The sequence below is a fragment of the Lycium ferocissimum genome, chromosome 10 (assembly GCF_029784015.1).
Source record: "Lycium ferocissimum isolate CSIRO_LF1 chromosome 10, AGI_CSIRO_Lferr_CH_V1, whole genome shotgun sequence".
Lineage (NCBI taxonomy): Eukaryota > Viridiplantae > Streptophyta > Magnoliopsida > Solanales > Solanaceae > Lycium > Lycium ferocissimum.
The window spans coordinates 27,777,257-27,919,233 of NC_081351.1; the positions used below are offsets into that span (position 1 = coordinate 27,777,257).

A 141,977-nucleotide genomic window follows, 5' to 3' on the forward strand; every position below is an offset into this window, starting at 1 on the left:
GTTATGAAACAAATGACGGATCATAAATTCATAATTATATCCTTCCCTCCATTTAAAAAAAAGAAAGAGAAGAGAGATTAGTATGTAGACATTATTTATGATATTATATTATACTATTGCTACTAGTACAAGTATTTTCTTTTCTTTGTTAATTTTTTTTTTTAATTTTTCTTTGTTAATTAATTCGTCGTTTGATTACTATGGGGTTCACTGTTCAGTTATTTATGTCTTGTAACACTGTAGTAGTACTATTATGTGAAAGCTAGCAAGCAATGTACGTTTTCTCATTTCTTTATCTATATTTAGTACCATTTCGTGCTAGCTTAGCTTTCCTTTTGTTTTGTTTTTAATTTCTTTAACTACAAAACTTGTCTCAGAAAGCTGCTACGGAATCAACCAAAATACATACATAGAGAAAGTGTGTGCACAGGATATAAGAGCATGCAACACTCTTTCCACTTTCAAGAAACAGTAATATTTGCAGACTATTTTTAAATTTTTTTAAAAGAAAGAGAGAAAAAGGGTTTTTTTTTCTATGATGACCACTTTCATTGAAAGGTCGGTTTCTTTTGATGCAAAAAAAGGAAAAATTATAGCTAAGACCCCTCATGCTTTGATACGCGTGCTTTGATGGGGTTCTTTCTTTTTTACTTATAATTTGCAAATTTGTTTTCTTTTTTTGAAAATATATTTGGTTTGATGGGGTTGTTATAGTAAGGCCCACCTTAGATTTTTCAGACCCTTTTTGCAGGGTGGTGTTTGTTCTTTGGTTTTGGATTATTTGGGCATGTTCTCTGTCCAATTAGATTGTTTTCTTGTATATTAACTTAGATTCTCTTCTCTTAGCTTTGTTTCTTTAGTTTTATGGTGTCCTTTAGTATGTTTTCATTCCTCTGAAGAATCATAATGAGGAATGTGATTTCCTTAGGTGGGGTTGGTAGTTATGTTAGTTTTTAGTTGTGTGAACTAATAAAGATGTCATCTTGTTGACTACTGATTGGTTGGTAGTGGGATTTTTTTTTTTTTATAAAGATGGGTTCTTTGGTTTTGTATTTGGGGTTTATGTAAAGGAAATTTTAGAGGTTTTTTTATGGGTTCTGTTGAAGAAAAGATCAAGCCTGGAAGTTTGATTAGTGGAGCACATACTCTACTTGAAGAAATGAAATTATTGAAAGAAATGCAGGATCATACTGGTCAGTTTTTCCTTGTCAATTCTTGATTTTTTTTCTTGTTCATTGCATAAATATGAAGGCTTTGGAGCAGTATATGGGCTAGGCTCAGACTAGGCAAAAGCTAAAAATTGAATCTTGAAATAAAAATTGTATATTTTTTTTTTGTTCTCTTGTAAAAAGTAAAAACTGAATCTTTGAAATAAAGGATGGATTTTTTTGTTCTCTTGTAATAAAAACTGAATCTTGATGCAATATAGGAGCAAGGAAGCTAATAAATTCAGAGTTATGGCATGCTTGTGCTGGACCACTTGTAACATTGCCTCAAGTTGGAAGCCTTGTGTATTACTTCCCACAGGGGCACAGCGAACAGGTTTAATATTTTTCTTGTAATTGTTGTTTGGTACCACATTTTACATTTTATTGGCATTTCTTTCGAAATTGTGCATTATCCGCTTACACACTATTAGGCAAGAGTATTCTCCTTAATTCAAGAACTCAAAATTGTCAGTATTTGAAACTTTTTGGGATGTAAGAAGAAATCATTCTATTGTAGTTCTTCAAACAGCTTAACTGGTGTTTTCCGGGTGAAACAGAGAAAATAATGTCCTTGATATGCAAGTCTTTTGAAAGTTTCCCACAGATATATGAGTTTGTTTATTATGTCCAAGAATAATCCTGCTGGTTCAAGCAAATGTTCTCAGGAGAACTGTTTTGTTCTGAGTTGCTTTTCTTTTGTAAATCTGTAGTAGTTGAATTTAAAGTTGAATAAGCTGTAGTTATGGCTGAGAGTATTTTATGCTGATTTTTTAGTGAAGAATTTTCCTTTCTTTGTTTCAACATCTAAGACTTTTTTCTAAATTAGCAACTATGGATACCCTGAAAAAGGTTTTCCGAGTAGTTCTGTTCGTGTAATTAGGAAAACCAAGAAAGATCAAGGCCTCCGTCTATTACAGAGTTCAAACCTGTTAGGAACGTGCTTAAATATTTGTTATGAAAATTAGTTGTCCAATAATCATTTGTTCTGTTCTTTCGCGGCTTGTGCTTCGATCAGTTAACATAATTAACACTATCTCTGAGAGCAGCTAATAAAAATCTAACTTGTTGAAACAGGTGGCAGTTTCCACAAATCGAACAGCAACTTCACAGATTCCTAATTATCCAAATCTTGCTTCTCAGTTGTTGTGCCAAGTTCACAATGTCACCCTACATGTATGTGCTTTTAAGATATATGCTCTTAATATAAGAGTACTATCTGCAGTTGGTCTCATATCATACCGTTGTTTGCTTGTCCTGTCATTTATAGGCAGATAAAGAGACAGATGAAATCTATGCCCAAATGAGCCTCCAACCTGTGAATTCTGTAAGTTTACTAATCTAAAATTTAGTACAGATGCAAATTTTTACTATTGAAAACATATTGAAATTCTTTGCTCATACCGGTTCTTGATCAGGAGAAAGATGTCTTCCCCATTCCAGATTTTGGACTGAGGCCTAGTAAGCATCCAACTGAGTTCTTTTGCAAAACTTTGACTGCCAGTGATACAAGCACACATGGTGGATTCTCAGTTCCTAGGAGAGCAGCAGAAAAGCTGTTCCCACCCTTGGTGAGACTCATTTTTTGTTGAATGAGTTAAAAAAGAAGAAGAAAAAAAGACTCAAAAGTTGCCCTGGCTTTCTGTGTTGTATTTACTTGCTCTTTTAGGATTACTCAATGCAACCTCCAACTCAAGAGCTTGTTGTACGAGACTTGCACGATAATACTTGGACGTTCCGTCACATATACCGCGGTGAGCATGCTGACATTGGATTTTACCAAATTCTATTCTGTAGTTGTTTGTGTTCATGATTCATTTGTCAGTCAGTTTAATGTTTTTTCCAACTGTTTGTCTTGTTGTGTAGGGCAGCCAAAGCGACATCTTCTCACAACCGGATGGAGCATGTTTGTTGGAGCAAAACGCCTTAGAGCTGGTGATTCTGTTCTATTTATCAGGTATTGCAAAAAAAGTAATGAAAGTGCAGCTGCATGAATTATTCAATCTTGAGAAATATGTGCCCATGCTAATTATTCAAGCAAGAAAGTATCCGCTAGGTCGCTTACAGCTGATCGATATTTTGAATTTTACTTTTTTAGGGATGAGAAGTCGCAGTTATTATTGGGAGTGAGGCGTGCTAACCGTCAGCAAACTTCATTGCCGTCTTCAGTTCTGTCTGCTGATAGTATGCATATTGGAGTACTTGCTACTGCTGCCCATGCTGCTGCTAATAGAAGCACATTTACAATATTCTATAATCCCAGGTATGTCTAAAAAGCCAGCTTCCGTTTGACTATTAGCTGAGCCACTTGCTTATATATTTGCTTATAACTAGGAACTTACTTTTCTACAGGGCATGTCCTTCAGAATTTGTCATTCCTTTGGCCAAATATAGAAAATCTGTTTATAACACACAACTATCAGTTGGTATGAGGTTTGGAATGATGTTTGAAACTGAGGAATCGGGTAAACGCAGGTAAGTTTGCTTCTGGATTCATGGGATCACATGCGAAAAATTAGATTCTTATAATCAATCTTCTTCTTCCATTCATTTGACTTTGAAGTCCTATTGTCCCCTTTTTCAGATATATGGGCACTATTGGTGGCATTAGTGACTTGGATCCACTGAGATGGCCTGGTTCCAAGTGGCGGTGTCTTCAGGTAATTAAATTTTTACACTAATTGCAGTGAGAAAATGAAAAAAATGGTCCCTTATGTTTGAGAGTAGGTTCAAAATAGTTCCTTAAGTATGCATTGAATAGTTTTGGTCCTTTAAGTTCACCAAAAGTTAACACTTATAGTCTTCATCAAATATATAACAATTTATGTTCATTAGACTCGACAGAAACAGTGGAAAATGGATTAACCATAGACATCAAGAAAGTCCCGTCAAATCCTAAAAATGCAACACAAAAAATTGCAGTAGACACTAAAAAGATATAAAAATAGCAGAAAATTGCACCTCAAAAAGGTACCAGACTCTAGAAATGAATAAAAAATAGCAGAAATACAAAAACTGTACCTCTAAATGTGAATTCCCACTAATTTCCTTTTTTTTTTTTTTTTTTTTTCCGGCATAGTTTGGTCAATGTGACAGACAGTTTGGTCAATGTGAGCTAATTGGCCCTTCATGGTCTTGTATTAACAGGTAGAGTGGGATGAACCTGGATGTGGAGACAAGCAGAATAGAGTTAGTCCATGGGAAGTTGAGACACCAGAAAGTCTCTTCATATTTCCTTCCCTAACCGCAGGCCTCAAACGACCTTACCAGTCTACCTTCTTAGGTAAGTTGGTCCTTACTGCTTTCAGTCATTTGACTTATTCAGATTTCCTGACATTTTAACTTTCGGTTAAAACAGGAGCACAAACTGAGTGGGACAGTTTGATGCACCGCCCCTTCATGCGTGTTCCTGAAAATGTATATGGCGATCTTCAAAGTTCCTCGATCTCAAACTTATGGTCAGAACAGCTAATGAAGATGCTTATAAGACCTCCTGGCGTTTCCGGTCTTCAATCTGTGGTCCCCACAATACAAGACGTTAAGGTTGCGCTCCCTCAAGATGCTCGGAATGTAATACAGGCAGCAGGTTTCCCGAAGCCCGAGCTAAGTACTGTAGAAGATACATCTGCACAGAGTGAAACAAATTCTCAAGTCATCCTCAATCAACCTACTGTCGTGAACTCGATATCTTCACTACAAGCAACTATGCAGGAAAAGTCTGGACTACCAGAAAAAGTAGGAACTGACACTGTAGGAATAAGTTCTGAGCCAAAAAAAGAAACTAGTGCTTCATCAGATAAGTTAGATCAGTTTCAGTCCCTAGACAAAGTGCCTATAAAGCCCGCAAGTCCACATAATCCTCCAACTGATGCAACAGCTTCCCACCAGAACAGCTCATCTCAATTGCAAGCTAGTCCGTGGCTCGTCCAGGCACAGTTGGAGTCACAAATTCCATATAACTCTCAAATTGTGTCTGCTGGTTCCAATAATATCCTTCAATGCTCCAATAATAATGATTGGAATCTGCCCACTTTGACGAAGCATGACCGTTCTTTTATGTTGCCTGATACTGTGGGTCCCGGACTAGCTCCAGTAGGCCAGGATTTATGGGATCATCAGTTGAATGACGTGAAGTGCTTTTCCCAGACAAACCTTCAGGGTCCGCTAGACATAACTAACATGCAGTTCCTACCTGATTCATATGGTTTTAAAGACTTATCAGAGGAGAGCCATAACCAAAGTGATATATATAGTTGTCTTAATTTTGATAGTAACAGTGGGAGCACAGTGATTGATAATTCTGTTTCGAGCACAGTGTTAGACGAGTTCTGCACTTTGAAACATACTGATTTCCAGAATCCTTCAGATTTTCTATTAGGCAACATCAGTTCTAGTCAAGATGTTCAATCTCAGATTACATCAGCTAGCCTTGCAGATTCTCAGAATTTCTCTGTAGTACAAGATTTTGCTGACAACTCGGGTGGCGCATCATCAAGCAATGTAAATTTCGATGAATGCAATCTTTTGCAGAATAGCTCATGGCAGCAAGTCGCTCCACGTGTACGGACATACACAAAGGTAAGCACTTTATATGTTAGGTTATGTGGTTGCTAACTGCTCTAAATTGTTCTTACTAAATTTACTGTGTATACAGATACAAAAGGCTGGATCTGTAGGCAGATCAATTGATGTCTCCGGTTTTAAAAATTACGATGAACTGCGGTCTGAAATTGAAAGAATGTTTGGACTTGAGGGGTTGCTGAATGACTCAAGAGGCTCAGGCTGGAAGCTGGTGTATGTGGATTTTGAGAATGATGTACTTCTTGTTGGTGATGATCCTTGGGAGTAAGTTCTCGCTTTCACAAAATCTCTCTCATATTCGCTTGGAGGGGATATGAAGCTCATACCATGTCCTCATTAGTCGATAGATATCCCTTTATTTCTCTGCCTCTTTAACATGTATTTTTCCACTGCACTTTCACTTGACATATTAACTACTTAGATTAATAATTTTACGATGCATAATCCAGAGACAAACTTTCTTGATGTTCAACTAAACTCTTTGGAATGGTCTTGCAGCGAATTTGTTGGATGTGTTCGATGCATTAGAATTTTATCGCCTACAGAAGTCCAGCAGATGGGAGAGGAAGGGATGCAGCTATTGAACTCTGCCGGACTGCAGGGCATAAATGGCACATCAGAATTTCCAAACTGAGCTCAAAACAAGTGATCTATGAGTTCACAGTGATTGATCACTAACATGCAAAGTAATGTTGTTGAGCAACTTAAGAAGACGATGATTTACTAGGTTTCTGTTATTAGCTTCTGCTTTTGCAGAGTTGGAGTTGTAATTTGTGAGTGTTGACTCTGTAAGAAACAACTTTAGCATATTGAACTTTGCCTTCCACATGTTGGAATTGTTTTTAGCTTTATCTTGTTTGTCCTAAAATGCTGTTTCTTAATGGAGAAAGTTGCTATGACTTGGAAATGAAGAGCAAAACTAAAAGAGCTTACTTATATACTAGGAATTGCCCAGAAAAGGTCTGTTTTATATATTTCCTGTGATCGCCAAAACCAAAAAATTCAAGGCCAAAGCTACAGCTTTTCCACAGTTCAAAATATTTTAGTTGGTCTTATCAATCTATGCAGATTAAATGACAAAAACACTCATTTTCAAATAGCCGCGCCCCTCCACTAAAACGGGCTAGAATGCCTGATCTATGCAGGTGGTGCTCTATTCAAAGCATTGATCTTTACAAACCTTCATGTAGCATGCACCATGTGACAATTCTTGTGTATCCTATTGGCCAAAGTCATAGATGGACCCTGAACTTGTCCTGATTTTTCATTTAGACCCCCAACTGAGGGTCGTACCATATGAACCCTTCAAGACAACTGTTAATGTGCCATTTAAACACAAAATAAATATGCAGGAACACACAAATGGTGCGTGTAATTCACACGCAAAAATAACAAATAAGATAGAGCCACGTGGATTTTAGCTTTAAAAAATAAAAATAAAAGGATTTTACAAAAAAAAAAAAAAGTAAAAAAAAAAAATAAACATCAATAGCAGCAGCAGGAAGAAAGAGGAAAAGCAAGAAAAGTAAAGGGGTGTGTTTGGATGAAGGGTTTTTTTGGTGTGTTTATTTCAAAGGACTATTGATTTTTTTGGTCCATTAATGGAAAAATCATGGACTATTGATTTTTTTGGTCCATTAAGGGCTCGAATTTGCTGTATTTGAACAAAGCAAAAGAGAAGAGCGACGCCGGCGGCGGCGGTGGAATCCGGCTTCACCGGAAAAATTTGAGAGAGAAAACAGAGCATGTTCCAAGGCTGGAAAGAGAGAGACGGGGAAAATTCAAATCTTCCAAGGCTGGAAAGAGAGAGACGGGGAAAATTCAAATCTGAATTCTTAAAATTTTCCGGCCATCTCCATTTTTTCCGGCGGTATATTTATTTGAGCACTAACTCTTTTCATATTACTTTATATTGAAAGCTAGTACATTGGAAAAGAAGATAAAACAAAGCTTGTTGACACTTTACATTCAATGCTTATGCTCTCACTTGAGGTGAAGGAGAAATGGTGAGAGGTGGAGGAGAAATGTTGTTGTTGGTGCAGTAATGGTGTTGGAGAAGATGAAGGGGAGAGAGAGAAAAAGTTACTTTTTTTTTTTTTTTGCCTTTTTCTGTTGACACTTGTCAACTGGAATTCACATCAATAGCATTTGAAATGCTTCTCATGCTCCTTAAAAGTGGGCAACACGCACAAATTGACATGTCTATATGGCATAAGTAAACGTCTTGAAGAGTTGGATAGTCGCTCAGTGGGTTGAGGATTCAAGTGAAAAATATGGACAAATTTGAGGGTCTATCTATGACTTTAGCCTATCCTATTCGTGTAAAGATTCAAGAACTGGGATCTGAAATGGTGTGCTTCTGCTGGACATTCATGTGAGAAATTTCTGGATTTGCTGTCTCAGTTCATGAATAGCAAGATCAGTGGATCCTGTCCAGATGAAAAAATGAAAAAAGCAAGAACACACCCAAATGATAAAATCCCAAAACTCAGCTCAAATTTAATCTTTAAATCCAACTTCAAATCTTGGTGCAGCCAGTACTTGGAGTCAGAGTAATTAACAAATGTACTCGGAGTCTATCAAGGTTTTCATTGTAGCAGTGCCGGCCGGAAGTTGTAAGGCCAATAATGCTCTTCATCTTCAAACGGCTCGTAAGTATTCAAACAGGTTTCTTCTGACGTGTTTAGAGTCACAGTCAACTACTTTGGTAGTGGAAATTTGATTTCCCAAATCACCAAAGCCTGTGCGGTGAAAACAGAGGAGTAAAAGAAAATGAAGGGAGAAAAGGAAAAATGCAGGGAAAAAAAGGCAACAATTTCTTGGCAGTGGTGACTAAAACAATGCACTGGCATTGTTTGAAGGCAACGCATGAGTTAAACAAAAAATTAAGGAGGAATCCAATTATCAAGGTTCATGTGAGGAAGCGGTACTATAGAAAAGGGATCTACCTCTTCATAAAATCATACCGTTTTCTTCCGAGAATCGACATTGATTTTGATATTGCAAAAGGTGATCACATCAAAGCAATGGATTAAGAACATTTGGATTGAACTGTTTCCATTTTTACACGATTCAGTTTCAACTTGTCCTCGATAAACTCCAAGTACATTTGTTAATTACTCCGACTTGACTGCATCAAGATTTGGAGTTGAATTTAAAGATTAAATTTGAGCTGAGTTTAAAGATTTTATTATTTGGGTGTGTTCTTGGTTTTTTTATTTTTTCTCCGCGAAGGTTATTTAAGTCAAAATTAAAGATGATGATAGGCGGGTGGCATTGATGGTCAACAAAAAAAGTGAGTAATTTTTTGAAATTAGGTAATTTGAGAGGATTTGGGATTTCCTCCAAATATGAAGTAAGTGCCACAAGTTTGAAAATGACGCTATGATTTTTATTAACTTTTACTAATGGAGGATATATTTAACTAATAAAATAAAATAGAGGGGTATATTTGACCCTTCTACCTAAAATATGTAACTAATCTATCTCGAATTAAGTTGATTTGCTGTATTAAAAATTCAAAGCCCCTCTAAATTTCGAATTCTCGTCGACAACACGTGGCATAAACTCAATTAGTACTAATATCTACTCTAAACTGAAAATGAGGTCGACCACAGTTGATATTTTTCTTCAAAAAATAAGTTGACATGGGACCTAGTAGTAGTACTAGTTATCAATCTTTCAATGATAATACATGCACAAATATTATATTGGCTTTTGGGTGACTTAAAGAGCCACATAATCGAAATGTATATAAATCTCAACATACGTGTCTTGTCTCTACACTTGCTTGATATTCTTAACTTCCAACCTTCCCCCAACCTCAATCGGCAAAACAAAATATGCAACATTAAACATTCAGTCAATCAAAAAAATAAACAAAAAACAGAGACAAAATGGGACAATCTTCATCGACCGAACAAATGTCACCGGAACAACGAGAAGCAGAATCAATAGCAGCATCAACTGGTGCTCTAACTAATCTTCAAAAAGCTTTTTCTCTTCTTTCTGATTCTCAAACTAACTCCATTCCCATACATTCACTTCAGGTAATTCTTGTTTTTTTATTCTTCTGTGAACAAAGATTTAATCTTTTTGCTTATTTGTGCTCAATTTACATTTTGGTGGCTTTTTTGGGGACACCCATTAGTGGGGTTCTAGCAAAAGTTGGAATGTCTGGATTTTGAACTTTACCCTTTTGGTTATGTGTGCTCAATTCACATTTTGGTGACTTTTTTTTTGGATCACCCACAAGAGGGTTTCTAGAAAAAATTGGAATTTCCGGGAGAAAATGATGAAAATGGTCCCTTATTAGTTATCTCTGATAGTAGGTTCAAGATAGTACCTTAAGTATCACTTGAGCAGTTTTGGTACTTTTAAGTTTGCTAAAAGTGAGCACTTTTGGTCTCCGCAAGATATCTACCAAACTCTAATTGTTAAATTTGATCGGAAATGTGAAAATAGAAAATATTTAACGGGGATTCACATTTGGAAGTAGAGATTTTGTAGTTTTTGTTATTTTTGGTCTGTTTCAAGAGTTTTATGCAACTTTTTGAGATGCAATTTCTATTACTTTTGATCTATTTTTTGTGTATGCTGTAGCTTTATGTTGTGGTTTTTGGAATTTTGAGGGAAATATGTTTCTGGCTTTTGCCCCCACGATTTAGGTTAAACTTAACAATTAAAGTTTGGTAAATATTTGAGGAAGACCAAAACTGCTCAATTGATACTTAAGGGACTATTTTGAACCTACTACCAAAGATAAGGCACCCTTTTTTTTGTCATTATTTTGCATCACCCCACAAGTGCTATTGTAGCAAAAGTTCGATCGTTCTTGAATTTTCTGTCTTCGGTTATTGTTTTGAGCTGTAGTGTGATTAATTTGTGTTGTTGGTTACAGAAATGTTTTAGGTTCTCTATTGAGGGATCAACAAATGAAGAGTTAACAGTGCCAAAGGAATTTCCAGTTTTGCTGAGTCATTTGAGTTCTTCAATAGTTGACTTGTTTTTCTTGTCTGAAAAGGGAGGTGTCAGTTGGATTGAGTTCCTAAAAGGCTATATAAAGTGTTCTGGAAGGACAGTTAGTTCAGCTTCACTCAATAGTTTGTTAAGGTTATTTGGGACAATATCTGTCAAGGCAGGTCTTCCAGAAAAAATGCAGGTCGTTTCCGATGAGGAAGATAGCAAGATCAGTGGATTTTTATCGCCTGTTGATTTGCAGATGCTTCTTTCTATGTGTTGGATCATGTGGTGGGATTCAAAGAAGTTGAGGGCTTCGTCTAGTTTAGGTGATTCTGGTCTTCCAGATGTTACACATTTGGTTTTGTCAGCTGTAGACTCTTGTGCTGAAGCTGATAAAAAATTGGATTTATGGGAGAACAGCAGCATTTTAGACTTGGATATACAACTTCCTGTTGCAAAGATTATAATATGGGCTTTGAAAACAGTGCCAAGCCTCGCGGATTGCTTCGGACAATTCGTCCATGCGAGACTTTGTTACCTAGCTCCTCACAAGGTGCGCTCTTTTTAATTTAAAAATTCATGGATGTGTGTTTTGTGTTGATTGATTTTTTTGATATCATAAAGATACATTGCTAATTGTGCATTAAGAAACAGGGTAAAGTAGGTGTTTCAATATGTCCAAAGGATTTTGCAAGACTAAATTCTTGTGGGATAAGAGAAAATGCCACTCTCCCTCCGTTTCAATTTGTTTGTCTTACTTTCCTTTTTAGTCTTTTTAAAAAAGAATGTCACTTTTTATATTTAGCAACTCTTAACACCCAACATCTTACATGGCATATTAAATACCACAAGATTAAAAAGGCAGCCCGGTGCACTAAGCTCCCGCTATGCGCGGGTACGGGGACATTTTGATACCACAAGATTTTAAGGATATTTTGGTACATTACACACATCTTTAGTTTAAGACCACAAGATTCAAGAGTCGTCTTTATTTTTTTAAACTGAAACCAAGACAAACAATTAAGTGTTTTTACTGTGGAGTTTCTGCTCGTTACACGTGTTTGATAAGCTAATCTCTTTCTTAGAAGTCAGTTTCTGAATATTTACAATGGGCTATGTTTCCCCAATGGCTACACTAGTCAATATGAGTCTTCTGATATACAAGAGTAATTAATTCCGTCAGCAAAGGGTGGCGTTCACTTGATGCTTCCCTTTGTTAAAGTAATGGTTATATTTCTAAGTTCAGTCACTTCAATGTTTCTGCTGAGAGATGCTTACAGTTTTCATATTTATTTGGGGAAGTGATAAGGTGTAGGCTGGTTGCACTGATTTAACTGGAGAAGTCTTCCATCTAGGTTTCCTAGTTTAAGCTATTTTTTAACTGTTATTGTGAAACCTTACAAGTGGAGTCCCTCTTCATATAAGAGTAATATACTTAGTCTTCAGTAGTTTGGACGGCACATTTGTTGTATAGGAGGAGGACTTGCCTCTTGTAAGGGACACTTGGGTGTATTCACAACTTGCCTGTTCTTGTGAAGAACTAATGAGGGAAACAATGTTTCCAATGAAGTACAATACAAATGACAGTATAGGAAGTATTCTTTATCAGAAGCATATATATATCACTGTTCTTTTTCAGGAAAAAAAAAATCTTCTTCATAAATATTTTGGAGTTTACTTTCATTGTTGGATATAGCATGTTTTCATAGTCCTAATCTAAAACTAGTGTCCGGAGTTTACTTTCATTGTTGGATATAGCATGTTTTCATAGTCCTAATCTAAAACTAGTGTCCTCAGTTCAATTTCAGTTGCTTGTCTTCCTTTTAAAAAACAGTCACATCTCTTGGTGGTCTCACTGCTAGATTCAGGACTTAGTGCTATTGGGGCCGGGGGGGGGGGGGGGGGGGGTGTTGTGTGGGCAAGAACAAAAGAAATGAAATGAAGCATAGTCTGAGGTATAGATTTGCTTTTATGTATATTTTACTAGGAAAAAACATACTTCTAGTGCAAGTTGTTTTCCATTTCAATTTTATACATGCATGTTACGCCTCATACTTTTCTCACATGCTAAGAGAACCCCTATAATGTGGTATTGGCATGGGTTCCATTGACTCCCTTTTCTGTATATCGTGGCACTTTATTTGTTCTGTTTATTTTTTCTTGCTAATTTGCTATCAATCGGCAGTCTCTTTATATGATATATATTTTTGTCTTGCATAACCATCTTAAGGTTGCCTTTACGTCTGTATTTTCCGTCTTTTGAATATGGTGTCTTGTAACATCTATTTCCCACCTTTTTTTTTATCTCTCAAGACTAACATGTCTTCCGCTTTATGACCATGTCTTTGACATAAAAAGACGGTGGCAGAAGAATGGATGAGATGAGGGAAGAAAAACAAGTGAGCTATGAACCAGCAGAGAACACCTTCTCGTCGCTCAAGATTATTTTAAAGCTTGTTGTCCAAGTAGAATCTAGTTTGATTTTGACATCTTACAAAGACCTATAACCGAATTGTTACTGGAGTTCAACTTCCTTTTCATGAGAATCTATTACAAATAAACTGGAAATTTCATATTCTGGCAGATTGTTTCATTATCTTCTTGATAGAAGATGAAAATAGGCGGTTATACAAGTTTCACAATTGTTTATTTTTTGTCGCCCTTGAGGCCATATTACATATGAACACTTACGATGCTGTGATCAATAAATTGGAATTCTGCCATTACTAATTTTGAATATGAACTAATAACAGGAAAAACTTGAGCAAGCGGACCTTTTCTCGCATGATATTTCTGCCAAGGAAATGACCGCTGGCCATCTCCTTAATTCTGGAAGGGCTTGGGCTCTCTCACTTACATTGAGGGGCACTTTAAGTGAAGAGATGTCAAAGGCATGCTTTCCAAGTGCTGCAGAGGAAGTAGATGATTACCTACTTTATCGGTTTGTACTTTATCTGGCCTTCTATTTCTGGAACTTGTATTACTTTCTATACTTTCTGAATTGATGGTCATTTTCTCCCAACCTTATAGGTCTTCCCTTCATGGAAAAGGTCTGAATAGATTTTGGTCAAATGTTGAAGGATATAATGGTCCATTGCTAATTCTTATCTCTGCTCATGAGGTCAATAACGATGCAAAGAGATGGATAATTGGTGTTCTCATTGAGCAGGGTTTAGAAAATCATGACAAATTCTATGGGACGTCTGGTAGTTTATACTCCATTAGTCCGGTTTTTAATGTGTTCACACCTTCAGGTACCGTATCTGGTTTCACCAGCTCATAGAGTTCCTTAAAGAAAAGAAACATGAATGATGTAAAATAAGGGTAATAAGCTGTTCATTTGGCAGGAAAGGAGAAAAACTTTGTTTACAGCCACTTGCATGCGACAGTTAAATATGATGCTCATCCGAAGCCTGTCGGACTTGCTTTTGGAGGATCCTCTGGCAATGAAAGAATATTTGTGGATGAAGATTTTGCTAAAGTTACAGTTCGTCATCATGCTTGTGACAAAACTTACCATCATGGTCCTCTTTACCCTGATCAGGTTAGCTAATTAGTCATTTTGATGCATATATGTGACAGAGGTGTGAAAATACTTCGATTTTCTATAAAATAGCATAGTGTATTATAGGCTTTCTGCATATTGTTTGTTTCCTTTCCTGCCACTGTTAGTCAAACAAAGCCCCATGCTTTAATTTTAGAGGATTGATATATAGAAGTGTGATAAATTTGCAAAACCTTGGAGTCCGCAACACATGGATGTGGGGTAAAAATACAAATCTTCATATGAACTCTCCATCTTGCATACATTTGTTTAATGTACTCGTGACATGAATAGCGGTATCTTTTATTTCTTTTTGTACAAGTCCCAAGGAGGAGAATTCCTTTTGTAGTAAATGGTAATACTGGTAATACTTCAAATGCTGACCATTGCTCTTTAGAAATTCTTATTGTTTCTCTTCTGATGTTCCCGATCATCTCAATGCCATATTCAGGGGTACTTGCCAGTTGAAGCTTTGATTATGGATGTGGAGGTTTTGGGATTAGGAGGAAAAAGAGCTAGAGATATTCAATCATCGTATAAGAAAAGGGAGGAACTCTTTACTGAGCAAAGACGAAAGGTAAATGACTTCAGTGAACATTGTTCACTGTTTCATCAAGTTATGAGCATGATATAAAGTTGGTTCCTCGTTTTTCATTATCTATCTTATCTGCAGGTTGACTTGAATTCATTTGGAAATTGGGAAGATTCCCCTGAGAAAATGATGATGGATATGATTTCTAACCCCAACAGAGTTCGTCGGGAAGAACGATGAAATAAGTCTTCACTAGAAGATATTTTCACATGATCCAGAACTTTTATCATATATGTATATAAGGAAATGTTTCAAACTTTATTTGCTACTTCACTCTGGAATAAGATTTGTATGTTTGGCTTCATATGTCTCTATTTCACACACTCTCTGCAGACACTAGTGTCAAAGGGGGAAGTTTATGTAGTACAGAAACATAATGCATTTTCATGAAGGATGTAGATGTATACAAGATTTGAGATACTCTCTTTGGTCGATATTATCCGTTTTCTAAGATTTTTGCACAATCCTAGCTTTAGTTATGAGAGTATTTATCTAAATTACCATTTATCTCCTCCTCACTTGATTGATGCTCCCCTAATTGGAACCGTTTGCATAAAGTAATAAATGACCTTGTTTATCTAAAACGGATTAAAAAAGTGTCCACTTAGCTTTTTTTTCTTGGATAAAAAAGAGTGTTCACTTATCAATCAAGAAAGAATTAACATTATTTTTTCAAATTTGCCTCTATTAAGTGTGATCAAATTTTAATACCTATTTAATTAGGGATAGTTTAATTAAATTACCCATTTTTATTTAGGAGTTAATATTTTTTTAAAGTGTGTGCAAATGACTAAGCGGACTTTCAAAACAAATCTAGTTTGCCAAACGACTAATATTTGGGCATTTGAAGAGGAGAGGCACATAGGCTCCAGTGCGGAGGCGTGAAAGGTTGGCTATGGACGGTTCCAGGAGAGGTAAAGGGAGGCCAAAGAAGTATTGGGGAGAAGTGATTAGATAGGATATGGCCAGATTAGATTTCTTATCGAGGACATAGTAGTTGTAATTTTGTCGACTGCTTATTGCCATTTGATTTCTTTATATTTGGAGGACTTAGGGATTAGGATAATGCCAGCAGAGTGCTTATCCTTTCACCATAGTAGTTGTAGTTTTGCTCATTTGTTTATTGCCATTTGATTTCGCTTATATTTGATATTTCAGATTTCGATTATCTTATTTATCTATGGTAGTTAATGCTCCTTTTACCATGACTTTCTCGCTTTTTGTTATTTCATTTTTTCATATTATTTTTAAATTATGTCCTATTCGATCTTTAATTTTTGCCCTTTTTGCAACTTTGAGCTTTCGCCTTGAAATCATGAGGTTCGAGTTCGAACCCTCGCTGCATAAAATTAAAAAAAAAAAATCGCAAGGGGTTTGGATCGCGTGTACACGCTACCCTCCCCGCAAATTTTATCTGGACCACATGGTGGGATTCTACTGGGCTTGTTGTTGTTTGTTGTACAGTGAACATCTAAAAGAAAATGTGCACTTAATACGCTATAGAACAGAGACCGTCACTTTCCAACAGAGCTACTAAACGTTTACTGTGGTAAAAACTTAAAGAAGGCCCTTGAATCCCCATACCATGTTTACTTCAAGGACAAAATATTAGGAAGGAAATATGAAATCAAATCTTTAGGAAGGAAGTATTGTTCTTTTGCAGGGATAAAGGGTAAACGAAATGGGGATTGGGAAGGCATTTCAAAGTCTCACAACACAATGGACGACAAATTTATGATCTAGAACAAATCTAATATTCTTGTTGACATACATCCAACAAGAAAAGCTAGCTTTCCCCCTATTTAAAGATCCAGTTCTGTGGTTTAGAACTCTGTAATGTCATGTAGTTGATCTAAAGCTGAAAAAATGCCCCAATAACAAGCTTGGTGTGAATGGCTGTAATTACTGCTTCTTCTCTTCTGCTTTCTTTGGCTGAAAATTAGTAGATGAATACAGTTAAAACAAGAATAACAAAATACTCTCAGTCACACACTCATTGTCGGAGCAAGTAGCTAGTAAACAGATTTAACAAATTTTCTTGATTTTCAGAACCTTCTCTCTCTCTCTCTCAAAGGCAACAGTTTCAACAAGTTCTTAAACCTAGCAGCACCAACGAAAGTAATTTCAAAACTTTTGGGCAGCAGAACATTATATGTAAAAGCTAAAATTTATTCTGAAAAGAAAAAGGATAGAGCGATATTTATGATTCATATCTCTGGAACAAAAATGCATATGATTCTAAATGTCCAAATTTCTTTCATACTCAAGTCCAAGAAGCACAGTTTCAGGATAAGCAGACAGAAGGAAAATGAAGAGAAGAAGAGGAGGGAACAAGAGGAAAAAGATGATGAAACCCCATAGCGATAGCTCAACTCGGTATGCAAATGGTACAAATGGAGGACAAGAAGACCAAAAGTACAGAAACATAGGAAAATAAACACACATCAGGCTAGTGTTTTTAAGGCACGTTCAAGACCAAAAAGCAATTGATAGGCTGTCCAAGTTTAATTTGGTGTCCATGTTTCATAGGTTTCAACATCTAAAAGCTCAGATCTCTCTTCCTAACTAACCCTTCCTATTGCCTTTTCCTTCAGGACTCTTGTCTTCTACTTGGTAACTTGCCATTTTTTTTTCCCTGAGAAAGACTTCAAGCAACTTAGCCTAGTCAACCACTTTATGGACATATAGAGAAGTTCATTTTATTACGAAGAAGGAAGTGCTCCCAGACTACATTTCCTTCCTAGACTAATAACTAGCAAATTGATCTTGAAGCATGCCAACAAGAGTGACTCTTCAATGTCAACTAAATCAGTATCAACTACCAAGAAATATATTCTTGTTCTTATCAATGATCCTCTTGAAACAAAAGCTCCTCAAAGTCTCTTATACTATTACTCTTTAACATAATTTTTCCAAAAGTCTGACCAATCCATAAAGCTCCTCAAAACCACTCCATTTTCTGTTGAAAGTGATAAGTGAGACATTGAACCCCTTTATCACAACTTTGGCCATCGTCTAGATTCCACTGATCTAGTTGGGATAACCGGTTAATGCAATTTTAGATCCATATTGGCGCCTAGAAAGGCTAATACCTTTATTGCATGTCCTATCATGATATAAAGATCCCTTCTTTATGATCGTGGGCTACTCCCACATGATAAACATGCTTTCAGCTATCTAGGAAGTGTTGTCTCGCGAATCATTTTTTATAAACACACACACAAGGCCATACACATAGGCATATAGTAGAGCTGGTAAATGTAACATTTAGCTTTTAATATCAAGGATATCTGCAAGTGTTCTTAAGAATATCGACCTGTTATTCTTTGTCTACGAATCATTATGCAACGGACCTTAAAACTTAAGTCATATGAAAATAGTTAGGTAAACTGATAGCCACTAACTGTTACAAGAGGGCATCTTACTATTCTGCTCAAGTTTATGCAAATTGGAATGTTTTAGTTGATATTGATAGGCAGTACCAGATGCTAACAAACCAGGAAATCCACACGAATTCGTTTAAGATTAGAAAACAAAAGTTCCAAGACGTTGAAAATATAGACATCAGCTAAGAACAACAAATGGACAAATAACAACTCAATCAGGACGGAACATACAAAATAGCAAATATTCACTAGGGTTCTCCAGATTCCAATGTACAGGACGAGCAACAACATAACAACAATAATAATGAATGCCACACCTCTAGCACAACAAAAGAGTTCTCATTTCATCATCCAATTTAAACAGGCCAGTTATGAATGCAACACTTCTATCATCCTTCGAGAAGCGTCTCTATACAGAAAGCACCAACAACATACCCAGTGAAATCCGACAAAGTGGGGTCTGGTATACAAAAAGCACCAAATTTCAAGAAAATTATAGAAAGAGATCATAATCTCCCCAGTTCAACCCCCCCTCCCCTCCACGAGCGGAGCTATGGGGCGCAAAGGGATCATTCTAAACCCGTTCGCTTGCAAAATTACAACTGTATAAACAGGATCAAAATCATTTTATTTATTCCTCTTTGCTTCTTCATGTTTGTTTATATTTTGAATCACCTTAGTGAAAATCCTGAATTGGCGACTGCGCCCCAACCACCCCAAACAAACGAAAAGAGAAACATAAGCAGGTCTAAAAGCTATACACTCAATATGTTCGACGAAATGACTCAAACAAATTGTAGTAAAATCACTCAACATGTTCGACGAAATGCCTCAACGAAATCATAACCAAAACCAGTAAAAACACACTCACCTTTATTCCAAGAAATGGTTGTTTGAGCTCATGATCAGGAATAATAACAGGCCATTTCTCACCAGCTTCACGAAACATCTGTTCAGTCTCAAGATACTGTCCCTTTTCAAGAATCATAGTCCTTATATTCTGTGCCGGTGTCGACGTGGCATCATATGATTGCTCGACTCCATTAACGAATGTGACAGTAATTTGAGGTGGGTGGTCATCTGTGCGGCGCTTGACCTGTACTTGACAACTTGGGTTTGATTCTTTAGCTTTAGGAGCATTACATTGAGCTAAAAACTCCATACATGAAGCTATACGTGGGTCTAACGCATTGAATTCGATTTTCACCTTTGACAAGAATTTCAACATTTTCTCCTTCTCTTTTGCGCAGCTGATTTCTGATTGCCACTCTTTCGAGTTTCCACTATATATTTTGGTTTTTATTTAAATTATTGGAGTTCTTTGTCAAAATTTTCTCCCAATAGGTTTATTTTGGTACTTCAAATATAATTTTGAGCCTTTAGTTCCTTAAATTTGATGAAGTTGAGCACCTTTAGTCCAACTAATAAAATGGCCTTAAATAATGGTGACTAGAAAAAAATACGGCAAAAAGAGATTGAAAAAAAAATTCGAACGACTGACTCAATCGATTTGATCCCAACTTTCTTTAAATAAAATTGATTGAGCTCGGTCTCTTTTTGCGCTAAAAAGGAGAAAAATAAAAAATCGACTAACTCTGTCGATTTATTTACATAGTTTAAATGGAGTTTTGACCAAAATGGGACTGAGCTGGTCAGTTTCTCAAAAATAATTTATTTTTATTTTTAAATAAAACCGACAGCCCGATCGATTATTCTAAAAATATTTTTGTATAACTAAACCCTATCAAGACTTGCATAATTTTAACCAACAACCAAACATTACTTCGAACACTCTTATAGGATGTGTACAAAGCTTATATCTCCTCTATAAAATAGCATGATACTCAAGCTAGCGTTTTTTTGGCGAAGTTCCAACAATGGCGGAGTCAGCATCTCCACCTTCATCGTCGTCAATCCTTATTGATCTGACTCGAGACGAGAAGGAGATATTCGATCTTCTTCTCAAAGTTGTCAAGCATTTTAATCTCGATACGCATCTTCGTGTTGCTGGTGGCTGGGTTCGCGATAAGCTTCTAGGCTTACAGTCCAACGATATCGATATTGCTATAGACAATATGACAGGACAACAATTCTGCGAGAAAGTGGAACAGTATAAAAAAAAAAACGAAGAACTTTGTTATGATCCTAACAAAGTTACTGTCATAAAGTCCAAACCTGATCAGTCAAAACACTTGGAAACAACAAAGATGCGCATGCACCTTAAATCTGGACGTTACGTATTGATTGATTTTGTCAACTTAAGATCAGAAGATTATAGTAACAACAATAGTCGTATTCCTACAAGGCTACAACAACTTGGCACTGCATTAGAGGATGCATATCGTAGGGACTTGACAATTAATAGCTTGTTTTACAACATTCAAACAAATTCAATCGAAGATTTTACAAAAAGGGGTTTGGAAGATTTGAAGTCTAAAAGAATTGTCACTCCTTTAAATCCAAAGCAAACTTTTATGGATGATCCTTTAAGAGTCCTTCGAGCTATTCATTTTGGTGCAAGGTTTGGGTTTATGTTAGATGAAGAATTAAAGAAGGCAGCTAAAGATAAGGATGTGAGAACTGCTCTTGTTGATAAAATTAGCAGAGAACGCGTTGGACATGAAATTGATCTTATGATATCTGGAAAACAAGCGAAAAATCCAATACAAGCAATGACTTCTATTGCTGACTTGAAATTATTTTGGAATGTATTTAGTGTTCCATGTGATGCAAAACCATCAAATTCTGAGGGATTTGTAAGGCAGTGTGTTGCTTACTTGCATTCAGCTTTGAGGCTTTTGGATTTAATTGGATCTTCTTCATTTTCTAATGATCAAAAGATACTTTGCCTGTATGCTGCTTTATTTCTGCCATTGAGAGTGAGAATTTACATTTACAAAGAGAAGAATAACAAAGCCAAAGAGAGAGAGATTCCAGTTGTCAATCATATTGTTCGCGATTCTCTCAAGTTGAAGGCCAGTGATGCACAAACAATCATAAGCTTGCATAATGCAGCTAACAGGTTTGTCACCTTCATTCCGTCACTTGAAGTTGTAGAAGTTGGGCTGCTACTTCGAGAAATTAAAGAATTTTGGCGTGTCGCTCTTCTTCTATCTATGCTTTTGATGCATTCTGTTGAAAACATCGACAAGAGAAGCGGATTATTTAAGACAGTAGAGGATGCAATTATAACTACTCTAGGTTTGGAGAAGGTTTGGGAAGTGAAACCACTGGTTGATGGAAAGGAAATTATGGAAGTTTTGAAGATTAAAAGTGGAGGATCAGTTGTTAAAGAATGGCAACAATGCTTGCTAGTGTGGCAGCTTGAACATCACCCTTCTGGTACTGCTAAAGAATGCCTTAAATGGATGAAGCAAAAACTCGGTGAAAACGAAGAACAGCCGAGTAGTTTTTCACTTGCTCGTGAGGGACAAGTGTAGTATTCTCTATACAGCGATAATATTAGTTTTAAGAAGAGAGGCAAGGCAATTTACTTTCAAGTCATTCTTTTATTCTCAAAAGAAGATTATATCTTTAATCTAACAGTTTATACCCTTTAACCCATTTTTAAAATATTCTGTGGTTACATTTCTTGTTCAAGATCCTTGCTAAAGGGGACTTACTCTGATTCAATATTATTGAAGGACAATTTCACATAATATCAAAAGAATCAAATAAACTTAGGTACCTACAGCTTCAGCTGAAAGCAACTCTCCCAAACTTCTCATTAGCAGTCAGAAATACATCAGCCAGAAAAGCACACAATATAAAGATACACACAAATGTGATGTAAAGGAAGAAAAGAAGAAACAAGCATCTCAAACAAAATCCTTGAAAAAGAAAAGGGGGGTTTGAGTAGGCATGAGCATATAGTAAATTTACAAGAAAAATAGCTCTTTCTACATTTCTCTTCACAAATAAATAATAGTCCAGGGCATGGCTTTGCTGTGGAGTTCCTAAGAGCAGATGATCATCATCCAAAGGAAGTGCCGATAAGCCACACCCGTCATACGCCATCCGTTAGTAGTGTCACAGAGGAACTCTACTCATCTCTGCCATTTCCTCTCTGAAAAAACACATTAGAGATCGACAAAACATTACACACATGAGAATTACATAAAGCTCAGATTTGGAAGAAAGGAAAAAAACCAGCTCAAGTGTCAGATTTTTGGTGAGCCAAAATTGTCATCATATAAAATGCCAGTAAATTTTCATGAAATTTTGCCCGAAAAAGCTCACGGATAAGAGGACCTCTAGCGGACACACGAGCATGGTTCACAATTAACAATTTTGGCGTCGATGAAAGTAGTCTAATTTTGGTATCATATAACAGTGGAGTAGTTGCCCAAAACCAGAAATGCCAGAGTTGAAGGGGAAGAATAAATGCCAGGTGATTGATGTGTGATATGAAAGATTTGGTTTGCACAAACAGTGCTGCAATTGACGAACATGCCGGGTTCAAAAAGGTAGTTCATACCATTTGTTAGTGGTCAAAACACTTACGAGTCTTTTGGTTGCTGGTTAGGAATAATTATTCATGTAGTAAAACCAGCAAAACTAATACCATGCTTGGTAGCATTTTAGTTGCTATGTATAAAATTCAACACACCAAGTACAGTGTTTGGTTACCAGTTTACAATCCCCCATAACTAATACATGTATAAATTATGAGGAAATTTATGCATTATTTTATGCAGGGTAGAAGATGGAATAAGTAACCCTGCATTACTAATACTTGAAAAACTCTAACCAGCAACCAAACGACCCCTGAGGTCGTTTACTCATCTATATCATTGTGATGCCATATCAGCACAGTGTTAATAGTTTTCAGGTGACTATGGATATCATACTTGATTCTATCCTGGGGGAAGGAGGTACTAGGTAGGACATGAGTTGGGAATGTGGGGTCATAACTCCAGTCAGAAGCTCATGTTAGTTCTCATTGCATTAACCAATAGCAATAGAATGATTGAAAGGCGTATGAAGGTTTAGGAAATACCCTGTGGAGATTGAGTTCCATTTCCCTTTGGACCCTGCTGTGCATTTGAGAGAGACCGCTGGATACGAGGTGAACCCTGCCTACCATTTGAACCAGGGAGAGAGTGTCTCTTTTTGATGTATTCATCTTTATTGTGGACATCTGGACTAGATCTTGGAGAGCTATTTGGGATAGCTGCTTTGGCTCTTGCAGACTCTGTTGCTTGCATGTAACTTGGGAGAGTACTGCTACTACTGCTATCTCTAGCCTCCTGATCAACTTGTCCAGCTTTTGTTGAACCGAACGAGTTCCGTCGTTTCCCATTTTTATGATCCTTAGGTAATTGTTCCGAACTACTTGTACCTGGAGCATGGTTTGATTTTGAAGGAGACTTTTTGCCAGCAGGGGCAGTAGAACGGCGCTTGGGAATTGATCCACTTTTTTCACTACTTTTTGTCTTCTTAGGATTCACTGACACTTGACTAGAAGGTGTCCCTTCAGATTCAGGGACAGTTATATGGCTCCTTGGAGATGCGTTTGGTGATGCGTTGTATAGCCGATCCGTCTTAGCTTCTTGCTCTATTTGAACGTTAACCGAATTGTTCTCATGCTTCTGCTCTTCGGGTGATAGATCTGAACTGACCATAACATCTCCATGCTTAACATCATCAGTAGGATCCTCTCTCCCTGCCTGAACATAGTCGGACTGTGATAAGTCATTTGTGCTATCATCTTCAATGTGAGGATATCCATTGTTCTTATGATGTTCAGTTTCAAATACATGAGCTCCGACTTCAGACCTATCTGGTGAATCAAGGGTAGAAGAAATTGAAAGCTCCGTGCCACATTCCGAAGAACCACCAACTTGAGCTCTTGTGCTATGAGGAACGGACTTTTCTGACAGAGCAGTTTCCCTTGCCCCAAATGAATGATCAGTGATAGAAGAAAACGTAGCTTCGTTAGATTCATCTTCAGCTTTATGATTGGACAAACCAGACACTTTGGTTGGTTTAGCTACCGAAGTGAGTTCCTCAAACTTTGTCTGAGCAGCAATAAATGCAGGATTACTTGCCTTTCTTGATCCATGTAAAACCTTTTTGCTCTCTGTGTCTAGAGGTTCAAGAGAATGTGTATCCTCTCTCTCAACTTCAGTCTTTGCAGAAAAAGAATCGGGCTCCATCTCAGGGACCTCAAAATTGGTAGGAAGAGAATAGAAAATGTCATCTCTTGAAATTTTATCATCAACATTCTGAGTCCGAGGAGATAGTGATGGATTGTCAGTTTGCAACTCTAAGCTGTCTGCATCATAAGTGATCAAATTTTCATCACTTTCAGATGGCACTGCAGATAACGATTCCATTGGCTCAGAATCAAGCTGAACTTTACTTTCCACAAGGTTACTGGGGTGTTCACTAGTTTCCTTTTCCTGCTGCTCCACAGATAATTCTGACTGTGGTGACGGTTGATTTCCTGGTGATGAAACAGACATCCACCTCTCTAACCATTTCCAGGCGGAATCGGATTTGGAAGGGTCACACTTAATATTAATACTTTTGGTCTTTGGAGTTGATTCAAGGAGCTTGCACCAAAGGAGAAATAACAAATCAGTTTGGATGGGAAGTGATACACTTTCAAAAAGATTGTCGCATATTTCATTTCATATTAGCGGAAAATAACGGATATATACCTGTCGAGCAAAGCTATTGCTCAGTAGCTTTGAAATAGAAGTATATGTGAACTCTGATTTCGTCCCTGAGTTCTCCTTTCCCTGAAAGAAAAAAACCTTCAGATTTAAGCTTGAGCAAGAAATATTACCAATATAGTTTCATGCTTTTCATCTTTCCAATACTTACATTTAGCTTCTCCTTGATATTAGATCCTTCTGCAGTGCGATTAGCGTGACGTTCTCGAACAAGAGCTTGCATTTTGACAATAGCTTGGACACATCGCAGAGTTCCTACTGCATGCCTGCGAACTAAATGTCCACGTACAGCAGCTTGCAATTTAGTTATATGTTTTTGCTTCAGTTGAGCTCTTCGTGCCTAGGAGAAGAAACCATTAAATACAAAATTAACTATATAATTCCCAAAAAGTCAAGTCAATTGAAAGAAGAGAACACAAAATTGAGGTACCAGAAATGCTCTGACTGCAGTCTGGATAACAACAACATGTTCATCCGGAATGACGTCTCTTTTACCATCATCGACTCTATTTGTTACTGGCTCTGATAGCTTTGTTTCCACCAAGGCTGAGACCATGGGTTTCTCGTCTGATGAGATGTGGGCCTGCTCATCTGAAGAGATGCTGGGCTTCTCGTCTTCGGAGACCAAGGCCTTCTCATCCACTGAGACCTCCACTGATAGCTGTGGCTTCTCGTCCGCGGAGACCTGAGGCTTTGCATCTTCCAGGTCCTGGGGCTTCTCATCTTCCGGGCCCTGGGGCTTCTCATCTTCCGGGCCCTGGGGCTTCTCCTCTTCCGGGCCCTGGGGCTTCTCCTCTTCCGAGCCCTGGGGCTTCTCGTCTTCCGGGACCTGAGACTTCTCGTCTGCCTGGCCCTGGGGTTTCTCGTCTACTGAGACTTGGGACTTCTCGATAGTTGAAAACTGGGGTTTCTCATCTGCCCATTGGATGACAGATGCCTTCTCTGGGATGGTAGAGTTAGATTGCGTTTGCGAGTTGGCATTAGCAGATTCTGGCCAGTCCTTGTTCCCAGATGGTGTTTCTGAAACTACTGTATTGCTTAACACACGATGCCTGGCAGATTTCTTGCGGAAACTCCATCCACGTTTGTCGCTTGAGCTCTTACTCTGGGAAAATGCATCAAATAATTCATCCAACAAAGAATAAAGACGATGGTAAAAGCAGAAGTAAAATTCTGAAAAAAAAAAACTTTTATTAGAATTGTGTAAGATATTTAACTGGATATCTAATACGATATAAAGTTTTATTGCAAGTAGCGGAGTTTAGCAACCCCTACATTTCTGTCAATTTCTCTCTTTACCCATAAAGTATACATAGAAAGAGACGGCCACGTGCAGATTGAGCATTTATAGAATCAAGTTACACACATACGTAGATGAGTCAAGATGCATATAGTAGGAAGATCTGAAAATGAAGCTTCTAATAGTAAGAAAAATTAATATGCCCTGAGGCCTCATATCTACTCACTTTTGGAAGAAATGATGTTTTTTTTCTTTTTTCTGCCTTTCTCTTAACCCCCACCCCCTCCCCCCCACAAAAAAAAAAAAAACCGCCCACCCCGGAAAACCTCCCATGCAGAAGCCATAGATAAGAAATGAAATCATAAACAAGCTTCTCCTCATAATCATGTTTTGTCACAGGTATGTTGGTGGATTAGCACTTGATTTGTTTTTTTCATACTTAAGCGCTCCACCAATGGGGGAGTAGGTAATGTGAAGTCTAATAGCTGGAATTATCAGCTAAACCTATATTACTGAAAAAAACAGCAGCAAGGCCATAATGATGTAAGAAGGGAGACATCATATATTTGGCATAAAGCATTTGGAAACAAGTAGCATTTGCATTGGGGTTTCATGTTGCGTCCTCAAAAAGATTAAGTTTACGTACTCAACTTGACATTATAATCTAGATGTTTGAAAAGACAATACTAAGAGCAAGTATAACAACTCAATAGCGAAACTAAATTTTGACAAACAATGCAACACAAATCTGACAGCCTCTCTATCCCAAAAAAAGTAGAGGTAAGGTCTGCGTACATCCTACCCTCCCCAGACCCCACTTGTGGGATCACAATGGGTTTTGTTGTTGTTGTTGTAGGCAAAGTTGATTGATTGACAGCTCCAGTGAACTCGTATGTAAAATTTACGGTCAGCATCAGTTATATATCAGGTCGTCACAAGAGGCAAGGACACCAGAATTGAGAACTTAAGCTAGCATTTACCTGAGTTGAAAAACACAGCCCTTATCGGCGGTCACAAATCGAATCAATTTTCTTTTCCTTTTGATTGTAAATTGCATCAGTATTTTTCTCATTCCCCTCTAAACGAAAGAAAGACACTTAGAATAGAGATTCAATTCATTTCCATTTTCGAGACGCATTGAATCCATACAGTATACAGCTAACAGCTTCATGGAGTAAATGGTTTATATGAACTAACCAACATCAACCCTTTCCTTGGTGTTGAATGAAAAAACAACATCCAAAATGAAAGTACATAATTCACACAATTACATTTAACCTTGATGTGAACAAATCTAACAAGTTTTCAAGCAAACTACAAATCAAATCCAAACCTAATCACTCTACATTTAACAATATTGCAACCCTAATAAAGATCCAGTGATAAAGTTTAAAACTTTCCTACATACCTTCCACAAAGAAAGCTCCTTTATTCAAGAACCAAATTATCCCAACTCACACAAAACTCCATAACCACAAAAACTTAACAAATTTGTAAAAAAAAAAAAAAAGAAGGGGTTTTTCCAAGATTCATTTGAAACCATTATGATTTAATTTTTAAGATACAATATCAATTTTGCAATGGAAAAAACAGCTGAAAGTTTGATCTAACAAGAAGGGGTTGTAGATTTTTCATTTTTACCTCAGAAGGAACTTCAAGTTCATCATGATCAACAGAATCACTACCACAAGTAATGATCTTGAAACAAGAAGAAGCTGTTGATTTTCCCATTCTTTTTTCTTCTTTCACTCAGCTGATTGACCAGTCTTGTATAGCCTTTCTTGTTCCAGTGTTGTTGGTAGTAGTAGTAGATATTCTATATTTGTTGGAAATTGTACCTGAGATGAGCTGATAATAATAAAAATTAAAAGTTAAAAAAAATGAAAGATAATTTTTTTTTTTTTTTAATGAACGCGGACCTCAACACTCTCCTAAAATCTAGCTTACTTTTGCAGTTTGAGGTCCGTGGCTTCTGCTTTTCCTTTTTTTACAGGTCCCATTAGTAGTCTCTTTATAAACGAAAATTAAAGGGAAAAAGATATTGAATACATATATATTTCCGTTGAGACTTGAAGACAAAAATTATCCCATTTAAAAATCCAACTTTAGACCTATATTTTTCTTTTTAATTCGGTTTTCGATATTTTGTGTTAGGGTTTAATTAAATTTGTATTCGCGCCAAAAGTTCACATTGAAGAGTAAATTTTGATTCGCGTCAAAACTCGAGAAGAAGTATTTGTTACTTCACCAAGACCGTTATTGGTAAATGTAGAGCTATAGCTGTTTTGTCATCCCTTTTTTTATTACATTCACATCTATATTTAACCAAAAAAAAAAAAATCACATCTAAAACCTCTATTGAGTTGAAGATGATTTTTCTATTTATTGTATTCCTCCCTCCGTTTATTTTTTTGTATTATATTAAAAATAAATTTTCACTTTTACTTATTACTTTTAAGCATATCAAGAGAAGATAATTTTTTTTTCTGCTTTACCCATAATATTGATTACTCATTTTAAATCATTGTTCAAGTTCATTAAAACTATACACCAATTAATATAGATATTATGGTAAATTATACACTTCATTTATTATTTCTTAAGGGGTGTGTAAAGTTCATAGTTGACAAATAAAAGTGGACGGAGGGAGTAAATGTTTAGATTTGAAAGAAATAGTGCAGAATACAGTTGAATAAATGAAAAGGAACAATAAAGAAATTAATAAATGAAAACAGGGACAAAAAAGAAATTAATAAATGAAAACAATCAATATTTAATGACGCAAAACGTATATAAAAATCAAAAGTAGTTCACCAATATCTCATACGACAAATGAATCGCGAGAAATAACATTAACTCATCTATCTGTTTATTCTTTTTTTTCTCCAATTAAGTCTTTATTCTTATCTTTATTTCTTTTAGCATATTCCTTCCTCTTTTGAATATTTAAGTCAGTTTATTTTTTTCTTCTTTTTTAGGTGGATAAGCACTTTGAAGATCCTATACCACAAAAAAATGAGTAAAAATTTACCCGACTTCACATGTAAACACATCATAAGCATTTACGATTTGATATACAAATAAAGTACGGATAAAATTTACTGCACAAATTAGGAGTGTTAAATGTCAGGGTTGAGTTGCATTTAAAGGGGTAAAAATGTTGAATTAATAAATGGATGTGTTATTAACTACCCTAAAAATTAGGTGGACTAAAATTAATTGGGTCAAAATTGGTTAGACAATCTATCATAATTTAACCTCTAGATCTGGCCATTTAAGGTGGGTGTTGATTTAATCGTGGGGGCGTAAATTTATATGTAAAAATTTATTAAAATGGGGTTGATAAATTGAGCCCATAACTTATAAAAAATCAACTGTTAAAGTAAAGTTTAAATCACAGATCCGTTTGTTGTCAATTCTTACCAAGTTATTTTATTATTTATTTTCTTATAATTTATTTAATTACTTAGTAAAACTTTTATGTTACTATTAGTATAAATAACATAACAAGCAAATAAAAGAAAATATATTTTAACAAGGTTTCTAAGGGCTCAATTTGAACTAAATATCAATTCAAACGGACTGGACATATAATGTTTTCATGTGCTAATTTTAACATCTCTAACACAACCTATATATATGTGAACGATTTCAATTTTAAATCAATGCATACATAAATATATGGCGGATTATAAAAATAGTTTACTTTTATCAATTATCAGCTACGTATATTGTTCTTTGCGTAACATGACTCTTTGAATTATTTTTAGTTGAGTTAAATACACCCTAAAATTGTTCAGTGGGTCGAACAGAAATGTAAACTAAATTGAAGGGTAAAGTTAATTTGGGAAAGAAAAAGATCACAAGAAACATGATAATAGTAATGATTATAGTTGGTGTTCTTTGTATCATCATTATATATATTCTTTAATGTGACATTGACCAATCATGGAATCAGTTAAACCAAAATCTTATAGATTAGTGATAGTTAATCCATTAAGACCAGTTAGAGGATGGCTTTCTAACACTGAAATCTAAACCTAAACAATCGTAACATTTAAGGAAGGTATCTAATTATAGTTTAAGAAATTGATGACATTTGTGACTTTGTGAGATGCGAGACATAAAAATTCCAAAAATAAATAGAAAAGGATAGAAATGGTTGTAGGCCCCATCTAGTGGTCCATGGGCTTCTTGTTGCTGCAAAAACAGCTAAAGATAACTCCGAAGATTACAACGTTATTTTATAGGTAAAATGACAAAACGACCCCTTAGATTTGGGGTGAGTTTAAAATGATAGACCCTTTAAACATTTTTTTGAACAGTTTAAATCTTTTAAGTTTGTTAAGAATGAGCTTTTATTGATTCCATGAAACATTCAACATCGCCAATTGTGACCCCAACTTGTTTGTAGTTATTATTTTGATTGTTAGATTCAATGAGAATAACCGGGGTGGGGGACGGGGGAGGGGGTGGGGAATTCAACGAAACTCAGATTTGTTAGTGTAGTTTTTCCATTTCTACAATTCCTAATCTATTTCGTGCAGTTAGTGCTACTTTTTGTCTAAGTCTAGTGCTCAGGGACGAATCTAGGTTACAGGGTGCATATTTTCATGATTGCAATAGCTTTTTCGCAGACGACGTATTTATATTGAGAAATCTATTAAATATATCTGTTGGAAACCCAGTAATAAAGCAGTCAGTTGGTCTAGCAATAGTACTGAAACCTGCTTAAGCTTCGCTAGCCTTCTGCAGTTTTTGCAAATGCAGTTCCAACAATTTCACGGGACTCTTTCTATAATTTTCGGCTAAAATTTCTTTTTTTGACTGTCCAAATAACTAATAGTAGTAAAGATTATTAAAGTTTCAGCGAAGACAAAATGTTCATTCTCGATAAATTTAAAGAATCAGAATTGCTCAAAATATATTTAAAATTTTATTATAAACACACACCAAACTAAACACACTATTTATGTCCGGATCTCTTATTCAATAGCATGATATAACTGGAGAATCATACAGATTTAATAGTAGCGGTGGCCAGCGGCAACACCGTTAGATTAAAATCTCCGCTCTGTATGTCTGTAACAACAATTACTATTAGAGGTATACAATAATTTTGGAAGGTAATCCTATGACTAAAAGGCTCGAATGTACGTTCACTACAACAGCTGATACGAGAACACTTTACTGCTTTCGACAACTATTACAAATACCAAAAAAAATTGATGGTTTTCAAATAAGAAGCATTCATGACCTCTTAAACAATATCTACTACAAGACGTTTAAGGAATTGATGAAGGTACTTTAAACAAATGAGTTATGTATTGAATCTTGTATATGGTGTGATATGTTGTCCGGTTTGAGTCAAATTCACACAATTTTCTTCAAAAGATCTCATTCCATTATCCGTATTTCTATATTTTATATGTAGATTTTTTTTTCTTTTCAGCTATCAATATAAATTATTCACATGTCCAACAACTATGATTAAAGTTATTGAATTTCTTTATTTAGGAGTATGCAAAAATCTTAAAGGACATAATATGAATCAGTATTAGAATCATATTAATTTGAGATTGAAATATTGTTTCATGATATGAGCTTAGGTAATATTCACCTTATGAACTAACTTTTGTAGTTGAGATAGACCCATTTACTTCACATGGCATCAGACTTTGACTTCTGTTTATTCTTGATTTATCCAATATTAACCTTCAAATTATGTTGTATGCGCTTCAAATTTATTTGGGGGGCATAAGAAGGTGTTAGAATGTATCATGTTAGTTGAAAGAACATGTTATCTCCTTATACGAGCAATTTTTTTCGTGAATGAAAACTATTTTTTTAAATTTCTTAAGCCAAGGGTTTATCGAAAATCACCTCTCTATCTCCCGAGGTAGGAATAAGGTCTGCATACACACTGCTTTCTCAGAACTCACTTATGAGATTAGACTAGATATGTTATTATTGTTTTATTGTTGTAATTTTTTAGATTGAATTAGACTCGACGTCTATTTTTTTCTAATAGTTGACAAGTTTTTTGTCCACATTGGCTAAGTGTTGGACAGCGTACCCGACACATGCGGAGCACATGAGAAGAACCCCCAACCCGTTTTCTTACAACTGACAGCGCATGCGAATCGGTGAGTTTCTTTAAATTTTTTAAATTTATTATATTTTGCATGTGAGGTTCAAATAATGTGCATGGACTACACATGTTCACCAGATTTATTTAACCAAAATGATTAACGGATAATTCACATAAAAAAATTGGTGTTGATCTTATCGATACGCTCAATAAACACAAGCTTCATGAGTTGTAATTTATTGATTACTAAGTTGTAAGTAGTATCAATGAATTTATTGATTAACATTATCAAACTTTAATTACTAGCAAATGAGTTTTCATTTATTAAAAAAAAAAAAAAAACATATGCACAAAGTAGTAAATGTAAATGGTGAGTCAAAACAACCTAGTAAGATCATCTTGGCCATGTTGAATCCCTGGAACAAGCTTTGTAAATAATAACGAAACAATATTCAAGCTTGGCCAAGTATTTTATACAAGCAAGCATTGAATCACAGTATCAAAGCAAAATATACAGATAAGCTTATATCGATGAATAAACTGCTAAAATAATAATAATAATAATAATAATAATAATAATAATAATAATAATAATAATAATAATAATAATAATAATAATAAGTGGATCCATGTTCAGTTGCACATTGAACACGTAATACGTTTGACTTTTTGTCTGGACATGTAAATAAATTAGAGGGAAAAAGGGAAAGAAAAGAAAAAAATGCAAATATATCCCAAAATATGATTGACAATATAATTATTTGATTACTTGCAAATGACCGTTGAGTCCCATTTTGTGCATACTGGTCCATGCTCTCAATTATTTAAGGACGTAACGTTCTAATCTTAGAAAATAATAAAACATTATTAAGCTCAGACAGAGACTTCTAGGTTAAAGATGCAATTAGAATAATCCAAGAAAATATAGCAAAAAATCCACCTACTAGATTTTGCTGCCTCTCTTCCCTACACCTACGTTTGTCTAAAACAGGGTCTTTTTCAGAAGTTATCTTTTTTAGGTAAGGCAGGAAAGGAACTTATCCTTTGTCACCATTGGATTAGGCTAATTGATGGCAACAATTAGTGAACGATTAAAGTGGTTAAGAAAATGGCTCTTGAACCAAATTAACTAAAAAGATTGATTTACGAGGTGAGAATTACAAAAACATATAATGAAACAGCATCTTATTTCATCAACCGATGTGGGCTATGTAATACCCAATTAAAGGTGGATTCAAAATTTAAATTTTATAGGTTCAACTTTCAAACTTTTTAAATATTGAATCAATTATATCTTGAAAGTTATGAGTTCATGTCCGCTATTTGTCGTAATTTTAGTGAATTTTTACACATAATGTGTTTTGTGTGAAAAATATTGAGTCCAGATGAATTCGGCAACATGGCATGGCTAATTGGAGAAGAAATTGCACGGTTTGTCCTTCTAATGGACTGGTCTTTAATTGTTGCCCTTCAAAACTGAACTTATGCTAAGGGGGCGCATAAATTTTTTAAGGGGCCGAGACATAATTTGTCAAATATTATGATGCGAAAATATAAACTTATGTCCCATGAAAAAATTATTTGCGTTGAGGGACAAAAATTAAAGACCAACACAAAATACCTAGAAAAATGCAAATGACCCTTAATTGAAGGGTGGATAACCATAACGGGTGGAGGAGGGGAGGGGTGTCCAACATTAAGCCAAGATTATTGACGAGTCTGGTTGTTTTTCCATGTTAAGAAAACAATCTTGGATTTAAACTAAGCCTAAAAGCTAATTCATGAAATGAAAATTGTCCAAGACTATAGAAAAGAACAGTTCAGTCCCTCAAATAATGGAAAACTAACACATTCAGGGGTCGTTTGGTTCAAAAACAAATTACGGTGGGATAAGTTATGCTGAGATTAATTATGTTGGGATAAGTTATCTTTGGGATTAGTTATTCTGGAGTTATTTTTTTGACTGTTTGGTATTTTGGACTAAAAGTATTATACATTGGATAATTTCTAAAAAGAAAAGGTTTCTTCCTTATCCCAGGATAACTTATTCCACCCTATGACGGGTATAAGTTATCCAAGACTATTTTTACTCCTGGGATAACTTATCCATGATTCTAACCAAACAAGGGATAAGGAATTGCTAAATTCTTATCCCAGGGCTATTTATGTTTATCCTTCGTACCAAACGACCCCTCAGTCATATAGGTATTTAGGATAGTTAGACTTCTCTATTAACAATCATCCTCCGTAATAACATTTTACTAAAACGAGCAAGTTTCTTTTGAAACCAAGTCTTCATGTTATGTTATATTGCACATTCTCTATAACAGCATTTCGTTATAGTAATTATCCGGACAAACGGCATTGTTATAGAAAAATATGACCCAAGCAAGGACGAAGTTAAAAAATAATGGATGTGTGGGGTTCTAAACTTCTAATCCTACCAAAGATTCTTCCTTTATTCTACCTTTTCCTCCTCCCATCCATCACAAAAAACAAAAAAGTAAAAAAAAGTAAATGATAATGAAAATCTCCAAGATTTGATTTCATCTTGATTGTTCCCTCAAGGTCTAATGGTATTTTCAGGTCCCATTTACCTTGACTAGTAAACTACTATGGAATTGACTAAAGATTCTCAAGGAATAGAAGCTTACTTTGAAAGCATAAGTTCATTATCACAATTTCACAACTTACTTGTAGGCTGAGAAACAGGAGGGGAGGTGACATTTAGGTACAACAATAGAAGACAAAGTTTCCTCACATAAAAATGCAACTTTTTACTTGTATAAAAATGGGTGGTGGGCCTTAGGCACATGGAGAAAAGTCCCAATCATTAGAATTACACAAAAGTAAGTGAACTCTTCTCATTCTTCTTCAGTCCTCTTCACTAGTGCTATGTAAAACATCATCACCGGAAAAACATTATGTTCCCAAGGGCAGGAAGGCCCCACATTGTTTTTCCATAATTTTTTTGTTTACCTGCAAGTTGATTTCATCAAATCCAAGTTAGAAAAATTCATCATCAAGTAGGTTTAGACAGTAACAAACAAAAGGCTATAATGCATCATAGCCTAGCCTTTTTTATTAAAGGGGAGAGGGCCTCTTACGAACTAAAAGGCCTCTCTTCAACTCCATCCGGGGTTTGAACTGTTATTCAACTCTTTCGACTACAAGTCATCAAAAGAATGAATTATCATTTATCACTAGAGGGAGAAAACAATAGAAATTGGTTCATTATTCTCCTGTTGTTAACTCTTGTAGAAAGTAATGCACGGCTTTCTGACAATAACTATCATGAAACTCTGTAGTCGTTCTAATTGGTCAGTTAATTATCACGATCAAGGCATTATTCAACTTTAAGAAGACTTACTCCTTTTTTGAGAAATGAAACTCGAGCTTTAAGCAGGTTATCCTTGAACAAATGTCATGCTAATTTTCTCCGTATCATTAAAATTTTGTCAAATGTCCGAAGGAACCACCCTGGCTTTTCCTCGATCCTATGTGTTCCCTCTCTCCTTTTCTCTTTTTTTTTTTTTTTTTTTTTTTTTTTCGGGTGGTTATATGGTAAACGCCTTACCTTCAACCCCCCACGTCTTTGTGGGTCAGGTTACCAAAGGAGCAAAAAGATAACCTGGGGTGGGGGCGGGGGGGCGGAGTGTTGAAAAAAAAAAAAAAGAATGAAAGATTACTGGTAGAACTATTGACTTAGATCTAAGATTGAGACATTAACTTAAATCCCCTTCATTTTCTTTTCTATATATATTTGGACCCCACCTTTGCTCCCTACAAAGAGAAAAGTCACTAGCTTTCCATAAATGAAAGCAACGAGACGTTTGGCTTGTAGCTTGCTATTTATTCCATGCTTGACTTTACAAGCAACCACAATTAAAACTGTAGGGAACAAAACTAAGACATCTACATAATTTATACTCTTACTGTGGTCATTGGAATCACTACAACGTGCATTACAAGAATGCCTCAAAACAATAATGAAAAAGAACATTTTCTCTATCCTGAGCTAAAAACCAGAATATAGAAAATGCCGTTGTTGCTGTTGTTATTGGTTTTTATACAACCTTCTATTGTTTCTCCAAGTAGACTCCAACATCCTCATGCTATTGATCTAGAAAGACTCCAAACATGCTCATGATATCACTCTCAAGATGATTCTCGGCAGGTTGGTCAAATTTGAGCAGGTCAAAATGGGTCATGATCCAATCCGCCAAAAAGTTTGCCTGGGTCAGATGAGTTGGGACAAGTTTGGACTGATCCCGGAGGCCTATTTCCTCTAAAGCTCTATTATTCCCAACTTGTTTGGGACAAATGCATAGCTGTATAAATCAGCATCATTGATCATACTAGAATGAAACATTAAAGTTATCATCCACAACAAAACATCTTGATTAATACTTCATTTACACTAATAATACTAATAATCATAGATTTTCAAAAGAGTTCTTTCAGTTCCAACACAAATTTGCTCGACCTGTACGAACCGTTTAGACTTCCTCCAAGTAAATTAGCAACAAAAATAACCATCAGAGAGGAAATATGCAGTAACTCCTAAGGTAAGTGAAGATAATCCAGTACACCACTGCAAGAATAGGTCTTTTTTTCACTTTCCTTTTTTTCCTCCCCAAAAACGAGCTTGACCAGGTACAAACTCAGACACAAATGCCTTCGTCTTGGAGGTCAATGCTCTAAGTTTAATGCAAATGCTTTACACTTGCTAAATTTCAGAATCTTGAATGGAGTTAATGACGAAAATGATTTACTTGTTGAAATTCAACTAATTAGCCAATGGAGAATAAGTTACATTTCATCATATCAATAAGCCTTAAATTTGGCCTGGAAAGTGTACTCCTACAATTTCCTCGGCCTTCCTCTTTTACCCGTCGATACTTTCGCTTCAGGTTTGGCGCTTTTATTTGCTGATGGAGGCCGACCCCTCCCACGGCCAGTGCCCTTTTTAGCTGCTGTAGCTTTGCCAGCAGCCTTTCCTCGACCACTGCCCGAAGACTTAGCTCGCCCATTAGATTTTTCCTCATAGTCATCACTCTCATCATCATCATCACTATTTTCATCCTCATCTTCAGATTCCGATGCATCTTTTGACTTTTTCCTTTTATTCGACTTTGCAGGCGCCTTAGCGGGCCCCTTTTTGGTAGCCTTTTGAGAAACTGGAGATTCACTGACAGGTTCTGCCCCCACTGCAGCAAAGCCAATTTGCAACTAAAGTAAAAAACTGATTGTAAAAGTAAAATGCGGCTTCATGCCAACTATCTCAAAGTTCAACAAGAGAAATCTAGCCATTCCCTTGGCATGTCTGTCTACTTAACAAATCAGCAAAACAATATCCTAAACCTGCTGAAAATTGAGCACAAGTAGGAATTCCAGTCTAGAATTAAGGAGCTAGTCGCAAGGATTTCTTCACAAAACAAATTGGGTAAATTTGACACAATTTGTACTCTTCAATTTTGTTTGAACTGTAGCTTTCTTGACATGAATTTATCAGATCAATATTAATTATTCTTCAACCATATATTAGTTGAGCTGGTAATATGAATTGTCTGTGTCTAGTCTGCCATATTCATGTCACAATTATAATTCTAATATGTGAGATTTGTCTTTTAGGAGTAATTAAGGATGTTCAACACTAGAGAATTTGCAAATCTCACACTTACCCTACATAGAAATACAAGTCTCTGACCAGAATAGAAAAGAAAAATCCTACTAAACAACAACTAAGTGGTTAATCTAAACTAGTTGGTATCCATCTATATGATTCCTTTTCTTTCATGTAAATTGTTATTAGCTAAGTAAACATTGATTTTGATAAATTATATATCTTTTTAAGAAAACCAAACACATGATTTCAGGTATAGCACATTACTTTCAATCATCATTTTAAATAAAATTCAAGCATATTGTTCCACCTTCGAACTATCATATTTGTTGCACCTACGAGCGATACATCTCAAGATCTATGTAAGGCACGACAAAAGCATCTCAAGTGATATTCTCTATGTTTATCCTCCTCAATATGTGCTTACTTGCCCCCTCTATCCAATGTAATCAATTTCAACGGCATTCATCTCGTGGACATGTTGGGCCTTACAGACTTATATTCGCTCCAATATAACATAAAATAGTCTCACAACCGTACTACACAGTGATTTTAGCTTGTTATATGTCATCCTATCACATAGCACTCCCATCACACTCCTTTATTTTAGTTATCCTACTTTTTATTCTATTTGTTATATTGCATCCATCATTATATATTCCTAGAAAACTGAATGTACATATTTGATGTCTGTACTAGGCACCATAAAATCCCATCTAATTTCACTTCACTTTCACCTAATCATGATATTCTCCTGTGTTTTAGTCATCAATTTTTGTTCTACGCGTTAAATCTCCATATATCAAGCTATTCTCCTTGAAAATTGAACAGATATATTGCCTGGATGTATATATGACAGCCCCATCAAATATCACTTCACCTCCCTTCTTTTTAGGGGCGTTAGGGTTAAACTTGTATATATATATTTCATCTTCAGCTTTTCTTAAAAGCCTAATTATGTAGAGTTCTTGGTTAACTCCTTGGAAGCTAGTCAGTTAAAACAATATCATTTGCAAATAGCAAAGGAGATGATGAATTGACCATCATTAACAGACTCCTCGTTCTTTCATCCCCCAAGGAATAAGCAATTCCATGGTTACTTGAGTCAATTGCCCTTTAATCAAATTCAGAGGAAAACTAAAATATATTTTCCCAAAGAAATCCTACAATTAGCTAAAACTTATGGAGATACATGAAGCTTCGAGCTATACCTTCCTCAGAAGCCTTGCCATCATATACATCAAGCTGTCAGATAAAATGGGAGAAATTAGATAACTCACATGAGCAAATATATATAAATAACGGAAAATCAAATCAGATGTCCGTATCAGCCCCCCCTCAACAACAAAAAAAGATGAAAAATGAACACTCTTCAGTCCTGTCATAGGAAGGAGGTCCAAATTATCAAAATAAATATTGCACTCAAAACCAACAACTTATACATATGAACTGCAAAAATCGTATTCTAATTCTCATAAAGATGAATTGTTACTGGGCTGGCATAACGCCTAGAGGGCAAACACAAATTATAACTGTAACATTACCTGCTCAAGTCGATCCTCAACATTTGTCCTATCGATCACAACCATGGAGTGGGCAAATCCACAAGCAACACTATACAAAAAAGAAGAGGCTAGGACTCAGCCTCTGATTTAAACTTCCATCTTCCAAAATTTATTTTTTAAACAGAAATACACTAACCTGATAACATGCATGCCATCTAAAATGTCTACCTTCTTAGGAACTGCGGAAGATCTATAGAGAAATAGACAAAATAAATGAGTAAACCGCACGTAGCTATCCAAGAAAAAAGATAAAAGATATGAATCAAACCTACTTTTGTCCATTTGGTCCATAACCCAGCTCCCCACACTGTGCAAGGCCCCAACTTATGCAAGAGGAATCAGCACCAACAAAGTGGTGCATACTGCCAGAATCCATACATCGCAGGTTCCATCCACTAGAAATACAGAGTATCATACAAATATCAGTCCAGTAGAAATACAGAATATCATACAAATTTCAATCCAGTAGACTTCCTGACAAAAGAAAAATATCCTTTTTAAAATAATCCAAGCCAATGATCGTGTAGGCAGAAACAACAATACACCATTTACGTGTGGTTGCCTTTAAAGATCACTCCTACATGAACAGTGAATGTTATAACTTGAACACAAGACTACAAGACTCTCTGCTAGGACTTCCCAGTGGAATCACCCATTACCCCAACCACGAGACAAAAAAGAAAAGCAAAATTCAGGCTCCATCTTCATTGATGTATTGCAGATCGCTGTAACCAGAAAACTTGGATAAATAATAATTCACCCAAATATACAGAATTTATCACACATGCAACTCATGCTGTTGTCTATACTGATACTATATGAACGAAATAAAATGGGTGAAACGCAAATGCTGTAAAGAACAGAACCTCAAATCCAGAAGAGGTTTAGGATACATCGAATCATCTCCGGTGCTCTTTATTTTGCCCCACATGTAAACCTGTCCTCCTCCTGCACAAGAAAACATCATTAGGATTGTTAACTCATAGATGTTTATTTTATCAGGCAAGTCACAGATGTTTATCGTTAATCATGAGCCCACCACATTGCAATTACTAGAAAGTGGCCTGATCATATCTTGTGTAGAATGATATTACTTGCAGAGCAAAATCTCAGACATACTTTATTGCTGCAACAAGAATTGTGCCTCAATCCCAAACAAGTTAAGGGCCTTGGGGCCGGCTATATGAATTATTTTACCCGTTTGAGCTCAACTCATGTCATCTATCATACCAAATAAAAATTAAGTGAAAAATAAGCAATAGAATCAAAACCAAAGTACTAACAAGACAAATCCACTCGCAACTAGTTAGATGTCACCCATATGGATCTTTTCTTCCATTGTGCCCTATCTTTAAGATAAGTATGTATAGATTCCAAGAAATTGTAGGTTTTTTGTGACAACTTCCTTGGACCAGCCGACCTCAACTTGCTTGGGATTGAGTAGTTGCAATTGTTGTTCCACCCAATCAGAGTGGGTCAGGTATTTTGGGATCATGGTTCCTTCTATTTCTCTTTTCTTTTTCTTTTAAGACCTTTCACCAATGATTACTCAAACTTTAGAACCACTAACTCCACATATATAAGCTTCGCAAAATATATCCAACATCAAATTTGGATTAAGGAGGATTGCAATGAATTACTAACGTGAAAATACTCAAACTAGGATAAATCTTTTGAATGTAAGGATGGATACAGAGGATGCATACCATAACTAATTTGGGATTAAGGCATAATTGATTGGTTGAGTACTCAGAATTTAGACATTGATTGAACTTATTAAGCATTAACATGGATTTGATTAGCCTATGATACAATTTTTACTTATTTTCCCAGGTAATCCATACTTTTACATATTTTTACATGTAAGTTGACAGCTAGCTAGATATTCATACTTCTCTCAAAGCAATAACTAAACGAGGAAGCACTATATATAATCACAGTCGGCTTCAGAATATAAATTTAATGAAGGCAATTCACTCAAGTTACACATCTACAACTTATGTGAGCCATTTGGACAGCTTGTGGAAATATTTTTTCAGTAAATAAAAAAAAATTAAAAAAAAAATGTGTACAAAGAGTGTAGCTATTAGAGATATCAAATATGATGTCATCTAATGTGAGTATACAGTCAGTAACTTATAAGTGCACCGGATAAGATTTAAAAAATGATGTCAAAACAAAATGGAGACATAGTAAAGAGAACAAGATAAATCATACCGGCAGTACATGCTGAGTTCACAGAACCTGCTGAAATTACTGCATCTGGAGGCAAGACATTCTGTCGCGTAAAAACATCAACTCGTCGAGGAGCAAACTCGTCCTTCTGTTCTCTATGACCTAGCCTGCAATCGGCAAAAATTAAACCACATGTTTATGTTTATACTTATAAGACACAAAAAGAGGAGGGAGAAGACACGGTGTCAAATGGACGTCCAATTACATAGACCTTAATGTGCAACTATGAAAGAGAATGTACAAACCTCCCATATCCGCCAAATCCCCACCTAATGTTTGTTTGTCAAAACAGAGAAAAGAACAAATCAGCTTCTGTACATATGCGCAAGTAAAAGCAAAAAAAAAAAAAAGCTAAGGTGGAACCTTACGTGTAAACATATCCGTTCTTATCCACTGCAACTGAAATCCAGCCAAAAAAAAAAATGAAGAAGGTAAAGGCAGTTAACAAATCTGGAAGAAGACAATACACAAATTTGTTAAATTTAAGTTGAGATGAACCTGTGTGATTTGTTCCACAAGCTACTTTGACTATAGTTTCTCCAGCAAAAGCAGCTATAGGTTTAGGTCGGGGTTGAGCTTCATAAGCTAGCCTTACAGAGCTATCTTTGGTATTATACTGCATGTTACAGGGCATCCTTAAATCAATTAAATAAAGCAACAACTCCCAATTCAAACAGAGAGATGGTGAATGCCTTTATTACAATAACTTCCAAATTTAAACATCAAGGGTCTTGTCATGAAAGGGGAAAATATTGGCTATGGTCTTCCCGATTACAGATTTGGTGCATTTACATTTAGGATTCCACACTTAACTTTGGAGAAATATTATATCCGAGATCATCAGAGAAAACAAAATCCCAATATGAAGTATAAAAGCCCTCCACTACGAAGGAGAACAATACTGATTTTTTTAGAAATAAGAAAAGTGCTGATTATTTTGTGGAAAATGTGATATTCACATCACTTACCACCTACATGTTACAGATCGGTGAGAAACATGTCAGTAAAAAATTAAAATAGAGATTGACAGATAAGGAAACAAGAAAAGGAAAAGGCGGAGACATGACTGTTTTTTAAGTGGTTTGATACGGCAATAAGCACTTGACATCAGCATAACTGCTTATCATAGTCATGTACTACAGGTACACAAAAAGATAAATAAATAAACACAAAATAATTAAAGTAGTTGAAGTAACTATCCTCCTACAATGCTGCACAGATCACAAGATAGTATAATAATCTCCTTAACTTCATGTGCATAAAGCAGGAAGAGCAAGGCTAACGGGAAATATAAAAGTCAGCATTTACAAAGTAGACCTCATTTGGTAAAAAAATCCACTTCCTCTGTTAACATAAAGAACTAGCTCATTAAGTTGCAATCGACAAAAATTGAACAGAATACAAGATAGATTGGAGAAAATAACAGCTATGATCGTCCTATTGCCTGTTAATTGTGATTTCAATTTATGTAAAGGTATCACCAAAGCTGCATCATTATCAATTAAATTGAACAGATGATCTTAACAACAACAACAAAAACAAAAAGAACATGTGGTACCTGAACTTCGAATATATAAAAAAACATGTGGTAGTCTTTGTCCATATGACAGAAGATAAAGTAAAAATAACTGAGAGAATTTCATTAAGTGTACCTCATTGTCAGTACCATGACCAAGCTGACCATACTGAGGCAGACCAGCAGTTCTAGAAGCCATCAAATAACATGAAAATCAGAGTGCGAGAAAAGTAGGAGTTGAAAACCACAACCAAAATCTTTTATTTGTACTCAGCATTCTCAGGTGTAGTATAAAGTAAAAATTTCACAAACCATACAATATAGAAGCTCCTTCAACTGAGGTTAGCCACACAGTAAAGTCAGCCCCACAAGCAGTAGTTTTGACTTCAGTGACGGCACATCGGACTGGAGATGGTTCAATTTCTGCAACAAAACAAAAAAAGAGATGATCTTAATTTATTTATAAAGGAAAGAAAAAACCGACCCAAGACAGAAGAAATCAGTGGACTCATATTGCTAGGAAATAACGACAATAGGTTGCTTAAGGCAAATTCTTGGTTCTTTCCTACACTAGCTTAAACAATCATTAATTTCTTGTTAACATATACTTTGTTACACGGATTCATTAACAAGTATGTACGGCTATACGGGTGGGTGTAAGAAGGGTTTTGCTAACTTCCAATGTATTTGACGAATCAGCATGAAGTAGCCATAACCTTGTTACTCTAATTACGACGTGAGTTATAAAAACGAATGAAGGATCCATGTGACCTAGGTCATATCTGAAGAGAAATGCATGATCAAAGATAGAGATGAAATAATGTTCATGCAGCTGAGGCAGCATTTCCCAGAGACTTCTAAATTCTAAATATCCATCTTCACAACATATCGAACACTAACAAAAGGCCCTTTCCTTTGGTGCAAGTGAGACAGAACAGAGAAGGTCCAAAAGGAGGGTGACAAAGAGGCTCACCATTCTTTGCAGAACCTGTACCAAGCTGCCCATGTTTATTCCAACCAAAAGCAAAGGACTGTCCGTCATCCGTAACTACCACTGTGTGGCTCCTTCCAGCTGCAGCTCTAATAATTTTATGCCTGGAATAAAAAAGTTTTAAGTGATGGCAGAAATAAATACTTGATACACATAACGGTTTCAGGAGACATGGACTAACCATACAGGGAAATATAAGAAGGATATTGGAAGCATTCTTATTTGTAGACGCATATAAATACTCAGTTTTGAGTTACAAAACCAAACATTACTGTCCATCGGAATATTCACCATTAGAACATTCTTTTCTTTCAATCCACTTTTCATATACACTTGAAACATGCATTGCCCCAAGGCTTTGGTCAAGTGAGAAGAGCACAACGTGTAATTTATGGGTTGGGCGTACATCACTAGTTCGAACCATGTTGCAGACAAAAGCCCAGTTTTAAGTGGAGAACGCTGTGGTGGGGTTTTTTTGTTGGTGTTTTGGGTTTTTTTTGGGGGGGGGGGGGGGGGGGGGGATTGCCCACAAAGTTCCATACCATGCACCAGTGGCCCCAGAAGTTCTTGGTTATCAAAAAAAAAATCTCACGATGTGTACCTAAATACATCAAATTAGACATGAAGGGTCCCTTTGGACGAAGTAATTTGGAAGAGAGCATTTCAAACTCATAAATTTCTAATTTGTTGCAATATTTCAAAATGACATCTTTTGAAAGTGCAGGGGATCTAATCCTATGAACTTGAACCACGCTCTATTCAAACAACCAGTTTTCTGTTACCATATCAAATTTAAGAGATGTAAGGAAAAGGAATCTGGGGTTTTAGCCCTTATATATCCTTAAAATCATTACCTTATAAAAGAAAAGGAAGCAAAACAATAGGTTCAATAATATCTTTCTCTGGTTCTCCCTCATTAGAACTTCAAAATTGAAATCTTCTCTGTATTTGCTTAAATTATTATATCTACCTATATCTTGTAAGACCCAACTCATCTTGTTTCTAAGTTTCCAATTCGCAGTCAAGAGGCATAACCATTCATTTAATTACGCATAAGAAAGTTATAGCTTGATGGCATCTTATAATATCAAATTTGATTTCCTCATGGCTAGAGGCAGATTTTTTTTATTAAGGGCTACAGAGGCAGCTAATCTTTTGCAAAAGTTCATAATAGACCCCAATCAATGACAAAAGAAAATAAAACCGTAGGTTCTTTTCTTTAAGTAAATAAAATAGAAACGTAGGATCCTGTCTCAATGTTTTCGAGAAAAAGAGAGAATCAAAGAACTGGGAGCAGGGAATAAAAGGGTGAATTTAGGATTTTAAGTTGTGGGTTCCGTATAGATATGCACCCTATTACTCCTTTGTAGTATGGGTTTGACCTTAATACATATTTTAAAACTTTTTCTACTATATCTGCCAGTGACAGAAGATACAAACCAAGAACAACTTACTTGGAGAGTTCTGAAACAACAGTTGGTCTATCACGTGTAATTTTATCTCCATGACCAAGCTGCCCTTTCTGCAAAGCCACAACCACTTCACATTCAAGTAGCATAAAAGGACGCCAAAAAAAAAAAAAAAAAACACACACACACACATACACTTGCCTCATTCCTTCCCCATGTATAGCAACGGCCTTCAGTATCTAATGCTACACAATGACAAGAAGCTGCATTTCCACCAAGAGTGAAAGAAACAATCAACAAGGGACTTCACAGAACACACTTCAATCACAAAATAGCACAACAACAAAAACAATACTATCTTTGTATTAATACAAACTAACTGGGGTTGACTATATGAATCCTCAACATACATTCCACCATATCTTAACCTTGTTTCATCTCTAAACAAACTAAATTCATCTCTAAACAAACTAATCACACTCAAAAATACAAACACAATGTAAGTGTACCTACAGTCCTAACCCAAAAAAAAAAAAAAAATTACTCCCTCCGTCTCAATTTAAGCGTCTAACTTTACTTTGTGGTATTTGTGCTACTATCTGTTATTTCTTGTACTTCAATTATCTTATTTATATGTGTTACTATTGCTCCTTTTTTCAGACTGCTTTTTCGCTTTCGATATTTTCATTTTCATACTGTTTTGAATTGCTTGTCCTTATCTAAGCTTTTTTGCCATGTTTTCTCTTGAGCCAAGGGTCGGGAATAGCCTCCCCACGTTCCAAGACAGGGGTAAGGTTTAATTCCTGTGCTGGAACCACGGACCACATTGTGGGTATGTTGTTTGGACTTACTCTTTTAGTATGTCCAAAAAGAGTGTCTCTTTTTGAAAGGACATTTAGTACATTATACACGTATTTAATATAGGACGACAAAATTCAAAAGTCTCATTTTATTCTTTAAACTGTGTGGTCAACCAAAGTAAGACACTTAAATTAGGACTAGGACGGAGGCAGTAACAAAATAAGAGCAAGAAAAGAGTGAGTATATATATATATACCGCAACCAGCAGCAACAAAACAAATGTCAACACCAAGAAGAGGACGAAGTCTGGTAGGAGAAACCAAATTTTCAAGAGCATGTTTGCGCCGACCAACTGCATCCCAACTTGTACATCCACAAAACAACAACTCTCCTCCCTTCACCGTCTCTTCCTTCTTCTCCTCCATCTCAACGGTCCAAAATTTCAAAAACTGAAAAAGGTTAAATAAAACAGATCGAACCTAAATACAACAAAACAGGTAAAGATCTGTTGATGAAACAATGGATAAATGGAGATTTGAAAGGAATCGGCGCTAAAGGGTTTAGGCCAAAAAAACAAGTAATAGTGTTTTAAAAGGACAACATCTGAAACCCTACTAAGTTTGTTTTGTGTATTCCGAGAATGTGAGGGTAATAAAAATTGTGGGTCGAAAGTAGATATACGGATTGGTGGTGGAATGGATAATTATAACCTGCTTTTTCTTTTTTATTATCTTTAACTTTCTTTCTCTGTTTGCTTTTTCTTTAACTCAATTCAATTCAATTGTTTTAGGAATATTAGATGAAACTATATTGTAATTTTTCTTCTTGACTTAGTGGTCGCTGTCGGGTAGATATTTATAGTACTTGTGATATACTAGTATTTGATTGTAGGGTTTAAAGGTTCCCGCGGATTTTTGGACCCCTAAAGAATATTGAGGTACTTCTTTTCATTTGAAATAAGGGGGAGTTTCCCAATAAGTGGAGAGCATATGCCCTAATTTTGTACTCTTTGGTCTTTATCCACTTTCTCTTTTTGGAACTTTCTCTTTTTATGCTCTTTCAGTTCCAAAATAGTTGTCAATGTTTCGTTTTCCTAGTTAATTTGATTAATCTTCTCAGTTAAATTAAAATATAGTAATTTAAAATTAAATATATAAAATGTACTATAAATTATAATTCTTTTATGAGAACATATATCTTCAGATGTTATTCATGTAATTTGACTCTCGAAAAAATAAAAAAATAATAAGTCTCAAGCAAAATGTGACAAATATTTTGAGACGGGATTTATCAAGCACAATGGCCACCATAGGAGACTTTTTTTCACGTGATTAACAGCAAAATTGGGATGCTCAGTTAAGCAACAGATGACTTTGGATTTAATTCAATTTTAAAAGCTAACTTATGTGAAAATTACCCAAAATCATATACGGAGAAAAATATTTCATCAACCGAACCGATGTGTGAGACACTTGACATTAGTTATCGTTTAGATTCTAATGTAGTTGAGCAACAACAAGAATGTCATTGTCTAGACAATGTTACTTTTGGTGCATTTCCTTGTCTCTCCACCTTTTACCATTCCTCTCACTTCTCGTTTTCCTTGTTTCATCTAACTTTCCTTTGTCCAATTTCACTAACTTTAAACTAGAATAAATTTTTAAAAAAAATCATAATACACACATACATGCATCAATTTTTTATTTTTTATTTTTGTAAAGGTTGCAACTTTAACAGGAAAAGGAGCCTTGGAGCAATGATAAAGTTATCTCCATGTAACTTACATATCACGGATTCAAGTTATGGAATATCCCCTGATACTTGCGTCAAGATAGGTTGCATACATCACACCCCCTTAGGGTATGGTCCTTCTCCGAGCGTTAACACGGAATGCTTTGTACACCGAGCTGGCCTTTTTGCAACTTTAACTACTTTAGTTTTTGGCATTCTTCATTGAAGACGAAAGGACGAAAAAGAAGAATAGACAGGGGAAAGCAAAACAGAGGCACTAGCGGTGACATTGTTTGATTACTATGATCTTTTTGTCTGGTGGTTCTAGTCCCATGGAACCAATGGTATGGAGAATTGGCCCTACATCATAAAATTACTTTCTTTAAGGAGATATGGTCTTATCCTTTGCAAGTGCAAATTAACAAGGAATACCACCAGGTGAAAAGGCTTAAAGTTTCCTTAGAACTAGAGAACAGCATAGGAGAAAACATTGGCTCAAAGTTTGACTCCAATTTATTGTTACAGTTATTTCCGATGAACAAAACAATGATTCACAACATATAGTATAAATCATAACCAGACACACATAAGAAACCTATATAAATACTAATATCTGAAACCTTAGTTTCTCAGCACTGTTCAGCATGTGAGACCAATAACAGGTAGCAAACTTTTTGGCTTCATGTAGAGATTATCTTCACCTCCTCAAGGCTCTGTGTTCGTCCACTAGGCGGATGCAGGTGTTGCTGAAGAGGCAGATGCTTTGCCAACAGATAATTGTTGCATTTGACTAGGCTGCTGGCGCTGCATCTGGAACATATTATGCTTCACTGACATCTGTTGTGTCATGCTATTAGGCAACCGTCCTTCCTCCCTTAGTTCCCCAGCAGCAAGCTTTAACCGCTGGACTTCTGCAGTTAATGCCTCATGCAAGGCTGCAGTTCAAAGCTAAAGTTATAAATGTCCATCTTTGTGGTAGGTGCATCAGAAAGACATTCATAGAGTTTCAGCATAGAATATCAAGAAGCCATGACTAGAACAGTATAACTTGTCCTAAAGTAATCACACACACACAAGCAAACATGATCTTGATAATGTTTTTCAAATACCTCAGACTTCAAAAAAGAAAATATTTAGCACAAAAATTGCTTCCAAGAGAAACTTCCATCCTAATAAACTAGTAAACCAAATATGGAGAAAACAATGTATGCAGTACAACCTACTTATAGTGACATGTCCATGAGGACAGAGAAGATATGAGCAGAACAAGAAACACAATAAAACGGGCAGAGTGTTAGAGAAGACTGAAATACCAAAGACGGAAGACAAACAGGTCCTGCTGGAACATCTTACTTTACTGTCTGTCCGTAAGACAGCATTTGGTAACATTGAAGTTGGGGTATTTATCAATATAAGATACCGATGTTACGGTACATTGTTAAAGAAAATCATGCTTCTCTGAGTAGGCCCTGCTCGTTACTGGTTAGAATCAAATAATCCTACTGAAACGGCTACATCAAGTATTTTGGTTTTTCGGTGCTCAGTGAGGGAAATTTAAATTTTCACATCGCTTACATTTTGATAATTCCAACCAAACAAACAAAAGTAACCGAATAAGGATTGATTGTGCATCAATCACATCAAGTTGAGTTGGTATCGTGGTTAGTACTACTTGCTTGTGGACAAGCTCCATTCTTCCAATCATATTGGCTCCACCTGCCATTTGTAATTTACATAATTGAACTTGGGTCCCTAATTACTTTTCCATTATCCCAGAGGCTTTCCTCACACAAATATTATGTTTCCTCTTGTACGTCCTGCATCATATTCTTCGCCTATCTTCATAAATCTACAATGGCTTTCTACCATCCCTCTGTCTGTCTGTCTGCCTTCAGGCAGGCCATGGACCCTATTTTCCCCTTTCAAAGGCTCTATATGCATTGTAAACTAATTATTTCTTCTTTCTTTTGCATCCAACATAGAAGTACTTCAGAAAACCCATCAACTCCATTATGAATTCACGACCACCATTAAAATCTCCTTAGCAACATAATCAATATGTAGAAGGCTATAGTCATGAAGCTCAAATCAGGTCAAGTTGCAAGCTTCTCTTTTTATAAGACTCAAATTGCAACTTTCTCTTTCTATAAAACTTATTATCCAGCTGTATTCAGTAAACACCTAAAAATTTCTAAACTTCTCCAAGTTTTATGAATTTAAATTTTAGAGGTAATTGTCACACTGAACGTAATACCAAAATAAATGTGTTTTTTTGACGAAGTAAGGATGCTAATCAGCATTAGGTGGATGCAAACAAAATACAAAGGAGCTGTTCCCCCTCTTCTGAGAAGAAGTTCTATATAAAAGGAAATAAGGAAACCATTTAAAATTGGAAAACCTTCCACAAATTTTGCGAAAACCCCAAATAATTGATGTCTTTGATGACGACAACAACAACAACCACCCAGTGAAATCCCACAACGTGGGGTCTGGGGAGGGTAGAGTGTACGCAGACCTTACTCCTACCAAGGTAGGACGGCTGTTTCCGAAAGACCCTCGGCTTAATAGAAAGCATAAAAGAGGTCAGATAAAGCCAAGAAATTCAAAGCGATATGGCAATGAAAATAACGAAAGCGACCAAGCCATGATGAAGCAGTTTGCAAAGGGACAATAGCTACCACAGATAAAATAAGATGATGACTTTGATGACAGTGTTTTTCAAAAAAATAAAAATAACACACACATTAGAGTATATTCTAATTTATAAAAGATTATACTATGGAACATTTTATTTCAGTAACTACCCATTTGCAGCAACTAGATACCTTTTTGCAACACACTAGGGACTTAGAAACCAAAAGAAAAAGAAAGTGGAACGGTAATACCATCTCTAAGTTGGGCCTGTTGTTCCATGGCTTGAATGCGGAATTTCAGCTCACTGTTCAGGCTTGAAATCTCAGTAAAATCTTTCTGTAACAAGCATGAAAATCCAGTAAACAAACTTAAATTCATAAAAAAAGCATTGAAGGGTACCACAAAATATTTTCTACAGGCACCTGCAGGATGGTAACTTGTGTGGATAAGGTAGTTGCTTCTGTCTGTAGCTTTTGAACCTTATGTTCCAATTCTGAGATGTAACGCAATTTACGCTCCTTGGATCGAGCAGCAGACAAACGATTAGCTAGTATCCTGAGGAAAGAAACTATCAGGTATGATTTGCATCCATGATGCCCTCTTTGTTTTTCAATTTTTATGGATAGCTCAACCTTGTGCTTCTTACAGGGATACAAATATAAACTAGAATCCTTTAGCAGCTATTCCCTCCGTCCCAAATTATTTGTCGTGTTTCTCTTTTACACACCCCTTAGATGACATTAATTAGGAGGGTTTTTTTTTTTTTTTACTATTTTACCCTTATTTATGTCTTAAGATATAATCTCTCTTCATTGAATATTTACTATATTTATGTGTCCTCTTCCCAAAAATTGAGGTGTTTGTAGTCTTCAAGAACAATTACTACTAAGGGTAAAATGAGAAAAAAATAATTAATTTTGTCTTGAACTTCTAAAATGACAAATAATCTGAGACGTCTATATTTAGAAATCAGGACAGACAATTTGAGACGGAGGGAGTAGTAGTCCATACCTTTTGGCACGCTTAGGATCTGAAACTGCTATCTCAGCAAGTCTTTCATCTGCCATAATCTTCTTCATCTCAGCTTCACTAAATTCAGCATTTCCAAAGTCAGAATTGTTCTTGCTCGAACTCTCATTTCCTGAATTACTTGGTGAAAGCTTTGATAAGCTTGGTGAATCGTCGCCATAGTGAAAACTTCCAATAGCACTATCCATGGAAAGACTCCTAAAGTGACGTGCGGCTGGAGCAATATTCGCATCGGCACTCCTCTTCGTTCCTTCCCTTAAACTTGTTGGTTGGATACTAACAGTGTTCCCTTTCAAAACACTTTCCGCTTCATTATTGCCGCTGTCACAACCGCTTACCTTTGTCCCACTAACCATACTGTCCTTATCTCTATCCTCAGTACCAGAAGAGTTTAATGCCTCTATGTTTTCCAAATTCATATAGGAAAACAATAACTCATCCGTAACCTCTCCCCTTGGTTTCCTCTCACCAACTTTCTGGCCACTTATGGGCATCAACTGAGGTGAAGACTGAATCATAGCCGAGAAACCTAACGGAACATCACTGTTAGATCGACGATGCCCTTTTCTAGGAGGAAGACCATCACTTCCCCGAAACGTGTTTTCCCTTGTAGTAAAGGAAGACACAACTGTTGGACCTTGAGAATTCACATCTACTTCCTTCATGGATATGTCCTTCACCGTAGAGGGCTCGATAGGAGGAATAGGGCTCAGTGGGGGCAAACAACTATTCGAGAAAATGCTCGGTTGAGATAAAGACCTCACATGAGAAGCTCCCATACCAAAATTGTGACTCATAGGTGGCTTAGAATTAGACTGAGCCATCAGAATCAATCAACTAACACCAGACCCGTAAAACCGCAAAAGATTCAATTTTTCTCACACCCCAAGCAAATTGGAACTACCTAAACACAATTATCTTAAGAATGATCAAACAACAACACCAAGCCCGTAAAACCCCAAAAGATTGAATTTTTCTCACACCCCAAAAAACTGGAACTACCTAACACAATTTATCTTCAAAATGATCAAACAACTTCAGCTATTCCAATCAATAGATAAGAACATCAAACCTGTAAAACCACAAAATATTCAATTTTTCCACAACCCAAATGCTATTATCTTGAAATGATCAAAGAACTTCAGCTATTCCAATCAATAAATAACAACACCAAACCTGTAAAACCACAAAAGATTCAATTTTTACACAACCCCAAATTCTATTATCTTGAAATGATCAAAGAAGTTCAGTAACTCTCATCAGATTACTCAAATTTTCAGCTCCAAGAAAAACCCTAGACAGACAAACTGATTAAACCCCAAAACCCTGATTAAACCCAATTCAACTAATTAGTTTCAGTACAGGCAAAAACCCTAACAAAAGATAAAACGAAAAAACAAGAGTAAGAAGAACAAGAAAGAAAAATGAAGTACCTGCATTTTAGTCAAATTTTTAAAGAGCCACAGTCCAATGTGATGAGATAAACGTGCAAACGTTAATGAAAGTAAAGTTGTGGGGTTATAAGGGGAAAAAAAAGGTGAATTTCCCGCTGAAAATGGCGGTGATTACGGTTTAATTTGTAAAGAGAAAAAAAATAATAAGTATTATGAAAAAGAATAGTAGATGAGAAGTGAAGGGGACAAAAACTTTGGAGTATACATAAAAAATGACGGGTTATTTTATAGGCGATATATGTTTCTTGTCCCACTCACTGTCTAAGTGCAACAATGCTACGCGCTACGACAAATACAGGATTTTCTCCGATGCTCTCTTTAGATTTCACCAATTTTCTTACAACTAACTATTCCATATTTCAAATTATGATGATCTACTACTAATTAATTTGAACTCGTGACTTGTAACATTTGTTTGAAAAAAGAATTTCCTATCATTTTCTTCTTTTACAATTGTGGAGTTTGAAAAAGTTTAAGCGTACTTTGATTAATTGAACAAAGTATCTATCACCTCTTATCAATATAAATATCGGATCTCTGCGCACCTAGATTTCGATAGATGAAAAAATAACCTGATTTTTTTTGTTTTGCCTTCATTAGTATTTAAACTTAAAACTTGATGATTCTCGACCAACTATATTGATTACTAGGTCACATGCTTGGATGCAAAAAATTCTTTCTTTTTCTACGGTTCATATGATGGGCTTAATTTGAATGTCGTCGTGTTTGTGACGCTCATGATGATGGCGGGTTGAAAAGAAGGACCGACAGACTTTTAGATTGACAAACTTTATAAGAAGGGGGTACATGTTACATTTTTGTAATAGTACTATAAGGAAATGATTTTGGGCGTAATTTCAAAACCATGTTTGAAGCATATAATTTGAATATCTTAAGTTGTATTTTCTCTTATAGTACATAAAAATTCACAATTGTGAAAAACTATCAAAACATTCTCAATTCTTATACAATCTTAGCAAATGAGCAAGTCATGATTCATAACAAAATTAATATCTTTGAAGGGGCTTTCTAAAAAATACAACATCAACTGATCAAACTTTAGTTCAATAAAATGAAAATTTAACGTGAATAGAATGTAGAATTACTCTTTAATATAATCCTCCCATATGATGACATAAATAAAAGTTGGTGGAAGTTAATTTAGGTATGGTAAATGGGCGGTGGGAGTAATTGTTAAAAGTATTTACCAACTTATGTTTTTTTAATAAAATATAAATTTATGGATCAAGTTTTATATTTAAAATTTTAAAAATCATGATTTAAAATCATGAGATGAAATATATATCCAAATGCTGATTTTATTTCATAGTTTGAAACTATGATTTCAAGCGGCATGTCCACCCGGCTACTAAAACTTGTAAAAAGAAAATGCTTTCTACCCAGAATTTATGCAAAATTTGACGGTCATTTCATTGGCAATTAACGAACGGATTCCAGTCCGCCCAATGGTGTGTGAAATTAATGCATTGAAGGCCGGCCCAAGTCAAAATTAGCTATGTGGGTCCAATTTTGTGGAACTTCACTTGTGGCCACTTGGGCAATTGTAAAGTCCATCATCATTGAAATTATCATCATCATTTGTTAGAAAAATAGAGATGGGATTTTCCATCGGACATGTGTAAGAAATAGGGAAATCACTACATGGCTAAATTATCTTTGCTAATTTAGAGATTTAATATCTATAAAAAAAAATTGATGAACTGTGATAATATTTTAGTGTTTTTCCCTCGTCTTTTAAGTGAGAATTGCACCCCTATCGACTACTCACTTGTTTAAAAAAGAATGAAGAGATTCGCGCTACAAACGCCAAATCTCCTAATTTTTTTATCTCAATTTAGGCTATTTTAAAAAAAAAATTACATAATTGAAAAAAACATTTAAAAAGTATTTTAAGCTGTAACTTTTTATAATTATAAAATTTGAGAAAATATATGAATTTGTTTGCTTAATGTGAAGCGGAATGGAAGAAAAGTATGGTTATCTAATGAGTTACATAACCTTTAGTTTTAATTTATTCCTTTTTAGGAGTAAAGAATATTTTATTTTGTTAAACTTCAAACAATAGAAAGAGACAGTGAAGTTATACTCTCTTTAGAACTCTTTTCATCTTTTTCTTACACCTTTTTTCTCTAACTCCAAACATGAGAAAGCAAAAGATATTTTTCAACTTTCTCTTATTTGGACCACTAAATCAAGAGAGTAACACGTGCTTCACCTAACAAAAACTTAATATCATAAAAGACAAAAAAGACAATTTAAACTTCAACATTTTTCCACGCAATTTGAACTGTGGCAGTTCAAAACTCCATGAAATTTTCTCATAGTTTGATATATGCAATTCAAACTCTAATAAAATTTCTTAAATTTTCGTGTTTTAACTAGGGGTATATTTCAAACGACAACTAACTTTAAATACCGGTCCAAAAACATTTACGCGAAGCATCCGAAGCAATTAGATTAGAAATTCTTAGGTTTTTACCTCCCAATTTTCACTCTTTCCATGAGGCAAGACCTCACCTCACTAAACTACACGTCGACACAAGAGCACTATGAATCTCCGGGATACGAGTTGGTGCTCTTCTTGAAGAGAACTTCAATCTAATACTCCATGTTTCCACTTTATTTTCGTTACGAAGATGTATCACCTCAGGATCCGTTGCTAGCACTGCAGTATATCGACAATGGAGGTTATGACATTTCAAAAAGATTTCTCTTGGTCATGAATTTCATCCTTTGATAATCTTGAAACTAATAAAAGAAGCTAATTACTATAAACAGAGCCAAGCATCTTATATAGCCATCATACTAAATATTCAATAAATTAACAATCAACGTTGCTGCAACAGAAAGTGCCCTGAATACAGTGCTTTGTCTTTACAGTTATCTCCCGTTGATCCAACTCCGAATCCAGGTGATGATTTAAACAACTGACACTTTAGGATGACGACAAACTTACATAGGGGCTAAAGAAATGTGATGAACTAACGGGGACATAATATGTAAATGACGCAAGTACCGTCCTAGATTGAAGACTTCGAAGCAATTATTTGATGGTGATGTAGCGGTTTGTCCCATGTTTTGCCCAGTGGTTCTTAAGATCAACTGGATTTGATAAATCATGGCCTTCTCCTGCAAGGCGACTAAGCAGCTTGGTGAATGCACCTCCGCTCATTTTTCGACCACCAATTCGGGCATGTCGCTTGTTTGGGACAGCTGGTAGTGGATACATCGACAAATTGGTCGTGCAACAGGAGGATTGCCAGCCTCCATTTCCCCATTTATAGCAAGGTCTTAAAACTCCGGTGCAGGAACAAACTGGAACTGGCATGGTTGTTTCATCGAAAGAAACTTGGTTGAGCCCGAGGTCCTGATCCTTCCAATCCGGTTTTGACACATCATCGCTTGCACTGCCCATTTCTTGTGCACCCTTCCACTCCTGAGATTTGCCGAATGATGTTTGGTTAAGATCTTCGGTTTCCCTTTTCACTTTCTTGGATGCTTTTGGAATCTTCTTGGGACCTGTCGCTGCCTTTGGCTCCTTAGCTCTTTTGTTCCGACGGGGCTTTGTGGGCTCCGGAGCAGGTGGCGAAACTGGTATGGCTTCATTCATATAGGTTGGTTCTCCCATATGTGGCTGATGATGTACATGTTGTTGAGGATGGTGCATGTGTTTCACTCCACGGGCATTAATCTGACTGCCATTCATCGAGTTTTCTCGATACTGAAGAGTAGCAATGGCGTTATCCCGCTCCATGATGGCATTATTTCGTTCTGCTAGTGCGGAATCTCGCTGCAGGATAGCCATGTCACGCTCCGCCAAGGCAGCCTTTTTTTCCGAAAGGGCCAGATTTCTTTCTTGTATGGCAGCATCTCTTTCTGCCATGATGGCCATTATCTGCTTCATTGATGGCTGATGCTGCATCAACCACTGAAATATGGAAAACTTAGCATCAGTACTAGCTATTTAATTAAAGCCCCACATACGCCATCTCATAATTCTGTTAAAAGGAGGGATATTTTTAAACATAAAGGGCAAATGTGGTCCAATAGGTGGAAGGAGGGGCATTTTTACCTGAAAATTAACGTTATGGGCAATTGGGGTCCAATAGGTGGAAGGACAGCAAATTTAAACCATTTCCAATACGTTAGGGGCATTTTTGACCCTTTTCCGTAGATTCAATGAAGCATTCTTTTAGTTAGGAAGTGTGCGGATGTAGATCAGAAGGTATGGGTTCAACTGAACCCATTTCTATGTGAAAAATCACTAAAATTGCAACAAAAGAATACATTTTGAACCCATTATTTTAGAAGTTCAATGGATTCAGTAGTAATAACATAAAGTCGACGATGTATCCACCTCGGGTTACAACACCTGGGAGTCGTACCTAAGATCCAAACTGAGAAACTAGACTTAGGCAATCAACTTTTAACTGCTGCTACATACCTGACCCTGAGGCGGTTTATGCCTACCATTATCGCGATGTCCACTGTCATCCATATGATATATCCAGGTAGTCGATGTCAAATCAGTGTCAGCCTTCAATCCAACAAAACTGACATGTACTCATCAAGGAAAAACCAACCCCTGTAGCCAAAATTAAGAAAATCAGTGTCCCTCAATACCTACGACAGAAATTGAAGTGCATAAAAGTAAATGACACAAGTATTTTATATTGGTTGCGAACCGATGTGGTGCCTACATCCAGTTTCTCTTGGGTTACAAGGGTTCCATAGGATCTTTCATTGTCAAAGTTGATTACAGTGACAATGGTTTTTCTCGCGCTCACCGCAAATGTTTACAGCTTTGGTTTTCTCTCGCTCAGTGGCGGATCCACCGTTATGGTACCGGGTTCATCTAAACCCCCAGTACTTTCGACGTGGAGCAAAAATTTATTTATTAAAATTCAGTAAAATTGCAATAAATAGGAGATATGAACCATAACTTTAAAAAAATAGGGTTCAATATGAGAAACCTTAACAGTTGAACCCACATAATTTAAATCTTGGATCCACCTCTGCTCTCACTAACCAACAAAGATGATCTACACAACCTCTCACTTTCTCCTTTTCTCTCTATCTTTATCTCTCAAATAATTAAAGAACACATGAGCAGCAAGAATCATCAGTCAAAAAGCCTTCACCTTCAAATGCTCTTATAACAAAAGAAAATAAAGGAAAATAGAAGAGTCGCAAAAAAGGGAAAATATCCAACAAAATTAATCCATTCCATTTCAGGAAGCATACACATACATTCAGAGCTTTGAGCTAATAAACGAATCCAGCAATAGAAATCTTACCGACTACCAATCGATTCAGATCTGCATTCTCTTAGTCAAAGCTGTATCATAAAGAACCTGAAAGAAAAAAACATATCATTAGCACCACCGGCCTTAATAGAACATAAGGAAGCAGAGATGAGAAACGAACACAAGATTTGTAACGTTTTGGTGATGGTAGAGACCCACATATGTGTGCCGTTTTATAGGTAGATGTCCGAGATTGCAACAATCCGGACTTCACATAAAATTTAATAAGTGTCTATCCCAAAAGGGGAAAATAAAAGCGCAGATTAGTTATGACTTATGACAAGCTACAGAAATCTGGAAGCAGATTTCAATCGCTACATGACATAAAACATGTGAAGTTTAATTCATGGGAGTTGTTGAAGTCAGATCAAATATGAATAAGCTAATCCGGGATGAGAGTACTTTAGGCCTAAGTATTTTCAGAAGTATTCCAGCAGAAGGTCCGCGGATTTTACAAATTCCGTAGTGATATGTTGGCACGTTAAACGGCATGATTAACTCGTTCTATGATGCCAAGAAGATATCATCCCCAATTATGAACAAGTTCAAAATAATTGTTGGTGCTAAGTTATCTAAGTTCCTATGGGAAAAGAAATAAGAAAACAAACAAACAAATAAGCATAGAAAGAATATCTATTTCAAGAAAAAGGGAAGAAGCTTAGCACCGTTTCATCTTATCAGTTTCATCGATAACTGATCTCAAGATGAAATTCAAGCTAAAATACAGATTGAAAAGAGATTTTTGCAATATTCACTTCTGAAACAACATTGCACCATAGCTCATAATTCTTGATTCATTGAGACAAAACGATTTCATCAATACAGCTTAACTCCATATCAAACTATCAATTGCCAGTACGAAAAATGGAACCTTCATGTTGCCCATTTTCTCAAAAGAATTCTGACAATCTTGGAAAGGACACATTTTTAATGACCGTTGTCTCTTCATTAACACATGAATGATCAATTCGAACATATTTCAGTTTCTTAAACAGGTCAGTTTATGATAGTAATTATTTTACTCGTGCTAAAAACTTGCAATAAGATGGACAAACACAGTAGTCATTAGCTATCTTCCACGACTACAGCTTACTATGGACTTACATTTCATCCAGCAACAAAAAAACTGTTGTGATTTCAACCAAGTAAACAGAGCCCAAAAAAATACTTACACCAATTCCAATAATCAATCGCCTTAAGAATTTCAGTACAAGCAATTTAACCTAAAGAGTAGCTCATAATTAAACAATCCCCACCCCCGGCACCCCCAACAGAAGGAAAAAAAACATAGCTTACTATTAGCTCTTTTTTCCAGCTAAATAGTGTTCACTGTATTGGGTCAACAACATACACTCTGCAGTTAAAAATGGAAAGGTTTTCTTCATCCAAAAAAAAAATGTGGAAAGGTTTTAAGGCTTATGAGTGTTTCATTAGACAATGCCTTGACTTAATCTAAACTAAACCATAAAATTAAGAGTTCTAACAAACAAACAAAAAACAAGTCTTTCAGCATAGAAAGAACCAATCTTTATAACCAAAAAACAGCAAAGCCAGAAATGGGCACTTTAAAAATGATTTCTTGCAGATCAATCATACAAACAGGAAATGAAAATGAACTTCAACATCAATTAAACAATCAGTTAATCAAGATTCTTAGAAAACAAATTACACCCAAGTTCAGATAAGTGAAACCCCATAAACCAAAGCTAGTCAAAAACATTTAACAACTCAAATTCAAGCTCAAACCAACTCATAAAACAAGCTGAAACTCTCATCAAAACCAACTGAATTAGGTATGAACAAATATCAACTGCCCAACAAAATACATGAAAAAAAAAAAAACTGAAAAAAGAAGAAACACCCATTAAAGAAGCTTACATAGTAGAGCTGGTACATAATTGAAAAAGAAAAATTAAAGAGAGAAAAGAGTCAAAACTCAAAAACCCTAACTTGAAGGAGATAAAAATATCAGTGTAGGAAAGAACAGTAGTTGAAAGAAAAGAGCAAAGAGGAAGAGTACACACGCACATTGACATCACCCATCAACTCTTTTTCTTTTCTTTTCTTTTTTTTTTTTTTTTTTTTTTTGGAATTTTTCATTAATATTGTTTTACCTGTCAACACCAAACACCACCCCCATACCAGCATCTTTTTGTTTTCTTCTTCTTGAGTTTCTTTATTACCCTTTGAAAAAAAAAAGTTTTACAGTAGTACTTACTCAACTACTTTCTTTATATAAAACAATATATAATATAGTGTTTTCTGAAAATTGACTGCAAAAGCCATGACTGTGAGTGGAAGCTTATATATTGAGATTTGTGCTGACAAGTGAAAAAAAGACAACTTTTTTATGTGTCTTTTTAGCCATGTTGCTAGTGGTGGGAGCACATTTTATTGCTAAATGAGTATTTTTCAAAGTTCATACTATTTCTCTAGTATCACCCGAATATGACAGATCCTTTTCTGTATAAAAAGTGAATTTGAATATAAAAACTAAAATGCCATGCAAACATTTGGAAAATTCTGCTTCTTTTCTTTTTTTGGCTGGATAGTAAAAGATCTTTAATTTTGCGAAATGTTTCATTGCCGTGGCCCGTGAGATCCGAGTGTTTTAAAAATCGTCTCTTAAATATAATTTTAGTTATTTCAATTTGTTAAAAGTAAGCGTTTTGTACTAACAAACTTTTGTTGCTAGATTTATCGGGAAGATGAGAAAACGGATTTAACTTAACTCATATTTGAAAGTGTAATTTTAGTAGTTTCTATTATTTTTTGTTATATTTAAAGTATGGTGTAGTTTTTCTAAATGCACTTTTTGCTAATTTTTATGTATTTTTGGTGTCTGATGCTGGTTTTTTGAGATTTTTTTTTTTTGAGATTTAAATGTTCCTAGTTACATCTTTTCTTTTCTTTCACATTCTCATAAACTCTAATAGCAAAAGGGTGTTAAATATTTGACGGAAACTAGAAATATTAATTTTTGATAAAATTAGAGGATCAAAAATGGAAAAAAAAAAAAAGGTATTAAAAGGGACAACAAAACAAGTAACGCTGTTGTCTGCTTTAGAAAAATGGATAATGTGCATTCTGATAATTTTCTAAGACGGTACTACGAACTTTGATATTATAACACAATGAAATAAGACGACTTTCATAAGCATTTTACAGTAATACGTCATATATCTTGCTAAAGGATAGAATCTCATTGCATTCCTAGAAATGGGAACTCACCAGAAGTAGAATCTTCGATTTATTTTTGGGTGGGATTGCCCATCAAAGGCACTGGTCTTTAATTTACAGTTTTGAGTTCGAAATTCTGTTCAGTCAAAAATTAAAAAAAATTTGCAATGCAGAATTTTGAATTTTGCAAGTCAAAGTTTCGTAGCAAAGTAGACAGAGGTTTGCCTTAATGCAGAATTTGCCTTAAGGCAATTTTTTTTTTTTTTTTTTTAACTTTGTGAAGTAAGCTTAACTTTTGCCCGAATAGGCCTACTTTGCTACGAAACTTTGCCTTGCGAATTTTTTTTTTCCTGAGCCGCGTTTGAACCCAGTAGCTCGGAGTATTTCAGGCGAAGGACAAAAATTAAAGACCAGCAATTTGAGGGGCAAAATTTAAAGACCACCCCCGAATAAGGGCATCGTGCAAATTGCATGTTTTCACCCGGTGTCGGATATTCATATTGGGCCCCAGACTAATCCGAATTTGTCTTTGGTAAGACTCATTAAACGGGAAGTGCTCTCTATCATAATTTTTCCATCGAACCCGAGACAATGGTTAAGAAGTAGAAAATTCTTATCCCTCTTAACTAAAGGAGAAACATTGAGCATTACAGGAGCAGCAAAACTTCAATATTAGCATAGCCACACTAACGCAATATATGGCCAATAAAATCTACATCTGAAATTTGGCTCATAACTTCAAAGCTAAACAGTCAGGAAATTGATTGCAGAAACGGAAGTTAAATCCAGAAAGCCTGCTATCTAATCTAACTTGTATGAGTTTTCTTCTCTATGCTCGACTTGCTCAAAACAATAACTCCAAGCACAATAAGTGAAGCGCCTGCAAACCACTGCAAAAGCAATACCGATTAATAGACCAAATGGCATAATTCTCATCATCTATGTGGTCAATCTAGCATCAACAGTGACGGGGATGTATCCAAGTTTTAGTCGATGTAAAAGCGTTAGATGCTGGACATTATTCTTATCATGTCGGGTAACTAATACTCATAGCAACCGTAAAGACAAATTCTTTCTGACTATTAGTACTTCAGGCTAATTTTAGAAATTTTTTGTTCACTGATTAATCTTTATGGTGAAGTCGTGATGCAGTTGGGCAGAGAAGACTGAACAAGAAACGGGATCAAAAGGCTCGTACTATGACTACAGAAATCATAGAAAGGTTAATCCAGCTACGTCGGGAAAAAATCCAGCTATGGTAATGGTTGAAAGATGTACAGCGCAACAACACAAGGACTTCGATAAAATAAGAAGAGGGAACTGAACAAGTAAAAAGATCAGAGGATCATGCTGTAGTCCATAAACACAGAGAAGCACAAATTTCAGAAATTACCTGGACTGGTAGTGGCTCCCTGAAAAGCAAAAATCCAGCCAATCCAGATGATAAAAAGTTGGTTGCAAAGTTTGTCACAGTAGCTTGTAGAGATGATAGAGCTTTAAGGCTATTCACATAGCATCCCCACATTGTGACATTGAATAATATGACACAACCATACTTGATAAGCTGTAAATTTAAGAAGACATCGATTAGCCAACAGTTCAAGATTGCTTGCCACAGCAGAATGAAACAGAAGCAAAGAATGAGTACAAATAACATGATTGTGCAAATTTACATAGATAATCTACGTTAGACATTCAATATGGAAAAGATTTAAGCCCAAAATTTACCAAGAAAAAAAATAATCTAGGACCTTACTTGACAGGGATTCCTTACCTACACAGGTAGATTACTAGGAATTAATTCAATTATGACATAATCAATCCAGAGACATGACTCTAAGAGAAGCAATGAAGCATCAATCTGGTTTGCAGTTGACAAAATGCACATCACATGTAAATAGACTGAAACAGATAACACAGTCCCTCTCTTCCATTTCAATAACCTAACTCACTCCTCCGTCAACTAGAATGTAAAATATGAAAAAAGCAAAAGGCGTCCCACTAATGACTGATAACCCTTCAAGTGCTCAGTTCAACATGAACACCACAAATTTTACAAGATTTATTGGCGGAAGACTTATATTTCCAGCTATCTATATTGTGGAACACGGGAAATGTTACAGGAATCAAAGAGAGACTTCAGAAGACACCACTAACACATAAGTTAAAAAAATTAATATGGCATCATTTGGGTACAAAACAAAATACAGACAAAAATTAGCAGGTTAAATAGCAAAGGGTGATTAATCATGTCCACATCAAAGAATCTTTCACAAAATAATCCTTCTTTTCCACTCATCGCATTTCATCAAATCCGGATCTACGTGGAAAAAGAATCTAATACTGTTCATTTCAGAATCACTTAGGGGTCATTTCGTTGCTGGTTGGGAAGAGAATTATTCATGTACTAAAACTAGCCAGAGTTAATAACTTAATAGTACTATCTTTGGTAGCTTTTCGATTACTTTGTATAAGATCCAACACTTTTTTTTTTTAAACTGGTACTATTATTGTATAACATACAACACATACGGTGTTTGTGTGTCATTTACAATCCCATATAATTAAGAAAAAAGAAAATGTACAAGTTATGAGTCAATTTATGTATTATTTTATACATGTAGAAGATGGAATAACTAATATGTATATGAATAACGAAATTTGCATAACTATACCCTGCATAACTAATCTCCACATTACTAATATCTAAACAACTCTAACCAGCAACCAAACAACCCCTTGGGGCATTTCCTAGAGCTAAAACATACGCGTCAATCCCAAACCCACATGAATTCTCTATGTCAATTCGGCAACAGCCTCTCTACCCCATAAAGGTAGAGGTAAGGTCTGCCTACATCTTACCCTTCCCAGACCCCACAAGTGGGATTACAGAGTGTGTTGTTGTTGTAATTCAGCTCTATTTAGACCAATTTCATTCCGATACTAAAAAAAATTAGTCCTTTTGAAGATAAATTAGGTGAGTACTGGAAGCTCCTTTGTTCAGTATATTGAAAAAAGGTATCAAGATTCAATGTGAGGATACAATTAAGAAACGACTAAAATGTTTCAAATTCCCAATTGGGTCGATACCAAGCAAGAGAGAAACTTTTGACATTTGGGGCGAAAATACTCACAGCTAATCATCATAATAAGAAATTAAAAAAGGGTAAAGAAGGAATAATAAATGAAAGATTTTAAACCTGGGAGGTGAAGAATTTGGCAGAGATGGCTGCAAGAGCAGCGTTTAGTCCAGCAGCGATTGCCCACACATACCCCTCCATTGATGCCTCTAGATCTCACTTGCACTTTTGGGAATTCATCATTACACGGCTCTGTCGTTTAAGGAAGAAGAAATACTCCATTTATTAGTTAATATTATTGATTTCTTATGCATGCATTACTTAATTTAAAGTGTGTTTTTATGTTTAAATACTTTAATTTTCGTATTTTTTTGTAACACCTCGTACATTCGGGCTAAGATTTGACTCATAAGACGGGATATAATGAACCAATATGAATAGTGTAGAAAGGGTGTTTGAAACCCAATCAAGCCATAAGAAGAGTCCTTGGACAAAGTAAAGTCGGAACCAAGATGGGAGTTGTAGGAAGTGTTTTGAAATACCTTTCCATCTAGATAAGGATCACGTCCATCAGAGCTATGCACAAAAAGTTATATGGATCAGGTCAATCAGAGCTATGCACAAAAAGTTATGTACGTTTGACTAAAGAGCTATCAGTGCTGTTCATCCACAGGCATGCAACGCGTGCAGACTGACATCCCAAGGCCATGTCTCGCGCAGACTAGCAGCGAAGCGAGCTGGGCACGCAAAACCTCCTCTTGACGTGCGATGCCTACAACCTTTTTAAGCGCGTTTTTCCTGATTTTTCATTCTATTCTTCACTTCTTCAAACCCTAGCATTAATTTTCTCTTTTCTCCTCATCCTCATACATCAAGGTAAGTCCCTCCCATGTATTCCTAAGTGAATTTTAATGATTATACATGAATTCTAAGCGAAATTCTATGTTAACAACTTAGGGTTTTCTTGAAAACCCATCTCAAGGTTCAAAATTCAAGATTATGGAATTCTTCTTCAATGATTCAGACTTTTCTCAAGTTTTTGGAGCGATTAAGGTATGTAGGGTTTCTATTTACGTGTGAGAACATCATTGTTCTTCCCCATGCCACGTTCTTCCATGATTATACAAAAGCTCATCAAAAACTAAAGTTATAGACGTGTTCATGATAACCCTAAGTACATGTACCATGATATACCATGTTTGTATTAATAATTCGTTATTGTGCTTTTGATATTCCATTTTGGTTATTGAGAATCTGTCCATAATCCCTGAAAATTCATACTTTGCATTCCATGGGTTCTTAAATGCAAGATATGAACTATTAAGTGTATTTTCATGAAATCCCCACATGCGTCCATGTTTTCATGAAATCCCTAACATGTTTTCATGTCTACTATCGTGTTTAAGAAACCATGGGCTCAGATGCCACCTATTTTCATGTTCATATTTTGGGAGTTGCACAGATTACCGAGAAGACTCAGATACCCTGAAACTACGTTTGTCATCAGGATAAGGATCGCTCCGCCCAGTTACGACGATTCCTTCATGTTCATGTTCAGCTTATAAATACAGTTTCAGTTCTATTATTTTCATGTGACATGCTTTACATACCAGTACAATTTGAAAGTACTGACGTCCCATTTTATTTGCATGGAGCCTGCATTTCACGATGCAGATTTGCAGGACGACGGATCAGCTCGTATCAACTTTTTGGTGAGCCCCATCTCATTTGGGCTTTAGTCAGTATTTATATTTCACACTAATATTGCAGATAAGGTATGCCGGGGGCCTTGTCCCGGTAAACAGTTTAGCAATCAGACTCATGTCAGAGGTTTTATAGACTAGTTAGTTATGTTATGTCCAGTATTGGCTCAACATTTATTATATTTTCATATTAGTTCTGCATCTTGTTTAAATAGTATTTTCATTAGTATTATGATAACTCATGTTATTCAGGCTATCCATGTTTTAAAGTTATATTATATTCCACATTCAGTTCATGCCTCATGTTGATTCAGCAAGCCATGTGGTTCGCTCGGTCACATGCAATCAGGCACCGAGTGTCGTGTTACGCCCAGACCATGGTTCGGGGTATCACAAAGCTTGGTATCAGGGCCTAGGTTCAAGTGTCTTAGAGAGTTTATGAAACCGTGTCCAGTGGGGTCACTTTTATATGTGTGTGGCGCCCACACATATAAATAGTTGACCATCAAGACATCTAGGATTATCTCACTTCTTTCATACTCTAAATCGTACAGTTCAGGAATCCTTCTAACTCGTGCATATTATGTATTTCAGACAATGCCTGCGAAAAGAAAGTACACAAAGAGGACATCGATCACTAGCCAAAGGGCTACTACTGAGGACTCTCAGACTCAAGAAGTTCAAACTGAGACTCAGGGGTTTGCACAGGGTTCAGTGCCCCAGACTGCACCCCCAGCTATAGAAAGGCTTGTGGAGGTCCGTCCTACAGTTACTCTGCAGCCCAGTGCTACAGACATGGATGCCAGGGGAGCTATCCAGCTGCTCACCCAAATAGTTGCTAATCAAGCCCATCGCCAGGAAAGGGCTCCTAGCGCTAGTGCTAGTGGTGGATCGGACAGTTCGAGGACTAAAGAATTCTTGAATCTATAGCCTTCAGCGTTCACGCGGTCTAACAAGGAGGAGGATCCGCAGAACTTCATTGATGGACTCTAAAAAGTTTTTCGAGTTATGCATACTACCGAGACAGAAGCAGCAGAGTTGGGAGCGTATTAATTGCAGGACGTTGCTCATATTTGCTATGAGACGTGGGAATAGTCCCGCGGGGAGATGCGCTTCCAACAACTTGGGATGAGTTTATAGATGCTTTCATTGACCACTTTCAGCCACTTGAGGTCAGGGAGGCAAAGGCTTTTGAATTTAAGAGACTTAGACAGAACAACATGAGTGTTAACGAATATTATCTCAAGTTTGTTTCGTTGGCCAGGCATGCTCCTCATATGGTTCTCCATATGAGGGCCAGAGTTAGACGGTTGTTAGGCTTTATACTCGACTTGTATGGTGATAAAAATGTTCTTTGCTCAGAATAGAGAAATGACCATCACTGAGATGGTTGCTTTTGTTCAGGGTAATAAGGACCGAATGAAGGAAGAAGAAACACTCCAGAAAGAAAAAGAAAGAGAATTCAACAAAAGAGCTAAGTCAATAGGTAACTTCAGTCATGGGGGAGGTAGAGGCGGAAAATTCTTTAAGAACAGGTCATCAGGACCCGCTCTATCTGTAGCCACTGCCCCAGCCCCAAAGTCCAGGAATGATCAGAAGAGATAGAGTTTCAGGCCAACAGGTTCCTACTTTCAGGCTAGTGTGGGTCAACAGACTTATACTAATTCGGTTTGCAGCAAGTGTGGTAAGAGACACCCAGAGGAGTGTCGCATGGATATGGATATTTGCTATGGGTGTGGCCAAAAGGGCCATTTTTAGAGAAATTGTCCATCAGCGAGGCAGGGTAACGGAGGTAATGTGGCTCAATCCACAAATTCAGCAGCTCCTCCTAATTCTCAAGCCCAGTTAGGGCATGGTGCAGCTAAGTCTGATAATGCAGGCGGAGATCGGAACCGCTTGTATGCTTTAGCGGCTCATCAGTATACAGAAGCACGGGCAGATGTTGTCATAGATACACTAACAGTTTTCACTTTTGACGTCTATGCCTTATTGACTCGGGATCCACCTTATCTTATGTAACCCCATTTGTTGCTAAGAAATTTGGGATTGAGCTCAAAATAGGAAAAATTTAATTAATTATATCTTGATTTTGTAAATTGACAGGTGTTTTTGGATGAAATTTTTAGTAATGTAGCCAACTAATATGAGACGAAAGGAGTACTGAACAACGACATTTAAAGATAAAACGAAAGGAAGAACAGAGAGAGAAAAGGAAAAATAAGGAGGGAGAAAATGAATTTCCTTGGAAAAGTTTTCACTTTTGAATATAGGTGTGTCAGTTTCCTTCTTTAAGGGGATTTGGCCTTCAAAATAACGTGAATTTAGACAAACAAGTAGAGAACCTTTACTTTTTATGTCCAATTTAAGCTAATTCGAGTAAGAATTAAATAGTTGGGTTAAATTGAAAAACTAGATGGGCGAACGGTATTGGGCTGTAATTATCGTGGGAAAAAAAAGAAGTGAAAGTGAAAAAGACTTTGAAGATTGTTGGGCCAGGAAATAAACTATATAGGTTAGGGTACACAAAATTGATCATGCAAGAATTGAAGAAATTGCACGGTTTGGCCTTCAAACAGGCTGGTCTTTAATTTTTGCGGTTCAAAATTGAATTTATGCCTTGCGGAATATAAGTACTTTAAAGGTGCGGAACATAAATTGTGGGATATAATGATAGAAGCGAAAAAGTTAATTGGTTACAAGGGACAAAAGTTAAAGACCAAGCATAAAATAGAGACATAAGTGCAAAGGACCCTTTGATCATGAAAGAATTTGGGGGAAAGAACATTAATGCCCACTAGACACAAAATAATTATCCTTCTATGCCCCTTTATTTTCATACCCTAAAATTATTTACCCTTCCTACCCATTGTAGCTTTTGTAGGTAATTGTCTCTTTTTTCTTTTCTTTTTTATTTCTCTGCTTCTTATCTTCTTTACTTCTTATTTTTTTCGTTTTTTTTTCTTTTCCCCTTTTTTATTCATTTATTTCTTTCCCAAATCATACTATTTTTTTTTTGCCTTTTTCACCATAATTTGATTCCATATTTAATTCTAGCTCCTTTATTTATTTAGTTATTTTTCTCTATTTTTTTAATTTCTTGTTCCTTTTTAATTTCATCTATTTATTTCTTTTTATTTTTTTTATCTCCATAATCTAATTTCATTCACTTCTTTTGTTAGTTTTATTTATTATTCTTTTTTTTTTTGGTGATTTTTTATTTTTCTCTCTTTTTTTAATTTCATTTTTTCAATTTTTTTTTCTTTAGTTCCTGTTTTTTTTTTTCATAATCTAATTATACCTTTTGGCTCCTTTTATTTTTATATCAATAAAAAGGATAACTGATCTTTTTTTTTTCTATATCTCAAAAAAATAACATATTTTAGCATATAGTATACCAATCAGTAGCAGTTGAAGTATACTATTGCAGTATACTATGATACCCACGTGGTATATATCATATACTAACATGGTAAGATAGGGGACTGTCAGTTCATTCCTTCAAGAAAAACACTTCATCCTCTATGATCCCCACATGGTATATATTATATACAGATAAGGTATCATAGAACGTTGGATCATTCCTTCAAAAAATACTACTCATTCTTCGGTGATACCCACATGGTATATCTTTTACTGACATCAGGGGCGAATTTAAAGAGGGTTGAGGGTGTTCACCCGAACACCCTTGGCAAAAAATTACAGTGTATATATAGGGTAAATTTTATGTGTTTATGTGCATATATTAACTTTTGAACACCCTGAATAAATTATCTTTAGTTTCTTCTTTTTTTCGAACCCCCCGAATGAAAATCCTGGATCCGCCACTGACTGACATGGTATCATACAGGGCTAACAGTCCATTCCTTCAAGAACACATTGAGTTCTCACCTAGTATATCATATACTAATAAGGTATCTTAGATAGACTGTTGATTCATTCCAACACTGCTCAATCCTCTATGATGCCTACACGGTATATTCATATCAAATATCCTCCCGGCCGTATCATAGATTGAATTCGATTCATTTCTTCGAAAAAAAATAATTCATACTCCTCGGTCCTCTATGATAGCCACACGGTATATTCATATACTGTCAGGGTATCATAGAGGACTAGAGCATAACATGTTTACTGGGAAGATATAGGTAGAGTTTGCAGTCAAAGTCGTGGTATCGAGGAAGGATACGATGTCGCATGAGAGATTGTTGTTAGGCGGGAATTATTTGTTTGGGCCTATTCCTGGGCCTTTATTGGGACTAAAACCCGGTTCTGTTAATGTTAACTTGGTGGATAACTGTTTGTATATGTGTCCATATAAGTTGTATGTTTGTCATGGTGGGAATCAGAAGTCTTTCTTGGATTGTAAAAAGTTTGGGCCTATGATTCCTTGAGCTTCATTGGCCCAAAGATGGAAATCATTTAGGCCCATTTGTATATCTTGGCCAATGTTTAGGATTAAGGTACTAGACTTTACAGCTTAATTAGATGGGAATAATTGAGTGCTCTCTATTCCAAAACATATGTTAATTTTATCTTTTCATTTCAAAGTTTGTATGAGGTTTGCAAGTTTTATCTTTGTAATTGTAACAAAAAAACAAAAAAATTTCTACGGTACCTAAGTACACTGTTGCGTGAACCAATACTTGATGCTAAAATACAATTTAAGGGCGTAATAATTTATTTTTTTTAATATAGAGAACATACGTAGAAGAAGAATGAGATCCAACTGAGTTTGTAAAGGTAAGGTGACATGTTGGTATAAAAAATCTTTGCACTGACACACTATATTTAGCTTAAATTCTTTAGAAATTAGAGAAGATTACATCGTTTGTCACGGTATTACATAATTAGCACAACTTCTAAAGTTCATCAAAAATTGCAATTTTTATCACTTTTTAGACATATTTAAACTCGGTCCATTAACTCACTAAACCAAGGATTCACATTTAAATTTTATCCCACAAATAAGAAATTCACCTTTATTCTCTTATATTTTATCTTTATTCTTTACTCTCATTTTTCTTTCTTCTTTAACTAATACTAATACACCTCACTTTCAATTCTCTCCCCTCTTCATTTTTTGAATCTTCAGCTAACTAATACACCCTGATTATTTTTTAAATTTCACACCTCTGAATCTCCATTGCCATTCTTACCAAATTTTTTTTGTTCCTACTTTCTGCTGCTAATTACTCCTCCGTCCCAATTTGTTTGAAGGTTGACCAGTTTGGGGAGTCAAACAACTCTTTCTTAGACTACGATTTTCTCGAACTCTTTTCATATACTGTGAATTATTAATTATGCAGACTTATAATACTTTTTATGAAGTTTTCAAATATGTAAATTTTATTATAAAATACTCGAAGATTCTATGTTTAAAATTAAGTCAAAATTATGGTGCTTCAGTTATTATTGGTTCGAAGAGCTGTCAGAGTTAGGACAAATTTATATGTATAATAAAACTGTGGAAACGTACCGTGTTGAAGCAAAGTCACATTATCATTATATTTGTGGTATAAATTAATCGAAGTATACCTATGTTATAAGTTATTATGTCAGGAGTACTTTTTTGTGTATAACATATAAATTTATATTCGTAATATATGCATGGCTTAATTTTCTAATATCTAACATACCCTTTAGATGACCTGTCTCTACGGGCCATGTAAATTATACATCAACTTTTTTAGAATACAGGCCTTTTTTTTTTTTTTTTTTTTTTTTGTATTATCTTTGAGAAACAATTTCGGAAGATAGAAATTTTTAGCTGAAAAATAGGAAATGAAAACTTGGGGTTGGTATTATTATCCAGGGAATGTTAATCAATAATGATTCTAGGATTTTGTAAATATTTCTTAAATATTGCCCAGTGTTTTTTGCCCAAGAAAATAGTGTCAACTCTAATCTTCTAGATTATAAGCACAAATTAAAAGGCAATTAGTTAGAACTAATTAACCTAATAAACTTGCACGATCAGTTGGAGTCCTGATAGGACTACAAGTCCTTTCTCCCTTTTAATCTCCCTCTGCATTGTATATATATTGTTTACGTTAATTATGCAAAACAACTCGATAGTACTTTTACAAGCTATTATCATGGCAGACGAAGAGGTTGCACTTCAATGTTGTGTTTACCATCAAAATGACAATATTACTGACTGTGATTTTGCTCTTGCCTGCGTTGCAAGCTTTGTGTATGCAATCATAGGGTTGCTCTCGTTTGTATCGTTTATCCGTGGTCCAAGGGTTCCTCTTAAGGATGATGTCACTTTTATTCTAGTTGTGTGTTCTTTATCTTCTGTCTTAATTATTTGGCTCCCACTCATAATTGGTGAGCATGACTTCCCATGGTTATCTAGATTTATGAGACGTATTTTTCGGTGTGACGGACCATCGCAGATACATCCGGCAACAAATGTTCCCTAAGCTAGTGATTCCTCAGTTCCTTAATTGTACTTTTTTTTTGTTCTTTTTTGTCTAATCGTAATTTGGGGTTGGAGCAGTTTCATGTTTTCATTCGAGTCTATTCATCAATTAATGTCTACTATTCTTATTGCCAATATTAGGTGTCTTCCTTTTGTCCGGTGCTTAGGCATGTAATTGATTAGTGCATTGTGAAATTAAAGAGAAGTCATGTTACTACAGTCATGTTCATGGGCTTTTTTCTTTATTGTTTAGATTGTAAGAAATTTCGGCCTATGATTCCTTGATCCGCGTTCAGCCCAAACATATAAGCCCATTTATATATCTTTGACCAATGTGAAATGAAAGAGAAGTCATGTTACTGGATGAATGGAGTAACCATTTTTGGTTCTAGATGCACCTTTTTGTGAGCCAACCAACTAAAATACGAATTAAGGGCATAATAACTTTTTTCTCGTACAGAACATACTCACTATTTGTTGGAGATGATAACTCCATTAATGGTTTAGAAGAGAAGAAAGCTTTAGAAAAGAAGAAGAGGTTGTGTTTGTCATTAGTGATTTTTGGCTGTTGTTGTTGAACTTTTGATGATTTGTGACCAAGAAAGCAGCCTCAGATGTATGAGCTGCAACATGCACCTCTCTCTGCTTCTCATCTTGCATGAGCAGAGAATAGGCATGTCCAATTGAGGGAAGTGGATCCATCATGAGAATGTTACTTTTAACCCCTGAATATGCATCATTAAGACCCATTAGAAACTGTATTAATCTACCATCTTGATGCGACTTAATAGTTTTGGTCTTTCCTCCACAAATGCAGTTACAGGAACAGTGATCAAAAGTGTTTAGAGCATCTAATTCATCCCATATTTTCTTTACTTTAGTGAAATAACCAGCTATGTCATTAGAACCTTGAACAACATCATTAAGTTCTTTTTGTAACCGGTACAATTTAGCTCCATTACACTGTCCAAACCTAGTTGCTAAATCTTTCCATATTTCTCTTGCAGTTCTAGAGTAAAGCACAGATTGAGTAATGTCCTTTGAAAGTGAGTTAAGGATCCATGATATGACCATATCATTGCACCTACACCAAGATTGATGTTGTGCAGATGATGGATCAGGTTCAGTAAGGTTACCATCTATCATTCCAAGTTTATTCTTGGCTGATAAAGCTATGATGATGGCCCTACTCCAACCTGCATACCCCTTACCATCAAAAACTGAATTCACCAATTGCATACCTGGTGAATCAGATGGGTGAAGGTAATAGGGGTTTGAAATATCAGCAGTTGTGTTATTCACAACCTGCTTTGAAGTGTTACCTTCATTTGTTTGATTTGCATTCTCAGTCATGGTAAAGGCTGAGAATTACAAGTGATAAAATAGTGAAGCAAAAACAAAAACAAAAGAAAGTAACAGTGAAGCAAAAAAAAAAAAAAAAAACAAAAAAACAAAGGAAAATGTTCCTTAATGCTCTGATACCACGTAGGAATTCTAAATAAAATAATATGAGAAATTTTCTTGTGTGTATTTCATCATCTGTATTAGGGTATATATACAAAGCAAGAAAGAAAAAGATGCTTCTATTCTAACTAACTAGCCAGCTGTCCTATACATCACTATCACTAAATATTCCTCTACAATGTAAAAAAGGACATAATAGGAAGATTAGGTACAATATTTACTAGGTATATTGTTACACCCCGTACCTCGGAGAAGCACTGGTTAAATTTGAATGTAAGTCTGTCGAGTTATGGCTAGGTAAAACAACTTTGGATTGTGAGGAACGAAGCATTATTAAATATATTATTTAAGTAAATGATGAATTATGATCTTGTAAGTCGTAACCGGGAAGGACAACCCTGGAACCAAAGGACATGACCATTATCAAGTATGATTAATGATAAATATCATATATGGAGGGTTTCGGAAGATTTCAGGATCAAACAAATCGAAGAAAAGAAGTTTGACGAAAATTTGGAAAAAGTTGATAGGATTTTGGATAGAATTTTGGGTCAACTTTGGAGAGGTATATCTCCATGTATATTAGGAGATTTAACGTGTTTCAAAATCCTAAAATGAAGTTCGTCGAGTCTAGTTTCCAGCACAACAACCCGCTCATCGATAGGACATCGAGTAGAGAATTATGGACGTTACAAGTTAGGCTGACAGAGCAGAAACAACACTGCTATAGTGCTGCTACAATATTGCTACAGTGCTGCCGACTCTTAGCCACTATAAAAGGGTTAAAAACCCCATTTTCTCCACCATAATCTTCTAAAACATTCCAGAAAATTCAGCAAGCTTGAGAGCTTATATATCACATAAAAGTGAGGATTTTGAGCAAATTTCAAGTTACAGAGTATTAATCGAGGTCCGGACAGCGTGTAGTCACGATTATAATTTCGTTTTGTGTTGGAGTTGGCTTGGAAACAAAGTAAATATTGAAGATCTTGCTACTTTAGTAAAGATAAGGTATGAATCATTGAATCTCTCTCTTTATTAACGTTGATTTAAGAATATTTACAAGAATAAAAGTTATAGTTTGTTGTGTTGATGTTGTTGGCTTATGAATTGAGGTGTGAAGAGAGTTTTGGATGAAAATATACATATTTATCTTGTAGAATATTGAGAATATTTTTGGTATTTGGGAGTTGGTAAGTAGATGATATAGGGGAGATCTTTTGCCCAAATTTTCGTAACCCAAATTAATCTTCAATAATTAGTGCTTATAAGTTGATGGAAATATGATGAAAGTATGATTAAAGATGTATTTCTCAATATATAGGTTCGGGTGAAGGGCAAGCATCGGTGTAAGGAATTCTTTAAGTGGTGGCTTGACGGATAAGGTATGTAAGGTGTTCGTTTCCCTCTTTCTTTGGCACGAATCCAACTAGAATATAAACACGAACATTCCATAACAAATTCACTCCATTCCCATGCTTTGTATTTCAAATCTTAATGTCTTGTTATTTTATTGATTCTTAAAATATTATTTTATTTATCATCATCAATTACTTCTTTGGACTCGATACGAATTCCATAAGTTATTCAGAGGCTACAGACCTTATGTCACTCCGAAAGGCCAAGGTCAGATCATTGACTTCTCATGTGTGTGTACATATATATATATATATATATATTGCACTATTTTACTACACCGTGCCGCGCTATAGTCGGCCGGCATGGCGCGTAGATGCGCACGCCCTTGCGATGCTGGCATGTTATGATATTGCCCCGGACGCGGGCTAATGATGATAACACCGAGCCTTAATGGCCGGACATGATTTTACACATATAACACCGAGCCTTACGGCCGGGCATGGATACTATCTGTTACGTGTATATATATATATATATATATATATATATATATATATATATATATATAAGCATACAAATGATTTTATCATGCATTGTATCTCGTGCTACTTCCAGATGTTCAGTTTTCTTTTGCCTTATTAATGTTACTTATATCTTAATTATGTTGTTACTCTCCTGCCTTACATACTCAGGTTGCAGGCTCCGATAGAGTTATTGAGGAGCAACCGCAGTAGGATTTTCCAGCTTCAGCGGTGTTAGCAAGTGCCACTACTCCGGGCTTGCTATATTTTGGTACTTTTCGGTTAGTATAATTTATGTTCATATGTATACTCTTAGAGGCTCATGGACATAGTGGGATATGTAAATATTATGTATGGCCTTGTCGGCCTTGTTTTGGGTTCTTGATATTTTCTGATAGCCTTGCCGGCTTTATGATATACGATATGTAATGGCGACCTTGTCGGTCCGCATATGTACATATGTGTTGAATTATCAGATATTTCTACGTTGGGCCTTTTCTGCGTACAGGTGTTCTTTGAGTTATGGTATGTGATGTTCAAAGTAACTGTTAAGTCATGTGATTTTCGGCCTACGGGCCGGAGCCCGTCATACTCCTCGTTGGGGGTGTGACAAATTAGTATCGGAGAGCGAGTTCGATCTAGGGATGTCCATGAGCCGTGTCCAAAAGAGAGTCCTAGTTATCGATATGTCGTGCACCATATCTGTGTAGAGGCTACAGGGCATTTAGGAAGACACTTTTCTTTCTATCTTAGATCGTGCGATAGAGCCAGAGTCTAGGGGAGATCGTTTCTGACCCCTTTTTCCTGTAGGTAAGTGCAGATTGACGAAAGATGAAGAGATCAGCCTCGGACAGCGGGGGTGCTAAGAGGCCCCCAGTAGATCCAAGACCCTAGGCTCTAGGACCGGCGGGGAGAGGAGCCTCGGCTATTCCATTGAGACCCGATCCTCGGAGGACCCGGCGACGATTCCTCCCGAGTTTTTGACTTCCGGGAGGAGAGGACCCCCCCTCGTGGGATACAGACACGAACGCGTCCGAGGGTTCTTCGGGACACCGGAGGAGGAGATCCCCGAGGCCGCACCACCTCGCCCCGTGGCGCAGCATTACGTCCGCCTACCCCGTGAGAGTGTTACGGATTGACATTAGCCCTTTATCCCGGCCGTCGGCAGAAACCAGGAGTTGCCCAATTATCCATATCCCTTGGACTCACATGAGAGAGATGATGAAGGCCAGACGAGCAGATGGTGGGTAGACAATGAAGAAGAGCACACTTCACTTTATAGTCCACCAGATCAGACTAGGGACCGATCGACTACAGGTATACCAGTCTTTATTGGAGATTCCTATGTATATGCATTTGCTATAAATTATTACTTAATAGCGATGAGTAGAAATCCTAAAGGGACCGATAACCAAGTATTTATAAGTAATGGCGACCAAGGTGTTTTCGCCACCATTGGGAATCTTGAAATCTAGGACGGGATGTAGGTAGTATACACATAGACAAAGAAAGGTGAATATATGAGGATTGAAAAGGCCAAAATAGTATTTGTGTAGTCAGAAGAGTAAGAAATCCTTTCTGATTCGGAGGGAGATGCATTACGAGAATGTTTTGGAATCTGTTAAAACTTCAACTTGCTCTAGATTATGTGATGAAGGTCATGCAGTAAGGTGTGTGCGATCATACCAGCACTGACGCACCGGATTTCATTAGAGTTTCAAGGTTAAGCGTGCTGGGGTGAGAGAAATACTAGGATGGGTGACCCCTGGGAAGTGTACTAAGAGTCCTACAAAGTCAGACATAAGAGGCAGATGGGACCTAAGGGAAATTGGAGTATGCGAAGTGGTTGGAAACTCTAAAAGATCGCAAAGAATGAGGCGGACTAGACCGGCAAAGAGAAAGAAGGTGCATCACAGCTTTAGAATTAGGATATGTTTGAAAAGTATTCGTAAGTACTTTGTAAGCGAGGCGTTAGAAAATATATATGTATGTGTATGATATCCCATATGTGGCTGTATCAACGGGTATGTGTATCCCAGCAACCGACGTTGCGGTATATTGAAGGCATTAATCGAACAGGGTAGTGAAGTTCAAGTGACAAACGTTACCAGGTAAGCTGATGTTATTTTCACTACAGGTTAGGTTTGGAAAGTTCTAATGCAATGACATCCGGGAAAGGAAGAAAGTGAGTATATGGAAGGTAAGGAGATCAAAATGTCGACAAAAAAAAATGTAAGGAACAAGGGTGAGTGAAGCTTCCAAGAGAGACGACGGGCAAAGCACGGGACTATTTGGATAAAATTCGAAGGTAGGCAATTGAAAGGGATAAAGTGTGGTGGTGTGGAACAAAAGATGAATGTGTGGGGTTAGAGAATAGACTTCGATAAGTGGGTCTAAAGGATCGTGACCACACTAGGAATGTGAAGTAAGAGAAAGAATGATCAGGCCTTGCAACGATGCTAAGAGATTTTCAACTCTCGAAAGGTATATAAAGGAATAAGTGTGTAGTCATATTGACACGGTTGCCTCGGGCATGGAGAAGCTTTCCTAAAGGATGACTTAAGAATAGAACGGATTTGCACATTTAAAGGAATATTTCATGAACTTCAGGGTCGATACTATAAAATAACAAGAGGAGAAGGGCGCTCAAGGAGGAAGGAACCCAAGGAAGGTTAGGGATGAAAGTAGGGAAGGTACACTAATGGGCTGAGCGAAGGAAGAGGAGAGAAGAGAAAAGAAAAATTGGGCAATCACCAAGGACAAGCGAGAGGATAATAAATTAGTAAGCTAACCGGAAGGTAGTACATCAATAAATTAGGATGAGGATAAAGAACGTCGAGATTCGATCATAGAGGAAACGAAGAATGTATAGGAAATATTCGTCAGTATGGACTAGCCTTGGCGGAAAGGTGAAGGGAGAAGAAGAGTATATTGCATCGGAAGAACTAGGATGCAAATAAGTAGTCAAGGAAAATTTCGAGGCTAGGTAAGAAAAAAAATTGATAGTGGAAGTGGAAGAGTGTAGCATATTAACTTTCAATGGTACGGTAAACGTAACTGATAAGAAGAATTATGGAGAGACGAGGGATAAAAAGGGAGGTGTGACCAAAAAGTTTCGTAAAATGTTTTGATGGGTTCCAATGTCCCCGTTAACCTATAGAAAATCACAAAAGGTAGAAGTAGGATAAGAATGGAGTAAACACTTCTAGAAGCCCTTGAAAGAAAAAGTCAAGCTAGAGAGCAACTCCCGATATTATAAGGGACCAAAAGAGTTGGAAGATCGTTAGAGTTGGCCGGTGACTATTGATATTCGGCAGTTACTAGTGTATAAGTGTTATAGCCCGTATATTGTACGTTTGGAAATTCCAAGGTCGTCGTGGAAAGTTAAGGGCGAGACCGTTTCAAAAATAATTTAAACGAGTTGTTATAAATATTATTTATGACTATTATTAGTATGTAAATATTGTGAAAGGTTAAGGCGAAGAGAGAATTTGTAAAATGCGCTAGGGGCAAAAAGGTAATATTGAGAAAAGTCGAGGGGCAAAGGAATTTCGCCTAAGTTTCTTGAAGGCTCCAAGGAGGTCATATTGACCGTGAGTGAAAAAAAAAAAGAAAAAGAAAAAAAAAGATGACAAATAAGTCTATCTTTGCTAGAAAATAAAAGAAAATTCTAGAGAGAGGGGCAGCCCCTCGCATGGGATATATATATATAGAGAGAGAAAGAGAATAGTCATCAATTAAAGAAGAAGAAGAAACAAAACAAAAAAAAAAGAGAGAAGGGAGAGGAGTTTTGGATGAAAAGTGGTTCAAAAATCATTTTCTTCTTGTATTCCAAGTAATTAGAAGGTCCTCTACAACGTGGAAGAGTCCTTGGAACAAGAAAATCATTCAAGACGAGAGTGAAGAAGTTGAAGGAAAAGGTATGGAAGATGGTTGTGAGTATTGTAGGGTGAAAAATCATGGAAATATGAATGTTGTATAACGTGTGTATGGTATATGTGTGATTGAGCCGTGTGTGTGTATGTTATTTTGCATGGAAGATTGACTTGAAAAGGTATAGAAATGGATGGAAAATTCATGAAAAATATGCATGTGTGTGTTGGCGAATAGTCTAGTTAATGGAAAGATTGTGATAAAGTGATTTTATTTAGGATTCCAATGTAAAATGAGAATTAAATGGCTTGGAGGATTGAAAGTTGGGTTAAGGTGATTGAATTTGAAAGAGAAAATATGTTGTTGTTGTTGTTGGAATGTAGATAAATGAGTAAAAATGCATGAGACATGTAAGGAGAGATTATGGTTAAAATGGGTGTTTTGGTAAGTTAGTGTCATTTGATGTAATACGATGTTCCAAGGATTATGTGACGTTGAATGAAGAATGTGGTTGAAGTTAATGAATATAGATGATAATGAAATGTAGGGTTGTGATCGAAGTTGAAGGTATCGGATGAAGTAGTATGTAGATTAAAAATTGAATAGAATTGAATTGGATATTGATAGGAGTTGGAAACCCACATTCTCGGGGTTAGTATATTTACAAAGAAGGAATTTATTTGAAAAGTTGGAACAAGTGAGAGAATGGATTCTTTTGTATGTAGATTGACAAGTACGGACAAATAAGCATAACACGGGTATGTAAGGCTTACCACTTTATTCCTTTTTAATGACCCGTGCGGGGAAATTCCACTCTTGAGCTTAAGTATGTACTTTGTTCGTTCCCTAAGATCTACTCTTTGAGGAAAATAAGACTTTATTAGCACTCGAAAATTTGATTTCAAAGGTCTTATAAAGAATTTTGACTACAAAATATAACTTTTGCATACGAGCTCGAATGCCCCAAAACATATTACTCCGAAAAAAAATTTATTACTTATAAGGGACCACTCGTGCTCGTAGTCATTAAAGGTTATGCTCGTGCGCAAACATGATAAATTCCGGTGTGATCTTGTGAAGATCTATGTTGTGTTACGGGGATATGTCGGGTTTGGCCGGTGTGATCTTGTGGCGTGATTTGCATTTTTAACTATACATTTTGATATTTTGTTTATGGTTAGTTACTAGTGTATAAGAACACCCTTAAAAAGATTTGTGGGGAAGAATGTCGGCGTAAGCGGCTTCATTTGTCCAATTTTGTTTAAAATGAGGTATAGCATTGTCAAAATTCCAAAGAAAGAAAGATGTTAGATACACTTAAAGGGCCAAGATTCCATGTGACGGATTTGGAAACTTGAAAGGAATATGTATTCCGAGGGAGTCCATCATTGAATAGAAGTCCTATTCCACTACATTTGTGAATTAGCAAGATAATTCATTTTCACGAGTTCAAATCAATAAATAAATTTTTTATACTTCTTTTGTAGTCTAATTATTTATTTTTTATATTATTATTTGTCTATAAATAATTAGCTAATATTTTTATCATTGTATTTTATTTCTATTTTTGAAAAGAAAAAAAAAAGAGAAAGACAAAATAGAAATTAAGAAATATAAAAAGATAACTATACACACACAAGTGTTGGGATCGAAATAATCAGGGCGTCATGCGGAAGCTAATAATTTGTAAACCTTGAATGACGATAAATCGGGCAACAAAGAAAATATACTAAAAAGTATAATATTATAATATGGTTTGGTCAAGTGACCTATATATTAAAAAACCTAATTTAAAAGAAAGCATTAAAACTGTGGAGAGAATAATCTCCCCATAAACAAGACTCTCTAAACGACTACATTGTGGATGCTATTATGTTCTGTTGTATGAGAGGATTCTTCAATTTATAGAAGTCCAAACCTTTTCTTCCAAGACGAGGATTAGCCAAATATGGAAAAGAATTATATTTTCCTTTCAGGAAAAATAAAAGCAATTATGGTAATACTTTGACTTTCCTTCAAGGGAAAAGTAAAACTCAAATTTGATAAGAAAATCAGGGCAAAACCCCTAACAACAAGCACGTTGCCAAAGTAGTGGCCCATCATGGGAACACACTACCAAAAATCCGTGGGCATCTTATGTACTCCTTCCGTTCACTTTTACTTGTCCACTTTGGACTTTCACGCTGTTTAAGAAATAATAAATGAAGTGCATAATTTACCAATGTATCTATATTAATTGGTGCATATTTTTATTATTATGGGTAATTAATAATATAAAACAGAAAAAATAAATTGTCTTTTCTTGATATGCTAAAATGTGATAAGTAAAAGTGAAAATTTATTTTTAAAATAGTGGACAAGTAAAAGTGAACGGCGGGAGTAAATAGTTTGTCCTCCGTGGACATTTCCGGGTAAATAGTTTGTTATTGTGGGCATTCGGTGTTGTTTGTTTCCCCAAGAATTTGAGTAGGCCCGCCCAGTTCAAGGTCCGGCCCATTAAGACGGACTTAAAACCCGAAACCCCAAGTATATATTTCCCAGTTTCCCTTTGTACGCCTCATTGATACCACTATCAGATATTTGAAATTCAAATTGTCTGTGCAACTCGGATTCCCAGGAATGGCTCGTACAAAGCAAACAGCCCGTAAATCTACCGGTGGAAAGGCTCCCAGGAAGCAACTTGCTACTAAGGTCACCTTCTTTTTAAGATTTATGTGAGGGTATATAAGTGTTACATTTTGCAATTCTTGGTTAGGGTTTTAAACGTCGGTTATTTTTTCAGAGAGAAGTTAATTCTTTTTTTTTTCTTTTTTTCTTTCTGTAATTTATGATTGTTTTTTCAAATGTTTCCTTTCGAATGTATCTTATTGATTTTTTAATTTGATTATTTACAATCTCTTTAACTAACGTTAACAGGTCAAACATACTCCTGATGTTAAGATTTATGAGGGTATAAGTGTTAGAGGAATTTTCTGTGTTTATTATGCTGATTAGGGTTTCAAAGGTCGGTTGGGTTTTCAACTATTTCCTTCCATAATCCTTGAATGTATTTTATTGATTTTCAATTTGATTAGTTGCAATCTCTTTGACTAACGGTAACGGGTCAAACACATCTTGATCTTAAGGTGCAAATTTGGCTTAAGCTTAGTCGAGTTTTTTAAAATTTATGTGGGTATATGTGTTAGATTTTGTAATTTTTGGATGAATTTTCTGTTTAGTTATACTGATTAGGGTTTTGTTTTTTCGATTTGGTAGGCTGCGAGGAAGTCAGCCCCTACCACAGGAGGAGTGAAGAAGCCCCATCGTTATCGACCTGGAACTGTCGCTCTCCGGTACTTTTCGCGTCCCTTATTTTGACATTGTTCTTTGAGGATCACATTTTGGCTTAATCTGATTTAACGATTTGTTACTGTGTATGTTATAGTGAAATCCGAAAGTATCAAAAGAGTACCGAGCTTCTCATCCGGAAGCTGCCATTCCAAAGGCTTGTACGTGAAATTGCTCAGGATTTTAAGGTAAATGTCTCTAATCTTGTGATGATCAAAGTGTCAAATTGTTGCTCCCTCCATACCAATTTCTATGACATTGTCTCTAACCTTGTGATGATCAAAGTGTCAAATTGTTGCTCCTTCCATACCAATTTCTATGACATTGTCTATTTTGGTGGATGTTTCAAAATGTTTACATCATTTTACTCATAATGTAGAACCTTGTGATGATTAGAATATCATTTAGTTGCTCCTTTGCTTTTAATTTATATGTCATTGTTTCTGTTTGGAATGTTTCAAGCTGTTTGACACTATTCTATCATTAAAAAACGTTGGACACCATTATATCTCTATAAACATTCAAGTATATAAATTCACTAAATTATTCACACTTGTAACTTTGATATGATGTTTACTTTCTTTTCGCTACTGCTGTATTATTCTCTTTCGTTATAGATTAATTAGTGCCAAGTCAAACACCTTTTACTGAAAGTGAAATGGAGGGAGTATCATCTTTTTGTGTGCTTAATATAAGCTTGATAATATAGACTTGCATGATAGTAACACTTCTTTCTTTTGTATTTGTAAAACAGACAGATCTGAGGTTTCAAAGTCATGCTGTGCTTGCGCTCCAAGAAGCCGCGGAAGCATATTTAGTTGGTCTCTTTGAGGACACCAACTTGTGTGCCATCCATGCTAAGAGAGTCACCATAATGCCAAAGGATATTCAACTTGCAAGGCGGATTCGTGGAGAACGAGCTTAAGCTGATAATGATATTGATTAGTGATCAATATCTTTTAGGTTGTTCGTGTAATGATTTAAGCCTTTAGGTATCGAAGTAGTATGTTAATGATCAATCTCTTTTGTTAATGATCAATCTCTTTTTGGTTATCTCAAGGACCTTATCGTGTTCTATAAATTCTAGTACTGGGTTTGGTGATAGATACATTGATTAATATGAATTGCTGATTCTGATTAGGTTCACTTTATGGTTCTTTTGATGATCTGATTTAATCCACTGTGCTGATGTGGTGGTTTCATGTGAGTTTCATTTTCCTATTTGGCTTGCTCGTTGCTTTTGGCCATTTGTTGTGAGGCTTTCTGATTTGCCCATCTGGAATTGAGCTTATTTGGTTGTCAATAGTTCACACCATTATCGAACAATATGAGTGCTATGGCCCATATCCTCATGCCCTTGAAACTGCTTTGGTGCAACATAATGTCAATGTGATTTTCGATGATTACTTCTACTGGACAAGTAACGTCATCACCTTGTGATCATCGAACTTGTATCCTTTTCCTGTAAAATCTTTTTTTTTTTTTTTAGGTTGGGGTGTCCTACCATATTCAAGTGAAGGTGGAACAAAGATAGGATTACATACTAGTGTACTTGAAACATATCCTATGTACTTCAAACATATTACACCAATGCATCAAGGTAAAAATGAAACGTGAAATCCAATTGTTGCTTCACAAGTTGGCATAGCAACAAGTGGAACATGTAGATCCATTTTGTGATTCATGCGACTCAGACAAGAATCCTATATCTTACTCATCCAGTGCTGTTCTAATTGAATTTCAAAGATGTCCCTCGCTCTTAGTCAAGAACGACATTTACCTATTTCAAAGTTTCCTTCCTAAACTTGATCGTATGGTACTGCTTACATTTTGAAGCAAGCCATTTCCTGGACGCTTGTCATTCTTTTGACAACCGAGTATAGCTCGAAGGACATGATGCAATTACTTAATTTCAGTACTTCAATATTTCAACTTCGAATATAATATTGAAACACTTCTTTTTGGTCACAAATTTTCAACATTCACAAACTCTTTTTCCCAAATAAAGTTAATGTTCAAACACAATCTCTATTTCTTCTTCAAATACCTTTTTTTTTTCTCTATTTCAAGTCAATATTGTCCAAATGCGTATAAAAAGTATTGAGTAGTATATTAATTGATCTAGAGGGAAATATTTGGTATAAAAATACAAACAAATACATAAACAAATAAATAAATAAATAAATAAGTAACAAAAACGTTGAGGTTTAGAATGCAAATTTTGCCACATAATGCTATGAAATGGGACCTTGGAAAATGATATAGTTTCCTCCTAAATTAAAAAATTCCTATTTGAACCATTCTTTTTTTAATTTTCTTCAGCGTGAGCTCGTGACGCAATGTGGATGAAGGCATTGCTTAATTCTTCAATGGAATTTTTTGTTTGATATTAGACTCGGTTCTATAGCTTACTTCGACAGAATTATTGACGTACATTCTCTCAACACTACGTCTACAACAGAATATATTAAGAAAAAAGAGAGAGTACGAATTGGTCTTATTTATGACACATGTCACCTCCTCGGAATCCATATTATGATTTAAATAAAGCTCAAGTTTGATTTAGGTAGATTGAAAGAAATGGTCAATAGTATTTTATAATTTTTATATAAACATAGCATTTATATGGTTCAATAAAATATCCGCACGAAATCTTTATCCGCGGGCCTGTTATATTGCTCCTTTGGAGACCTTCAATCTTCACATACGACTCTGTATCAAAGAAATGCCTTTTTTTTTCCTTAAAAAAAGCAAAAAATAGTTTGTTATTGTTCTATTTTTCATTTAAGGGTCAACCCAGGGTACTATAATTGCTCTTCAGGCACAAACAACTCTTATTAATCTTGCTACAATTAATGCCCTATATTCTTCAGAAGTACAGGTAACACACTTCAATATATGTAGGAATATATTCTTCAAAGAGAGTGTATGCCATGTCAAATTCCAGGAACAAAAACTGTCAAATTACCAAGTTCAGGAGGATAATTAGGATTAAAAGTACTTCCCGTGTGCACTGCATAAACGATGTCAAGTTTAGAAGTTCTGAGGTGTATATATCCTTGTGGTTTAAGTAATAAAGGACTAATCTTTCTAAATGAAAAGAGCTCCTGACCCCCCCCCCCCCCCAATCACCACCCAACAAAAAAAAAAAAAAAAAAAAGGTTTACGTGCATCCGTCAAATTATTCTGGCTTTTAAAAATAAAAATAATAATAAGTGACAAGCATTTTAGAGCGTTGAAGAAGCATGTAAACACTATATTCAATGGAGTTGGAGACCACTTTTTTTTTTTCAAAAAATCCCATGCCACCACAGAGATTTGACAGATTGTGACAATCACAATATCATCCTTCTTAATTAGTCAAAGTTTTGGCTTATTTTAAAAGAAAAAAATATACTACTTTAATTGTAATAAGATAAGAAGTAAATTAATGAGGGGATCAGCACGCCTTTGTTATTGCAATAGCCTACAATATTTCAGTAATCAATACAAAAGAATCCATTTTATCATGCTTACAACATCTCAAGAAACAGGAAAAGAATGTTTCCACATCATACCTATTACTATTAAAATAGAACAAACCTCTTTTTTTTTTTTTTTTTCTATCTTTTATAGAGAAAATTACACTGTATGTTAATTGGGGTAACAATGCTACTAAAATTGACCTATTTTTTAATTCTTACAAAAAATGACTCAACCTCTCTCTCTCTCTCTCTCTCTGCCTTCTTATATGTTTGTATATGTTGGTATAAGTGTCTGTACATGTTTGTATATTTTGGGCTATTTTTTGTAATGTAAGTTTTGTGTTATTTTTCTGCAATGTAAGTGACCAACTTGTATATTTATGAAATTTTTCCTTTTTTATATCGTTTCTTTCTTGGGAATTAAAAGGACAATATGATGCACTAATTTAGCTCCTGCTCTTGGGGGATTTAGGGAAGAGCCGGACCATATTAGGCCTTAGGTACGCATGATAATTTTATCTCGCATTTCTGCAAGAAATTATTCTGGCGGTTTGAACCGTGACTTCCTGCTCATTTGAAACTATCACCATTACGCCAAGGAAAGTAAAAGATCATAAGAAGACATTTATTAATAAAATTGAAAATTGAATGTTGTACAAAATTAAGCAAGCATTTATCTATACACATACATTAATCCAACCTAGTTACTGAATCCTGATCCAAATTCCTTCACTAGGTATGTCTTGATGAACCACAAATAACATATAGTAACTTCTTGGTGCTAAATTACTCGAATTTGGAAAGACTGAATTGATTTTATAAGTTGAATTTCCAACTCGTGTCACGTTTCCAGTTGAAAGCACAAGCATTCTTTGGTTCATAGTAAATGAATGCGTGTTAAATCCTGGTGCAACCATTGTTACCTTGACCAAATTCCTATTAACTGACCCGGGTACGGTAAATCGAATATTGACCCGTCCCCCATACTTGAATTTACGTCGGGAAGCGGGTGAAATGATTTGTGGGCGTAAATTTGCAGATTCTGAATCCAAATATGATGGTGAAAATGCCTGTAAGCTTAACTCGGTTGGAAAAAGTACTCCTGTGAAGTTATAACGCGCATGTGGATTACTACCACCAACCAGAACTCGACCATCTCGAAGCAAAATTGTTGCTGAATGGTACATTCTTGGTATAGTATTTGGGTTTTGTACCTCGAATCTAGAATCAGATGGGTTATCGGGATGATAAGTAACCGGACTCAGAACGGGGCTCCTACCAAGTTCCCATCCAGCCGTGCCCGAGGCCGCTCCGTTGATGATCAAGATGTTTCCGTTTGGTAAAATCATCATGTCACCCATTGTTCGAGCTAGTGGCATGGTCTCCATGGTCCACTGTGGATTCGGGTCTGTAATAGTAATCCGACCGCAAGTATTTAATGCACCCAAAAAGTTACCTCTTTCTGCGCTGAGGTATGAGCCTCTTCTTGTCCCACCACAGACCAAAACCTCTGCTTGAATTGATTGTGCTTGTAAGTTCTTTAATGGAAGAAGAACTGCAGAACCCGTGCTTGGATAATTTCTAGGGTCGCCACCAGGTATTTGAGGATACGTCTTCACCACCGCGTTCTTCGTGTAATTAAACAAGATAGCTCGATTATTAGCAAAAATAAATAGATTTCCGTCTACATTGAGAAAAACAAACGGGTAAAGATTGTTCTCCTCCCTAGGATCATTAGTCTGTTGAAGAAAAGGCAGGCTAAATATGTTGTTAGTTGAAGCAGTCTTGGGATAAAACTCGTAGTTAAAAGCATCACGACCACCAATGATTATTTGTCTACCATCAGGCAACACATGATTGGTGGCATACCACCGACTTTGAATTAGGGCACCTCCTATCTCCTTCCAGTCACACGTGCTTCTATTTCCATTGCACGGTTTAAAAACTCTTACGACGTTTTCGCCATCATTGAAACCACCAGTTTGGACCAAAGTACCATCAGAAGTAGCAGAGCCAGAGGAGCACCACACGTCGGTCTGGACCATGAGGGGTCGTATAGAGTTTGTGGACACGTCATACTCAACAGAGTGAGCAGTGCAATCGACTTTCAGGGTGAGGTCATTAGGGTTGTTGCGACATTTGCCATCAGGCAACGAGATGTTAGATGCGCCAAAGTCAGTACGGTCGTACATGACAACTCTGTCGTTGTTGAGGAGTTGCATGTGCATGGCTGAAATGCCAATGTTGGACAAAAGTAGCTCCCACTTGCCACCGGCGGCATAAGCCAAGTTCCGATGACATGGTAGGAGCAGAAGCAGAAGCAGCTGACAAAGAATCAAAAAAGGAATAACTGTTATTATAGTGGTCATTACTTCTGTAATCAATATATTTAGGTCGAGCTATGCGTGTGTGTATATATATATATGGTTAAATGAAGATAAGTTTAAGGTGGGGGTGTCCTTTATATACTATCAAGTTGGAGAAGATTGCAATCAATTAAATAATTAAATACAGTATTTTTTATTAGGAGAGAAATTAAGAATATTTTGTTAAAGATATTGATATTAATGTAAATAAATATACTGTGTGTAAACATATATATTTGCTATCAAGTAATGTGGAGCACGCATTATACCTTACAATCTTAATATCTTATTACTCTACTACTTACCAGGTGACCTTTGTTGACAAACTATAGGGAACCACGGAGTTCAATTGAATCATTTTGGCTGGAATATTTTATTGTGTAAATTATAAGATAATTTTTTAAATTTTTTTTCTGTATATATGAATCGTTGAATCACCTTTACATAAGAAAAAATTCTACTGGAGCGGTAAAAGGGGTTCAAAGTTGCTTTAGAGTAAATTTAAATTCTAAGTATGATTGTCTAGTTTTTTTTAAGAATTGCCTTATATGAATTTTTGGCTCCAGTACATATAATTATGATTCAATACTTGCTAGCACTTGCAAAGTACATACAGATGAATACATCAGCATCGTACCACTCATATTTCTGCTTGTACCTTTTAACGTACGTAGCAGCTCGTCTTCGCATAGAAGTGAGATACACTGGACTTAGGAAACACCAGTTTTTATTTTTTTTACCCCTCCCCTAGGAGCTTCCCCCTTTTGACTTGAACCCACAACCTTCGGATTGACGGTGTTGAGTGCTAACCATCTGAACAACCCGCTCTTGTCAAACACCAGTTCAATTTGCCAATTTTTTTGCCATTTTACTTGTAGTTGTCAAACGGCATGGCCTAGCACAGCCCAACGCCTGTTATGGATTCAGCAGCCCAGTCTATCCATTCATTTAGAAATTAGAAAGGTTTGCCAAATGTTAAAGCCCAATCCGACCTTAGTATATGGCCCTCAACGGGATAAACTTAAATAATACTAGTCATTTTTCAGCTCCAGTGTTTAAAAATTTGTCATTGTTATAGAGTTTCAAATTTCACATGAAATTGCATCTGCGAAATTTGAAACTCATTACAGTAACTATTTTTCAAAGATAGGCCAAAAAAGTGATCAGTGGACGCTGTTTCTACCTCCCAACATCACCACCCCCACCTGAAAAAAGGACAAACAAAAGGGGAAAAAAGAAAGATTATAAACAGATATTACAGTTGAAACATAAATTATATTACAGTTGAAACTATATTGTTATAATGTTGCTTTCCTTGATCAAAATTTAACAATAATGTCAAATTTCCTCCTTTTTACTTCTCACAATTCATGGGCTAATACACTCAAAAAAATTGAATAACCCAAACTACATTAGCATAAATATTGGTTATTTGGGTGTTAGCTTTCAGAATGACAGGTCATTGGGGTATACAAGAAATATACTCTTTAGTTGGATATATAATTCAGACATACTTTTAACTTGGTCCCAATTCATATCTAAAAGAAAATAAAAGAATATTAACAGCTGAGAGCTAGAGAAGGCCTTAATAGAATTATTAAGTACTCAATTGTCAAAGATGTAATTTGCTCGCTCTTTTAGCGTGTGATAATCATTAGATTTAGTTCGTTGTTTAGACATCAGCTAATAATTCGTTTAAATTCTTAGTATATGCTCACATTATGTGAGGATTTATTATCACATAATAGGATGAGTGATACAGTTAAGATACATAGTATTATTATAAATAAAAAATTAGTCGGACCATAAGTTGGAAACGAACTGAAAAACATTTAGCGGAAACAAAGGTAAAGTTAAGTAATTTAATTGCATATGCTTGCGACCGAGACCATCAGACAAATCGAATGTAGCTTATGTTAGGTAGTTTATCTTGTTCTTTTCATTCTATTCAAGATATAAAAAAAATAATCTAAGTCTTTTGTTATTGCAATAGATTGAAATATTAATTACAAATTAAACAAGACTATTGTCTCTGATCTTATATTATAATAAGTCAAGTAAATAGCAAAACAGGTCTTCGCATACACTAATTGGTAGGAAGTAAAAGAAAAATCAGAAAATAATTTGTAGTGTCAAATGTGGTTAATTGATCCTGACCCAAATTGCCTCGCTTGGGATGTCCTGATGAACCACAAATAGAAGATAGTAACCAGGTGGTGCTAATTTACCCGAACTTGGAAATACACAACTCACTTGATAGGCAGATTTTCTAACCTGTCTTACAATTGCTCTCGGAAGTACCAGCATTCTTTGATTCATAGTATTTGTATGTGTGTTAAAACCGGGTGCAATTATTGTTACTTTGATCAAATCTTTGTTTAGTAATCCGGAAGCAGTAAACTGAATGTCAACTCGTTGCCCATACGTGAATTTAAGATGCGAAGCGGGAGAAATGATTTGTGGTCGCAAATTAGCAGATTCTGCATCCAAATATGATGGTGAAAATGCCTCTAAGCTTAAGTCTGTTGGAAAAAGAACTCCGGTGAAGTTGTAAAACTCATTTGGGTTACTGCCACCAACAAGAACCCGACCATCTCGAAGTAAAACTGCGGTTGAGTGGTACATTCTGGGTATGGTATTCGGGTTTTGTACCTCGAATCTAGAATCAGATGGGTTATCGGGTCGATAAATCACCGGACTCAAGACCGGGTTCCTAGCAATTTGCCATCCAGCAGTGCCCGATGCAACTCCATTGATGATCAAGACATCTCCGTTTGGTAAAATCACCATGTCACCCATTGTCCGAGCTAGTGGCATGGTCTCCATGGTCCATTGTGGATTCGGGTCAGTAATTGTAATCCGCCCACACGTGCTTAATGCACCCACAAAGTCACCTTTTGTTGCTCTGAGATATGAGCCTCTTGGTGCTCCACCGCACACCAAAACTTCAGCTTGAACTGTTTGTGCCCGCAAGTTCTTTAACGGAAGAAGAACTGCAGAACCCGTACTTGGATAATTTCTTGGGTCGCCCCCAGGTATTTGTGGGTAAGTTTTCACTACGGTGTTCGTCGTGTAGTCAAATAAGATAGCTCGATCATTTGCGAAAATGAATAGATTTCCATCCACATTAAGAAAAACAAACGGGTATAGATTGTTTTCCTCTCTAGGAACATTAGTCTGTTGAAGAAAGGGTAGGCTAAATACGTTATTGGTTGTTGTGGTCTTTGGATAAAACTCATAGTTAAAAGCGTCACGACCGCCAATGATAATTTGCCTTCCGTCAGGAAGAAGATGATTGGTGGAATACCACCGACTTTGAATTAGGCCAGCTCCCATTTCCTGCCAGTCGCAAGTGCTGCACGGTTTGAAAACTCTCACCATCTGTTTGCCGTCGTTGAAACCACCCGTTTGGACCAAAGTGCCGTCAGAGGTGGCTGAGCCAGAAGAGCACCACACGTCGGTCTGGACCATGAGAGGTCGCACCGAATTAGTGGACACGTCGTACTCAACAGAGTGGGCAGTGCAATCGACTTTCAAGGCGAGGTCATTAGGGTTGTTGCGACATATGCCATTGGGCAACGAGATGTTAGATACGCCAAAGTCAGTACGATCGTACATGATGACTCTATCATTGTTGAGGAGTTGCATGTGCATGGCTGATATGCCAATGTTGGACATGAGTAACTTCCACTTGCCCCCGGCAGCATTAGCCAAGTTTGGGTGACAAGGCAGTAGCAAAAGCAGAAGCAACTGCCAAAGAATGTTGAAAAGAGGAATTCTTGTTCTGATTGCCATGAGCTATGAATTTTAGACAAAAGAAGATTGAGGAAGTGAGTTTTGATAAGAGGAGGAATGTGTGTTATGAAAATGTGAGGTGGGAATGTCCTTTATATACTGTTGGGATAGTAATCTTGGTAGGAAATAATAGTACCAGAAGCAAATAACTATAGAAGTTTGCAAAAATAATTCCGTTTGGTGACAGTTTGTTGGGAGAATAAACCAGAAAGAATATTGACATGACACTTCTTAATGTAATTTAGTTCTTACTCATCTTAGGAATACTTGAGGAGAAAGTCAACACCATCTCCAAATTAAAGAAACAAAAATAGAAAGTCAACGCATGCTATTGCATCGGCCAGCTAGTCATCTCCTCGTAAAAGTGTCTGAATCCATGAAAAATTTAGTCTTATCATTGTCAATTAAAGTATTAGGAGTATTATTTATACAAAATCTGAACATTGGAGTTTAAATTACCTTTTTCAATATTGTTTTGGAGGGGCTATTTGATTCCATTTCTTGGGAAAACAAACACGGTGGTAACAAAGATATAAGCCGATTTTAGACTACAGTACAAAAAAAAAGAGTGCTAATGAGCTGAAATGGAAAAATAACTAAAAAAGCAAACAGGGAATAGGAACAAGTAATAAATAAAATAAAAATATAATTAATTAATCATAGTGAGGTGATAGAAGGGTATATATAATTTAGGTACTTTTAACCTGATAGAATATTATCCCCGTTGGTAAAATAACAATAACAATAAATAATATATATATAAATAGAAAAAAGAGTCCACAAAATTTTAATAAATGGATTTGTCAAACTATCGTGTCCTAGTAAGCCGTTTGTTCGTTGTCTCGATACCAGTTACTCCCTACCTATTTGTTTTCATTCTTAAAGGGAATATGATTCCCATGGCCATGGTATCTATTATTTTAGTTTTGTAATCTATTTGTTATATATTCAATAGCAGACATTTAACATAAATAATGCTGCTTCTCTGCACGTATTAGAGAATATTTTCGCAATTATTTCAAAAACATTGTATTCCCTATAGCTTTTCAGTGTATCGGCAAAATCAACTACCATTCAAATGTCCAAATTCATGCAATTCGTTTACCTTAATTTCCGCTAAACTGTTCTTAGTTTGCCCCCAGCTTATGGTACACTATCGTATTTTCGATCATTTGACAACCAGATTACGAATAACCAGTGTAAATTAAAATAAGGAACCATCTTAAACGATTAATTTGCCCCCAACATTTATTTAGGGATGGGACAAACCTCTCCAATAATTAATTTGTTTTAAGCAACTAAGTTGATAGAATTATCAAAAGTTTGAAGGTTAAAGTTAGAAACAAAAGAGGTTTGAAGATTATCCCTCGTTAAAATTTTCATGAAATTCGTAAATATTAATTCCATTGAAAGTAGTTACTCTTGTCCCTCTTCTTCCGGGGCGGCTCAACACTATTGGTGGCCTAAAGCGAAACTTCGATGAGAGGCATAATATTTTTATATAAAGAAAAAAGTTATATAATATATAGTTTTTATTTTTTTTATATATATATATTTTTAGCTTTTTGAGATGCAAATCTATGTATAATCGGCTTATAATCAATTTTTTCTAATAATTCTTTTTCAATAGATAATATACCTAATCCATTCAATCTCTCTTGAGACATGGTTGATCTTACATACGATTTTATCAATTTTAGTTTTGAAAAACTTCTTTCTGTTGCGACAACTGTTACATGAAATGTTACCATTATTTTATAGGCAATATAGGCATTTGAAAAAGAATCAAGTCTTTTCATTTGATTGAGTATATCGATTAAAGTATTTTCTAGTTGAAATATTTAAATTTTAATAATAATAGAAGAACAATATATGCGTATGTAATAGAAATATCAAGCATAATAAACTTTTGTTGAAAAAATAATACTAAAGAAAATGAAGAAACAGAACCTGATTCAAACTTGATCTTAAAATAAGAACTTGTTGCTTTATAAACTTTCAATAATGCTTGATATCAAAATACATATCAATAATTTCTTTTGCCACACGCATTTGCTCTTGCTTTTTTTAAGAATAATATTGCTAAAGAGAATTTTTTTGAAGCTTGAAGGAACAAAGAAAATATAAAAAGAGAGGAAATTTAAGTTGATGTTTAGGGAAATGAGTAAGTTTTGCATAGCCCAAAAAAGAAAATGAAAAGTCTTACTTTGAAAAGGTAAAAAAATAATAATTAATGATTACTTTTTCAATTCACTTCATAAATTCGTTTTTTACAGTTACAAACTTATTTTAAGGCCCCCGTTATGTCAAATCAAAGTATAAAAGATACACTCATTTTTTAGTAAAGATTTGTAGTACTTTTTTTTTTTTTAAAAAAAAAAAAAAAACCTTATATAATTATTCTGGTGTAAAGTGGGGCCTCCAAAAGTTGAGGGCCTAAAGCCCAAGCTTCAGCGGCTTTACCCAAAGGCCACCCCTGCTCTTCCTCTTCTCCTCGACTAGAACAGGCATTGCTTTGTCTTTAGAAGATTTACTCCTCTTCAATTGAATATCCATCTTAGTTTTCCTACTAAGGAAACTTCCAAATATATCTAATCCACCTAAGCATTTAATTTGTATACATTATACACTACACACACACAACTTGCCTTTCGGGGGAAAAGTTTTGCGTGACCCCTTCATTTTTATTTGACTCCTAAATATTGAAATGTTATCCTTTTACAATTCTGGAAGCTAAGCAAAACCTTTAAGCAGACTGTCTACGTATACGTACACTTGAGCAGAGCTCAAACCCGAAGGTTGTGGTGCATTCGTCGTAGATTTTATATAGGAGCTAGCAAAACTATCTTGGTGAATGCAATTGAAACCGATTGCTCGCGCAACAAAGAGATTTGCTCGTCTTTGTTATCCTCCACCGAGGAGCTCAAGGGATTCGTGTGTGAATGGCAAGATAAGACGACTCTATCCCATCCATATAGCAAATTTATGTTTGGCAGATACATGTTTCAGTAATCAACATAATCCGATGGTGTAAAAATGTATGCATACTGTCAATGCATCGAAATTAAACTCATCCACAAAAGGTTAGTTAACATGTGATTCACTTTACTTTAAACCATAGATGTTTCTATTGATTTTATTATTTGAAGGATTATTAAGTTTTATGCATTGATGAAGCATCAATTAGTTACCTAAAATATATGGTAATAACCAAATATATTGGTTAAATTATTTAGACAGTATAACTCTTATACCATTAGTGTATATTTTTATATTTTATAGGATTGGTAGAGTTGAAATCTCAGGCTTTGGCGAGATTAGAAATTTCAGTTCAAGAATCTCTGGAAGGGGCGTCTCCAGAAGATGACATGGTCTTGACAACATGTAGCTCAGACTTTGACACAACTGGGATCTCAGGCTTTGGCACAATTAGAAGTTCGGGCTTTGAGATGGCTGGGATCTCGGGCTGTGGGACATTTGGAAGCTCAGGCTTTGACGAAGTCGAAACTTTTGGAAATTCTGGTTTTAGGAATTTTAGGGAGAGGCGTCTCTAGAAGGCGACATGCAGTTACTGTAGTTATCATGTGGTCATGCATAAAGTACATAAATGCGAGCAGTAAGAGGTCGGAGGATAAATGTTTAGTTTATTAAAAGAAGCTTAGAGAAAATTATCTTTTAAGAGCAAATGAAGTTTTGATATTTCGTTGGTTTTCCATCTGATTATATATAGGTTTTACATGCATGCAAGAAGAAGGATTTTAATATTTTTATTGTTGGCAAGGGATATGCTAGTTGAACTTCTCACCTATTTGCCTGCCGATATTATAGTATTTTGAATTAATCTTATGGTAGCTATATTGCTCAAATATAGATGTATTAACAATATATCTACTAATGTATTAGTCAAAATGTATCGTCATCACATCTATTATGCTAACATTTGGAAGAAAATATATGTTAGTTATACAAAAATAATCCAGATATACAAATCTGTTTGGCTGATACATATTTTAGTGGTCATTATAATCAGAGGCGGCTCAATCTAAAGCCAAAACTTAAAAAAGGTCTTCAGTTTATTTAATAATATAGTTTAATTTATTTGATGTGTATTCTCATAGTTTTTAAAAATACATGGTAGTTAATTATATTTTGGTAATCAATTATTTTCAGTTGACAGTATAGCCAATTCGTGTAATCTTTCGTAAGACATTAATAGGCATATATAAATTATTGTACGTCAATATAACACCAAAAGTGTTCAAATCTGAAGTAAGTTCTTATTGATTTTAGTTTTGGAAACTTTTTGTAATTGTGTCAATTATTACATAAACTACTAAAATTATTCTATACGTAATAGAAATATTTAAAAATGTAATTGAGATTTCACCTGACCGATTTTTATGTTTTAGAAGATATTCAAAGTTAAAACAAAGTCTTTTTAAAATAGAATCATTTAATAATCTACTCAGTTTGAGCTTAAAATGTCTAAAAATGCACTTATAGAATTGAAGAAAATTTTTACAAAGTCAAAATTATAAACATGAATGATTAAAAAAAAATATGAATTAGATAACACTAAGAAGTAGAAAGTAATTGCAAATTTAGAGCCTGTTTGGATGGACTTAAAAAAAGCAGCTTATAAGCCAAAAAAAGTAAGTTGGGGTAACCCATTTTTTTTTTTTTTTTTTTTTTTTTAGCTTATAAGCTGAAAAACTACTTCTTTTAAGCTAAGCCAAACGGGCCAACTTATTTTTTTGGGCTTATTTTAAACACAAAATGACTTATAAGCTGGCCAGTCAAACACTAAAAAAAATTGAAAATAGCTTATAAGTTGTTTTCAGCAACTTATAAGCTAAGCCAAACGGGCTCTTAATTGCCTACAACATTCAACCATAATTATATCAATCATATTTTTAGAAAATAGGTACTTATAAACTTTAGAAATATGTGCATAATGATTGGTACAATATTGACAACAAACTATTAAACAGATTTCAATTAACACTAATAATAAATACATATTACATTTATATATAACATGATTAATTTTAAGGCCTTAGCTTATTTTTCGGGGGCCTAAAGCAACTGATTTAGTGGCTTTAGAGTTAAGCCACCCCTAACTATAATTTGATGGTGCAAAAACATATACATATATAGATGTCAATGTGCAGAAATTAAACTCATCCACAAAAGGTAAGTTAACGTGTTATTCACTTTACTTTTGATGGTACATCTTTCTCTTGATTCTATTATAAGAAAGATTATTTTAGTTTTATGCACTAATCATATAAGAAGCATTGATTAGTTACCTAAAAAAATATGGTAAACAATCAAATATATTGTTAAATTATTTTGACAATGTAACCCTTATACCGTTACGTTAGTGTATATAGCTATGTTTTATTCAGGGAAAATATTATATATTCCAACGAGACCTTTCTCCAACAATTAAACTTGCATGTTTTTACTTAATTTCCTTCCTTATTAACCCGACAAAAGTCAAACTATGGCATTAATTTATATGGACTGGCTTGTTTGACTTCTTGTTCTTTTCTCCATATCAACATACATTTCAGGCCAAGCCAATCATACGCTTAAATCATTGTATGTTGTCATATTGCCAGACCGTGCATTAGTTAAGTACCTACACCAATTACCAAATCACCCGATTACTCGATCTTAAGGAATTAATTAAGTGCACGAGTATCCCTTGAAATGTCATGGAGATTACCTAATGTTTTAGCTGTTTCGCATATTATCATCATAATTAAAGTTAAGCTGCTTCTGCATGCACGCACGTTTTGTTTCTTGTCATTTGATTATTCTTTCGGATTGGTTCCTTGTGTCCTTCTTTCAATTCACAATAAATTAGTCATTTCTAAAATATCAATTTTAAGCAACACATTAAATAATGTATTTTTTTTTTATTGTAAATAGCTTAGGTTTAGAAGATAAAAGAACAATTCGAAGTCTTTTATTATAGCAATATTTTGAAATCCTAATCTTAAATACAAAACAATCCAATTTTCTGCAAAGTACTAATTAATTACAATAACTTTTACAAACCAAGAAACAGATTCTTCCCTCTGACGTTATTATAAAAATGTCGAAACAAATCACTTCGCACACACTTGGTACGAAGAAAAAGATAATCCTGGAAAAAGAAATTAACTTTTAGAGTCAACTGTTGTTGATTACTAGATTCTGACCCAAATTCCCTCGCTCGGAATGTCCTGATGAACCACAAATAGAAGATAGTAACCAGGTGGAGCTAATTTACCCGACATTGGAAAGACGACACTGACTTGATAGACAAATTGTCCAACCTGTCCTACAAGTCCTCGAGGAAGTACTAACATTCTTTGATTCATAGTATTTGAATGCGTATTAAAACCGGGTGCAACCATCGTCACTTTGATCGAATCTCTGTTTAGTAACCCGGAAGCAGTAAATTGAATGTCAACACGTTGGCCATACGTAAATTTAAGATGCGAAGCGGGAGACATGATTAGTGGCCGCAGATTAGCAGATTCCGTATCCAAATAGGATGGTGAAAATGCCTCTAAGCTTAAGTTTGTTGGAAAAAGAACTCCGGTGAATTTGTAAAACTCATTTGGATTGCTACCACCAACAAGAATCCGACCATCTCGGAGTAAAACTGCTGTTGAGTGGTACATTCTAGGTATGGTATTCGGATTTTGTACCTCAAATCTAGAATCAGATGGGTTATCGGGTCGGTAAATCACCGGACTCAAGACCGGATTCCTAGCAATTTGCCATCCAGCAGTGCCCGATGCGGCTCCATTGATGATCAAGACATTTCCGTTTGGTAAAATCACCATGTCACCCATCGTTCGAGCCAATGGCATGGTCTCCATGGTCCACTGTGGATTCGTATCGGTAATAGTAATCCGCCCACACGTGTTTAATGCACCCACAAAGTCACCTTTTGCTGCTCTAGGGTATGAGCCTCGTGGTGCTCCACCACACACCAACACTTCAGCTTGACCCGTTTGTGATCGCAAGTTCTTTAAGGGAAGAAGAACTGCAGAACCGGTACTTGGATAATTTCTTGGGTCGCTGCCAGGTATTTGTGGGTATGCTTTCACCACTGTGTTCGTCGTGTAATCAAACAAAATGGCTCGGTCATTGGCAAAAATGAATAGATTTCCATCCACATTCAGAAAAACAAACGGGTAAAGATTGTTTTCCTCTCTAGGAACATTAGTTTGTTGAAGAAAGGGTAGGCTAAATACGTTATTGGTTGTTGTGGTCTTTGGATGAAACTCATAGTTAAAAGCATCACGACCGCCAATGATAATTTGCCTTCCGTCAGGAAGAAGATGATTGGTGGAATACCATCGACTTTGAATTAGGGCAGCTCCCATTTCCTGCCAGTCACAAGTGCTGCACGGTTTGAAAACTCTAACCATCTGTTTACCGTCATTGAAACCACCCGTTTGGACCAAAGTACCGTCAGAGGTGGCTGAGCCAGAGGAGCACCACACATCTGTCTGGACCATGAGGGGTCGTATCGAATTAGTGGACACGTCGTACTCAACAGAGTGGGCAGTGCAGTCGACTTTCAAGGCGAGGTCATTAGGGTTGTTACGGCATTTGCCATCGGGCAACGAGATGTTAGATATGCCAAAGTCAGTACGGTCGTACATGACGACTCTATCGTTGTTGAGGAGTTGCATGTGCATGGCTGAAATGCCAATGTTGGACATAAGTAGCTCCCACTTGCCACTTGCAGCATAAGCGAAGTTCAAATGACATGATAGCAGCAGAAGCAGAGGCAGCTGCCAAAGAATGTTGTGTACAAGACTTCTTGTTTTAGTCGTCATTAGCTATATATGATTTTCTTTTCTTTGTTTTGTTATGAAAAAATAGAACAAAATGCAAAGGGGAGGAAGAGAGCTTTGAGGAGTATGATGTGTGGTGTTTGTGTTGTTGTGAGAAGAGTCTATGGGGATGTCCTTTATATACTATTAGGATGGTGCAGAATTAAGCAACGGTTTGCATAAAGAATGCATGCTACGGGTGGTAGGTTGTCGGGGGATGAAATAATAATAATGATATGACATTTCTTAATGCATAATAGATATTAAGAGGAATTTAATAAGGATTTATTATTAGAACTAGTCAACCCCATGATGTTGTACTAATTGTTATCTCTCTGTAAAGATTTACTCCAATGATCCTTAGATTCAAGATTGTGAATCAGTTTGGTCATGAAATGTTCACCCTTTCAATCTTAAGTAAAAGTGCGATTTTTCTAAAAGTTTAAGCTTTTAGATAAATGGTCATACACTTCAACAAAAAAAACATTTTGGTTTTGTGAATCCGTAAGTATTTGTGGCTTTATGCATGCCAAAAAATGGCTAAACAAGACAACCTGTAGAGACTTCTATGGTTTTATTATTTATGCTCCAATTCATTGCACTATGGGCTAGCTTATCAGTAAAAAGTCAACGGCATGTAATTTTCTCTATCAAAGTTGAGTTTATCTGAAAAAGAATGTGATAACGATTCTGGGACCTCGTACCTCTTTGTTTAATTTATTTTTGTGTCGGGGGGTATTTCTCAGCATGACAGGTCAAGGAATATCAATATATATATAGTATCCATAGGTAGTATACTTGAAGTGCTTTTAACTTGGTCGAATTATTATCCTCTCCATTGAAGGAAAAAAATAATACTAGTAAGTACTAACTAATGATTGAGTAATATAAAAAAAAAAAGAAGTCTGGAATTAATTAATTTTGTCAAAGATCTCTCTTGCCCATAAGCCTTTGGGTTGGTTTCTGTTAGGAGTACATATTAATTTGTCTTCATTCTTAATATCCATTTGATTCCCATGCATGGAATGTATACAACGTTTGTTTAATGGATAATGCTCATCGGTAGTTATTCGTGACTCCTTAATGCACAATGACAGATGCTCTATCTTAACTTATCTATTTTGGAAGACAAATTAGAAATATTTATTTATATTATTTAATAAGAAATATTTACTGATTGTCATGACTCAAGCTTATTTATGTCACGTATTATTCGTTTTTTGCCAAAACTCACACTGTTTTATCCTTTAGGCTACGTCAGATCGAGCTCCAAAAACACGGATGATCATGTGAACTTGAGATGTGTCTTTTGAAGTTTTTCATTTTCCTCTCTCATTTCGACATGGGTTAGCCTAAGGTGTCACGTGCACCTCATCTTCTGAAGCTTGTCAACCTAAAAGTCTGTCAATCCTGCTTGACCTGTTCCCATTAGCCCGCCTTCTGTCAGTGGCATCACATTAATAACCTAGAATAAATGATAAGTAACATTTTATACCAGTAATAATAATAATAAAAAAAGTAATTAACATGCTATAACAAATTAATTAAATTACAATTATAATAGAAAAAATAAAATTCTTTACACTAGTTTAACTTAAATCCTACACTCATCATGACGAAATTAATAAAGTAAATGTTTTTCGCCTGGCTGGCTGCACGTCGTACATAACATTTTTGCCAATTATTTAATAAAAACGTTGTATTCCCTACCTTTTAGTCCATCGGTATATCAACTACCATTCAAATATACATTCTTGATTCGTCTGATCTCAATCATGAAATTCATTCCACCTTTCTTTTCGCTAAATGTTTTCAGTTTGTTCCCTGCAGCAGCTCATGCTACAATATAATTGTACTTGTTAGAAATGATATAAAGATAGGAAAACTTTTGATATATATCCTTAAAGAAATATTACATGTATAACAGTATAAGTATTATTTAGGAGAACACGGATAAGTTTCTTCAAGATTAATCTAAACCAAAACGTGTTCTGCAAATTGATTAGCCAGTAAATTTTGGGAGGCGTAATAAACAAAAGCTAGAAAGAAGACTATTCAGAAAATATATCTTATTTCATAAACATATTAATTCACTTAAGATCCAACACTTAGTTTAGTTTAATTTTACTTTTAATAATTTTACCCTCTGTTATACTTGGAATTATCGATACCCCAGCTGTTAGCAAATAAGTTTGTGTTTGCCTTGACCCTAATAGAGTTTAAGGGTCAAAATCTTAACATATGGATTCCACGCCTTAAAATACTTAACGATGTCCAAATTCACACCTCTACTTTTGATGATTTAAAAATACCCTTCATTATACTTCAATTTAAAGTTACTTTTTCTTTAAAACTTTTTGGGAATATTTAAAATTTTAGCATTTGGTCAGTGAAAAATATGGATACACATCAAATATTTTACTTTTTTATTATCAATATCTATCTATTTTACCAAAAAAAAAAATGCAAGTATCATATATGTGAAGGTCTCCCTTAAAAGAAATTGCATGTCCTAGGTAGACTTTACACGGTCAATAATAAAAGAGTCGAAAATAAGTAGTTTGAGAAAAAAGTAAAATAGGAACGTAACTACGTATAAATCTATACAATCTTCTGAAATTGATTACAGTACATGAATAAAAAGGGAAGAAGTATAGTGACGCTATATATATACATATAGATACACACACACACACCCCCCCACCCCCCCAGTTGGGGAAGGAAAAACTAATTTAAAGCGTACTGCGTGCAATATTCGACAGAATAACATTAATATCAAATAATTTTTTTTCTCATTTAACCTCTTAGACCTTCATAATATTCTTGTATAATTAGCAGTTTTATCGATTTTTTCAAATAACAAACCCGTTGAAATGTTGCGTTTGAATTTTGATCCATCATTAATAATGTTTGGAAACATGCGGTAATATATTTATTTATTACTTAACATGAGTATTAAGAGTAAATTTCACAGTTGGACCATAAGTTGGGATGGGGCTCCTCTCCATTTCCACTCTCTCCATTTTCTCCAAGTTTCTACTTAGATGAGTGACACGTGTCATAGTTAAGAAATAAAGGTTAGGATTTAATTGTCCAAAACAAAATCTAAATCATGGTTAGAATAATAATTATTTCCTTTATTTACTCTAAAAAAATTTGGCAATCCCACAATTCTAGCTAAAATATTATCTCATTCATAAATATATATTTAATTTTTTCTCATTTTTCCTTCTTTCTCATAAGTTGGACGTTGGAACTAAACTGAAAAGCATTTAGCGGAAAGCCGGAAACAGAGGTAAATTAAGGTACATGCTTGAGATCATACAAAATCAGGAATGAGCATTGAATTTAGATAATATTAATTTCTGCAGTAGTTGACAATAACATAACCCAAAATAATGGGATCGGAATACAATTTTCTGAAAATAATTAATAAATAAAATTTTCTATAAGACGTGCAGCCTTTAAGTTTATAATATCAAGCAGCTTTTTAATTGTTTAAGTTTAATTAGTCACTCATCAGGTCAAAGCTTTTTCGTACAAATACAAATTTAAATCCTTCAAACCTCCGACAATTGAAGTCCTTAGTTTATCTTTTACAATACAATAAATTGGAATGTCTTAAATAACAAATAATGCAATTGTCAACTTTTCCAAAAACAAGCCGAAAAGGATAATATTTCCTTTTGACTTTATTATAAAAATGTCATAACTTGCAAATATCAAAATTACTGTCTTCGCAAGTTCGCATATACTTGGTAGGAAGTAAAAGAAAATTCTGAAAATAATAGTATATAAAGTCAACGCTTGCTATTGCACTGGCCAGTTAGTAATCTCCTCGTAATAGTGTCTGAATACATGAAAATTTTTACTCCTATCACAGCCAATAAGAATATACAAATAATATACAGAATTTTAACATTAGAGTTTAAATTTCTCTTTTCAGTAGAGTTCAAAATTTTAACATTACAGTTTGATTCCATTTCTTAGCACAACAAACACGTGCGGTAAATGGTGCTCTTAATAGACCACATAATTAAACGTTTTAAGGCTACGTTACAGAAAGGATAAAGGGTGTTATGTGAGCTAGAGTGGGAAAAAATAACTAAAATGAACAACAGGTGGAATATAAATGTACTTTGCCATGGTTTTGTGATATATGAGATGATAATGAACATTAATTAATTACGGTTAATTATGAGATACAAGAATTTGTGAGTCGAAAAAGTCATTTAAGAACCTGCTTATTATTTAAGAATATCAAAATGGATATGCGAGGAGAGTATACCAAAGGTTGTATACTTCAAGCTCTTTTAACCTGGTCGAATATTATCCCCATTGACAAAATAATAATAATAATAATAATAATTAAAAAAAAATCGAAATAGAAAAAATAAGTACATAGAATTTTATTAAATGGATTTGTCAAATATCTCTCTTGTACTAATAAGCCGTTTGTTCGTTGTTTCGCTATCAGTTACTTATTTTTTCATTCTTAATGAGAATTTGATTCCCATTGTATGAATTATAATATTCTTAATTTCGGAAACTAATATTTTATTTTTCTAATTACTTGTTATATATTCGTTAGCAAAATATTAACATAAATAATGCCTCTTCGCTGCACGTAATAGAGAATATTTTTGCGATTATTTCAAAGCATTGTATACTCTCTAGCTTTTTAGTTCATCGGCAGATCAACTACCATTTAAACGTCCAAATTCATTTAATTTATTTTGCCATTGTTTCCGCTAATTGTTTGTAGTTTGCTCCAAACTTTTGGTACCATATCGTAGTATTTTCGATCATTTGACAACCAGATAAAGAATTATGAGTATTAATTAGGAGCCATCTTGGAAGACTAATTGGCCCCCAATCATTATTTAGGGACGGAACAAAACTTTGATCCAATTATTATTTTGTTTTAAGCAAGTTACATGGTAAGGTAAGGTCTAGCCTCCCTTACCTGTACTTCTTCGTTTTTAAGATTAGTTTTTATTATTAATAAAAAGGTCACTAGATACTATGTCTAGTAACTAGTAGTATAAATTTTTTTTTTTTAAAAAAAAAGTCACGTAACAAATTAAAATTGCCAATACAAGAATATTAATTTGAAGGTTAAAGTTAGGGGGATTCTTAATATCTTGTCCAATCCATGTTATAAACAATTCTATTTACTACTAAGGAAAGTTCCAAATATTCCTAATACGCAACAACATTTAATTTTTATACGCTAATATCGTTATCCTTTTTACTAAATATACGACTTGATTTTTGGGGAAAAAGTCAGTGTGATCAATCTCTCCTTCGATCTGGCACCTAGATAGTGGAAAGTTATTCCACTGCAATGCTGGAAGAGAAGAGTACATTGCATTCCGGGAGCCTTCAAAAGCTATCATTCGTAGGACGAGACGATTATAACATATGCCCGTACATTCCTATACCTGACTTTTGGGACTAAGCAATGAGGATGATTGTCCGATTAGCCAGCAAAGTTACTAAGCTGGTTGACTACACTCGAGCAGAGCTCAGACCTGAAGTCGTGGTGGTTGAGCTCGTCGTGGGAATTAGGAGCTAGCAAGACTATCTGTGAATATAATAATTAAGAACCAGTTTTTTTGAGAGAGTACCTTGCTCATGTTGTTATCGGTCATCAAATAACTCAAGAAATTCGTGCTTGAATGTCGACATAAGAAGACTCTATTCAGTTCATATAGCAAATCTGTTTATGGTGGAAGAATCTCAATAATAAACTAAAATAAATAAATTAATAGTAACATGTTATTCACTTTACTTATTTATTGTCCCTACATATTTCATATATTGTTCAAAGGATCGTTTAAGTTTTATGCATCGATCATGTAAGAAGCCTCAATTATACCTCAGAAATATGGTAAACAACCAGATGTGTTGGGTAAATTACAATAACAGTATAACCCTTATATCGTTAATATATATAATTTATATCTTATTTAGAGAAAACATTATATTCCATCGGGGCCTTTCTCTATCAATTAAACTTGCATGTTTTAACTTAATTTTCTTCCTTATTTAACCCTGCAAAATTCAAAAAAAGGCACTAAGTTTGAAAGGGAGTGTCTGAATTGACTTCTTGTTGTTTTAATAATATAAATAATTAAATTTCTAAATAAAAAGATTTGATGTGTTTTCATATAAATTTCAGGCTAAGCCAATTATACTCTATAATCATTGCATGGTTTCATATAGTCAGGGCATACACGCAATATTAATTAAGCAAGCTATACCAAATCACCTGATTAATCGAGAAATTAATTATAGCATTAATTAAGCAAGCCATAATTAAGCTGCTTTTGTATGCACGCACGTTTTGTTTCCTGTCATTTGACAATTTATTCTAATCTGTTCGTTGTGTCGTTCTTTTAATTAACACTAAATTAGTGGACTAGTAATTTATCAATTTTAAGCAACGCATTAATATAATTAATGTGTTTCTGGTGTACGCACAATTGGTATAGAAGATAAAAGAACACTTCGAAGGCTTTTATAATAGCAATATTATTTTGGAATACCTAAAATACAAAACAACCCAATTGTCTGCAAAGTGCTAATTAATTACAACAACTTTTCCAAATCAAGAATTAAATTCTTCCCTTTGACCTTATTATAAAAATGTCAAAACAGATCTTCGCATAAACCTGGTTAATTACTAAATCCTGACCCAAATTCCCTCGCTCGGAATGTCCTGATGAACCACAAATAGAAGATAGTAACCAGGTGGAGCTAATTTACCCGACATTGGAAAGACGACACTGACTTGATAGACAAATTGTCCAACCTGTCCTACAAGTCCTCTAGGAAGTACTAACATTCTTTGATTCATAGTATTTGAATGCGTATTAAAACCGGGTGCAACCATCGTCACTTTGATCGAATCTCTGTTTAGTAACCCGGAAGCAGTAAATTGAATGTCAACACGTTGGCCATACGTAAATTTAAGATGCGAAGCGGGAGACATGATTTGTGGCCGCAGATTAGCAGATTCCGCATCCAAATAGGATGGTGAAAATGCCTCTAAGCTTAAGTTTGTTGGAAAAAGAACTCCGGTGAATTTGTAAAACTCATTTGGATTGCTACCACCAACAAGAATCCGACCATCTCGGAGTAAAAACTACTGTTGAGCTAAGACATTCTAGGTATGGATTCGGATTTTGTACCTCAAATCTAGAATCGGATGGGTTATCGGGTCGGTAAATCACCGGACTCAAGACCGGATTCCTAGCAATTTGCCATCCAGCAGTGCCCGATGCGGCTCCATTGATGATCAAGACATTTCCGTTTGGTAAAATCACCATGTCACCCATCGTTCGAGCCAATGGCATGGTCTCCATGGTCCACTGTGGATTCGTGTCGGTAATAGTAATCCGCCCACACGTGTTTAATGCACCCACAAAGTCACCTTTTGCTGCTCTAGGGTATGAGCCTCGTGGTGCTCCACCACATACCAACACTTCAGCTTGAACCGTTTGTGATCGCAAGTTCTTTAAGGGAAGAAGAACTGCAGAACCGGTACTTGGATAATTTCTTGGGTCGCCGCCAGGTATTTGTGGGTATGCTTTCACCACCGTGTTCGTCGTGTAATCAAACAAGATAGCTCGGTCATTGGCGAAAATGAATAGATTTCCATCCACATTCAGAAAAACAAACGGGTAAAGATTGTTTTCCTCTCTAGGAACATTAGTTTGTTGAAGAAAGGGTAGGCTAAATACGTTATTTGTGGATGCAGTCTTGGGATAAAACTCATAGTTAAACGCGTCACGTCCCCCAATGGTAATTTGCCTTCCGTCGGGAAGAAGATGATTGGTGGAATACCATCGACTTTGAATGAGCCCAGCTCCCATTTCCTGCCAGTCACAAGTGTTGCACGGTTTGAAAACTCTCACCATTTGCTTACCGTCGTTGAAACCACCAGTTTGGACCAAAGTACCGTCAGAGGTAGCTGAGCCAGATGAACACCACACATCTGTCTGGACCATGAGGGGTCGTATCGAATTAGTGGACACCTCGTACTCAACAGAGTGGGCAGTGCAGTCGACTTTCAAGGCGAGGTCATTAGGGTTGTTACGGCATTTGCCATCGGGCAACGAGATGTTAGATACGCCAAAGTCAGTACGGTCGTACATGACGACTCTATCGTTGTTGAGGAGTTGCATATGCATGGCTGAAATGCCAATGTTGGACATAAGTAGCTCCCAGTTGCCACTTGCAGCATAAGCGAAGTTCAAATGACATGATAGCAGCAGAAGTAGAGGCAGCTGCCAAAGAATGTTGAAAACAAGACTTGTTTTTGTGGCCATTAGCTATTTTTTTTCTTTTCTTTGTTTGGTTAGGACAAAATGCAAAGGGGAGGAAGAGAGCTTTGAAGAGTATGATGTGTGGTGTTTGCGTTGTTGTGAGAAGAGGCTATGGGGATCTCCTTTATATACTATTATTAGGGTGGTGTTTCTTGGGAGAAATTATTGTCTACACATATAATTAAGCCAGTAATGGTTTGCACTATAAATAATTGCTACCGGTAGTAGTTTGTCGGGGGGAGAAAGAATAATATTGGTAAGACATTTCTGAATGCAAAATTGACTTTGGGAGGATGATTTAAGAATTTATTAATCAACACCCTATGCCGTTGCACTAACACCATTAGCAAAAGAAAGGAGCCAAGAGATCATTTTTTGATGATATAGTACATCTAGCCGTTCTTTTCATGGTTGCTTACGAATCATATTTGACAAACATACCTAGAACTACTTTTGAAAGATAAATTATGGACAAATTCTAGCTAAATAACTTTGTACCTTATAGCTACTTAACTATAAACTCCGCTTAAATGCATAATATTTATATACCATTTTATCGGTTGTCGAGAAGTGCAAAATTGTATATATGGATACGATCTTCATTTTGTATCTTTATTAATTGGATTTTTTCTTTATGATTCCTATTCCAAACTCTTCGAGATGTGTTTCTGATTGAGTATTCTTTGATCATTCCGTCCAAAAAGAGATCTACCAAAAAATGCTAATATCTCTTTGTAAGGATGTACTCTGATTATTACATTGTAAATTAATGCCTCAGCTTCAACACTGTGAATCAGCTTGATCTTGAAATATTCACCAATTTAGTGATTATTATTATTATTATTATTATTATTATTATTATTATTATTATTAATAATAATAATAATAATAATAATAATAATAATAATAATAATAATAATAATAGAAATAGGGAAAAAAGTCCCACAAAATTATGTTAAGTGGATTTGTCAAAGATCTCAGTTGCCCATTATAAGCCCATAATCTTGTTCGTTGTTTCAATATCAGTTAGGCACTTGTTTGTTTTCATTGTTAATATTAATCTGATTCTCATGGGATGTAGAAATAAACTTTAATTTCAGCTAGCAAATATGCTCTTTTGCTATAATCTATTCTTTATATTATATATGTTTTAGTACGTCTAAATAAAGCTAGGACCTGACGAATGATCAATTTAATATTAAAATAATGTTGCACATAATATATAGAGAATATTTTCTCAATTATTTAAAAAACATTGTATCCTATAACTTTTTAGTTTATCGGCATATCAACTACCAGTCGAATGTCCAAGTTCGTTTCTTATTCACATTCTTGATTTTAATTTTTACCATTGTTTTTGCTTTGCTCCCAGCTTATGGTACAATATCATAATTTTCGATCTTTTGACAACCAGATAACGAATCATCAGTATATTATTTAAGGATTCATCTTGGAAGATTAATTGGCCCCCAATCATTATTAAGGCATGGAACAAAACTTTTCAATTATTATGTTTTGTTTTAAGCAATTAAGTTGATAAAATTGTCAATACACGAATTTGAAGGTTGAAGTTAGAAAGAAATGCATGGTTTTGGCCTTATATGTTGAGAGCGAAGCAAATTTATCCCTCTTCAAAATTTTCATGAATTTTGTGAATAACTCTCCCTGCTAAAAACCCGTGAATTTCCGACAGAAATTTCCAAAAAAAAATCGTTCAAAAATGGCTTTTCAGAAGCTTTTTCAACAAAAAATTGTGTGTTTTTAGTAATATCCGTTGAAAGTAATATTCTTGTCCCTCTTCTTCATTGGCTTCTCACCCAAAATCAAGGAACAAGCTTTCTTTGTCCTTAGATGATTTATTTCTTCTCTTCAATTTAACTATCAATATATAATTATTTTAACATACAATAACTCTCTCTACTAATTGTCTATGTTACTCATGTTAACTTATATAGACATTTACAGCATTTTTCAGTATATACTATCAATATACCTTGTATAACTTAAATCTTATTCAGCGAAAAAATTCTAGACAATCGATCCACACGTTTCTCCAACAATTATATATGCAATTTTTCAGTTTTGCCTTATTACCAGTGCAAAGTCAAACTAGGGCTTTATATTTGAAGGGAATTTCATGTTTGACTTCTTGACATTTTTAATAAAAGCCAATTAAAGCTTTAATCATTGTATGGTTTCATATTGGCACGACATACATGCATTAGATAAGCTTAGCTATACCAAATCACCTGATTAATCGATATTTAATAATTACAGAAATGAATTAAGTGCACAATTCATAATAAGCTCTTGCATGTATGCACGTTTTGTTCACAAGCATTTTTCATTGTTTTCTTCTGTGAATATTTGACATGCATGAACAGAGAACAAAAAATTAATGTATTACTCCATTATTTAAGATATAGTAGTACTAGTAATTAAAGAGAGATGCTTGACGCTAGAATAACTTTGGTAAATTATGAAGTATTATTTTTTGTTTATTTAGCAATTCCGCCTTTTCTTTATATCTCATTCTCAGATACTAGATGCTGACAAATTAGGAATTTCTTGTGTTAGAAAGATATATAGATTTATATCCTTAATATGGGTGGAATAGTTAATCCCAACACACAACTGCCAGGAATGGCACTAATTTTGTAACTTTGTAATTTTGTAATTTTTCATGTCAATTAACAATTTACTCCTTTTGAACCAGAGAGAGAGAGAGAATAACTTTGCCAAAAGTCTAAGATTATTTTTTTTGGTAGAAAATTAGTGAATATTTTAGATAAGGGTTAATATCACTTTTGGTCCCTTAGTTATTGGTAAATTCTGATTTTAGTCCTTGTAATATTTGACTAAGCACATTCAACCTTTAATTAATTAAATGTGTACTTTTGATCTCTTTGCTTATGAATTTCACAAATTAACTACATTATAACTGTTCTACCAATTAATTACTTGTGTGTTATGTTAAACTTGCATTGCGTATCACTTTATATTTGAGGATGATATGGTTTCAAAATAGTCAAATACAATGTATTTGTACATATGGAGATTATAAATACATATTTTAATTAATTGAAGGTAAAATGTGTTGATTCATACATCCACAAGGACCAAAATTAGAATGTACGCATACCTGAGGGACCAAGAGTGCTATTATCCGTTTTAGATAAAGATATGCATGCTTTACACTGAAATAACTTTGCCAAATGTCTGTTGATTTTTTTTTTCTTCTTCTTTCCAGCATGTCATCGCATCGTACCGAAAGATGAAAATAGTCATTTGCTGGCTTTAATTCTGCATATGCAACCACACAAAAAAGTATGTTTGGTTGAAAACACAAAGGTGTATATAATTATAATATAATGGATTTCTTCATGGACAAGCTTTTAATTGATTAAATTCAGTTTTCTTTTCCTTCTAAAGAAAAGCTTTTAATTAAGTCCGGAAACAAGAGACTTAATTAAATGGAGATCAAGCAATTGTTGATCAAAGGTGATTTTTTTATAGAAGGGAACTTGTATCAACTGAATCATATCAATATGAGAAGCAAACAAATGTACAAATTTTTAGTTAATCAGACTCACAATAAGTCTCTTGATTTTTGCAACAGATTAGATTATATATTGTACGATTTATTTTCGTACAATGTAATTATACTAATAGAAAAAGATAACTAATCAAACTCACAATAAGACATGTTTTTGTTGGATTCAATTAAAAAGAATTCAATTGTATGCTTACAAACAACTTTCTAAAACCGGAAAAAAAAAACTTGTAAATATCAAAACAGGCCTTTACCCACACTTGGTAAGAAAAAAAAAATCCTGAAAGAATTTGCAGAGTCAAATGTAATTAATAGATCCTGACCCAAATTCCCTCGCTTGGAATGTCATGATGAACCACAAATAGAAGGTAGTAACCAGGTGGTGCTAATTTACCCGAACTTGGAAATACACAACTCACTTGGTAGATAGATTTTCCAACCTGTTTTACAACTCCACTTAGAAGTACCAGCATTCTTTGATTCATAGTGTTTGAATGTGTATTAAATCCGGGCGCAACCATTGTCACTTTGATTGAACTTTTGTTTAGTAACCCGGAAATAGAAAATCGAATTTTAACTCGGTGCCCATACTTGAATTTGTGGCGGGAAACGGGAGAAATGATTTGTGGTCGCAAATTAGCAGACTCTGCATCCAAATAGGTTGGTGAGAACGCCTCCAAGCTTAACTCTGTTGAAAAAAGAACACCAGTGAAGTTGTAAAATTCATTTGGGTTACTACCACCAACAAGAACTCGTCCATCTCTAAGTAAAACCGCTGTCGAATGGTACATTCTGGGTATTGCACTCGGATTTTGTACCTCGAATCTAGAACCAGGTAGGTTATCGGGTTGGTAAATCACTGGACTCAAGACTGGGCTCCTACCTATTTCCCATCCGGCAGCGCCTACTGCAGCTCCATTAATGATCAAAATGTTTCCGTTTGGTAGAATCACCATGTCCCCCATCGTCCGAGGCAATGGCATGGTCTCCATGGTCCACTGTGGATTCGGGTCAGTAATTGTAATTCGGCCACAAGTATTTAATGCACCCAAAAATTCACCTCCAACTGCTTTAAGGTAAGAGCCTCTTGGTGTTCCACCACACACCAAAACCTCAGCTTGAGTTGTTTGTGCCTGCAAGTTCTTTAAAGGAAGAAGAACTGCAGAACCTGTACTTGGATAATTTCTTGGGTCTCCACCAGGTATCTGTGGATAGGTTTTCACCACTGTGCTCGTTGTGTAATCGAACAATATAGCTCGGTCATTGGCAAATATGAATAGATTTCCATCAAGATTTAGAAAAACAAATGGGTATAGATTGTTTTCCTCTCCGGGATCGTTAGTTTGTTCAAGAAACGGTAGGCTGAATACATTATTGGTCGAATCAGTCTTGGGATGAAATTCGTAGTTAAAAGCCTGACGACCACCAATAATAATTTGCCTGCCATCTGGCAATATATGATTGGTGGCATACCATCGACTTTGAATTAAGGCATTTCCCATTTCATGCCAATCACAAGTGCTCCTTTTTCCAGTAATGCACGGTTTGAAAACTCTTACTACATTTATACCATCATTGAAGCCACCCGTTTGAACCAAAGAACCGTCTGACATGGCAGAGCCAGAGGAGCACCACACGTTGGTCTGGACCATGAGGGGACGTACAGAATTGGTGGACACATCATATTCGACGGAGTGAGCAGTGCAATCGACTTTCAAAGCAAGGTCATTATTGTTGTTGCGGCATTTGCCAGTGGGCAACGAAATGTTGGATTCACCAAAGTCAGTACGATCGAACACGACGACTTTATCGTCGTTGAGGAGTTGCATGTGCATGGCGGAAATGCCAATGCTGGACACTAGTAGCTCCCACTTGCCACCGATAGCGGAAGCCAAGTTCAGGTGACATGATAATGATAGTAGCAGAAGCAGAGGCAGCTGCCAAACAATGAAACAAAAAATAGTAACTGTTTTTCTAATAGCCATGAGCTATGAATTTTTACTTGTGTGTAGAGACTGTGTATGTTATACTTAATGTGAATGTATATTGTTAATCGAAGTGGGGATGTTATTTATATACTAATACTAGGGTGGTGTCTCGATGGGAAATGATAGTACAGATTCTAATTCCTACGTAAAGCAAGTACTAGTTAATGGTTTGCATAAATAACTGATGTCGGTGGTAGTTTATCCCCGGAGGGGGGTTGGGGGTGAAGAACAATATTAGGAAGATACTTTTTTAGTGCAGAATAGACTTTGTGAGGAATTTAAGTAGTACTCCATTGTTAGTCAACACCATGCATGCTATTCTACTTATTATTATGTCTTTGTAAATATGTCTAGTTACATTATATTATTGCACAGCCAAATTTGGCTGAATAAGATATAACATGTTGAGGCTTTTTTCTTCTTTTATGAAATATTTTATTATAGAATTAAGTTATATACACGGTTAGTATGAGAAATTTAAATTCGTGCGAGGCTTGAACCAAAGCAGATAATATCGCATCAAAAGTACTTTGGACTGATTTTAGCCCGACATAATAACGTGACCTTGCAGTCTCCATTTCTCCACCGTTCCGCAGAAACCATTGTGGTTATGGCTATACTATACGATTGGCGTTACGTTGCTACACAAAATATTGCTACTAATTGAAGCATAATTATTACTCATCACTTGCTGAATCATTTTTATTGTTGCATAGTTTTTCTTCATGCTACAAATATTTGTAACTGAATGCACTTTTTACCATCATTAAAAGTTACAATAATTACATCAATATACTTTACTTGTACAATATAGGGAGGCGGCCCCCGGCCTCCAGTAGAGCTAGTATCCAGTTTGTCCAATGCAGGGCTAATCTGATGACATCTATCCATGGTTGAATCTAATGCTCAATATTTATTTAACTAAAACATTTCCTAAACCATAGTTAAACTCCATAAGTTCTCTATTATATCCTTCCCTTGCTTGCTGCATATATGTTAGGCGAAAATTTTACTGGGATAAGTTTTTTGTTTTTATATTCATATATTTCATGATTTTTTTGTTTATTATTTTGTTGTTAAAGTCTCAAAAATTAGTGGATTTCTACCCCCCAAATCCCAAGCACGTTCAAGTTAAATACTCCATTGTTTTCTTAGGTTATTTTAGTAACTCTCTCAACAATTCATAAGAAGTAAAGAAGCTGGGATTCCATGACATGATTAAGAAAACTGGAAGCAACAATATTTTCGACTCTTTTTACAAGCAGAATGCAATATCCAGCAGTATTTTCGGATGTAACTATCTTGCCAAATCGGTATTAATCCAGAAACAGAACTGAGGGAGTTTAACTGTGGTTTAGAAAATGTTTTAGTTAAATAAATATTGAGCATTAAATTTGACCGTAGACAAATGTCATCAGACTAGCCCTGCAATGGACAAACTGGATATTAGCACTAGTGGAGGGGAGCCCCTTCCAATATTTAGCACTACGTTACAGAACAAAAGTAGTGTTATACGAGTTATTAGAATATATAAAGAGAACAACATGTGGAATAAAGCGTGCAAGAAAAAGTACAGGTGCGTGAAAGATCAATTTCTGTGGGTGTTATCTTCTCAGCATGACAGGTCAATTCATGCAAGGAATATATGCCAAAGGTTGTTTACTGAGTACTTTTAACCTGGTGGAATTATTATTATACCCATTTGACAAATACAATAATAGAAATAGAAAAACAACAGTGCCTATAATTAATTAAGTGGACTTGTCAAAGGTCTCTTTTTGTTCTATAATCCGTTTGTTCGTTGTTTCGACATCAGTTTACGTACTTATGTTATTTTCATTTTTTAATGTTCATTTGTTTCCCATGGATGTATAAATATATGCCTATAATTTCGGAAAGCAAATACGTTCTTTTAGTTGCGATCTGTTTATTATAATATTCATTAGCACGAATCGAATAAAGAAAAGAAAATCTGCAAGGCTAGCTGCACGTAATAGAGAATATTTTCGCAATTATTTCAGAAACATTGTATTCCCTTTCTTTTTGGTATAATTGTATGTATATCAACTACCGTATTCAAATGTCTAAGTTCATTTATCGTACACAATTGATTTGTCTAATCTCAAGCATGAAATTCATTTACCTTTGTCTCCACTAAATGTTTTCAGTTTGTTCCTTGTATTAAATAGCAAATAAATTGTATCGTTTTTTCGATGACATTTAATTTTTTTTTTTTTTAAACCAAAACCAAGCAGCAGGATGCTGTTGATGTTCTATTCATAATCAAGCGATGTATTTACATCGGTCTAATCAGTGGCGGAGCCAGGATTTTCATCCAGGGGGTTCAAAAATTCTAAAAGGTAAATATACGAAGAAGTCAGGGGGTTCAACACCTACTATATATACAAAATAAAATAATTTTAAGTTTGAAAATACACTGTAATTTTTCGCCGAGGGGGTTCGGATGAACCCCCTGGATATAAGCTGCCTCCGCCCCTGGGTCTAATGGCCATGGTTCATCCATGAGACTCGTGTCTCCTTAGAACTCAAGGATAAGGTGGTACGAGCCTATAGAACAGATCTTGTTCAAGTATATAAGGTCGTCGATGACCAAAGGCGGTTCCAGAATTTGGAGGTTTCGGATGCCACTGTGCTGTAAATGTAGATGTATCGCAATTTACATGGTCCAATTAATATAGTTATTTTTAATTGGCGTGAACCAAGACTAAGCATATCCTTTTCTTTTGCATTTTGTTAAACCATTTAAATAAAATAAAATAACTTGTAAAATAAAAGATAAGAAACAATGACAGAAGAGAGAGCAAGAAAAAAGTTATTAAAATTTGACAAAGAGAGATGAGAAGATTCGGGCGAAGAGAAAGAGTTTTTATGGAAGAAGAAAAGGGGTTCGAACCTGCACCCCTGCGCGGTGGAAAATCAAGCGCCTAACCATTGGCACCATAACCTTCATTGTTATTCCTGGCGGCACTATGATCTTTTATAATATATCTTACACATATATACAAACATATACATAGTATCAACTGAGGTGTGGGGGTGGCGTGACACTCCTGTGCCAGTACTGCCACTACATATATCGATCTGCCCCTATCGATGACATTTAATTATAACAAGATAGATAACAATGAGTATTAAGGGACCACCTTAGAAGATTGGCCCCCATTATTCAGACTGGGACAAAATTACTCAATTATTGTTTTGTTTTAAGCAAGTTGAAAAATTGCTAATACAAGAATTTGAAATTAGATTAAATCACAAAAAAAAAAAGGTTCTGGTTTATATGTTAACAGCGCATAGAAATTTTATCCACTTTCAAATTTTATAAATTTAGTAATTTAAAAAAAAAAAATCTATTGAAAGTAAAGTTCTTGTTCCCCCTCCTCCTCCTCTAATTAAAATCCTGCAAAACAATTAGCTTTGTCCTTATTAGATATCGATGATTTACGCCATGCTATAATATTTTGGAATTGGCCTTATAATATTTTGGTATGTACGTTGCTCCCCAACCTATCATTCCCCTACTAAACTATACGGTAACTCTTTAGAGAGAGCATCGTTAGGATCTATTTCCGCTTTGTAAAGACAATTTACTTTTCTGCATTTAATTTTTTAATAAAATCTCCTTTGTTCCAGCAAAAAGAAATACTATTTTCTACTAAGAAACTTCCAAAGATATATCATCCAAAAAAGAATTTTTATATACACAAACACCATATAGAAATTTTACAGTATCAATTTATTTATCTCATAATTATGGCACATTATTTATTTTATTTTCCAAGTTACTATATTAACTTACTAGAGATAGATACATGTTTTTGTAGGTGACCTTGAGCTTATAATTAATGTATATATATATATATATATATATATATATATATATATATATATATATATATATATATATATATATATATATATATATATATATATATATTATTTATCTCATAATTATGGCACATTATTTATTTTATTTTCCAAGTTACTATATTAACTTACTAGAGATAGATACATGTTTTTGTAGGTGACCTTGAGCTTACAATTAATGGCAAAATATATATATATATATATATATATATATATATATATATATATATATATACAATTGAACAGAAGATAAACTGATCATACTAATTTACTTTTACTTTTTGCAATGTGACTTTTTGTTGATTTTTTAATGAAAAGAGTTAGAAGTTTGACGCATGCTGATATAGAAATACGTATTTATTGATGAGTTCCTACATCGATAGGAATATGGATCATTCTAGGACAATTTTGAGTTCGCGAGCTAGCTTGAAGTAATTGCACGGTTTGTGCTTCAAATGGACAGGCCTTTAATTTTTGGCCTTCATATGGGTGGTCTTTAATTTTTGGCCTTTAAAATCGAATTTATGTCTATAGAGGCATAAGTTCTTTAAGGACGCTGACATGACTTGTGAATATTATGATGCGTAACTTATGCTCTTATAGTCATAAGTTCGATTTTGAAAGAGCAAAAATTAAAGACCAGCCCATTTGAAGGTTAAAAATTAAAGACCAGCACAAATAGGAACTAAGTAAATGTGTAAATGACCCGCTAGCTTTAGCAATTGAGTTAGGCCGACTCAATATTTATTTTCTTATTTTGGTATTAGAGTCAAGCTCATCTCAATTCAAGATTTATCATCATCTTATATTAAGTTCTCATCATCAACTCATGAGCTAATTTTTGAGTTGAATTAAGTTGAATGTCCACTTTCTCATCATTTACAGAGTCAAACTAATTACTTCATAAAGGAAAATTTGCAAATAAAATCGGTATTGATTAATAAACAACTAAGAAAAATGATACGCAACTTCTTATAATCACCCAAATTACAATAATCTAACGTGTGTGTATAACTTTTAAATCTCATTGAAAAAAAATATTCTACACAACACCATCCACACAAACATTTCTCCAACAATTATAAACTTGCATATTTTAACTTAATTTCTTCCTTACTAACCCTGCAAAAGTCAAACAAAGGCATTTAATTTGAAAGGGAATGTCATGTTTGACTTCTTGCTTTTTCTAAATAAAATAAATAATTAAATTACTAAATAAAAAGATTGATGTTTTCTCCATATCCACATATACATTTCAGGCTTAGCCAATAATTGTATGGTTTCCATAGCTATACCAAATCACCAATCTGATTGAGCTTTAGGAATTAATTAACTGCACAATTATCCCTAATGATTTCATATATTATTATGATCATGATAATTATTTGCATACACGAACGTTTGTCATTTGACAATTCCATCACCGGTTCCCAGTGTCGTTATTTTAATTAACACAAAGTTAATGAATTAGTAAAATATCAATTTTAAGCGACATATTAATTAATGTGCTTTTGGCATTTCGAGTGTTCCCTCACAAACTTTTGATCAATCTTAAGCTGAGGCAAATCCAAGATTTTAAGTTTGTGGGTCATGGATCACAATCACTTTTGTTTATTGGGTTCTGGATAAATTATTTAAATATATTAAGTGAATTTCTAAACACAAACAGAAATCTTGGGCTAAAGATATTGCATCAATCTTCCGAAACGCTTAACTTCTAGCCTGTTTAGCCAAGCTTCTAAAATCAACTTATTTTGAAAAGTGTTTTTTTCAGAAGTGCTTTTCAATAAGTGCTTTTGGCGAAAAACAGTTTGTGTTTGGCCAATTAATTTAAAATAACATTTTTGGGAGGCAATTAGTGTTTAGCCAAGCTTTTAAAAAGTGCTTATAAGTGTATTATTCTCAAAAGTGCTTTTGGGCAAAAGCTATTTTTTAGGCTTACGGAAAGCGCGTATTTTTACATGAGCATTGCTAAACATCTCACTTTTTTATAATAAGCACTTATTGAAAAAAATAAGCTTTGGTTAAAAATAGAAATTAAACAGGCTATTCAACTATATATATCTGCCTTTGCTTATAAATAAATCATAAACATGATCTAGTTCGTCCTGTAGACGTCCCTAATCATAATAAGTAACCTTACATTCCGTCGCAAAAAATAAAATCTCAACTTGGTAGTTATATATACTCGATGCAATAATGCAACTCTTTACCATAATTTTAAGGTTATTATTTCTCATTTCTCAAACATATTCCGTGGATCAAAACTTACCAAGATGATGAAAATGAGAAGACAAGAAAGAAGAAAGAGACAGGAAAGTCAGATAGCTATTTGGTCCGAGGAGGAATAAGGAGTTGACTAGATAAACTTTATTTATTCTTCAAATTTTCTTCGTAATCAATTGGCATGGAGTATATTACTTATACAGTATAATATATATTTGTACTGTGATGAAATAATGCAGAAGTAATTGCACATACAATTACGTCATTGTGCACTAAGTAGCCATGACTAACCACCATGATCAGCAAATCGATGAAAATACTATGTATCGTAATCGTACAATTAAAAAATATTAGTTTATTTAAATATTTCAAGGGAATAAGTGCAAATTAAATTATGTGATTATCTAAACAACGAACAAACAAGAGAGATCTTTGACAGATGGGGAATTAAATTAATAAATCTATAAATCTTATCCTTGCTCTAAATTATAGGAGTAATTAGTACGTATTATTATTCTTTCTGTTTTAGGATGATATGGGACCAAATTAAAAGTACTACTTACTTGAGATATACATTCCCTGCATGCATCAGTTGACCTGTTGTGCAGGAAATATTCACTCATACACCCAAATATTAAACAGGCAAAAAGTTACTCCTACTTACTATGTCTGATTTAAGAGCCTGCTTGGCTTAGCTGAGTAATTTCTTATATTTTCATCGCTCTCCATGTTTCTATGATTTTTTTCTTTCTAGTTTTTTTGCTTTAATTTAACTAAGGTGCATTGGACTATAAGTTTGGAGTCACATACATATAAATGAAAAAGTTGGTAAGGTGAGAAAAGGGAAGGTCACATTCAAGTTATTGCAGAAAAGTTATGCATACATATATAGGTTAATTCAGGAATTGAAGTTTATATATAGTAATATTTCAATACAAACACAAAGTATGAACAAAAGTAATGGGGTTTGTCATGGCGATCTAACGCAATCACGAAAGTTAGATCACGAAGTGAGAATTTGTGGAGATCAATTACTCCATTTACAACCGATGTGGAACTATTCCAAAAGAAACACAGTATATGTGGAGGTTATATAAACGAAGAACATGTTTCCCAAAGAAATGGAATCAAACAACTCCTGCAACTTTATTAAGAAACATAAATTCAAATTCTACTGTTAAAATTTGTATACTAAATGTATTTTAGTTGGTTGTGAACTTGTGATAGACAGTGAAATTGTCATAAAGAATCACTCTCAAAAGTAACAAGGCTCAGTGCAGTCAGACACCACAAGGAGAGAAAACTAGCCAGCTGGTCCATGCAATAACATGAGTTGACTTTTTCTGTTGTTTCATTAGAGATGGTGTTGACTAAATCCTTCAAAATATTCCTAAGCTCTATTTCCCATTAAGAAATGTCATCCCAATATTCTTTCTAGTTTCTCTTCCGACAAACTGTCGCCAAACGAAATTATTTTCGCAAACTAATTCTTTGATCCTGGCACTATCAATGATATATTTCAAATAATACAATACACCATCTCAACTGTATATAAAGGACATCCCCGTCTCACACTTTCATAACACTTCTTCCCTCTCCTCAAAACTCACATTTCCTCTGTTCCTCCTTTTGTCTAAAATTCATAGCTAATGGCGACTAAAACAACACTTCATCTTTTCGACATTATTCGGCAGTTGCCTCTGCTTCTGCTATTATCATTTCACTCCAATGTGGCTAACGCTGCCGGTGGCAAGTGGGAGCTACTCATGTCCAACATTGGCATTTCAGCCATGCACATGCAACTCCTCAACAACGACAGAGTCGTCATGTACGACCGTACTGACTTTGGTGCATCCAACATCTCGTTGCCTAATGGCAAATGTCGCAACAACCCTAATGACCTCGCCTTGAAAGTCGATTGCACTGCCCACTCTGTTGAATACGATGTGTCCACCAATTCTATACGACCCCTCATGGTCCAGACTGACATGTGGTGCTCCTCTGGCTCAGCCACCTCTGACGGTACTTTGGTCCAAACTGGTGGCTTCAACGACGGTAAAAATATGGTGAGAGTTTTCAGACCTTGTAGCACTTGTGACTGGCAGGAAATGGGAAATGGCCTAATTCAAAGTCGATGGTATTCTACCAATCATCTTCTTCCCGACGGAAGACAAATTACCATAGGCGGTCGTGACGCTTTTAACTACGAGTTCTATCCCAAGACTGCTTCAACCAACAAAGTATTTAGTCTACCCTTTCTTCAACAGACAAATGATCCAAGACAAGAGAACAATATTTACCCGTTTGTTTTTCTTAATGTGGACGGAAATCTATTCATTTTCGCCAACGACCGAGCTATCTTGTTCGACTACACGAAAAACACGATAGTTAAAACGTACCCACAAATACCTGGTGGCGATCCAAGAAATTATCCAAGTACAGGTTCTGCAGTTCTTCTTCCGTTAAAGAACTTGGGGGCACAAACGGTTCAAGCTGAAGTTTTGGTGTGTGGTGGAGCACCAAGAGGCTCATACCTCAGAGCGACAAGAGGTGACTTTGTCGGTGCATTAAACACGTGTGGACGGATTACAATCACCGATCCAAATCCACAGTGGACCATGGAGACCATGCCGCTAGCTCGGACGATGGGTGACATGGTAATTCTACCAAACGGTAATGTGATGATCGTCAATGGAGCAGCAGCGGGAACAGCCGGATGGCAAATTGCTAGGAATCCGGTCTTGAGTCCGGTGATTTACCGACCCGATAACCCATCTGGTTCCAGATTCGAGGTACAAAACCCGAATACAATACCAAGAATGTACCACTCGACCGCGGTTTTACTTAGAGATGGACGAGTTCTTGTTGGTGGTAGTAATCCAAATGAGTTCTACAACTTCACTGGAGTTCTTTTTCCAACAGAGTTAAGCTTGGAGACATTCTCACCGTCCTACTTGGATCCAAAATCTTCTAATTTGCGGCCACATATCATTTCTCTCGCTTCCGTTAGTAAAATCAAGTATGGACAAAGTGCTGATATTCGGTTTACTGTTTCCGGATTACTAAACACAGATTTGGTCAAAGTGACAATGGTTGCACCTGGGTTTAACACACATTCAAATACTATGAATCAAAGAATGCTAGTGCTTTCAAGTGGAAAGGTGAAAAGGAATGGAAAGTTCACTTACCAAATCAAGTCAATCTTCCCTAATTCGGGTAAATTAGCTCCACCCGGTTACTACATGTTATTTGTGGTTCATCAAGAAATACCAAGTGAGGGAATTTGGGTCAAGATCCAATAATTGGATTTTTGATTTCCTGGAAACATTCTTTTCTTGATTTTGAAATAAGTTGTTGTAATCATGATTGTAATTTATTTGATTGTTTTGTATTGAAGATATGACAATAATAAAACACTTGTTGCCCAGTTTAATTTCCTCATCATCTTAAACTAGTCTTGTCTTTGTGAATTATATCTCCACATGTCTGTTTTGTGCAAGTTGCAGAAAAAGAATAATAATGCCACTAGTGATGGACCAAAAGAAGAGATAAAGAGAAAAACCACAGAGAAAGTTCTGCAGCTTTTTAGATTTCATAATCAGCCATGGAAACTCAAGCTTAAAATTTCCGGTTTGCGCAAGCAGGCTTCATTTTGAATGGGTGTTATTTCAAAAGATCTGAATGGGTTCGGGAGTATATATTTGAAATTTGGGATAATTTTGATGAAGGTTTTGGGTGATTTTGGTGGAGATTTACAACTTTCAAAAGATCTGAATGGGTTCGGGAGTTTATATTTGAAATTTGGGATAATTTGATGAAGGTTTTGGGTGATTTTGGTGGAGATTTACAACTAGATTAACACGAGGATGATAAATAATTTTTTTATTATTTTATTTTTAAAGCCAAATGGCAATTTTTGATTAAAAACAAGACAAATAATTTTTTTAATTCAAATAATAAAAGTTTGTTAACAAAAGGATAAATATGCACCATTTGTATAACGGCGAGAGTATATATGCACCACTTTTTTAATGAGTGTATATTTTCCCTTTTTCCTTATTAAAAAATACTATACAAAAGTTGTATAAGGAGGCACATGTAAAGAAGCTAAAAAAAATTTTAAAAAAAATTTATAAAGACTCGTTTGGCCATAAGAACTATTCACTTTTTCCGGAGTTTTTTTTTTTCACTTTTTCAAAAATCAGTATTTGGCCAACTTGAAGTTGTATTTAAAATTTGAAAAACAACCAAAGCCTTATTGAAAAGTATAATTCAACAATAAATTATTATTTGCAAAAACTATGGCCAAACACAACTCTAACTTCAAAAATTCCCAAAACAGTGATATTTTTTTTTTCTATGACCAAACGCCTACTGAGTCTTTGCATAAAGGGTATGACTTCCATGCCAAGTAGAAATCTTCCTAACATCATGATTTTATCTTTTGTTGAGTTCGAGGCAGATATGAAAATTTTAAGAATATGAAAACTTAATTCCTCATGTTGGGCCGTGCATTTGTGCAGGCAAACACCGGCTAGTCTACACTTTAGCACAGTTATAAAATTAGAGAGTTTCAATATGTCTATTTAATGTCTTGAAATTTCAAACTTTCAAGGATACGTATATGACCTTTTAAATTGTTCACAACGATTAGATAGACATTTCAACTGACTTAATGATCAGATAGATACCCCTCTTTACCATAAGTGTGTATCTTGGACGCATATATGCGAGTGGATATATGTATAAATCTCACTCTCTAATGACATGTCAAATAAACCAATAAATCAGCGGCACTTGTCAATTTGAGAAATAAAACGTGACACATGTAATTTTTTATAATATAAAATAAAAGAAAAAATTATTAAAAAAAAGAAGAAGTAGAATATATATGCCCCCCCACCCCCCCCGCCACCCAAACTTCTTTTTTGTAATCTTGACCGATCTTCTTGTTCCTCAAGATCATCATTAATCATCTCTGCTCCTTCTTAAACTAAGTGAAATAATTGATTTTGTTAAGAGTATACAAGAAATTACTTGAGGTTATGAAATTTGTTATTGCTAAGAAGTTACTGTAAGTGGTAGCCTTTTTCAGAAACTTTGTTTGAAGTTTTTTATATCATTAATGAGCAATTTAAAAAATATATGACATTGATGTTCCCATAAAAAAGTAAAACCCAACATTGAGGATTTATGGCAGCAGCGGTAGTGAAAGGTGGTGAGCTATTGGTGTCGGAGTGAAGGAATAACAGTAAAAGAAGGTGATTCTTTGGGTGAAGAAAGTGAAATTATTGGGGGAGAAAAAGTGGTGTGGGGCCCATAGAAAAATTAATTTAATTGGGCAAATCTTTCCACGCTAGAATTTGAGCGAAATATACACTTTTACAACAAGACCACTTGATCAATTGGGGTATCAATCTAATTATTGTGGAGAGCTCAAATGGGGTATCTGTATATTTCACCAGCTCTTAAGGGGTCATTTGGTAGCGGGTATAAGGCAGGATATCTTTGGTATTAAATTTTTGGGTTAAATTTGTACCATGCTTGGTTTGAGTTATTAATTAGTACCAGTATAAACTTATACCACAATCCGAGATAATATTATCTCATTTCCTAGCTGGTATAATTAATACTAATACTAATAATCTTGGGATAACTTTTCTAAATGACCATCTTACCCCTTAACTTATTTCATATATACGCCGTTGTTTCTAGAAAACCCTTTTCTCATCGTCACTCTCCCACCACAACTTTGGGCACTTAGCTATGGCAGATTGATATCAAGAAAATCCATTATCGTTCTTCTTCTTTGTAAGTTTCTCCTTTCGTTTTCTTCTCCTTTTCTGTTACTTTACCCTGTATCTGTTATCACAAAAAAGACCCTTTACCATTCTACTTACAAAGTGATAACTTTTTGGTATCACAATAAATCTTCTCCCTTCTACTTCATGTTTTCCTCATCTTTGCTTTTACTTTCCTCTTCTTGTAATTTTTTATTTTTTATTAATTGTTTTTTCGATTTTGTATGTTTATTGACCATTGAATAAACTACCAGGTCTTATTGTTTAGTTTCTTTCAGGAGTAATACCATGCTAAATCTGAGTTCGTCTTAGATTTCTTCGGTTGTATGCCTCTTATTAGTACTAATGAGGAGAAATGGTTAAACTTTTTTGAACTGAGAGGAAGAGTCACATTTTGTAATCACTAATATTGGGGTTTGGATTTTTGTTGTAACCGATCTACCTCGAAGTCACATTTATCTTAAATGGGAACCGGTTCAACAAAAATTTAAGTATCAACTTGAAACTTATTTGTTTTAGTGACCAATGGTGAAATTTATTTGTCCATGAGAAGAAAACAAGAACTCAATTTATATATATATATATATATGTGTGTGTGTGTGTGTGTGTGTGTGTGTTTAATAATGATTTTGCAATTTTTAAATGACAAAAAGGTGTCTATGGATCCTCAATAGTTGTGCAATGTCGAATGCTTTATCATCCTTGAGGAGATTATGGTGCATTCATATGTTGTCTTTATTTGTCTTTTTATGGCTATTTACAACATAATTATAAGAAGACAATCTAGAAATAGACGGGTCACTCGATATCGCACTGGTGCTAGAATTTCTAAAATCCTATCTCATCTAAATTCTATCATTCGCGACAGTGATATTGTATGTATTGATAAGCTTAGGATGGATAGAAAATCCTTTCACATTTTAGCTTCATTAGCCACGAATATTTGAGGATTGACAGACGGTAACAATATGTCAAGTACTGAAGAGCTAGCAATGTCCTTAAATATATTGGCTCATCATGAGAAGAATAGGTTTATCAAAGTTGATTATATTAAATCGGGGTGGAGTGTAAGTCAAGCCTTTAATGAATATCTAAGAGTTATTCTCAAACTAACTACATTGTTACTTGTTAGTCCTAATCCAGTGGTCGAAGATGAGACTGATGATCGATGGAAATGGTTTGAGGTAGGTAAATTTCAATATAACATTTGATTTACTATAGAAAGATTTAAAATATTATCATGTAAGCATTTTGTTGATAATTGTACTTTAGTATTTAGACTTTAATTTATTTTATAGGGTTGTCTAGGTGCGTTGGATGGTACTTACATTCCATTAGAGTTCGATCTATAGATAAGCCAAGATATAGGACACGGAAAGGAGATATAGCAACTAATGTCTTGAGCGTTTGTGATAGAAATCTCAACTTTACTTGTGTCTTACCTGGTTGGGAGGGATCAACCGCTGATGGTCGTGTATTGCGAGATGTTGTTGTACGAAGGAATGGTTTGAAAGTACCCCCAAAATATGCTATATACATAAAGACTTATCTATTCCTATTACCTCAAAAGTATAATAATATTTTAAAGTAATTATATCATTGTTTATATTTTTTAGGCAATTATTATTTATGTGACGGAGGATATACAAATGGAAATAGTTTTTTGTCCCCCTATCAAGGATATAGATATTGGCTAAGGGATTGTCAAGGTGACAATTCACCACCTCGATGCCGAGAAAAGCTCTTTAATATGAAGCATGCTAGGGCGCACAATGTTATTGAAAGAGCATTTGGTGTATTGAAAGGACGTTGGGGAATTCTTAGAATTCCTTCGTGGTACTCGGTTAAGATTCATATTAGAATCATTAGTCCATGTTGTTTGTTACACCATTTCATTCGAAGAGAGATGGAAGTTAACCCATTAGATGTGGAAACAGAATTCCACATGGAGCAAAATATTGATACTGTTGAACCATCTGATGAGTGGACCACTTAGAGGAATGAGCTAGCTCAGTCTATGTGGAATGAAAGATCTGGCAATTATTCTTTGTAATTTTTAAGTTATGTTGTCATTTTGTGGTGCTTATGCACTTTTGTTTTTGGTGTTCGTTCACTGGAAAATGTAGTAGCTTCAATTATTTTGTGAAGACAAATAGTGAATCTTTTTGTATGTCTCACATTGTTTTTTTCGGAGACAATGCACCTATGTATATCTAACAATATCTTTTTGAAGACAAGTAGTGAATCTTTATGTACGTTTTTACTTCTTTTTTAATATAAGTAGTGTATCTGTGAGTTAGTCTCACATTATTATTTTTACCGGACAATTTAGTTGTATTATAATTTTTTTGGTGATGGTTAAAATATTTATCAGTGAGTCATAAGTCTCTTCTTGTTAATGTTCTTAATTATTTGATTGCAAATAGCAAATACTTACTTATTCCTTGCTATGTTGTTTACTTGATCAGCTTTGCTCAAGATCATATTGACAGAATGAGTAATCACACATCATCTTTTGACCAAGCATCAAAAAGGTCGAGCCATCAACACCTCAGAGCCGAAGGTCATGGACACTAGAAGAAGAACGCAGTCTTATCGATGGTTTAAAGGATTTGTGTGTTAAGGGTTGGAAAGCGGATAATGACACTTTTAGGCCTGGATACATAACGGAATTGGAGCTTTATCTAACAAAAATTCATCCTAAATGTGGATTGAAATCTCAACCACATATTAAATCGAAAATGAAAGCGTGGAAGAGGGATTATGGGACTATAGCTTTATTAAAAAGTCGAAGTGGTTTGGGCTTTCAATATGGTGAAGGAAGAATTATAGTTGATGATCCAAGCAAATGGGATGAGTTTGTTACAGTTATGAAAATTTTATTTTCAAGTTATCAAATATGTTGTTAATAAAGTTTCAATTTCCAGCCTCACATTAGATAGGAAGATGGTGAAAACTTCATGAAGTAGATAAGAATCAACAAAAGCTAACAGGTCCTGATTTTCATCAGTTGGAAAATAATGCGCATTTTTTTCATCTAACTGATCCTGAATTTTATTGGAAGTTCCATTGATGTGGAAACCACGTATTAGTAGATTTCTTTCTTCTATAGCTTCATTTGGACAGAGACAGAATGTTAATGTACATCCATAGGCTACATACTTTGGTAGCTTGTTTAACTCTTCAATAGTGGGATGAAATGCTTATTTCAGTTCATGAGCGATGAAACGTGACATATACCCTCTTCTCTACAGCCCCAGGCTTTGATCTAGTGGTAAGAGTGCAACACATGATGCATGGATTAGTCACTAGTTCGAGCTTGCCATAGAGAAAAGTCGGGTATTTAATTGGAGAAGGGTAGAGGGGATGAGCCCATTATCTATCCAGTTTCAAACCATGTGCTACTTGACCAGTGAGATTTCTCAGTTATCAAAAAAAAAAAAAAAAAAAAAAGAGAGATAGAGAAAGATATACTCTCCTCTCTTTCTGGGTGCTTTAGCAAAGGAACTAGTGGAAGAGAGAAACAAGACTGGATTACCTTTTGTTTTGTTTTATGGTAGATATGAATCTAGTCCAAAAAGTTCATTTGACAATCATTAGTTCACTTTCCTCTGGATGTTTTATTTCTGGCTCTTATCCTTTCAACTTGAAATTGCTTCAGTTACTACATTTTAAAGTGATAAATTTTATTTATGGCCTCCCAAGATAAAAACAATATGATGGTAGGTGAAAAGTAGTCTTTGCTAAAAGTTGGAAGTGTTATGTTGAAAATTGGTGGTGAATAACTTCTCTGTTTATCTAGATTAGTAACTGCATAGTAGGCATCTTGTTGTTGTTGTTGAATATGTTATTTCCTTACAATTAAGTTTCAACTAATTGAATATTTTGCTTTATCCTATTTTATTATAGGCTGATCCAAATGCCAAAGGAATGCAAAATAAGACATGGCCATTGTTCGAGGATTAGGAAAAAATATTTGGAAAAGATAAAGCAATGGGAGAGTTTGCAGAAGGGCCGAAAGATGCTTTTGAGGAAAGTGTAAGGAGCCAAGGTCAGGGAATTTCTAATGACAGAAGATTGAGATTTCTTATTGAAGTTGATGATGAAGATGATAAAGAAAATGCTGGACATGAACCTGATGTAGCCCCTGGAGAAGCGGAAAATGCTCATGGACCTAGTAGAGCTTCTCAAAATGCAGATAAAGCTTCTCAAAGTGTAAATCCCGAATGCCAACAAAACCAACAACAAGGTAAAAATACTAGAAGCTCCTCTTCTAATGTCAATGATAAGGAGAAAAGCAGAAAAAGAATCTGAAGATGATAACGAGACAGCTTTAAAGGATTTAGTTGTTGTTATGAAGCAATTTATGGCAAATCATGGCAAAACAATGGGTGCTTTAATTGAAAAGTTTGGGGCGCGTGATGAATCTGAAATTCGTGCAAAAGTTTTAGATATTCTTTCATCCCCTGCTTATCATGAGTTGTATAGTCCAGAGCAATAAATCAAAGCATCAATAGGGCTTACTTCTGATGTCAGAAAAATAGATTTGTTCTTACTAATGGGTGAACTTCAATGTCAAAATATAGTGTGGATGATTGTCAATGACAACTTTCCAAGTATATGAATACGATTGTAAGAGCTGGCCATGGGTTGATAGTTTTTGCTAAATTGACGACCTTCAAAAGGGTTAATGGCAGTATTTGTTTTTTATGCCTCAGCTCTATAAATTTGATATGTGGTCGGGAAGAGCATGAAGATGCAGATGTAAATGTTATATGTGTGGATGGTTGTCAATGATAGGTTTCTATGTATATAAGTATGATTGTAAGGGCTAGCCATGGGTTGATAGTTTTTCCTAAATTGACGATCTTCAAAAGGTTTAATGGTTGTATTGTATTTTGATGCCTCATCTCTATAAACTTGATATGTATCGGAGAAGAGCATGAGGATGCCAATGTAGATATTATATATGAATGCTAATCATGTATTTTGAACTTTTCTTATGGTTTGGTATTGTGTGTATGTTTCTACAAATATTAGTTTCAGTTTCTGTTGTTTTTAGTTTGTGCAAAAAGATTTTTGCTACAGTTTCTACACTCTTTTTGCTGCAATTTCTGCATAGTTTCTGTACTTTTTGGTTCAGTTCTTGTATGTTCTGCATTTGTTTTTGCATTTTTCTGCATAATTTTTGCATTTTCTACACTTTTTTTTTTGCACTATTTCTGCACTCATTTTTACATAACTTCTGCATTTTTTGGCTTCCGTTTTTGTATTTCATGCATTTGTTTTGCGTTTTTCTGCATAGTTTCTGGCTTTTTTCATTTTTCTGCACATTTCCAACATTTTTCTGCATAAGTTTTGTACTACTTATGGACAATTCCTGAACTTCCAGCACTTATGAATATTTTTCTGCACATTTCTAGCACTTATGCACAACAATTCCTGTATTTTTCTGCACATTTCTAGCATTTTTCTGCATAAGTTTTGTACTGTTTATGCACAATAAGTCATTAGAATATCAAGGTTAAAATTGGAAATGAAAAGTTTATCCAGCTTTATCCAACTTCAAACCAAACACATGCTTTGGATTATACATGATATATCCCACCTTTAATCCAATTAACCAAACAAAGAACTAGTACTAAATAATCCAGGGGTTACTTAGTCCCAGTATTATAATCCCGAGACTATAATCCTAGTATAAATAGTACTGAATGTAACATGGCTTTAGCCTGAATCATCATGGAATACTCAATCTTAAAACTCATCAAGCCCCAACTATCAAAGAAATTTAACATAGAAAAAAATTACAATTTTTTCTAAAATTTCCTTTTATTTCTTCAAAACATCTTTAAACATTAGAATATACCTTTATTCAATAATGCAAAAAAATATAATGATGTTAGTTTGAGAAAGAGAGTAAAACAATATCATGTCAGTTGCATTCCTCCATGTAGCTCGGAGAACTCGACAAATGTGAACAATAAAGCTATGAATATCATACTTTGAACTTTTCAGGAAAATAAATAACCTGAACTTCATTATGAACATAAGATCGTTCGTAGTTTCTAACTGTGACTTACTGCCAGCTCTCACGAAAATAAAAACAGAGGATCAGAATTCCATCTAGAGAATTTCAAGTTAAATGACTGCATACAAGTTAGTGCAGATGTGATGTTTAAAGTGCAATCATTAAGGTCCATGACTGATCTTAGAACTCAACAAATGTGAACAATAGAGCTATGAATATCATACTTTAAACTTTTCAAGAAACAAATAACCTGGACTTCATAATGAGTATAAGATCATTCGTGGATTGAAATTGTCCTTACTACTAGCTCTCACGAAAATAAAAACAGAGGATCAGAATTCCATCTTAGAGAACTCAACTTACCGCATACAGGTTAGTGCAAATATGATGTCAAACGGCATTACCAAGATACATGAAACTGATGAACTCATAATTGACCTTACTGTCATACAAATCAGCATATTCGTGCAATCATTGAGGTTGTTGATTGATCTTAGAGCTCAACAGATATGAACAATAGAGATATGAATATCATACTTTAAACTTCTCAGAAAATAAATAACCTGAACTTCATAATGAACATGAGATCATTCGTAGATTCGAATTGTCACTTACTGCCAGCTCTCATGAAAATAAAAACAGAGGGTTAAAATTCCATTTAGAGAATTTCAAGTTAAATGACTGCATACATGGTAGTGCAGATATGATGTTTAAAGTGCAATCATTAAGCTCATTGACTGATCTTAGAACTCAACAAATGTGAACAATAGAGCTATTAATATCATACTTTAAACTTTTCAAGAAACAAATAACCTGGACTTCATAATGAGTATAAGATCATTCGTAGATTGAAATTGTCCTTACTACTAGCTCTCACGAAAATAAAAACAGAGGATCAAAATTCCATCTTGGAGAACTCAACTTATCGCATACAGGTTAGTGTAAATATGGTGTCAAATGGCATTATCAAGATATAGGAAACTGATGAGCTCATAATTGACCTTACTGTTATACAAATCATGATATTCGTGCAATCATTAAGATTGCCGACAAATCTTAGAGCTCGACGAATTTGAACAACAGAGCTCTGAATATCATACTTTAAGCTTTTCGAGAAACAAATAACCTGGACTTCATAATGAATGTAAAATCATTAGTCGAATTATAAAAACAGAGCATCCGAATTCTATCTCAGAAAACTTAACTTACCGTATACAGGTTACTGCAAATATGATGTCGAACGACACTGCCAAGATTACAGAAAGCTGATGAGCTCATAATTGGCCTTAATTGTTATACAAATCAGGATATCCGTGCAATCATTAAAGCCGCCGACCGATCTTAACAACCCAACAATACACCACGTTATATTTAAACCAATCAAGCAACAAATGCTTCGACAAAATCATGAATTGTTACACACGCTTAACATATATATAGTCCATAATATTCGAGAACTTGTGTTATATACAAAATTGAAGTATTCTCCTCTATCTTTAAATATAGTTCGTTATTTATGCCAATTTATGGCAAATCATGCGTGCTATAGGTGTGCTCATTTTTTCATCTTAGAGAACTCAACTTACCGCATACAGGTTAGTGCAAATATGATGTCAAACGGCATTACCAATATACACGAAACTGATGAACTCATAATTGACCTTACTGTTATACAAATCAGCATATTCGTGCAATCATTAAGGTTGTTGATTGATCTTAGAGCTCAACAGATATGAACAGTAGAGCTATGAATATCATACTTTAAACTTCTCAGAAAATAAATAACCTGAACTTCATAATGAACATGAGATCATTCGTAGATTCGAATTGTCACTTACTGCTAGCTCTCACGAAAATAAAAACAGAGGATTAAAATTCCATTTAGAGAATTTCAAATTAAATGACTGCATACATGTTAGTGCAGATATGATGTTTAAAGTGCAATCATTAAGCTCATTGACTGATCTTAGAACTCAACAAATGTGAACAATAGAGCTATTAATATCATACTTTAAACTTTTCAAGAAACAAATAACCTGGACTTCATAATGAGTATAAGATCATTCGTAGATTGAAATTGTCCTTACTACTAGCTCTCACGAAAATAAAAACAAAGGATCAGAATTCCATCTTGGAGAACTCAACTTACCGCATACAGGTTAGTGCAAATATGGTGTCAAATGGCATTATCAAGATACAGGAAACTGATGAGCTCATAATTGACCTTACTGTTATACAAATCATGATACTCGTGCAATCATTAAGGTTGCCGACAAATCTTAGAGCTAGACAAATTTGAACAACAGAGCTCTGAATATCACACTTTAAGCTTTTCAAGAAATAAATAACCTGGACTTCATAATGAATGTAAAATCATTAGTCGAAAATAAAAACAGAGCATCAGAATTCTATCTCAGAAAACTTAACTTACCGTATATAGGTTACTGCAAATATGAGGTCGAACGACACTGTCAAGATTACAGAAAACTGATGAGCTCATAATTGACCTTAACTATTATACAAATCAGGATATCCGTGCAATCATTAAAGCCGCCGACCGATCTTAACAACCCAACAATACACCACGTTATATTTAAACCAATCAAGCAACAAATGCTTCGACAAAATCATGAATTGTTACACACGCTTAACATATATATAATCCATAATATTCGAGAACTTGTGTTATATACAAAAATTGAAGTATTTCTCCTCTATCTTTAAATATAGTTCGTTATTTATGGTAATTTATGGCAAATCATGCGTGCTACACGTGTGCTCACTTTTTCATCTTAGAGAACTCAACTTACCCCATACAGGTTAGTGCAAATATGATGTCAAACGGCATTACCAAGATACATGAAACTGATTAACTCATAGTTGACCTTACTGTTATGCAAATCATCATATTCGTGCAATCATTAAGGTTGTTTACTAATCTTAGAGCTCAACATATATGAACAATAGAGCTAGGAATATCATACTTTAAACTTCTCAGAAAATAAATAACCTGAACTTCATAATGAACATGGGATCATTCATAGATTCGAAATGTCACTTACTGCCAGTTCTCACAAAAATAAAACAAAGGATTAGAATTCCATTTAGAGAATTTCAAGTTAAATGACTGATACATGTTAGTGCAGATGTGATGTTTAAAGTGCAATCATTAAGCTCACTGACTGATCTTAGAACTCAACAAATGTGAACAATAGAGCTATTAATATCATACTTTAAACTTTTCAAGAAGCAAATAACCTGGACTTCATAATGAGTATAAGATCATTCGTGGATTGAAATTGTCCTTACTACTAGCTCTCACAAAAATAAAAACAAAGGATCAGATTTACATCTTACAGAACTCAAATTACCGCATACAAGTTAGTGCAAATATGATGTCAAATGGCATTATCAAGATACAAGAAACTGATGAGCTCATAATTGACCTTACAGTTATACAAATCATGATACTCTTGCAATCATTAAGGTTGCCGACAGATTTTTTGAGCTCAACAAATGTGAACAACAGAGCTCTGAATATCACACTTTAAGCTTTTCAAGAAACAAATAACCTGGACTTCATAATGAATGTAAAATCATTCATCGAAAATAAAAACAGAGCATCAGAATTCTATCTCAGAAAACTTTACTTACCGTATACAGGTTACTGCAAATATGATGTCGAACGACACATTGATGAGCTCATAATTGACCTTAACTGTTATACAAATCAGGATATCCGTGCAATCATTAAAGCCGTCGACCAATCTTAACAACCCAACAGTACACCACGTTACATTCAGACCAATCAAGCAATAGATGCTTCTGCAAAATCATGAATTGTTACACACGCTTAACATATATATAATCCATAATATTCGAGAACTTGTGCTATAGTATTCTCCTCTTATCTTTAATTAAATATATAGTTCGTTATTCCCCGAAATTTTTACAACTTCCAAATAATTTATTAGAATCTGATTTTCTCTATATGTATCACTTACTTCCCCTTTATCCCAACTTCCCCAGTCCAAAAACTACAAGCCTTTATTAACACACACAAAAAATTAAGCGTCTATTATGTGTTAATGTTAATTCCCCAAAATATTTATCGTATCATATCACCGTTTCCTTGAGACAGTAAGCGCAGTGTGCCGACCTTGTCTTCCATTAACCGGCGACGCTAACGTGCGCAGCTTCCTCTTTTCTTCACTTTCTTTCTAGAAGATTCCATTGAGGTCCGATCTTTTCTCAAAAAAAGAAACCCTAGTTTTCTGGTAATTTCATACTAATTTCATCTCAATTTTGAGCTGTTCTTAGTTAAATTGAATGTTTTTTTTTTAGTTACTGAAAAAAACTGATTACATTGGCTTTGATTTGAATATGAATGTTGTTATTGTGTTTATGAAATTGGGTTTTGTTTTGTTGATTCAGTGTTGTGGAAAGGTTGTATGTTGAATGTGAGAAGGAATTTTGGATTTGGCTAGGGTTAGGGTTTACATTTTGAAGGAAGTGTAAGTATATTTGATTGATGCCCTAAGTTACCTTTATCTCACAAAAAAAGAAAAAAGAAAGTATTTTGATTGATGCCCTAAGGGTAAGGGTTTTGTAAGATATGGGGGAGGAAGAGAATGTTAAATTGGGTTTAGAGAGAGTACATAAGAAGCGAGTCGAGATGAAGTTTGATTCAGGTGATGATGAGCCTATCGGGTCTTTATTGAAGCTAAAAAGCAAAAAGAACTCGAAAAAAGTTAAGGTGCAATTAGCTGGTAGTATGGCTGTGGTTCATAAGGATGAAGATTTGGTTGGTATGGATGATACCTTAGCTAGTTTTAAGAAGAAGTTGAAGGTTCCTAAGAAGGATAGTGGATCTGTGTTGACTATTGGGAAAAGTTCGAGTAGGAGTTCTACTAAGTTAATGGTGAAATCTCCAGATGGGTCAGCGAAGGCAGCGGGAAAGATTGTGGAAATGGGTCAGTCGGATGTTGAATGTCTATCTGAAGGGATAATCGATAAAGGTTTTGAGAAAGGGAATAAGAGAAAAGGTAAGAGACCAAAGGTTGCTTCGGAGCTGAAGAAATCGGAGATATCTGGGGATATGTCCTTGCGATATGATAAAGAGAGTGGAAAAAGCTCGCCTGATAGCATGGATGGTATTCTAGAAGATTCACTATCAGCTTTTCTGAAGAAAACGCAATCTGGTTTTACTAAGAAATCCCTCAGTTCTTTGAAAAGAGGGAAGGGAGGTGAAGTTTTATGTGATGTTTTGAACTCTACCCTTACTGCAACAGAAACCTTTCCTTCCATATCCTCAAGTACATGCCGGAAATTGGTTGAGGAAATTCCAGAATCCAATGAGAAGGAACTCATTCCGTTACACTCTGATTCAAGGCGAGAGCTTTCTTCGTCTGCATTGAACAATGATGCATTGCTGAAATCAAGCGTTGACATAGATGATGCATCTTCCATAGAAGGATCTCAATTGAATGTACCGGCATGTTTCAATAAGGTCGCAGGTGTCCTAGATGGTGAGGTCAATTGTCACATTAAACTTAATGAGGAGGAAACTGCTAGAGGAAATAATATTGCGGAAAATTGTAAGGATCTTCATGATGAGGATGTCTTGAAGAACTTTTCTATTTGTTCTGAACAGTCTGCTCCCAAGGATGGTTTTAGTGATCATTCAATGGCAGCAGGTCGTGATATTTCGTTTGCAGCTACCATTACTCCTGAGAATATTGAGAAGCTTGAGTTTGGGCATCCTGTGTCAGAAGCCAAGTTCAATGCTGATATGGATGTGAACGAACTTGATGATAAATCACAAGGAAGCATCGGACATGTGTTTAGTCAAACTCTGATGTCATCCGCCTCCCTGTTGGAAGGCTCACCTGCAGCCAAGAAGAAGATGGGCGTGGAAGGTTCTGGGTATGCTCAAGTTCATTTGACTCCTGATTTTGTTGCAGCAGAGAAGTGTTCAAGTGACTTTAATGGTCAGCAGCGAATGTCTGGCGATTCTGTTGATGAGCAAGCTTGTGCTCCAGTTTCTTTGTCAAAGGAGGATGGTCAATTGTTTGAGGGTGGGTTATCTCCAGTGTCTATAGGAAGGAATCAGCAAGTTAAAGTTGCCAACCAGATGAAGCCCGAGGACCAAATCATGGAGAATGGTGATGACTTATATGATTCTTCTAGACAAATGACTATTGATAATTCTGTTAGCTCGTTGCGCAAATGCAGTTCTGTTTTCCATCAGAGTCAACTGGCTGATGAGAAATGCGAAGGTGCACATCATCAAAGTCGTGACTTTGTTTCTGGCGATGATGAAGCTGATGCCACATCTTCTCCCTCAGTTACACCAGAATATGATGAAAGCGTTGCTGAAGAGTCTGAGTCTAAGCTGGCCGCTGAAGGAAAAGAGCAGAGACTCTTTTCCGGTCAACGTGCTCCGCGTAAGGCCAAAAAGCGTAGGCATGGGGACATGGCCTACGAGGGGGATGTGGATTGGGACATTCTGGTGCATGGACAAGGTTATCTTCTCGGTCATCAGGATGGAGATGGTAGACATTCCTCCAAAACAAGAGAGAAGCTTGAGTCGGCGTTGATAGTTATGGACATTGAAAATGGTGGGGTAGCAGCAGTATCTGTTGGACTGAAAGCTCGTGAAGTTGGCCCAGTAGAAAGAATCAAGTTTAAGGAGGTCCTGAAGCGCAGAGGTGGACTCCCGGAGTATCTGGAATGCAGGTAATGACAGATTTTGCACTCTGAATACCATATCCAGTCTTCTAATAGCTTACTATTATGTGCCTTACAAGAGATTTTCCATGAGATAGCTAAATTATGTTTATAATCTTTCCTTTAATTTTTGTTTATTTGGGGTCATTCTAATCTTGTTTCTTCATTATTGCAAAACTTGAACTAATCTTTGGCTATTTGGACCGAGAAATAAATATGCTCCTGCTTTAATTGAAAACCATTAGATATAACTCTTCTAAGAGTTAAAACTAGGGACCTCCTTCTGAGGGCAAAAGACCCTACAAATAAAGTTCCAAAATAGTTCTTATGGCGAAAGGGGAGAAAGTTTAGTTAACAGTTTTTGTGACTATGTACAACATAATTCAAATGGGCTATCTCAGTTTAGTCTGCTGGCAAACAATAGACGCATTTCTTGTTAGTTTCAGTAAATACTGGGATGATATTGCAAAAAATTCTTCTTCTCTCTTTTAGACAGGTGAGGTTGCAAACAATTCCTCCCTGCCTTCCTGACATTGAATATTATTTGTTAATCTTATGTGTGTGCTGGCTTTGATAGCTATGGTGCTGAATTAAATGCATCAGTAGAGAAAACGGAAGTGTCTTTTTGGTGAATCGATAATTAAGAGAAGGCATCTAAGTCTGATAAAGATGCTAGTTTTATGACTTGAAGGCTTAGTTTAGATAAAGTATGCTTTAAAGCATAGTATCTTTCCTCCCCTTTTTTATGATTACCTAGAAATCCCCGAGGACTAGTGGCAAACAGTTCAAAACTTGGTGATGATGGGAGCTCTACCATTCTCCACTTAAATATCAGGAATTTGTCTTTTGTCTGCCGCATGGTTTGAACCTATGGCATGTGCCTAACCCACATATCACAAGCTGTGCTCTTACTACTAGTCTAAAGCCCTTGGGGCTAGTATTTCCTTCCCTTGTTCTCTCAGAATTTGAACTTCGATCCCCCCATCCCCCCCCCCCCCAAAATGATGTGGTTGGTTTTTTTTGGACGTGCACACTTTCTCTGATTAGTTGGCCATGTAACTGGAACAACTCATTGGTTTCTGAGGTGGTCACATTGGTGTCATCTCTTTTGGTCTACCTACTGTGATAACCAATGATGAACCAAAGAGCTATATGCTTTATCCAATATTTGGTTAATTTACTTTGTTTAGTGTTTTAGATAATTTTGATAAAGCTAGATATACTTTCTAGTTTATGGAAGACTGGAAAGTAATTTCTACACTCTTTTGATAAGGTAAATCAGAAAGGACCTCCTTTATTAATATGTGTAAAAGCACTTGGTCGGATAGAGAGGTTTTCCACCCTCCTTTGGTGTCTTTTCATTCATACCCTGGTGGTGTGTAGGAGAAGGGATCTAGTAGTTTCCTTTTTGAACGGGTTATTAGTTTTTTCAAATCTATCTAGAGATTCAAAGTACCAATTCTTCCATGATGCATCTGACGAGAATATCATTAGACTATGTTTGCTTCCCAGAAGAGGAAGGGAGGATACGAGACAGAGAAGCTAACTAACTTCCTTCCTTCCTTCTTTGGTGAATATTGATTATTTTATTATGAGTTGGGTATGACTTGTAAGGGAAGTAAAAGCAATATCCTTTCTCATTTCAATTCTGCTCTAGACGGATTGGAAAAGCTGATGTGTAGGGAATCCAACCCCTCTCTTTTGGTTGTGTCTCATCAAACAAGAGATATAACCTGACACTCCACTTTTACTTCCGCTCCAATCCCCACCTTTCTTCTCAACAAACATATTGTTAATGAACACTGCAAATATTTGAATTAGGAACATAGAGTTGATGATCCATTTAGGTGGCTAATTTTCTAAATGAAAAAGAGAGAATTTAAAATTTCTATGTAATGCAGGTGGATGGGTCTTTAGGGTTCTCATTTCACCCTAACTTGCAGCATGTACTGGAACTTATTGGCGGGGCGCCTCACCTCTACTCATATAATTTATACAAAAGCCACTCTTAGGAAGGTAGGCTTATGCATGTGCATGCATAGACAATTAGAATATTGTTCCGGATATTCTTTTTCTTTAACAGGGTTTCTCTCTTATAACGACAGTAGAGGGGTAGACGCATACACCCAGAGTTTTGAACCGTTGCACTAAGTCGGACCGGAAGCCATAGGGGATTTCTCCAATATAAAAAGGCTCTCTCTAATAACTATTCTTGAAAGCTTCTTTACTCTCTAAATTATTAGTTAATGGGCAGTAGAAATCTAAGTTTTGTGACTTAAGGAGTTTGGTTTTGGCACTTTCCATTGTTAACATGCGTACGGTTGAGGATCAGAGTGTTATCTGCATGTTAACTTTCCTTTATGATGCAGTGTAATCGTCTTTGTTTTTCATATTTTTATAACTGACTCTACTTCTATTTTGGTGAATCT

General features: G+C 35.3%; 18 protein-coding genes, 1 long non-coding RNA gene and 2 pseudogenes across 24 annotated transcripts in view; 8 read left to right on the forward strand and 13 right to left on the reverse strand.

Moving 5' to 3' along the window:
• Positions 1-345: 345 nt before the first annotated feature.
• LOC132033144 (auxin response factor 5) lies at positions 346-6,612 on the forward strand. The gene is made up of 14 exons (XM_059423029.1): positions 346-1,193; positions 1,430-1,542; positions 2,283-2,381; positions 2,476-2,532; positions 2,624-2,776; positions 2,875-2,959; positions 3,072-3,162; positions 3,304-3,468; positions 3,558-3,680; positions 3,790-3,865; positions 4,353-4,488; positions 4,564-5,783; positions 5,860-6,050; positions 6,285-6,612. Exons 1-14 carry the CDS (start codon positions 1,091-1,093, stop codon positions 6,418-6,420), a joined length of 2,748 nt encoding a protein of 915 aa, XP_059279012.1. The 5' UTR covers positions 346-1,090; the 3' UTR covers positions 6,421-6,612.
• A 3,030-nt stretch (positions 6,613-9,642) lies between these two features.
• On the forward strand, positions 9,643-15,318 carry LOC132033145 (uncharacterized). Its single transcript, XM_059423030.1, has 7 exons — positions 9,643-9,835; positions 10,687-11,301; positions 13,502-13,689; positions 13,779-14,002; positions 14,096-14,292; positions 14,744-14,869; positions 14,966-15,318. The coding sequence occupies exons 1-7, from the start codon at positions 9,683-9,685 to the stop codon at positions 15,062-15,064; spliced, it is 1,602 nt and encodes a 533-aa protein (XP_059279013.1). The 5' UTR covers positions 9,643-9,682; the 3' UTR covers positions 15,065-15,318.
• Positions 11,308-13,341, forward strand: LOC132033146 (uncharacterized). Its single transcript, XR_009408663.1, has 2 exons — positions 11,308-12,456; positions 12,520-13,341. It is a non-coding gene; the product is annotated as an uncharacterized LOC132033146 (long non-coding RNA).
• A 1,174-nt stretch (positions 15,319-16,492) lies between the features above and the next one.
• Positions 16,493-19,559, reverse strand: LOC132035274 (uncharacterized). Its single transcript, XM_059425547.1, has 2 exons — positions 19,142-19,559; positions 16,493-16,816 (listed from the first exon to the last, which is right to left on the reverse strand). The coding sequence occupies exons 1-2, from the start codon at positions 19,496-19,498 to the stop codon at positions 16,787-16,789; spliced, it is 387 nt and encodes a 128-aa protein (XP_059281530.1). The 5' UTR covers positions 19,499-19,559; the 3' UTR covers positions 16,493-16,786.
• A 588-nt stretch (positions 19,560-20,147) lies between these two features.
• On the forward strand, positions 20,148-21,831 carry LOC132034767 (tRNA nucleotidyltransferase cca2-like). The gene has a single exon (XM_059425127.1). It carries the CDS (start codon positions 20,148-20,150, stop codon positions 21,708-21,710), a length of 1,563 nt encoding a protein of 520 aa, XP_059281110.1. The 3' UTR covers positions 21,711-21,831.
• Positions 21,832-21,965: 134 nt separating this feature from the next.
• On the reverse strand, positions 21,966-28,150 carry LOC132033147 (protein IQ-DOMAIN 32). The gene is made up of 6 exons (XM_059423031.1): positions 27,832-28,150; positions 25,381-26,055; positions 25,102-25,290; positions 24,936-25,016; positions 23,270-24,827; positions 21,966-22,336 (listed from the first exon to the last, which is right to left on the reverse strand). The coding sequence occupies exons 1-6, from the start codon at positions 27,919-27,921 to the stop codon at positions 22,317-22,319; spliced, it is 2,613 nt and encodes an 870-aa protein (XP_059279014.1). The 5' UTR covers positions 27,922-28,150; the 3' UTR covers positions 21,966-22,316.
• Positions 28,151-35,661: 7,511 nt separating this feature from the next.
• LOC132035641 (U6 spliceosomal RNA) lies at positions 35,662-35,757 on the reverse strand (annotated as a pseudogene).
• Positions 35,758-36,873: 1,116 nt separating this feature from the next.
• Positions 36,874-47,024, reverse strand: LOC132033148 (uncharacterized). The gene is made up of 16 exons (XM_059423032.1): positions 46,681-47,024; positions 45,825-45,886; positions 45,669-45,736; positions 44,197-44,318; positions 43,541-43,646; positions 43,360-43,411; positions 42,206-42,323; positions 42,076-42,106; positions 41,953-41,976; positions 41,690-41,814; positions 40,339-40,420; positions 39,745-39,867; positions 39,609-39,662; positions 39,452-39,521; positions 39,119-39,152; positions 36,874-37,491 (listed from the first exon to the last, which is right to left on the reverse strand). The coding sequence occupies exons 1-16, from the start codon at positions 46,847-46,849 to the stop codon at positions 37,145-37,147; spliced, it is 1,587 nt and encodes a 528-aa protein (XP_059279015.1). The 5' UTR covers positions 46,850-47,024; the 3' UTR covers positions 36,874-37,144.
• A 1,609-nt stretch (positions 47,025-48,633) lies between these two features.
• Positions 48,634-53,444, reverse strand: LOC132033149 (bZIP transcription factor 29-like). Its single transcript, XM_059423033.1, has 5 exons — positions 52,985-53,444; positions 51,801-52,890; positions 51,212-51,344; positions 51,041-51,125; positions 48,634-49,090 (listed from the first exon to the last, which is right to left on the reverse strand). The coding sequence occupies exons 2-5, from the start codon at positions 52,640-52,642 to the stop codon at positions 48,882-48,884; spliced, it is 1,269 nt and encodes a 422-aa protein (XP_059279016.1). The 5' UTR covers positions 52,643-52,890; positions 52,985-53,444; the 3' UTR covers positions 48,634-48,881.
• Positions 53,445-56,058: 2,614 nt separating this feature from the next.
• LOC132033150 (protein BASIC PENTACYSTEINE6-like) lies at positions 56,059-60,797 on the reverse strand. Of its 5 annotated transcripts, none has more exons than XM_059423035.1 (4): positions 60,714-60,797; positions 58,591-58,647; positions 57,738-57,878; positions 56,059-57,221 (listed from the first exon to the last, which is right to left on the reverse strand). In XM_059423035.1, the coding sequence occupies exons 3-4, from the start codon at positions 57,789-57,791 to the stop codon at positions 56,337-56,339; spliced, it is 939 nt and encodes a 312-aa protein (XP_059279018.1). In that variant the 5' UTR covers positions 57,792-57,878; positions 58,591-58,647; positions 60,714-60,797; the 3' UTR covers positions 56,059-56,336. The 5 variants fall into 5 exon arrangements, with proteins under 5 accessions (XP_059279018.1, XP_059279019.1, XP_059279017.1 ...); XM_059423036.1 differs by lacking the exon at positions 60,714-60,797 and adding an exon at positions 60,620-60,642; XM_059423034.1 differs by lacking the exon at positions 60,714-60,797 and adding an exon at positions 60,478-60,613.
• Positions 60,798-62,371: 1,574 nt separating this feature from the next.
• Positions 62,372-65,143, reverse strand: LOC132033151 (uncharacterized). The gene is made up of 3 exons (XM_059423039.1): positions 64,980-65,143; positions 63,173-63,343; positions 62,372-62,669 (listed from the first exon to the last, which is right to left on the reverse strand). The coding sequence occupies exons 1-3, from the start codon at positions 65,058-65,060 to the stop codon at positions 62,586-62,588; spliced, it is 336 nt and encodes a 111-aa protein (XP_059279022.1). The 5' UTR covers positions 65,061-65,143; the 3' UTR covers positions 62,372-62,585.
• Positions 65,144-73,481: 8,338 nt separating this feature from the next.
• Positions 73,482-74,339, reverse strand: LOC132034768 (uncharacterized). The gene has a single exon (XM_059425128.1). It carries the CDS (start codon positions 74,337-74,339, stop codon positions 73,482-73,484), a length of 858 nt encoding a protein of 285 aa, XP_059281111.1.
• Positions 74,340-82,750: 8,411 nt separating this feature from the next.
• On the forward strand, positions 82,751-84,676 carry LOC132033153 (histone H3.3). Of its 2 annotated transcripts, XM_059423041.1 has the most exons (5): positions 82,751-82,894; positions 83,459-83,535; positions 83,628-83,718; positions 84,285-84,503; positions 84,540-84,676. In XM_059423041.1, exons 1-4 carry the CDS (start codon positions 82,823-82,825, stop codon positions 84,453-84,455), a joined length of 411 nt encoding a protein of 136 aa, XP_059279024.1. In that variant the 5' UTR covers positions 82,751-82,822; the 3' UTR covers positions 84,456-84,503; positions 84,540-84,676. The 2 variants fall into 2 exon arrangements, with proteins under 2 accessions (XP_059279024.1, XP_059279023.1); XM_059423040.1 differs by having other exon boundaries at positions 84,285-84,676.
• A 2,942-nt stretch (positions 84,677-87,618) lies between these two features.
• Positions 87,619-89,363, reverse strand: LOC132035275 (aldehyde oxidase GLOX1-like). The gene has a single exon (XM_059425548.1). It carries the CDS (start codon positions 89,361-89,363, stop codon positions 87,699-87,701), a length of 1,665 nt encoding a protein of 554 aa, XP_059281531.1. The 3' UTR covers positions 87,619-87,698.
• Positions 89,364-91,381: 2,018 nt separating this feature from the next.
• On the reverse strand, positions 91,382-93,189 carry LOC132035277 (aldehyde oxidase GLOX1-like). Its single transcript, XM_059425549.1, has one exon. It carries the CDS (start codon positions 93,153-93,155, stop codon positions 91,503-91,505), a length of 1,653 nt encoding a protein of 550 aa, XP_059281532.1. The 5' UTR covers positions 93,156-93,189; the 3' UTR covers positions 91,382-91,502.
• Positions 93,190-99,113: 5,924 nt separating this feature from the next.
• LOC132035278 (aldehyde oxidase GLOX1-like) lies at positions 99,114-101,074 on the reverse strand. Its single transcript, XM_059425550.1, has one exon. It carries the CDS (start codon positions 101,000-101,002, stop codon positions 99,353-99,355), a length of 1,650 nt encoding a protein of 549 aa, XP_059281533.1. The 5' UTR covers positions 101,003-101,074; the 3' UTR covers positions 99,114-99,352.
• A 6,499-nt stretch (positions 101,075-107,573) lies between these two features.
• On the reverse strand, positions 107,574-109,394 carry LOC132035279 (aldehyde oxidase GLOX1-like; annotated as a pseudogene).
• Positions 109,395-113,070: 3,676 nt separating this feature from the next.
• Positions 113,071-114,914, reverse strand: LOC132035280 (aldehyde oxidase GLOX-like). The gene has a single exon (XM_059425552.1). It carries the CDS (start codon positions 114,868-114,870, stop codon positions 113,194-113,196), a length of 1,677 nt encoding a protein of 558 aa, XP_059281535.1. The 5' UTR covers positions 114,871-114,914; the 3' UTR covers positions 113,071-113,193.
• A 7,087-nt stretch (positions 114,915-122,001) lies between these two features.
• LOC132035281 (aldehyde oxidase GLOX1-like) lies at positions 122,002-124,412 on the forward strand. The gene has a single exon (XM_059425553.1). It carries the CDS (start codon positions 122,637-122,639, stop codon positions 124,287-124,289), a length of 1,653 nt encoding a protein of 550 aa, XP_059281536.1. The 5' UTR covers positions 122,002-122,636; the 3' UTR covers positions 124,290-124,412.
• A 3,344-nt stretch (positions 124,413-127,756) lies between these two features.
• Positions 127,757-128,784, forward strand: LOC132034769 (uncharacterized). The gene is made up of 3 exons (XM_059425130.1): positions 127,757-127,976; positions 128,087-128,293; positions 128,405-128,784. The coding sequence occupies exons 1-3, from the start codon at positions 127,757-127,759 to the stop codon at positions 128,782-128,784; spliced, it is 807 nt and encodes a 268-aa protein (XP_059281113.1).
• A 7,998-nt stretch (positions 128,785-136,782) lies between these two features.
• Positions 136,783-141,977, forward strand: part of LOC132033154 (lysine-specific histone demethylase 1 homolog 3) — a 12,246-nt gene continuing 7,051 nt past the window's right edge. Inside the window, 1 exon segment of the mRNA XM_059423042.1 lies at positions 136,783-139,557. Within this exon segment, the coding sequence (XP_059279025.1) occupies positions 137,435-139,557 (2,123 nt within the window). The 5' untranslated portion in view covers positions 136,783-137,434.

Coding starts and splice junctions, on each gene's coding strand:
- LOC132033144 (XM_059423029.1), top strand. CDS start 1,091: ATGGGTTCTGTTGAAGAAAAGATCAAGCCTGGAAGTTTGATTAGTGGA. Junction 1,543..2,282: donor CACAGGGGCACAGCGAACAG/GTTTAATATTTT, acceptor TTGTTGAAACAG/GTGGCAGTTTCCACAAATCG. Junction 4,489..4,563: donor TTACCAGTCTACCTTCTTAG/GTAAGTTGGTCC, acceptor CGGTTAAAACAG/GAGCACAAACTGAGTGGGAC.
- LOC132033145 (XM_059423030.1), top strand. CDS start 9,683: ATGGGACAATCTTCATCGACCGAACAAATGTCACCGGAACAACGAGAA. Junction 9,836..10,686: donor TTCCCATACATTCACTTCAG/GTAATTCTTGTT, acceptor TGTTGGTTACAG/AAATGTTTTAGGTTCTCTAT. Junction 13,690..13,778: donor GATGATTACCTACTTTATCG/GTTTGTACTTTA, acceptor CCAACCTTATAG/GTCTTCCCTTCATGGAAAAG.
- LOC132035274 (XM_059425547.1), bottom strand. CDS start 19,498: ATGTTGAAATTCTTGTCAAAGGTGAAAATCGAATTCAATGCGTTAGAC. Junction 16,817..19,141: donor AACCATTTCTTGGAATAAAG/GTGAGTGTGTTT, acceptor ACTAATTTTCAG/CCAAAGAAAGCAGAAGAGAA.
- LOC132034767 (XM_059425127.1), top strand. CDS start 20,148: ATGGCGGAGTCAGCATCTCCACCTTCATCGTCGTCAATCCTTATTGAT.
- LOC132033147 (XM_059423031.1), bottom strand. CDS start 27,921: ATGGGAAAATCAACAGCTTCTTCTTGTTTCAAGATCATTACTTGTGGT. Junction 25,017..25,101: donor ATATCAAGGAGAAGCTAAAT/GTAAGTATTGGA, acceptor TTTTTCTTTCAG/GGAAAGGAGAACTCAGGGAC. Junction 24,828..24,935: donor GCAATAGCTTTGCTCGACAG/GTATATATCCGT, acceptor CTTTGGTGCAAG/CTCCTTGAATCAACTCCAAA.
- LOC132033148 (XM_059423032.1), bottom strand. CDS start 46,849: ATGGAGGAGAAGAAGGAAGAGACGGTGAAGGGAGGAGAGTTGTTGTTT. Junction 44,319..45,668: donor GTTGTTTCAGAACTCTCCAA/GTAAGTTGTTCT, acceptor TTTTTATTCCAG/GCATAAAATTATTAGAGCTG. Junction 41,977..42,075: donor AAGAACGGATATGTTTACAC/GTAAGGTTCCAC, acceptor AACAAACATTAG/GTGGGGATTTGGCGGATATG.
- LOC132033149 (XM_059423033.1), bottom strand. CDS start 52,642: ATGGCTCAGTCTAATTCTAAGCCACCTATGAGTCACAATTTTGGTATG. Junction 51,345..51,800: donor GATCCTAAGCGTGCCAAAAG/GTATGGACTACT, acceptor TTCTTTCCTCAG/GATACTAGCTAATCGTTTGT. Junction 51,126..51,211: donor CACAAGTTACCATCCTGCAG/GTGCCTGTAGAA, acceptor TGCTTGTTACAG/AAAGATTTTACTGAGATTTC.
- LOC132033150 (XM_059423035.1), bottom strand. CDS start 57,791: ATGGATGACAGTGGACATCGCGATAATGGTAGGCATAAACCGCCTCAG. Junction 57,222..57,737: donor ATAAACCGCCTCAGGGTCAG/GTATGTAGCAGC, acceptor TCCATATTTCAG/TGGTTGATGCAGCATCAGCC.
- LOC132033151 (XM_059423039.1), bottom strand. CDS start 65,060: ATGGAGGGGTATGTGTGGGCAATCGCTGCTGGACTAAACGCTGCTCTT. Junction 63,344..64,979: donor CCAAATTCTTCACCTCCCAG/GTTTAAAATCTT, acceptor TTAAATTTACAG/CTTATCAAGTATGGTTGTGT. Junction 62,670..63,172: donor GGGAGCCACTACCAGTCCAG/GTAATTTCTGAA, acceptor TTGCTTTTGCAG/TGGTTTGCAGGCGCTTCACT.
- LOC132034768 (XM_059425128.1), bottom strand. CDS start 74,339: ATGACTGAGAATGCAAATCAAACAAATGAAGGTAACACTTCAAAGCAG.
- LOC132033153 (XM_059423040.1), top strand. CDS start 82,823: ATGGCTCGTACAAAGCAAACAGCCCGTAAATCTACCGGTGGAAAGGCT. Junction 83,536..83,627: donor CCTGGAACTGTCGCTCTCCG/GTACTTTTCGCG, acceptor TGTATGTTATAG/TGAAATCCGAAAGTATCAAA. Junction 83,719..84,284: donor AAATTGCTCAGGATTTTAAG/GTAAATGTCTCT, acceptor TTTGTAAAACAG/ACAGATCTGAGGTTTCAAAG.
- LOC132035275 (XM_059425548.1), bottom strand. CDS start 89,363: ATGACCACTATAATAACAGTTATTCCTTTTTTGATTCTTTGTCAGCTG.
- LOC132035277 (XM_059425549.1), bottom strand. CDS start 93,155: ATGGCAATCAGAACAAGAATTCCTCTTTTCAACATTCTTTGGCAGTTG.
- LOC132035278 (XM_059425550.1), bottom strand. CDS start 101,002: ATGACGACTAAAACAAGAAGTCTTGTACACAACATTCTTTGGCAGCTG.
- LOC132035280 (XM_059425552.1), bottom strand. CDS start 114,870: ATGGCTATTAGAAAAACAGTTACTATTTTTTGTTTCATTGTTTGGCAG.
- LOC132035281 (XM_059425553.1), top strand. CDS start 122,637: ATGGCGACTAAAACAACACTTCATCTTTTCGACATTATTCGGCAGTTG.
- LOC132034769 (XM_059425130.1), top strand. CDS start 127,757: ATGTCAAGTACTGAAGAGCTAGCAATGTCCTTAAATATATTGGCTCAT. Junction 127,977..128,086: donor ATGGAAATGGTTTGAGGTAG/GTAAATTTCAAT, acceptor TTTATTTTATAG/GGTTGTCTAGGTGCGTTGGA. Junction 128,294..128,404: donor TGTTGTTGTACGAAGGAATG/GTTTGAAAGTAC, acceptor TATATTTTTTAG/GCAATTATTATTTATGTGAC.